This window comes from Acipenser ruthenus, chromosome 1 (genome assembly GCF_902713425.1).
Source record: "Acipenser ruthenus chromosome 1, fAciRut3.2 maternal haplotype, whole genome shotgun sequence".
Classification (NCBI taxonomy): domain Eukaryota; kingdom Metazoa; phylum Chordata; class Actinopteri; order Acipenseriformes; family Acipenseridae; genus Acipenser; species Acipenser ruthenus.
This window is the reverse complement of record NC_081189.1, coordinates 104,103,769-104,247,947: the sequence shown is the minus strand read 5'-3', so window position 1 is coordinate 104,247,947 and position 144,179 is coordinate 104,103,769. Positions and strand designations below refer to the sequence as shown.

Here is a 144,179-nt window from a genome sequence, read left to right as displayed (position 1 = left end):
CCAGATGAGTCCAATTTTCAGCTTTGCCCAACACCTGGTCATCTAATGGTTAGACGGAGACCTGGAGAGGCCTACAAGACACAGTGTCTCGCACCCACTGTGAAATGTGGTGGAGGATCGGTGATGATCTGGGGGTGCTTCAGCAAGGCTCCATGCCACACAGCCAGGTCAATCAAGGTGTGGATGGAGGACCACCAGATCAAGACCCTGTCATGGCCAGCCCAATCTCCAGACCTGAACCCCATTGAAAACCTCTGGAATGTGATCAAGAGGAAGATGGATGGTCACAAGCCATCAAACAAAGCCGAGCTGCATGAATTTTTGCACCAGGAGTGGCATAAAGTCACCCAACATCAATGTGAAAGACTGGTGGAGAGCATGCCAAGACGCATGAAAGCTGTGCTTGAAAATCAAGGTTATTCCACCAAATATTGATTTCTGAACTCTTCCTAAGTTAAAACATTAGTATTGTGTTTAAAAATGAATATGAACTTATTTTCTTTGCATTATTCGAGGTCTGACAACACTGCATCTTTTTTGTTATTTTGACCAGTTGTCATTTTCTGCAAATAAATGCTCTAAATGACAATATTTTTATTTGGAATTTGGGAGAAATGTTGTCAGTAGTTTATAGAATAAAACAAAAATGTTAATTTTACCCAAACACATACCTATAAATAGTAAAACCAGAGAAACTGATAATTTTGCAGTGGTCTCTTAATTTTTTCCAGAGCTGGTATATATATACTGTGTATGTGTGTGTGTATATCTATATATATATATCTATATCTATATCTATATCAGCATTTAACATATATTAAATATCTTTTGACTTTTTTCTAAAAAAAAATAAAAGATGTTAATCCTGTATTGTGCTTTGAAATGTAATCCACTTGCCTCAATGATCAGACTGCTGCTGTTTGCCCAGTTAATAATTGGGTCCATTGTCCATCAATTGATCAATTATTCTTGGATACTAAGATTTAAAACTGATAATATGGCTTTATAAAAATGTTTTTTTTTTATTGAAATGTGTTTGACACATAAAATGTAATTTCTATGCATGAAGGCTGACTGTCAAGCTCCATCAATTTTAATACAATTTAATGGACTGACTAAAAGTTGTTGGTTCAGGGTTTGTTTAGTAAGCCATAATCAGGCATTTCCTTAGTTACTATGTGTAATAGGGTTGTGGGAATGATCTGAGAGCGAGCTAGAGACACAGGGATTGCAGTTGAAACACCTGCACTCAGGTTTTATTGAATAACAACACAGAACAGTATTATTGCAGTTACCAGGGATGGAAATAAGAAACCTATTGCATCGCAGTTTCACCCATTCCAGGTTTTAATACCAGCTTGATTAGCCACAGTGTATCGGTACAAGCTCAGGTGTGTCTTTTATTAAACTCAGAGTAAAACCAGGTGTGGATCAAACTGCTAGGCAATGGGAGTCTTATCTCCATCCCTGAGTTACAGTGAGGCTGCAATTCTATGCGCAACCACTGAGCCACCAACAAAAAACAAAAGGTCAGTATGTTTGGTGTTGTGTGCTACATCCACTATACAAGGAGGCCCCACTTCAGGAATTCTATCCGACACACTACATGTGCTTGGGTGAGACGTGTGTCTTTCTTTTATTTAACACCCGTAGTCAGACTGGATTGGCAATACTTTATCTAATGTAGCCTGACCGCAGTCTGCTTAAGGTTTTAACCCCATCCCTGCCAAATTAACACATTTTATTTCTAATGAAAACAAAGACAAAAAATAACCAACCCAACAAACCAGTGAATTATTTCTCATACATCTGTGCTGTTCTTTCCAAATCCCCAATTATACATACATCTTGAGACATTTGTTATGCAGACAAAAAAAAAACACTGAAATAAGTAGTGTGAATCACATGTATTTTAAATTCTACACAAAGTTAAATGTTGTACTGAATTACCAGAACACAACACCTTGGAAAATCCATGAACTAGAAGTAGATTTTTCTTTGATCATCTTTATTATTATTATTATTATTATTATTATTATTATTATTATTATTATTATTATTATTATTATTATTATTATTTATTTCTTAGCAGACGCCCTTATCCAGGGCGACTTACAATTGTTACAAGATATCACATCATCTTAACTGCGTATTTTGTCTTTAGTAAAGTAGAATAGATTGAGCTTCTGTGCAGTTTTTTTATTTTTACTTTTTGATTTCCATTTCTTCCTTTACAATTCTTTGTACAATTTTAGGTTACGAGAAAAAGACACTGTCAGTCAGATTTGAAAGAGAGTTTAAGAGACTCCATATGCATTTTGATCAGTATCTACCTAAATCTGTTTTTTCATTAACATCATAGTGTCAGCTCAGCCGCATTGGGTGCAGGGCGAGTCATACTTTTAGGGGCGTCCAAGTTTAGGGGAGTTGCTACAGTCATGGAACATAACTACAGATGACAATTGCCAAGCGCTGTTTATTTACACCCTCCTTAAAATAGACTATTCTTATGGGCTGACTATAGAGCACCCCACATGGAAATCACAGTTAATGACTTCTGTTTTCCCTATACAGCACATCAAAATGCAGTTGAATTAGCAAAGTTGAATTGTCAATTCAGTCACACAGTAAATGTGTGCTGAAATCAGTATACTCCCTGATTGTAGGCCACACAGTGAGCCTGGTCCTCTCCTCTGGTCAGCCAGTCTCACTGTACAGTGACCCCTTCTCAGAACCACATGCCTTCACATCTCAGTGTTGCTGTGTTTTTGCCTCTCTGCAACATGTACTCAGCATATGTGGTTATTATCAGTTTAATATTATCCTGCTAGTTCAGACTTGAGGGTGAGGTGTGGAGCAACTTCCACACCTCACCCTCTCTTAACTGGAGTCCCCCAAGGGACAGTCTTGGGTCCTCTCCTATTCTCTCTCTACACCCGCTCCCTGGGCCCCCTCATCGCATCCTATGGTTTCTCATACCATTTCTATGCTGATGATGCTCAGATTTTCCTCTCCTTCCCCACCTCTGACTCCACCATCTCCTCCCGTATCTCTACCTGTCTGTCTCTATTTCCTCCTGGATGCACTCGCATCACCTCAAACTCAACCTCTCTAAATCTGACCTCCTTTTTTTCCCTACTCCCCCCCCCCCCCCCCCTCTGATCTCTCTATCTCTGTTCCTGTGGAATCTACCACACTCTCTCCCTCTTCCTCCGCTAAGAACCTCTGAGTCACCCTGGACCCCTGCCTGTCTTATTCCCAGCACATCTCCACTCTGGCACACACTTGCCGATTCTTCCTGAGCAACATCCGAAGAATCCGACCCTTCCTCACCAACTACGCTACCCAGCTCCTGGTCCAGGCCCTGGTACTCTCCCGCCTAGACTACTGCAACTCCCTCCTGGCTGGCCTCCCTGCGTCCGCCACCCGTCCGCTCCAGCTCATCCAGAACTCTGCTGCCCGCCTGGTGTTCTCTCTGCCTCGCTTCGCCCACGCTACTCCACTACTCCACTTGCTCCACTGGCTCCCGATCACCGCTCGCATCCAGTTCAAGACTCTTGTACTAGCCTACAGATGCCTTGACCAGACTGCACCCAGCTACCTCCAGACCCTCATCTCTCCCTGCACCCCCACTCGACCTCTCCGCTCCGCCTGCACTAGAAGACTAGCTCTACCTCCTCTACGCTCCCCTGCCTCCAGAGCCCGCTCCTTCTCCACCCTTGCTCCGCAGTGGTGGAATGACCTTCCTACAGATGTCAGGACTGCCCAGTCCCTGACCACATTCCAGTGCCTCCTTAAGACTCACCTCTTCAAACAGCACCTGTAGAACTCCTCTGTTTGTATCCTGGGACACTATCACCCTTCATTTAAATGTGCTTTATTTTGCTCTTATCTGCCCCCTATTTTACTGCATTTAATCCTGTACTTCAGAATACTGTAATCTGCCAAGTGTTTAACCTGTAGTATTTTGTATTTAATCATATCCTGATGTAACTATCACTATTTAATCATATCCTGATGTAACTATCACTATTATCTGCTGTATTATTGAATTGTGGTTTGTCACACTTGAACAAAAGTTATTGTATTTCTTGCTCTTATTGTATTACTTGTATTGTAACACTTGAAATGTATTTGCTTACGATTGTAAGTCGCCCTGGATAAGGGCGTCTGCTAAGAAATAAATCATAATAATAATAATATCTGCACAATCCCGTATTATAGAGTTCTTAATCACACAAACATTTCCTCTTGGTGCTCCCAATTGGCTTCCTTGGCCTTATGTGCACCTCTAGTTCTTGCTGTAATTAACAATCCATTTTTATTTATGTGCACAGTTCAATAGGCTTGGCTTACTCACTCGTTTGATACAATTTTCATTCATTCCTTCTTTCCAGCTCTGTTCCATGTGCTGCGCTGCATTTCCTGATTCCACCCCCTGCCCTTTTTGTTAGCAAACCCCATCCTTATATAGGGTCATTTCTTAAAGGCAAACTTCTTAAAAGGCAAGACACTGCTGTACTCTAACTGCTGACTAAAGTCCCAGTGGCAGCCATCTCTGCTTTAAGGCTAAAACTCAAAAGTTTTATTTATGAACATCAAATCAAACATTTGCATAGCAGAAACACCATATTTAAATGAAAAACAAAACATACAATATTTTTCAAAAGGAGCAGTAGAAAACAAGAAAAACTTAAATAAAACATAAATAAAACAAACATTTCTCTAGTAACTATTTTGTAATGGGTCTAGGTACATACTAAATTGTATAAACATTTATTTGTTTGTAAATATAGCATCAATGGGTCTTTTTTTTCAAAAATAGTATATAATGCAGTACTTCAAAACATAAATAACTATAATACAATAAACTATTTACCTAACATATTTATTTAGCCTACATACCTGGCAGCTTTCTAACCTGTGCAGTCCACACACAATACACGCTTCTCCACTTTCCCTGAGCATTTACCGCACACTGCCCTTCCACAACCGCCGCAGACATCCAAAGTTTTGTTGTCGTTGCATTTTGCAACCTGGCACTGTTTCCTCTTGCGTGTGGGTGCAGCAGCTGCAGCACTGTCAGAAGGGGCATCTGATCCATATGTGCTTGCCGAAGCTCCAGGGCTAACTGCAAGATGAAGTCCCTCCTGTTGCAGTTTTCCCCGGCACATTCCTTGTACAAAACATACGCATTGATGGCTGTCAGGTCCAAAAATCTTATAAAATACATCCACAGGCCACAGACGAGATCCACCTTTGACTGAATCCTGTCGTGCCGTATGGTCCAGCACATCCACACTGAACTTTGTGGCATTGTAGTATTCCACTGTCACACACAGAGGTAAAAATTTCCCTCAATTCTTTCCCCCTAGCTATTTGTTACTGGGGTTTTGAATGGTAACATAAGAACATAAGAAGAACATAAGAACATAAGAAAGTTTACAAACGAGAGGAGGCCATTCTGCCCATCTTGCTCGTTTGGGTATTAGTAGCTTATTGATCCCAGCAGCTCATGAAGCAGCTTCTTGAAGGATCCCAGGGTGTCAGCTTCAAAAGCATTACTGGGGAGCTGGTTCCACACCCTCACAATTCTCTTTGTAAAAAAGTGCCTCCTATTTTCTGTTCTGAATGCCCCTTTATCTAATCTCCATTTGTGACCCATGGTCCTTGTATCTTTTTTCAGGTCAAAAAAGTCCCCTGGGTCGACATTGTCTATACCTTTTAGGATTTTGAATCCTTCAATCAGATCACCGCATAGTCTTCTTTGTTCAAGAAAGAATAGATTCAATTCTTTTAGCCTGTCTGCATACGACATGCCTTTTAAACCCGGGATAATTCTGGTCGCTCTTCTTTGTACTCTTTCTAGAGCAGCAATATCCTTTTTGTAACGAGGTGACCAGAACTGAACACAATATTCTACATTTCTATTTCAAGTAACCAGGGTTATGATAATAACCTAATGTTAGTAGTCTTTCGCAATATAAAATTAAATTGTGATGTGAGGACAGGCCTGATTTACTAATGAGTGGCTTAGTGTTAAATAATCTTCAAGGATAAAAAATGTTTTGTTTATTATTTTAAAGGTGGTATAAAGGCTCAGGACATTTTTCTGGCTCGGAAAAGATCAATAATAACACTGAGTACCGACTCTTTGGGCAGAGAAAAAGAAAGTTAAGGCATATGTTCTCTGTTTTATTACCAAACATGTTTTCATAAAACAAATTGACCAGCACTGAAGAGCTGACGTTGGCACCTCTGTGTAAGGTGCTGAAAACACTTGGAGAATAACAATACTGTGTCAGTGTTTCATTATATTTGCCATGGTCAAAACATTAGGGTCTGAGAATCCACTGAAAACACCACCCCAGTTCTGTATGCAGGGCCAAACCTTTGTAAAAGTAAAAGCAATCTGCTATTGTTACAAGACTAGCAAGAAACTACTAAGGTTCATGTAAGAGCTCTTTAATTATTGAAAGCTTTGTTTTCTTTGTAGTGAATAAACTAGTGTAAACTGAGCACTGTGCTGTAAATATGTTCTAAAGTGTGTTAGCACATTACACAAGCTCATTCAGAGTACCAGTAAGAGTGTATGGAATGCAAGTCTGCTTCTCTCTTGCTTACCTTGATAAATTCAGTAGGAAATGCTTTAAATTCCTTGTTTCTTAATTTGCATTCCAGTGTTCAAGTCAACATAATAAGTGTATGTGTTAACATGGGACATTTATCTTGGAGTAACTAGTTTTAATAAAATATGTGTGGCTGTGGTGATGGGAAGTAACTCAGTACATCAAAATCAAATACATTACTAAGAAGTAGGGTGAAATGTTTACAGATTAGTCACTGACTTAACAATCATATCTGTTTTTGTATCTAGAGTGCAGTGTTCTCTGCATACTAATATTGTGTATTTAATTTCTCATATGAGCAATGGTGCCAATGCTAAACATCTGATGATACATTAGTTCAAGACTCTGCAACTTGCTTCCATATAATTGCTGTTTCCACAAAAAACAGTTGGTGGTTTGCCATCCCTTTTAAGCAAAAGGAAAACTGAAGTTTCAAAATTTTAATGTTTATCACGTATGCACAATTAATGCTATGTCCATGTTAACCTCTTTCAATAGCAACCAAATGTTTTGTTCTGGTTTGTCAGGAAACAAATAATATTGGCAGATGTTAAAACATCACTGTATCCTCTTGTCTGCCAACATTATGAAGAAGGGCAATTTGGTATTTTATTGAGGTTTTTATGAATATTTAAATGCTATTTTTTGGGACAAAATGTTACTTGTCTAAAAGACTACTGAAGTACACAGGACAAATTGCAAGGTCATCAATACTTTGTAAAGTGCTTATCAGCACAGGTTATTAGTTACCAAGTCATTTTGAGTTTAGACTTCATTCCCACATCCAAAGATCCTCTTTGTTTTTAATTACACAGTTATGAGTGTAAATACTTAATATGGTATTGTTGTGTTGGGCAATCCCTAGCTATATGTCCAGGTGAGTTGTGTTTTTGTTTTTACGCTTTTGGCGGATTTAGGAAATGGGGTGTGACTGATGGTACAAAAGGGGATGTGGCTAGGTGATCTGTTTCTTTGTAATGGTTAAGAGAGAACCGCTGAAGGATGAGTGTAAAATAACCATATATATATAGTGATGCACAATGAAAACGCAACAGTCTAAGTTTTACATCAATAGCTCATTGGGCACATACATAATGTTATTTGCATTTTAAATAGTGAGATAGGTTTGTTGATTGTTTGAGTACTAGTGTTCCTTGGGATAACAAAATACTGAGCTCAAGTCATGTGATTTCATAAAAATGCCAAGTGCTCAGTGTTTGTTATTTGAGTTGAGTTAAAATTGCCAAAATGAGTTAAGAATCTGAATGAATAGCCATTCGAAAAGATATGATTTTAATTAATGCAACAGTGAATTAAAATCATATAGATTTTAAAGAACAGTGAAAGATACGACCGTGCCCCACCTGAGTAATGAAGATCGACTGGTTGCTATTGGCATGATTTGAAGGCGGCCTGTCTGAGAGAAGTTGCCTGGAGAATGAATTGTTCTGCTTCAACTTCAACAATCAGCAGACTAGTCCAGAGAAACCAGGAAACCGGCTCTATGAGGGACAGGCCACGTCCTGGAAGGCAGAGGGTCACCACACCGACCCAAGACCGTTATGCTGACTGTTGCATTGTTAAAGCCAACCGGTGGGGTAACCGCGACCAGCCAACCTTTCGCCAGCTGGCTGCAGCACTACAGGAAGAGCGACGGAACATCCCACAGCAATCTATCCAGAGGCGTAAACGCTGCCAGGATTGTGTTAATGCTTGGAGGTCATACCCGATACTAACTTTGTAATATTTTCATTTTGACAGGGTGTCACATTTTATACTGACACAATTTATCATGATTCTTTGATCTGTATGTTTGTTCACATTTTCTGTGATTTTGTTTGACATCTCTGTTTAAAATATTTGATTAAATCCATTAGACCTGAGTTGCGTTTCTTTTGTGCATTGTGCGTAGTAGAAAATACAAGGTAAAAACAGGTACGCTGACGCGTTTCGACATGTTGTCATCAGAGCGTTTTGACAGCAGGACTCATTAGATCTATTAAATGCACCCGGTACTCATTGTCTTTTAACACCATTATACAATTACTAGAAATAGTAATCTAGCAATCAATGCATTCAATTCACATTCCAGATACAGTACTTAACAATCTGCTATATATTGTCGTGGCAGCGTATCTGGTTGGCAGCAGGAGGAAATGGAAACAGCACAGGATGCAGTTTAGAGCAGTGAAAACTGCTATTTTTATTGAAGCGTTGGAACAGCAGTTAAATGCCTAGACACAAAACGCACTTCTACTCACAGCAAAACACTAACACTCCCACACAGCTGTGCAGGGCTCTCTATCTGGGGCTATGGCAACACTGGGCTACCTCTCTGGGCCTCTGGTGGCACGGGGCTCTCTCTCTGGAGCTCTGGTGGTGGGGGGCTCTCTCTCTGGGGCTCTGACGACGCTGGGCTCTCTCTCTGGGACTTTGGCGGTGCAGGGCTCTCTCTCTGGGGCTCTGTCGGCACAAGATACTCTCTCTGGTAGCACAGGACAGTCTCTTCCGGGTGGCAGGAGGTACTCTCGCTCTCGTAGCGCAGGACAGTCTCTCACTGGCGGCGGCGCAGCGTTCTCTCACTGGCTGCTGGGCACTTTCTCTCGGGCGGCGTGGGACACTTTCTCTTGGGCGATGCAGGACACTCTCTCTCAGACGGAAGTTGTGGAGCGGTCTCTCCAGCAGCGACTCGACAACCACCTGGATGACCTCATCCCACTCCCTCTCTGAGTGCCATAGCTTCTCCTGGCACCACACCCCCAGCTGTGCTCTCTCCCACTCATCCGGTGCGGGGCTCTCTGATTCGAAGGGTGGTAGAAAGACAAATAGGAAAGAAAGAGTCGCCGAATTTAAAGGTGTATCTCCCTGCCTGCGCTTTTGGTCTCCATTTTGTCATGTATGTGTTTTTAAACTAGTATTTAAAAAGGCATTGGGGTTTTAGAGGAGTGCTGGAGATGGGCTGTATTGGTTTTATTGCTGTTTTTTTTGTGAGCTCCTTCTCCGTGCAGATATTGAGTCGCACTGCCCTTTAGTTTTAAATTATAATTCTGTGTTTAGTTATTGTTTTAATTAACGGGCAGTGCAATTCGCTTGCCGTGACTGTGTATTCTAGATCTGCCCTTTTTGTTAAGTATAGTTTACCACCTATATTTAATAAAACGATGTTTATTGCCCGACATAGTAGTGTTGTCTAGTTTATATTTTCCTTCTGGTATTCTCCTGGGTGCTACATATGGTCAGCAGCAATCTGCCACATTAAATTAAAGTGATTTAAAAAAAAAAAAATATATAATAATTGATTCAGAATAATGCAATTGACATATTCAAATTCTATCATGATTTAATATTATTTCATCAACAGTATACCACAAATACATACAATAGAAACTATCATCTCGTGAGGTTAAAAGTAAAAAAAATAAAATAAACAAAACAAAAAAAACAAAACAAACAAAAAAAAAATGGTGGACATAATATAGGTATATATGATATCATATATTGTGCAGTAAGGCCCGACAGGCCGTCTGTATACGTTGAATATACAGACTTCTCTGGGGTTGGAGGCACTCAACATTGTCTTGTGCCTCACAATGCCCCGAGGCTTCTGTATATTGGACGTATACAGATAGCCTGTCGGGCCGTACTGCATAACATATGATATCATATATACCTATACAGATACCTTAACATGAAAAATGTGTAACACTTTAACATTAAATTTTAATACCCATGCGATCCAGGCAGCGATTGGTTACACCGGGGTGCCGGGCTGATTGCGAGGAGGAGTTGGGCAGTACAAAGGGAACGCAGCTACATGAGTACAGCCCCTTGCGCTGAAAATGTAATTGATGGCCATAGCTTTGTTTGTTGTTTTGTATTATGTGTTTGTTGTTGTTGTTGTTGTTGTTGAAGGATTAAGGAGGCAGGGGTTGCAGCTCCAGAGCCATTCCACTCCACTGAGTACTTCACAGCACCAGCACTCACCACAGTCCTGACCTTTCAAGAGCACTCTTTCATGCACGGGACGTGAATTGTGGATTGTAGTAATTGTTTCATTTTTGGGTTTGCAAGCCCACTGTGTACACCCCGATACCATCGTTGGTAGAGGGGCACCCCTTTTTGTTATTCATTAAAATAAATCGCAGACGTTTTGGGGAGAAATACTGTTTGACATTGTCTTTGTTTCCACACCACATGCACCTGATGACACCTTGGTAGACAAATTTAAATGATCTCAGTGGCAGTTTATAGATCCTGTTTATATCAATTGATTTGACCCCACTGTATCCAAAACCTAAATATTTCAGTGTTTTGCATTTATTGTAGTCCCGATTAAGTCTGCCAAAGTGCTTTCACTTTAAAATTGTTATCAGAACGTTTTGCAACAAAGCTATATAAAAAAGGAACTGTTAAGCTTTTCACAATACAATTCCAGTTCCTTTTATGGCTTGTTTCAGACTGAAAACTACTGTAACCAATACACTTTATAGCTGTGAAAGTATTATATCTTCTACCTTTTTGTATTTTTTTAATCTCTTATTTATTGTTTGTAATGGATTTGGTGCTTGTAAAGCATGGCAGATTGAGAGTGCTAGAGGGTGAAGGCTTTATTTATCCACAGCAGATATGGAACAGGCAGTCACAGTCAGAGCTGCACCTCACTTTGCTGTATCTGCCGTACGCCTTGGGTCAAGAGCTCAGCATGCGAAACCGCTTTTTAGCCAAACAACACTGTGGACAACAGTTCATATTAACAGACACTTGTATACAAGATGATTTACATGGAACCGTACTGTACATTTTTTTCAACAACAGAAAAAAAAATTTTAAAAATGGTTCCACAAATGATCATAATTATCGATTGACCCTTCTTATGAAAGTGGGATGTGGTAAAAATGACCCCAAATGGTAAGCTTGGATATCTGCATTAATAAAAGCACCAAACCCACACAAAATGTATTCAGTATGTGTATTTGAGGAAGGTTTACTGTTGATAATGTAGAAAGAGGGGTGCTAAAATCGCAGTTGTTGATTATGTACAGTGTATAACAATACAGAATTTACATCGAGCCATTATCCATGTTCCTGTTTAAACGACACCTGTTATCTTTTTAATTATTTAATTACTTCTCTTCCATCTGTTGCAGAGATTATTAACATAATCAGCAATGAAACAGTATCGCTAATTTAAGTTGATAACATGTTGACAGGGAAAACTCTTGTTTTATGATTTAAAGGTCTCTTTGTAGATAAGAATCACAGAAGTACAACGTTGTAACCTTATGCATCCCTAGATGTGTGGTATCCAGTTATGTTGAAAGACCATAACAATGTCATTTTGTGCCTTTTGCTATTTAATTTCCTATTTCAGGATATAGATCTATATTGTATAAGACTGCCATTTTTAAGATATGTTGCCTTGTGACCGTATAACATTGCAAGTATCCAGTTGTCGGTGGTGTGTGATGAACAGTACATAGTTACAAGAACACGTCTATTTTACATAGGTGTTATGTCCTTTTTGCTTTCATGATGCCTAAATGTAAATTAGCTTACAAAAAAAGAAAGTCTGGAAAAAAGAAAGAGATGATGCAGTGACAAAATTAATATCACCAGCACAGAGGAGAGGGGGGCTAAATAGAACCAACAGTGCAGTGTGCTGTAGCGGACAGTGCAGTCAAATGAGGATATGGCTGGATACTGAAATGCACAGTTTGAAATAATTTGAGAAACTTGCAAGTTAATATTGTTCTCTTGGTCAGAGGTAGACAAATGCAGCTTTGTGAAGCTGGGTCGTTAAAATTCCTTTGCATAATCATGAACTGGGATCTCTGCACAGGCAATTCTGGCAGACTTTGATGAGAAACAGGCACAGGTGAGTCTCCCCCCCCCCCCCCAAAAAAAAGCGGAGAGGGGGGAAGCCAGTCAATCACCTTCGACAGGACAAAGGAACTTTGGTTGAACTGTCAATCATGGGCTGTGGCTGAAGAGGGCCCTGCTCTCTGCTCTGCGAGAGACTGAACCAGGAAACAGGGCACTGCATTGATCCGAAAGCTGGTCATTTATTTCGCTGCTTGAAACCAACCACGAAACGAACTGAAGAGCCAGCAGCTGTGCCTCTGGAAGGTCCCATAGCCCTGGAAGGTCCCGTAGCCCTGGAAGGTCCCGTAGCCCGTACAAAAGAATTGCAAGAACAACTGTGAGTTACGTCTGATCAACGGAACTATTTCCAGTTGGAAACCTTCCAACAAGTCAAAGATGATGTTGCCTATGATGAAGACTATTGGAAATCAACAGCTGCCTCCCTTTGAAAATAACTATTGTTTTGCTGAGAGCCAATGCAATACAATGCCTACTTCAAGGACAACCGTCTTCTTTCTTTCGGTGGAACTTCAGATAGAGAGAGAGATAGGAGAAACTGCAGTGTTCTCATCACCCTAAGAAGAATGACTTCTGTGTTGAAAATCGATTTTCAACACATGTCAAATATAAAACACTTTATGACTCAAGAAATTAACTGTAGCTATTGTTATCAAGTTAGGGGATAAATTGTTCTAGGAATAGAATATAACTTCCTGTTTTGGCGTGTGCAAGAAATGTATTTTGTTTCCTAATTGCCTAATAAATGCAGAAAATTTGATCATTGCCCCATTTCTGAGTTAATTTGAATATAGAATCAATTGAAGTTGATAACATTTTATCAGTTTGGTAGATCACATCTAAACTAAATTAACATGGTAAAACTAATTTGATAAATTAGTTACTGGAATGTTGGATTCTGTTCTGAATCGGAAGTTGAATTAATTCTTGTGCATTTTTATATGAAATATGATTGATTAAAATGAGAAACAAGTATTGAAAATACTAATGCAAAGTAGACCACTTTGTGTGACTAACCATAATTAATATTAGTATCTTAGCCATGTATGCTAATAATGTTACGGTCATTGTAATTGTTTGACTAAGGAATCAATGATCTGTATACTATTCATGGATATCTATTTTACACTGTTGTCTTGTAAATTCGGAACACAGTAATAGTGAGTTTTTCTTTCCTCTGCATTACAGCTTTCAATAGTAAGTGTGTGTCACAAAGACGGCCAGAGTGGGTGGCGTCAGACCAGAAAGGAATACACACACAGACAGAGACGGTGGTGATGATGAGCTGAGTGCAATGGCTGCACTCAGCGTTTATTAACAAATAAAAGGTTTGAAAACAGCACAAAAACAGGACACGGCACTTGCGCCAAAATAAACAGACATACAAAACAACTAAACACTAAACAGACGGTGCAGGACAGACGAACAAACACGGTGAGTACAAACAAAACACTTATTATATTTACGCTTACGATTTTACTCCTTCTCTCTCACCCGTTCTCCACTCTCTGAACACCTAACCCCGACTGCAAGAAATGTGCGTCTATATATAATTAATTATTCACTTGAATCCCAGCACGTGAATTAATTCTGTGCAACCCCGTGCTCACATATTACATTTAATCAGCACGTGAAGTGATTTGTGCTCTCCTCGTGCCTAAATACAAATCTACCTTTTTAAATACACGTGAAACACAGACCCGTTTATATCCCGTGTACCAATGACTATACACCAACATTAACACACGCAACATACAACACATAACACACAAATGCACACAGGGGCGGGGCGCATTGCCACAGTGTGCTATTTCTTTTTAAACACATATTTCATTCAGTAGCTTACCGTTTAACAACTGTAAACTGTTACAAATGCAACTAGTACAGTAATTTTGAAGCTCACAGTTATAACCGTGCATTTTCCACTATAGATATATCATCCATAACTAGTAAACACTCAATAGTGCTGAATTAAGAAGTACTAAAAAAAACTATAATTCAATGGCAAACGCTTTAACCAGAAGTTCTTTTCAACGTCTTCAAAAAATTCTAGTTGAAATGTTTGCCAAAAATTGCCAACTTCGGACATTCACTATGGAGGGGCTGGCAAGTGTAGATACAGCTTTAAACTTTTAGTTTGTTAATAGTATTTTGGCAATGGGTTGAGTGGTTAAGATATATTTTATTCCCTAAACCTAATATGTGGCAAGGTAAAGTATGGCTGAACATCAATCTTTAAAATAAATATGGGTGTGGGGGTGTAATTGCAAAAAACTACATAAATGAAGCATTAGGATTGAACTCATTGTCACAATAGCAAGAAAATGTGACGTTAGGGTTTTTAACCTCAACTCGCCATTCTCATCCCTGGCACCCCCCACACAAGCAGCCAAATAAACCAGACAACACAAGCAACCGCAGACATAGAACATGCAACTCTTTCCAGATGACACAAGAGACATCCATCATCATGGTTTACCCGTGTTGTAGTAATGGATATACAGTGCCTATAGAAAGTCTACACCCCCTTTTAAAATTGTCACCTTTTGTTGCCTTATAGCCTGGAATTAAAATGCATTAAAATATTTTTTTTTTCATTTATCTACACATCCTACCGAACAACTTCCAAGTGAAAAAAATATTCTAGAAATTTGTAGAAAATTAATAAAAAAATAAAAACTGAAATAGCTTGGTTGGATAAGTGTCCACCCCCTTTTAATAGCAGTTCTAAATTAGCTCAGGTGTAACCAATCACCTTCAAAATCACACACCAAGTTAAGTGGCCTCCACTTGTGTTAAATTGTAGTGCTTCACATGATTTCAGGATAAATTCAGTTCCTGTAGGTTCTCTCTGCTGTGTAGTGCATTTCAAAGCAAAGAGTCAACCATGAGCACCGTGGCGCTTTCAAAAGAACTCCGGGACGAAGTTGTTGAAAGGCAAAGATCATGGGATGGGTAAAAAAAAAATCTCAAAGGCCTTGAATATCCCTTGGAGCACGGTCAAGACAATTATTAAGAAGTGGAAGGTGTATGGCACCACCAAGACCCTGCCTAGATCAGGCCGTCCCTCCAAACTGGATGACCGAGTAAGAAGGAGACTGATCAGAGAGGCTACCAAGAGGCCAATGGCAACTTTGCAAGAGCTACAGGCTTTTATGGCCAAGACTGGTCAAAGTGTGCATGTGACAACAATATCCCAAGCACTCCACAAATCTGGCCTGTATGTAAGTGGGTGGCAAGAAGGAAGCCATTACTCAAGAAAGCCCACCTTCAATCCCATTTGAAGTATGCAAAAAAAACATTCAGGAGATTCTGTAAAGTAAAGTTTTGTGGTCTGATGAAACTAAAATTGAACTTTTTGGCCGAAATGCAAACCAAAATTGTTTGGCGCAAACAAAACACAGCACATCACCCAAAGAACACCATCCCTACTGTGAAGCATGGTGGTGGCAGCATCATGTTATGGGGATGTTTCTCATCGGCAGGGACTGGGACACTTGTCAGGATAGAAGGGAAAATGAATGGAGCAAAGTACAGAGAAGTCCTTGAGGAAAACCTGCTGCCCTCTGTAAGAAAGCTGAAACTGGGACGAAAGTTCACCTTTCAGAATGACGACGACCCAAATCACACAGCCAAAGCTACACTAGAGTGGCTAAGTAACAATAAGGTAAATGTCCTTGAGTGGCCCAGTCAGAGCCCGGACCTAAATCCAATTGAAAATTTGTGGCATGACTTGAAGATTGCTGTCCATCAATGCTCCCCAAGGAACTTGACAGAGCCTGAACAGTTTTGTAAAGAATGGTAAAATATTGCCAAATCTAGATGTGCAAATTTGGTAGAGATCTATCCTAACAGACTCACAGCTGTAATTGCTGCCAAAGGTGCTTCCACCAAATATTAACTCAGGTGGGTGGAGACTTATCCAATTATGATCTTTCAGAATGTATTTTTAATATATAATTTTTTTCTCAATAAAAACTTTTTTCCCCTTAACAGTGTGGAGTATCCTCATTTAATGCATTAAACTCTGAGGCACTGTAACAGGGCGAGCAGCCCTGTACATTGTTTGTTTATTTTTAGATCGGGGTCTCCCCCTCTGCCCCTGTGCAGAGTATTGTTTTTGTTTATTATGATTTATTGTATTATTGTATTTATGTCGGCGAGCGCCGTATGTTTTATTGTATTGTATTTATGACGGCGTAGCGCCGTGTTATTGTTTTGTTTATTTTTAAAACGTGTCCTGGCAGAGGCGAGATCAGTGCTCGTCCTCTGCCAGGAGTAATAATTAAAACTCGTGCAGAAGGTGGCCATCTCCCGAATTAATTAGGTGATTTAATTTGTTGCTAATCGGGAGATGGTCACCTGTTATAAAAAGCCTGCAGATCTCCAACTCGGGGTGGGTGTTTTAGGTGGAGTGTTTAAGAGGATACGCGAGAGCGAGAGGAGATACATTTATTTAAAACGTACGGATCAGTGAAGGCAGTTGCTCAGCCTGACCGTATTTATTTTGTGTTTGAGATTTATTTTTGTTTACTTGTTTTATTTCTGCTCTGCGAGCAAGTGTTTATTTTTGTTTAAATATTTATTTTTGTTTGCTTTAAATAAACCGGCGCCCGCGCCACTGCACAATACCTTTTTGTTGTTGTGGTCCCTTCCTCTGCCGTGACGTCAGACCCTCAGCCATTCCTGTCACACGTGGTGTCCTGCGTGGGATTGCAGCGCCTCCAGGACACAGGCAGAACAGGGTACTGCAGGTTTTTTCGTTTTTTTTCGTTTTTGTGTGTGGAGAAAAGGAGAGTGAACAGGAGGATGGGAGGAAGGAAGATGGGAGGAAGAAGGAGGATGAGGAGACAGCAGCCGCTGCAGCAACAACAGCAGGCACAGGAGGAGATGAGCTGGGAAGCCCTCCTCCATAGCATAAGCCAGCTGAGTTGTTGCTGCATCTGTGGGGAGCGGGGGCATTTCCCAGTTAATTGCCCCCTCCCTGAAGACTGGGATTACAGCTGCTGGAGGGGAGACAAGAGGGAGGAGTTGGTGCGTCCTGCGCCTGAGTGGGAGGAGCCCGAACGTCCTGACCTGCAATGGGAGGAGCCCGAATGTCCTGCGCCTGAGTGGGAGGAGCCCGAACGTCCTGCGCCTAAAAGGGAGGAGCCCGAACGTCCTGCGCCTAAAAGGGAGGAGCCCGAACGTCCTGCGCCTAAAAGGGAGGAGTCGGTGCGTCCACAGCCCAAGAGGGGGGAGTCGGTGCGTCCACGGCCCAAGAGGGGGGAGTCGGTGCGTCCACGGCCCAAGAAGGGGAAGGCCGAAGGTCCACAGCCCAGGTACCTGCCAGCAGAGGGAGAGTTCCTGCTGGTGCCACCTCCACCGCCCTGGGAGGACGACGTGTCTCTCCCACCTCCGCCAGCAGAGGGAGAGTACCTACTGGTGCCACCTCCGTCTCCATGGGAGGACTGTGAGTCGCTCCCACCTCCGCCAGCAGAGGGAGCATACCTGCTGGTTCCACCTCCACCGCCGTGGGAGGACGACATGTCGCTCCCACCACCACCAGCAGAGGGAGAATACCTTGGCCGCCTGAAGGGGAGGAAGCCCTGCCGCCTTGGCCGCCTGAAGGGGAGGAAGCCCTGCCGCCTTGGCCGCCTGAAGGGGAGGAAGCCCTGCCGCCTTGGCCGCCTGAAGGGGAGGAAGCCCTGCCGCCTTGGCCGCCTGAAGGGGAGGAAGCCCTGCCGCCTTGGCCGCCTGAAGGGGAGGAAGCCCTGCCGCCTTGGCCGCCTGAAGGGGAGGAAGCCCTGCCGCCTTGGCCGCCTGAAGGGGAGGAAGCCTTGCCGCCTTGGCCGCCTGAAGGGGAGGAAGCCCTGCCGCCTTGGCCGCCTGAAGGGGAGGAAGCCCTGCCGCCTTGGCCGCCTGAAGGGGAGGAAGCCCTGCCGCCTTGGCCGCCTGAAGGGGAGGAAGCCCTGCCGCCTTGGCCGCCTGAAGGGGAGGAAGCCCTGCCGCCTTGGCCGCCTGAAGGGGAGGAAGCCCTGCCGCCTTGGCCGCCTGAAGGGGAGGAAGCCCTGCCGCCTTCGCAGCCTGAAGGGGAGGAAGCCCTGCCGCCTGAAGGGGAGGAGCCCCTGCCGCCTTGGCCGCCTGAAGGGGAGGAAGCCCTGCCGCCTTGGCCGCCTGAAGGGGAGGAAGCCCTGCCGCCTTTACCGTCAGAAGGGGAGAAGCCTTGGCCGCCAGAAGAGGAGGAGCCCCTGCCACCTTTACCGTCAGGAGGAGAGGAGCAGGAGCTACCTCTACCTCCACCACCACCACCATTGGGAGAAGTGGAGCTCCTGCTGCCGCCTTCATGGCCAGGGGCTCCCCTCCCGCCGTCGGCATCGCCTAGGGTCGCCTGTGTCTCCCTTGCATCTCCTAGGGTTGCTGCCAGTCCTGCGTCGCCTCCCGAGGGTCCGCTGCCGTCGCCTCCCGAGGGTCCGCTGCCGTCGCCTCCCGAAGGTCCGCTGCCGCTGCCGTCGCCTCCCGAGGGTCCGCTGCCGTCGCCTGGGGTCGCCAGGGATCCTGCTTCACCTGGGGTCCCTACACTGTGGTCGGAGCCCCACGGAGGGGAGCTGCCGGCCATCAAGAAAGGGGGGGAGGTCAGGAGACCAGCTCCCCCAGCCGCACTTTCGCGGCCAGAGGTCATGTGGTCGGAGCCCCACGGAGGGGAGCTGCCAGCCATCAAGAAAGGGGGGGAGGTCAGGAGACCAGCTCCCCCAGCCACACTTTCGCGGCAGGAGTTTGGGTGGTCAGAGCCCCACGGAGGGGAACTGCTGGCCATGAAGAGGAGGGGGAAGGTCAGGAGACCAGATCCCCCAGCCGCACTTTCGCGGCAGGAGAGAGTGTGGAGGGGGCCCCGGAAGAGGGAGCTGCCGGCCACGAAAAATTGGGGGGTGCCGGAGATTCCACCATGGCCACCCCCCGGAAACAACTTGCTTCCCCCTCTTCCGGGACATTGAGACTGAGGGGGGAGGTGGCCGTTGGGGCCATGTGTGCTTCGCACAAGGGGGGGGATATGTAACAGGGCGAGCAGCCCTGTACATTGTTTGTTTATTTTTAGATCGGGGTCTCCCCCTCCGCCCCTGTGCAGAGTATTGTTTTTGTTTATTATGATTTATTGTATTATTGTATTTATGACGGCGTAGCGCCGTGTTATTGTTTTGTTTATTTTTAAAACGTGTCCTGGCAGAGGCGAGATCGGTGCTCGTCCTCTGCCAGGAGTAATAATTAAAACTCGTGCAGAAGGTGGCCATCTCCCGAATTAATTAGGTGATTTAATTTGTTGCTAATCGGGAGATGGTCACCTGTTATAAAAAGCCTGCAGATCTCCAACTCGGGGTGGGTGTTTTAGGTGGAGTGTTTAAGAGGATACGCGAGAGCGAGAGGAGATACATTTATTTAAAACGTACGGATCAGTGAAGGCAGTTGCTCAGCCTGACCGTATTTATTTTGTGTTTGAGATTTATTTTTGTTTACTTGTTTTATTTCTGCTCTGCGAGCAAGTGTTTATTTTTGTTTAAATATTTATTTTTGTTTGCTTTAAATAAACCGGCGCCCGCGCCACTGCACAATACCTTTTTGTTGTTGTGGTCCCTTCCTCTGCCGTGACGTCAGACCCTCAGCCATTCCTGTCACAGGCACTGACACAACAAAATGTGAAAAGAGGGGGTGTAGACTTTCTATATGCACTGTACATGTACACTTCAACAAATACACACCCACTTCAATCTGTGTTCAATCCTAACGCTGCATTAACGTAGTTTTTTGCAATGAAGTTCCTTGCTTTTTGAGGGGACTGTTTTTAATTTATTATAAATTACATCACTTCTGTGGAGGTGTTCCATACATGACTACTGCATTTTACCACATTTTATTAGACATGTTAATGCAAAGAGTGCAAACTCAGTAATTCTAGCAAAATAGTAAAACAATGTTGATTGTTTGTATTGTCACGTGTGACCCTAAAACCTTCTCTTGTACAAGATGCGAATACCTTTTTTGAGTGAAAGCTGTATGTAGCAGAGATGCATGGCTCTTTGATAGAAACAGCTCAATTTATTTGAAGTTTTCCCACTGATGATGGGAATGAGAATGTAAAGATGGGAGCCCAGCTAACAAGATTGAAGTTTTTTGTGGGTATCAGGCTTTTAAAGACTGTCACCCACACCTGTGGTGGCTTTGACAGACTCACTGAGAGCAGAAACTGACCCAGGACTGACCCCGCTACTGGAAACATTTGTGAAACTGCAACAGTGTTACAATATTGTAATAACTGTACTGTGTTTTTGTGACGGAAATAGTTGTAAAGTTCTGGTTCTAAATCTCCCTCCCGACCTGTGAGGGCGCTAAGTAGCGAAAGGGAAAGGCCTTGGACGGGTTGGCCTGACAGTTCATTTCTTGGGTCGGAAAGTGAGTCAGCCTGGAAAAAGTCAAGGCTCCGTTGCAGGAACGTATTGACCCGGAAGGTAAACAAGGTAGCAGCTGCAGGCAATAGTCAGCTGTAATTGTTTACCAAGGGGTCATGCATGATTGCATAAAAGGGGCTGGAGAATTGTAAATCTTTTCCTTCGTTTGGTTTATATTGAGAGACTGGAAGGACGGTGTGAGACGCAGAGAAAGCGTACGGTAAAATATTTGTGAGTGTTTTGTTTGTTTGTTTGTTCGTGTCTGTTTAGTAACTGTCTGTGTTTTTGTTATATAGCACTAGACAGCTAAACACGAATCCGGAGCTGTCGCCAAGGGCCAGCACAAAACCGGATCACTGCACTAGTCACAATTAACATTGTTATCAGCACTAGTTCACAAGTATAGCACGTATTACATTGTACTTCACCACCAGCACTGAGAGCACTCACTTTGGACTTGTGATCGTGTGTGTGTCTAATTGTTAGTACTGTGCTTATTATTTCGGGACTGCAACCTTTTTGATTACTGTGCAATACATAATTGCCAGTTCATTATTATTTGCTGGCTGATCATCAGGCCATTGGATTAATAATCATTAAATTAACCATTTCACCCGTACTTTGTTGTCTGTTTGGATTACTGCATCCGCAACACACCTGCTATACACCTGCTACTAATTACCACTTTGCCACAGTTTTAAAGAATATAAAGCCAGCAGAAATACAAAATGAATTATTAAAAAAAAACGTTATAATGTACTCTGCATGAGAATATTGTAGGATTCTACATTCCTGCTTATTCTAGTATGACAGTAGAAATTATTTTTATAGAAATCATTATAAGTCTGAGTAAAAAAGGAGCTGAGTTGGGGTCGTGCTGACCAGTAATGCCTGTGAAATTAGCTAAACTCTCATTAACTGAGAGCTACCGGTGCCAAAAGGCTTATAGCCTTGAGAGAAAATTAGAAAAATTGTATACAGTGTAAGGTCTTATCAGGAAGGTAGTGACTTTAATTGGGATGATGTTTGTGAGCCAAAAACACAGAGCCTTTTTTAAGTATTGCAAAAGAAAAAGCAACCCTTTTGACATGATTATATTTGAAACTAAAAAAGCCACAGTGGTGCATTTATTTAAGTTTTGCTGTGATAGAAAACAGAATGATTTATTACAGGGAAACTTAAGTTTAAAAGTGAAACAATGTAATACAAAGCTGTAACCTAGTTTATTAACTTGGGCACATGCATAAGGATACAAGCTTTTTGTCAAGTAAATTTACTGCAGAGTACCCCTCAACTCTGCTTGCCTGAGTGAAGCAATATTGGGCCATTTAAAGCTGGTTTGGTGGCCAGTTGCATTTCTCATTCAGACCCTATGTATAAACTATTATACTAACAAAAGTTATTGCATGAGCGAGGCAACTGGACACTAACAGAAAAAAATAACTCTAGTTTAGAAACAGGTTTCAAACTAAACACATAGCCTTTATAAAAGTAACAAACTCTATGAAAAGAGCCAATATTTGTAAGTAAAAGTTGAAATAAAATAACTAATATAAGTATTTTACTTGTGTAAAACTTTACTGTAATAAAGATAGAAGTCTTGTCAGGGAAACTGAAAAGGCAGAAAACAAACATTTAGTTTAATTGGATCAAGAATGGGTTCACAGTCAAGTCTCTTATTTAGAAAAAAGAAGTGAGCTTGATCGGAAAATAAGTCTGAAGTGAGATTCCTGGTGTCTGAAGTGAGATTCCTGGTGTCTGAAGTGAGATTCCTGGTGTCTGAAGTGAGATTCCTGGTGTCTGAAGTGAGATTCCTGGTTCGTGCACTGGACTTGCAATTTATCCAGACAACTTTTAATAATCAAGAAAAACACACAGACTCATTTAATTTGAAGTTTTAAAGAATCAGAGCAGTAATAGAGCTCCTTCTGTTTATTAAATGCTTAAAAATGGATTGAGTGTTTACAGGCCACAACAAATCCCAAGCAATAGGCAATCTGAGCGATCCAGTGCCTTTACAGGTTTAATAGCATTAATACTTCAATACAGTAATACAAATATGGTTATCATATGCTTAGCCCTTAGGCTAGCCATGCAACAAGCTAAAGCGACCACAGTTAAATCCTAAAACATTCAATATATCACTCTCCAAAGCTATAACATAATTCCTATACCTTATAGCAATGCATCAATATAAACGAGATATAAATTCAAATATATGCTTACTTTCCAGTATATGGAAGTGTAGTGTAGAATATATGCAAAAATAAGAACTGTCTTCAAAAGGCAGAAACCTCTGAATACAACCAAACAGCAATCAGCTTTCAGAGATCTTCAGAGCATGGATCACGCCAGCTTGTAATACCAAGTTGGGTGATACTTGACTGGGGTTTTACCTCAGCTTTTATAGAGTTTTTTTCTCCATTTAATACATTTAAGTCAACATTTAAGTTAACCCAATTAAGTCTAATTATTTGCTCTGTTTTGACATCTGTTATCTTTGTGTGAATAATACATTTCAAAAAGTACCGATGACCCTCTTTTCAAAATGAATTGAATGTGAGATCATGGTTACCTATCTTCCACCCCTCCTTTCCCTAAAAATTAGGTGAACTGGAGTTCACATGGTCCTTGCTACCAAATACAATACATATGAGAGAGATGTTTTCCAATATACAACACCCACTCTGTTTAAACTATATTTCCCTCAATGGGTTGGATTTGCTTCATGTATAGATGTGTTTTAACAAAATATTAGACAAAGACTGTAGAGGTTTATCACTGAGCCTTTGAATAAAACCACTAAGCATACAGTGGCCAGTCCAGTTATTTTCATTTAAATTCAGGCTATAATGAACATGTTAAATATAATAGTCTCATATTAACTGTACCATGCTTGGACTAAGCCTGACCTCTCTCTGTTTTTAAAAATTTCCTGTGCAAGCAGTTTTCAGACACCCTGTTTACCTGCCAAGGCTAGTTTTTTTAATTAATATGAAACTCTACTGTAAGCGCTTTTCCAAATTCACTGTATGAAGTCATTTTTTGGCCGGATTCAAGAGCGCCTCGAACCGGTATCTTTTAGGATAAGAAAAAAGCTTACATCCTAATTTTGTATAACTAAGCTCTCATTATTTTCATGTACTACAGTACAGTGTTGTCAGTCTTAAACAGAACTCAAAGATAGAAAGGTCACCTACAGCTACCCTGTCACCTGGAATTTTAAGTGTACTTTATTGTGATTATATACAGTAGTTGACTTACCTGAGGTTCAATAATATCATGACTGAAAAAAACAGCAGCTAGAATGGTTATTTTGAGTGTTTCCTAAACTGGATTTGAACTTCTGAAGATTAGCTCATGAGCACACAGCGCCAATCTGTCTTCATAGTTTGTTTTGTCTTAAAGGTCATGCTACAATCACATTATCAGATTTGTTTTTCTACAGCCAGCGCCTCTTTTAGGACTGTTGATTGAAACAAAAATACTTTAAAGCCTGCTGTACGAGTGTCTTTTGAGGTAACTTTAATTTGATTAACAAAGACTATTTTCGCGCGAGCTAGCCAAATTAAATGTAGAATGATGTTTTTCTATTTTGTGAAAAAAAAAAAAAAAATTGCCAGTGCTGTACTGGTTTACAAATATTGACAGCTTGTTGCAGGACTTACTTACAATTAAGAACATAAAAACATAAGAAGATTAAAGAACAAGAGGAGGCCATTCGGTTCCTAGTAGTGTGGCAGATTGATATTAAAACTTTGTCAAGTCATCAGTCATAGAAATGTTTGATTTGTACTCTTTGACTATATACCAAATTGTTTTATTTGCATTTTTAATTGCTTCCTCTCACTGTCTGGTTGCCGACAGCGATGATATGTCTATTACAACACCAAGGTTTTTCTCTTGGTGAGCCTGTTCCAGTTCTATACCACCATTTTGTATTTGGATCCTACATTTCTGTGACTGGTGTGTAACACTTCACAATTGATGACATTGAATCTAATTAGCCATGTTCCTGCCCAGTTCTGTGTATGGTCTAAACCTTTTGGATTTCCAGGGTAGCTGAAAGAATTTCAGCCACTCTTCCAAGCTTTGTGTAGTCTACAAATGTCATATGCTTTCTAAATATCCCGATTTAATCATTGATGTAGATTCAAAACAGGGCCTGTGGCACACCACTAAGTATGTGGCCCCAACTAGAGGTGTCTCCTCTTACAAGTACTCTCTGCTCCCTATGTCTTAACCAGCTAACTATCCACTTGCATGTACTTCCTTGTATTTCCACTGATTTCAGCTTCAGGATTAGTCTTTCCTGTAGCACTTTGTCAAATTCAAAGAATACTGTCATGCACTCTTTTTGCATCAGTCCTTGCAGTAGCTTCTTCAAAGAGGTCAAAAGAGGTTTGCCAGACATGATCAGTAGCCTTCAAAGGCTACACCTGGAGGCCACTGTTTAAATCTGAGTTATGACACAAAGAAAAGTAGTTTTGTTGTCTTTTACTTTTTTGTATTTTGTGAACAGTAGTCCACTTCACAAAAAACATCACTGAATTCAACACAAACAACACTGGGTACCTTAAAACAGAGGTTATATATAGAAACGGATGGGCAGAGATACTAAACTTTTTCGTCAAGATGTCTTCAGGACAAGTTAGAGGCATGTTCCTGGAGCAATGTAGGTAACCTCACACTGCAACTGCTCATCATGCCCTTGATATGTGAATGCCTACTGCAGAGAAGATATGATGTGTTTTTTTTTTTTACCTTAACTCAGCAAAACAATTCCAAACTCAAATTAATGGCAAACAGTTGCAGAAACACTCAGCGATACATTCATTATAAAGGGTCCCTAAATGAAAGGAAAAGCATTTTAAAACCTAATGCAGCATCTAATCACCCATATAAATCATTATATCTGTGCAGTCACTAGAAAATGTTATGAGGTAATAGAATGCCCAGATATCCATGCTAATTAGCTTTGATTAATTGGACCATACAGTCTGTGTTGCAGATCCCATACTATCAGGGACTTTGATTTGACCAGGCTTTCGTCAAGATGTATAGCCTATTTAACAGTTCAGCTCACCTAAACATTAATCAGTTCTAATTGCTTTCTTCGGTGACTGGCTGTGGCAATGTGCCCCACCCCTGTGTGTATTTTTGTGTTTTATGTTGTATGTAGTGTGTAAATGTTGGCATATAGATATTGCTGCACGGGATATAAATGGGTGTGTGTAGCACAAGTTATTTAAAATGTATAATTGTATTTAGGCACAGGGATTGCACTTCACTTCACGTGCATTTAAAGTATTTAATAATGTGTGAGCACGGGGTTGCACAGATTTATTTCACATGCTGGGATTCAAGTGAATAATTAATTGGTAATTGAATCCCAGCACAATTGTATATATAGATGCACGTTTTACTCACTCGGGGTTGGGTGTTCGGTGAGTAGTGAACGGGAGAGAGAGGAAGAGAAATAAAGTGAAATATTAACAACAATTGCTATTGCGTGCTGGTAGGACCAGCACTATACTTGTTTGTTTATTTTTACTCACCGTGTTTGTTTGTCTGTTAGTCCACCGAAGTATTAGTCCGTTTTGTTTGTCTATTTATTTTGGCGTAAAGTGCCGTGTGCTGTTTTTTTCTGTATACATATTTCACCAAGTAATTCACTCACAAACTGTAGGTTAGTGACGGCTAGATCTGAACCTTGCAATTTTGTGCCCAGGCTACATACAGTACCAAATGGATTGTTAACAAAAAACTGATTGCTAAAATAATGCCATGAATCTTACCTGTCAGACCTTTCCATTCGCTATGAAGGTTTCACATGTGTAGTTCTGAAAGTAAAGATTTGTTACAGCAAACAAATATTTTCATTTCATAATTGGACACAGCAAAGCATGTAAGTAAATGTAGGAAGCCGTTGGCTGGATGGAGACAACCTCACTCTCCGGGTGCAAGGAAGCGCAGACAACCTGAAAGTAAGGCTTGCAAAAGAGTCCTAGTAGATAAACATTTTTATAAACTAAAATATTTACTATAGCATGTTTTTTTTCTTTCAAAATTGCACTGTGATGCGGTATTGTTTGATGGCCATTTCCAAATGAATTAAGTGATTACCAGTTTGGAGATGGCCACGTATATATAAAGAGTGGATCAGCTGCTCATCAGGGTTGGTTGGTCAGAGAGGAGGAACGTAAGAAGTAAGATAAAAAAAAAAATACAATTGCTACTTGTGCTGGATTTCGACCAGCATGGTACTTGTTTTGTTCGAACCATTGTGTCTATGATGTCAGCAGTGTGGAGTAGTGGTTAGGGCTCTGGACTCTTGACCGGAGGGTTGTGGGTTTAATCCCCAGTGGGGGACACTGCTGTTGTACCCTTGAGCAAGGTACTTTACCTAGATTGCTCCAGTAAAAACCCAACTGTATAAATGGGTAATTGTATGTAAAAATAATGTGATATCTGTATAATGTGAAATAATGTATAATGTGATATGTTGTAACAATTGTAAGTCACCCTGGATAAGGGCGTCTGCTAAGAAATAAATAATAATAAAAAAAATGTCTGGTTTGTGATGGCACCACTCGACCATCCTGTCACACGTGGTGTTAGAGTGGGATAACAGCGCCTCCATGTACCCAGGCCAGGAGAGGTACTGCGGATATATTTTTTTAATTTTATTTTTGGGAATTGTTTGTTTTTCTTAGAGAAAAATAAAGAAAAGTAAGAAAATGGACCAGGGAAAAGGACTGGAGAGGATGGTGTGTGGTGCCTGCATTGTGCAGAATGTGGGCACTACACTGGGTGCTGCCCCTTTTCTGCCCCGAAGAGGAAGATAGAGAGAAAGAATAGGGGACAGGATGAGAGCATGGAGGAGCAGCAGCACCGGTTGGAGGCAGAAGGGGCTCCTGTGTGTGAGGAGTGTGGGGACTTTGGGCACGTCTATGGGGAGTGCCCATGGACAGACCTCCTCTTCAAGGAGGCCTACTTTGGCCAAGAAGTGGAGTCCTGTGATGAATGTGTCCGCCTCAAAGCTCTCCAACCAACAAAGGCAGATTCCCCCACCTTCCCTGTGTTTCCTTTCCTCTCCTACAGCAGCATTCTTGAGACCTCAAGCTGGTGCCTCATCTGTGGGGAGCAGGGGCACTTTGTGCTCAGCTGCCCCCTCCCAGAGTTAGAGGAGGAGGAGGAACAGCTGCCAGCCCAGAAGAGGAAGGGGAGGAGCAGCCGTGCCTGGAGGCGAGCAGGGAGGCCGTCTCCATCGCCCAAGAGGATGGAACCACCGGTGTTGCCAGAATACTCTGCATCCCTTGAGGCAGCACAACAGGAGGGCAGCTGGGATGACTACCTAAAAGCCAGGAGACGCCATGCCTGCACCACCTGGGGATAAGCCTGCACCGCCTGGAGACAAAGCCCGCACTGCCCGGGGTTGCCTGTTCATCATGGCCCAGGGATGCCCGTTCATCACCACCCTGGGGTCTCAGTGCTGCCAGTGTTGTCAATGGAGGAAGGTCTTGCGTGCAAGAACCAACTAGAAGCATGTTTTAATAATCTTTATTGGAGAAAATATTGCTATAACCCTGATGAGTTCAAGGTTTATATGTTGATATAATGAAAAATGGAAACAAAATAAGACTGGAAACCATATAACATAAATAATATGTAGGTGAGAGAATCATTTCATTTTGTCCACCATATTTATCCAAACATTATTCAAACATGAGGTGTTTAATTTATCCAAATAAGTATTACTCCACGCATACAGATTTAATGGGTTGCTTTTATTTTAATAGTCCTATTAGTGCCATTGTCAGTGCACGCAAGTCTGTTGGCATCAACACAAAAGCTATTTCTTACTTACTTTCTTTTGGTTTGTGGTATGAAATGAAAGGCTATTACCAACTCTGCTGATGAAAGGCAACACAAATGCAAGGTCCATTTAGAAAATAAAAACACAGTATTGATTTTTCTTTCACAGCTGGTATTGGACCATTTACAGAACGCAGGCAGCACATTACATACATAGACATTTTGTTTTATAGCTGGATACCTTGGATAGTGAGGCAACCAGACATATTTTTAAATTTGTTTGATTTTATTTTAATTGCATTGCCATGCTGTTCTTGCAAGTAGGTTCTCCAAATGATTACTCTTCTAGCTAGATATCTGCACAGTGAACAATACATTATGCAATTTCCTGTCCTTTCGAATGTTTATAGGACTGTATCCATCCACTAAACAACAGTAATAAACCCGAGCCATAGAGGAAAATACACCCCATGCTGCTGTGAAGATGGCCTGCAATCAAATTGTTGTCAGAACTGCTGGGTAGGTACGTCAGCATTCTAAACACAAAATAAGTAATGGCTGCTGATTGAATGTCAAGTTGTGCAGTGCCCAAAGAGACATTACTAACATAGCTGGTTGATTCTGGCTTTTCTTTGTTATAGAGGGGCAGTATTGTTGTTTGAGGATCTTGAAGAAAAGATGTGCAAGGAAGCCAGTATTTTCCAACAAGAATTGTTTTAATGGATCCAAACCATGGATCCATTAAAATAAGCCTGTGATTTATAGCAGAGGAGATGCAAAACAAACAGTTTTTTGTATTGCATTGTATAGATGTAGAGATCCCACGGAACACACCAGTTGTTCCAGTCTAGGGGTAAAATGACGAACAGGTGTATCCTAATCATTCTGCATATTAGTGATACTGCAAATGTGGGATTATGAACAGCGGGGTAAAATATGCAGAAAAAAAGATCCAGCCTCAGCAATTAATCATCTCTAATCCTGTCTTCCAGTAAATATCATTGCACTAAAATTACATCTATATAAAAGGGTTACAGTTAATTTGTTATTTGTGTTACTTTTGTTGTTCTGTAATCTGTGTTGACAAAGAAAAAGACTGATGCACTCCATTAATATGAAGAAATACAGGTTGTTCATCATTTAGAGCTCAACCGCATTGCACAAGTCAGAAATATTGATCATTGTGCTGCAAGTGTATTTTCATTAGGTTCAGCTAAGGTCAAACCCAATGAAGCATGTAACTGATTGCCCCGCAATGAACATGACAGCAATAAATAAAATCTTATATAAAAGATTATGAATTTGTTCCATAAACAGGGAACACAAGATGTGCAGAGTTGAGAGTGGCAATTTCTCCTTATTTTAAAGGGCCGATAACCTTGGGTTGGCAAAATCAGTTACTTGAATTTGACAATTCTTGTCCTGTGACAGGGATATACAGTATACTGGGTCTGTCCTTACATCTGGCACACATGTACTAGAGCTACAGGTAGTGGACAAAAAAATGGAAACACTTGGGTAAATGAGGGACACCAAGTATATTGAAAGCAAGGGCTTCCACACAGGTGTGGCTCATGCGTTAATTAAGCAAATAACATCCCAGCATGCTTAGGGTCATGTATAAAAATGCTGGACAGGCCTGGTTGCCTATAATTATCGCTAGCATTGCTGCAAGAGGAGACCTCAGTGACTTTGAAAGAGGGGTAATTGTTGTGGCGCGTTTGGCAGGAGCTTCAGTGACCAAGACAGCTCAACTTGATGATGTTTCACAAGCAACGGTGTCTAAGGTGATATCGGCATGGAACTCTGAGGGAAAGACATCATCAGCAAAGGGCAATAGTGGGCGGAAGCGCATACTCCAGGATCGTGATATCCGTGCATTAATTCGACGTGCAAGCAAAACAGGCAAGCAACTGCAGATCAATTGACTGCAAATTTCAATCTGGGGCACGAGCAGCCAGTTTCATCAAAAACGGTCCGCCGAGAACTCCACAGAGCGGGATACCATAGTGGCCCAACGCCCTATTAAGTGACTTTACATTGGTGTTTCCATTTTTTTGTCCACTACCTGTAGATTGTGATGAAACTTGCTACGGACATTCTCATTATTGGGAATCTGGTGGCCTGTCTGTCAATTTATTGGATATACTTGTACATTTTGAGATCATGGTGATTTCTTTAACCTGCTAGATATTTTATTATTTTTTTAAATGATAGCATCTGTCTTTCTGGAACCTGGATTAAATAATATTAAAATAAACTAGCAACAGTGCAAGAACTAATATATGGTGCTAGATGAGCAACTTCAAGTCATTATAATATCAATGGAGTGCAGCTTTAAGCAGGGCTGTGGTGCTAGGAATTTGATTAAATTCAGGCCTTTATCTAGCTAGGTTAAATTCAGGTCTTTATCTCGCTAGGTAAAATAAATAGCTTAACTGAAAATAACTAAATTTTAATAGACATTGTGGCTATAGCAGAATTAACTGAACTTAGTTGTGTAGGAAAAAATAGATGTAATAATATACCTGAAAATAAATATGATATTGTAAGCAAAATACATTTGTCAGCTGGTAATCACAGGCAAAGATTAAAACAGTGTTTTGGAAAAGCAATGAAATAATAATATTTATAAAAACAGAATTGTTTTTAAATAAGTAATCATTAGGCAATGTGGATTCTATAACATATTACTCATAATAATAGAGTAGTGTTAGCCTTTCTTTAAAAATTGCATTGATTTGGAGTTAAGAATCTTAATTCTTTTACCTGACAACATATATTTTAACTTAAAGTTTCTATCAATATTGCATCAGCTGAGGGATGAGCGTTAGACCTAAACATTTAAAAGCAATCAGTTGTATTAGCACACCTTTAGCGCATTAACAGTTGTTCTGTGCAATGAGGAAGTTTTAATAGAAACATTTAGAATAAATAATTGCCCTAAACTATTAGCAGAAGCTAGGATAATAAGCATTTATTCTGACCCCATTGTGGCATTGCTATGCTACTTAATGAATTCACACAAACAGGAAGCGTAAGAAGAAAAAAAATATATATATAACATAGAAACAATAAAGCAAACAAGTAAAAAAAAATAAATTCAAACCAATATACAGTAAATAGAAAACATTTAAATTTAACAAACAGGGAAGAACTCCTACACACAAACAAGAAAACATTGTTTGCAAGAAAGTTACATCTAAATGTGTTTGTTCAAACCATGTTCTGAATTCAATTACACACAAGTAATACCACAGGGTTTAGGAAATTCAGTTTAGGAAGAGCTAAATCCATGGCTAATATAATTTACCCGGAGTTCCAGTAATATTATACGTATTATCGGATTGCTGAAAATTGTACAGACTGCTGACGTCTGGTTTAAGAGAAGCTGTCTGGAGGAAATGGCTGAAATCAAGTACCAGGAATCATACATAAAGTTTACATTTGTAATAAAACTCAATTTAATAGAGAGTTGGCTACCTCTTTGTTTTAGTGAAAATCAGCATTCATAATTAATAGTAGTGATTAAATGTAAACAAAAATAAAAACAACAATCAAAACCATACCCAGTTTTACCTTCATGCTTACATGTTTCTTCTGTCGTGGCCTCTTTGCGCTAGTAAGCCTAGATATTGTTTATCATTATTACTTAATACTGGCACTTCATAAACTACTTTAGCTTGTGATAGTATGAGCAAACACTGCAGACTTTGCTGTAGTCCCCAAACAAATGGTTTGAATGAAATAGATTTTTGGAACTGAATGCATGTCTCAGATAGTTTATGGAAACCTGAGCATAGGTAGAAAACATAATTGATATTACAATCTTTTAGTTCACAACAATAAGCCCATCATTCCCTGGTTGTTTAGTACAAAACACTGAAAATCCATAAACAAACAACTCTGTCCAAATAATACAAATATTTGGCATGCTCATTTGTTGTGTAATGTGTCCAGTTGTCTTGGATAACAAAAAAAAAAAGATTATATAAGCCATTTTAATCTTTTGAGTTTTGCAGGGAGCATGGTATAGCAGCAATGTGGGTGTGAGAGAAGCTGACACTGTCTCCTTCCACCTCCAACTTTGGCTGAATTGGGTTTCTGGATGGAATTATTGTGTAGTGTAATAATTGCTGAGCCATGTGAACGCAGATCAATAATACACTTAATCAGAAAAAAAAAACTAAATAAAACCAAGTGGGTATAGAAATAAAGAATCCAGGTTCTACTAATAATAACCTTGAACATGATTCATGTTGTGTGTGAAACTAAATGTCCTTTGATGGGCAGTGTAAATAAACACAGGCTTGAATGATTTGCTTTATCTCTTTAGGACGGGTTAATTGCTTTACACCATGTTAAAAGCATAGCAACACGTTTGCTGCAGTAAAGAATTGTCCTAAGTTATTAAAATGTAGTTGGTTCAAAGGGTTTAAAGCTCTTTGTAAGCAATGGCAATTCAAGATTTGAAATGTAAAGGCTATAAATACATGTTGCATTTATAATTGACGGCAATTATTTATGGAGCCCATGATAATAAGTAACTAGCAGTGAAAAGGTTACCAATAAAAATAGATCAGTACAATTAATAAGGAACTAATTTAAAAGATGGATGTTTTGATTCTGGAAAAAGAATACAAATTAGTGTTTGGCATTTACTATAAATCGCTTGTTAATAAATGTTTGTCGTGGTATGATTGGTAGTGATTTTGAGTTTCCAGTGCATGCAGTGATTGTATGATGATGTACAATAGTGCACTCTTATGTAGTCTTATCTTATGTGAAATTCCCTGTTTAATCAATATTTGTTGACTTTAACACGGTTTAACTGCATTATCTCCATTTTAATTATAACTTCTAGGCACAGGAAGACACCTCTTAAATACGCCACTGTGCAGTTTAAGTTTTCATTTGCATTCAGTGCATCAGTATGAACATAAAGGAAGGGCTTTCAGGTCTTATTTATTATTCAGCACAAAGATGCTGGTTCATTTGAATGGTATAGTTTTTGTACGGTATAATTATTATGACTGAATGAAGAACATAACTATCCAAGGTCTAATGTTAATTCAAGCTTGTTGTTTATTAAATTGGGGCATGGTTAAATACGCGCATAATACCACAATTTAACATGAAAGATTTCATGAGCCTATTTTAAGACAATTTAATTGGACTTTTTTTTTTTTTAACACTCTAATATAAAAATAAAGGCCTAGCATGTGTGAAAGAATAATGATATACACTGCTATGATTGTGATGCTCTAATAGATTGATATTTATTCACCCACCCAACTCCCTGGTTAGGGGGTACAGCATGACAGCCATAGCTATCTCCATAGTAAAAGCATAATTCGATTGTTGTAAAGCACATACATAGGGATTGGGTAAGGCATATTAAAACTATGGCAAACCACAACAAATGTATATTATAACCATAGGAAAAAATGACTGGTAAACTTTTATACAGTAAGGGTAGGAATCACTGAGAGGTAAGACTCAGAGGGCCTCATTCACTAAACAGCGGTAATGTGTTTTGCACGTAGTAAGCCCCTTTACTGCATGCTTTGTACATCTGCTGTATTCACGAAGGAGAGGCAGGCGACCTAGCGGGTGGAAAAAAACGTATGGAAAAAGTTCAGGGTTCGAGTCATGTAAATATAAATATTTAATAATGTTAATGGGTGAATATGTATGCAAATGACATCACAAAATACAGAGCGATAGGTAGTTGATATGCAAACCATATTCACTTATGGGTGCTAACTTTATTAGGTGCCTCTGTATGTATTAAAAGTACTACTTATTGAAACCAGGCAGTGTAATTACTAAATCACAACACAAATAGGGCAGACCACTGGTAGTGCAGTGTGTGCGAAATATGGAGGTTGTACTGTGTTACAGAACCAGGAGAAAAGCGCAAATGAGAGCTGAAGAGCTGCACAAGAGAGTGAGAAGAAGGGTCAGAGAGAGTGTTTCGGACCAGGCAGACATTACTAGAGCTGTGTGAGGAGGAGGAGGTAATAACTAGATACAGATTGAGCACAGAAATCATAGCAGCCTTATATAAGGAGATGACATCTGATCTAGAGCCACTTACAGATACGGGTCATGCAGCGCCAGGTCTTGTGAAACTGCTGTGCACACTACATTATTTTGCATCTGGGTCGTTTCAGACAACTGTGTCAGCAATTGGTGGGATATCACAACCCATATTTTCCTGGTTTACAGCAGGTACTGAATGCCCTGTTGAAACTGGGAAGTATATTTATTATCCCAGAGAGACAGATGCTCTCCATCATATAAAAGTGGCCTTTTACGAAGTGTCTGGCTTTCCAAATGTATTGGGAGCTATTGATTGCACCCACGTAGCACTGTCACCACTCCAGGATATAGAACATATCTTTTGTAATAGTAAGCATTACCACTCCATTAATGTACAAATGGTATGTGATGCGAAACTGAGGATTCTTGATGTGGTCACCGGCACACGACTTGTGCATCCTCAGACAGTCCGGGATATATGAAGATTACGAGACAGGCGTATACTGAGATGGTTGGCTTCTTGGTAAGTAAATGTAATAAAGGAGCTAGGAGCTAGGAATTATTTAGTCATACATCCTTTCAAAACTGTTTTAAGCTATGTTTTTTTTTGGTTCTGCAGGAAGAGGGCCCGCCTTAAACAAATAAATCACGAATTAAAATAAATAATTACGTACCCAAAGCGACGTGTATAGTTATACAGAAAACTCTGGCCACCCCAGTGTATAGGGAATAGCTGAGCGTAGGTTGGAGATCCGTACTGACCAGCTTAGCGGCAGTGGGGGCACTGCATAAGCAGCACCTTTATTTTATAGTTTTACTACTGTGTTTTATTTTCACTTTTTATTTCGCCTTTGGTTTTCATTATTATTTTAGAGCACCTGTGTGTGCTGTCAGATAAGTGCAACCCCTACTTACCATCGTTGGTATAAGGGGAGCTGCAGCACCAGCGCAATCTGGCGACAAACAATAAAAAGAAAAAAAAGAAAATTCCCAGAATTAAACTGGGCACCCGTGAGGTGTTTCAAATAAGACCACCTATCTCCTGTGTGTGTCAGTGAATTGCCCACCACTCTTCCACAGGCATCTACATTGTTGTTAAACAAGCCAAGAACAGTCTGAGAGTAAACTATCTGGTACTCATGTGTATCTTCTCAGTAAACTGCAATGAAATACACATTTCTCTTCAAATCATCATTGGTGTTTATTTAGGGCCTTAATCAAATGTTGACACATTTCTTTTAAAAAATATCACCCCATGCTTTACATTTTGTTTGCTTGGTAAACTACTATAAAAATTGTAAACCGTTTTAATATACAATTTAACAGAATCAGACAATACATATATAATAATCAGACAAAATGTAGCAGCGACTGTTTTATGATTTCATTAAACAACGGCAAGCTTTGTCTCCCTCTTTTTTGCAGGAGACCTTTTTTTGAAGGTAATAGAACCAAGTGTAAACCCCTTGGAATGAAATAACATTTTATACTGTACAGTAGTAAAAAAAAAAAAAATAACACACGATTCAAGAAATACAACAAATGAAAGGCAGCACCTATACTGCGTTCGACAGCACTGTGGGCCAATAAGTTTTGATGCTTAAGTTATTTGTGGGTGTGCTGTCAATTATAAAACAGTTGCTTGGTAATGCACCACAGAAAATCCCTCATTTCTAAGAAGGGGGTGCAAAATGTTTTAAAATGAGTAATTAACTTCCCCAGCCTAACATTTGCATCATACCAAGAAGGAATACACACCTGCATGACTTCTGGGTGACACAGATACAGATTTAGGACTACCTGCTACCTTTTCTGAGAGGACCCAAACATTCTGATGCAACAGATTATTTAAAATATCTGCTTTATGTTTTCATTACAACTCCTTATATTAAACCGAGAAAAACTGGTCATAGGAAAATGCAATCCCTGTTGGGGATGCATAATACTTTCATAATACTTCTAGTCTGCCTTTATAGTTTTCAAGTTCTTTATGATTGTCTGAATGTCTACAGGGGAGTTCAGATCCCATCTATATACTGCAGCACACTGTCTACCTCCTGATGCTAAAACAGCGAGCCCACCAGCAAACCGCTGTGTTAGTCACTGTGGCTGCTTTCAAATCAATCACAGTTACCGGCACTAGATGCAAACCTTATTTAAACCTTTATGTCAATTTGTTGTTTGTCAGATAATTTTATACAGTGTTCAACTCAGATGCCCACATAATCAGCTAGCTTTTTGCCTCCCTCATTTATCTAAAGTGGTCATTTAAAAAGGTGTACTTTATTAGCAGTATACTATTGCCACCCTTTTTCAATCCCTGTACAGTTGAAATTATATTTGATGTGTATTTTATAATAATAATAATTTTAGGCTTGTCAAAATCTCGGATTCAGATCACGTGTGTTGCAGTTGCAGACTTAATTAACACAGTGAGAGAAGTGGATGTGACCAGAATCAAGACTTAAGACTTGAAAAGCTTAAAACATATTCATCACTTACTATTTATAGTGTTTGTGTTCATTCAGTTATTCCTATGTGCTGTCTATATACAGCTATGGCCAAAGGTTTTGCATCACCCTATAGAATTAACTCATTTTGCTTCATAAAGTCGAATGAAACCTGCTGAATGTTATGTTAACATTTCTAAAAAAGAAAAAAAAAAGAAAAAAAAATCAAAGAAACGCAATTTTCTGAAGTAGACATTTTTACAAATACTTGCACCCTAATACATTCTGCTGCTGAGTTTCTGCTGCTGAAGAAGAGTAGAATGTCTTTTAATTAATTATTTGAGGGATGCAATACATGTGAAATACAGAAATAAAGGCTTTTTTTTACTTCCTGGAGTGAATTAGATAACCTTGCATGTGCCGTCAGTTTCTGAACTTCATTTAGTACATTTCTAATCCCAACTGAAAATTACATACATACTTGATTTTAATTTAAGACAGAGAAAAATATTAGACTAGTCCATTGTAGTACAATCATATTGATAACGAAGTGATCTCTTGATATGAAGTCAAGGTTTCATATGTAGTATTATATACACTGATTTATGTATACCACTCAAGTGTGAAATACTGCCAATATAAAAAATAAAATAAAAACCACTGCAGAGATACAGGTCTTTTGGGCACAATTATCTCATGCCGCACACATCCATGGAGCACGGGAAGGTTCATGTGGTTCAGTGGACTTTGAAGGTTCTATTCTAAAGGCTAAGCAGCAGGTGTTTTAAAATGTGGCATTTATTTGTGGAATGGATTCTGATCAGAGCTTCTTATTCATTAGTGTGCAGCCAGAGCGTGCCTTTAAACAGAACAAGGTAACCTACTGGGGAATTGGTTTATGGTGAACCAGAATTTTGATAGGCTTACAATGATTGTTCCCATTCTAACTCTTTAGGGAACTTTTTTTTTCTTTCTAAAAAAAGACAACATGCACAGAGTGAATTGTACAAGTTCAGTCTGGTGGGATATTTCCATGGTTGATGGCGTGCTGTGGGCTTTGTGTTTGCAACTAGCTGCGGCAGACTGCTGAGCCCTCAACTAGTCCAAGCATATTGTTGTTATGTCCATCTTGCACTTTCCCCTGGGTGGAATTAGTAGTTTCGCTGTCAGGACTGGCTGTCTGCACACTCTGTCCTTGTCTTCTTAACCTGAAAGAATATGTGATTGGATTAATAACAGGAATATGAACACTCATCCCCACACGTTTTATCAATCCTCCAGACGCTTAGCTACAAGTCTCAATAGGAGGAGAACTTCACTCTTAGTTTAGTAGACCACCATTCTGCAAAGTTGGTAATGCTTTGAATACATAGTAGCAGTGAGTCAAATGCAGGCAACACTGTCCAATTTGCTTGGAAAAAAACACTACCAGCTCTTCCGCTATGTAAAATAAACATAGCTACATACACCATGTAAACCTTGTAAAGAAGTGAGTATCAAGTCACATGTTTTGTTTTTTAGAATAATTAAATTCAACTGAGATTTTTTTTTTTTTTTCTGTGAGAGAATTATAAAAATTTTGTGGACAGTCAGTATCATCACTTAACTTTAGGCCACGAATCAGCTAAATATATAGTCTAGACTAGAGGAACATTGCAGGAAGCAATGTATCTCCTATGAAAATGCACAGCTGCTGTTAAAAACTCCTGTGTGACTACTGCATACACTTTTCATGTGTCTATGTGAGATCTTGCAAAACGCAATACTATTCATTTGGGGAACTGTAAATCAATAAAGACTTCAATTTTGCTTCTTCCTGTTTTTTTTTTAATTTTTGCTTTATAAACCAGTTCTTTTCCTGCGTTTTTTTACTTTGTGTCTGTGATGGGATACAAAACCCAATTTTTATCTCCATATTCATGGATTGGTTGTACTGTGTAAATGGTTAGACATCTGGTTCCAGCACACATTTTGTAGTCCTGTAGGGGCAATTAAAACTACAACATACGGGGGTGCCCATATAAAACCAGGGTGACCCTTGCAGCTATCAGGTTAATAGCAGCTGCTAGAGGGATGGGTTTCATGTGATTTGGGTTTTGGTTTTAATTCATAGCAACTCATCATTAAAAGATAGTATTTTATGCTTTTTTTTGTAGATTATTATTATAATCATTACCATTTTGTTATGCACATTTTGTATGGGATTTTGCGCCAGTTTGTAGAGGGACAGAAGCCCTACAGGACCTGTTGTTTCATGTATTAATTTGTATTTTCTTTGAACAGGGTACTCATCGGAGCTGCAATAAAGAGCTGCAAGCAGTGCTGGTTTACTGTTAAGGTGCTGATTTGAAGGGGGGGGGGGGTACATAAACTTGCATAGAGTGCCAATAAGCTTAAATTTCATTTCTGTGTAAGGGGCAACATATACTGCAGACTAATCTCCAATATCTATTCTGTCTCAATACTTTTTGGAGGGTAGATATTAGTAAAAGTGAAGTAATTCCTTTAGAGCTTATTGCTTATCCTCTACAGCAGTGGTACACAAAGGATAGAACATTTTTAATAAATACATAAATGACAGCTAGTTGGTCCAAGATTGTACAATCGGAGAAATGATGAAGTGGCGAATGTGAGTGAAACTGCAGTGAACAGAGCCAAAATGACGACTACCATGTACGGGTTACAATAAGTGTAAAAAAAAAAGCACTAATGTTTAACAGCTGTTTTTTTCCCCGGATTTAATGTAAATCGCATATTTTTTCCTAGATTTAGCCAAAAACGTCCAGATTTAGCAAAATCCATAAATTTTAACGAACACGTTCTTAAAAGTCGGAGTGTAAGGGCAGCTCTGCAGCATACAATGCCAAATCAAACGCATCAATGGGTGTGGGCTTGCATGTTAGCTTCAGATTTAGCTGGCAAAATATATATTTTTTTTTTCAGATGCTTTTTTTTTATTTAATTGGTGAACGATAATGTTTTTCAGATGTATCTGTCAGGTAAATGTTGAATCGCCAAGTTAAAAATATATATTTAAATTCACAGATTTATTTGTTAGAAACACAGATTTAGCATCAAGCTAAATGTTCACTCGCTAAGTGTAAAAAAACAAAATTTACAGACTGATTTTAAATGTTCAATTTGTGATATGCTTATGTATTTAGCTAAATCTGGACTTTAATCTCGGAAGAAATATGTGATTTACATGAAATCAGGAAACTGTATGCTAAAAAAGGGGGGTGGCATGTATGACGTTTGCATACCACTGTCCTACAGTCCTGATACCAACTGGCAGCTCTTATGCCAATTGTGGTCCCAATATGGTGCCCACAGTCAGTTTTAAAAAAAAATAAAAAGTATTTTAAAAGGTGTCCAAAACAGTATTTTAAAATCAATTTTCTGACCTTGTATTGGCAGTACTAAATGCTATAAATGGCCCCTTTTCTCATGATTATCTTTGGTTATATGCTTATATTTTATGCTCACAGAATGCATACACTGCAAAGGCAATGAGAAAAGTTGCCCTGCTTGCAGGTACCTACTTCATGTGTTCAAATTCACTGTAGTAGTATAACTACAGGGGTACCAGCATTGTTTCTTTAGCATTCTATATTAAATATCTGCATGTACTGCATAGTAGTAGTTTTTGTGTAAACGGGCCTAGTCTCTAATCTACTGAAGTTATCATTAGAACTAGTCTATGGCAATCCCTGACACCCTAAGAAATCTGAGTATATTGTTCAATTTCTATAATAGTGCTTAGAAAAGCATGTATGTGCAACAGGCTCACAAATGACGTCTAGGGTTAGCCTTGTTCTTTTTACATTACTTTACATAAAGTCATCCCTGGTTTTTATTTGAAAGAACTGTGAAAAGAATGGAACAGAACAAACTATGTTAATGGTATGACTTAATAATGTTTCTTTAAATCTAGGGAAAAAATGACGAAAGTACTTACTTTTCTCTGTTGAATATGATGAATTCCTGCCGTACCGTTTCCAGACACTGCTGCAAATGGGCAGGCTTTGAAAAGTCATGTTCGATGAATGCAATCCCGTCAATATGCACAAAATGAAACAAGAACACAATATTAAAAAACAAACAAACATGAAAACAATGTTTTCACTTTTTAGCTCTACCCACAGAAATTAAAGAGTAAGTAGCGGGGTTCCGAAAAATCTAGCGTTCCACGTCCCCACGTGTTGCTACATCTGTTTAAATAACGTACCTGTCATTTTTTTTTTCATTTTTAACATCCTGACAACTTTTTACACTTCTGATATGTGATTTATAATACTGCTAATAAAATGGCAACAATAGAGGGAGCAATCTCATTGGCTAACATGTCTTCCAACCTGCGCAGGTATGTGACCATAGTGCAGAGTTTGGAACTTTGGTTAATTCCTGTGACAATCAATTCATTTTAGGAGGGGTGAAGTTGGGTGGGGGTGTGTGGCAGTGTGGCAGGGTGAAAGCCCTGCCGGTGTGTGTGTGTGTTGGGGTGGGGAATATTGGGTTGGCAGGGTGGGGGTTACATTTCTCCCTCTCAAAACATGTGAGAATGTGGCTGGAGCCGTGAATTGAATAAGTGATTAAATGATTAATTAAGGCCACAGGTGTATAAATAAGGTGATCACAGGTGTTAGAGAAGAAAAGGATTAGGATTAGGATTGCTGTTGCTGTTGCTGTTGGAGGGCAGTATTCCATGTTCGGTGTTCTGTGTTTCATGTTTCTTGTTCGTGTTGCTGTCCTGTTTGTATTGTGTGTGAGTATAGACCTTTTGTTTTGGGCCTTGTGCCTTTTTTTTATTATTATTTATTTCTTAGCAGACGCCCTTATCCAGGGCAACTTACAAGATACAATATTATGTTACAAGATATCACATTATACAGATATCACATTATTTTTACATACAATTACCCAATTATACAGTTGGGTTTTTACTGGAGCAATCTAGGTAAAGTACCTTGCTCAAGGGTACAACAGCAGTGTCCCCCACTGGGGATTGAACCCACAACCCTCTGGTCAAGAGTTCAGAGCCCTGACCACTACTCCACACTGCTGACTTTTTATTTGTTAATGTGTTTTTGTTCATTGTCTGTTCTGTGTTGTAAATAAACGTGTGCTTTGAACTGCAGCTTCTGTGTCTGAGTTCCTCCCTGCTGATAACATCTGGGCTGTGACGCTACCCGGTTTCAGGGTGGCATTTTATAAGTGCAAAAACACACTCCAGTGTGTTCAAAAACAGTATGGTCTAATATCTGCAGGCCCAGGTTGTTTATGGCACGGCTTCGCCTCATACTGAACAACACTCCTGGGTGTGCAGATATTGGACCATATTACCCTGTCATGTGTTATTGCTTACTTATTAGTATTAGTATTAGTTTTACTTTGTTAAAAACAAGTATTATGGAAGTCCTACTCACCAGTGAGCAAGATTCTTTAGAGGCATCTTTAGATTTACTTTTAGCTAACCGTTTCTTCTTTTTGTGGAGAGGTTTGGACTCCAGGATCATCTCTTCCAGTTCAAATGTAGGATCACAGTTCAGCCTCCCTTTCTGATGAAAAAATAAATGGAACAAAGACAGTCAAGCCCTATACTGATTGCAACAGGTTAGGTCTGTAAGTTACATGAGTTTATAGAACAAATTGTGGAAATAAAACAAGATTGCTAAGAGTGAACATCCCAAGAAAAAAAGAATACTGGTGTATTTTAGTAAATTGTTTATATACTAGATTTTCATTATAGCCATTTGAATAGAATAAGGAGGACTGTCAGGTCCTCACTTCGCATTCTCCACAAAAGCTCAAAGCCAGATAAAGGCAGATTTAGAAAACTCACTAAGTGAGCAACACAACCCACTCGGCATGATTGCAAACATTATACAATGAAGCCTTAAACTTCACTTAAAGTGAGCTTGAGAATATAAATGTTTCTGTGTTATTTGATATAATTACTTTAAATTGTCAGGAGGCCCCAAATATTTCCTGATAGAAAATGTCCCAGAAGGATCAAAATGCCTTTGCTAGTGATTCAGCACACATCCTCCTTATATTCCAAGGTAATGTTTCATCTCCTGATCCTTTACCATTTAAATAAAAAGCTGTATCGATTGTCAATGGCTGATGGGACAGAGTGATGTTTCGAGGCTGAAAAGAACTGGTTTCTTTTGTCCACGTGGGATTCATTAAAGGCCTAAATCTCGAACTGTCTTCAAAAAAACAAACAAGACGTGGTTTTTCTCTCTTGGTTTTGTTTGCAGCATTTATTTGTTGCAAAAAACAACAGCAAGGATAGACTCACTGGCCTTTACATGATGTTAAATACAAGTTAATAGCCTCAATACAAAAATTGTAGGTAATGCAAAACTTTTGGCCATAGCTGTATATTGAAAAATACATATTTGTGTCAAATGGGATTGTTAGTTAGTTCAAGAAATACAAACTACAAATAAATTGCAATAAATATGTAGTGTTTTCTAATCCAGTTTCATTATGAAACTTAGTAGTATTGTGTGAGGGGCAGGATTTTTCAATCTAGCTTGATTTATCTCTTTTAGTTTAAAAGAAGCTTGTTGCATGGTCAGGTGACTGTAAGAGAAACAGATTTGAGATTGTATTATTGTCTGTATTGTATTTGAATGGATTGTGAGGTATTTCCAAACTGAGGGAATACATTAACAAATAAAAGCATAGGCGATGCATCTGCCAGTTAACAATTACTCCTTTTTTTAATGTAACTGTGCCATGCTGTCTTTCTGTGCCATGTGTCAGACAAACAAAAGTTTTAAACATAATATTGAGAAATAACCAGAGCTTGCTGACGCTCTTGTCCCTTCTATACTTTCTTGTGCGTTGCAAAGGAAACATGTGCTAACATACCCCGGTAAAGTTAGGTTCATATTGGATATTGGATATTTGGATGGATATTCAGTATTCGCGCATTCACTACATTCTACTCACTACATTCTAATTAACAGCTCTTAGCTCCTATATACAAACTCGCTAAAGAATGCCATTTCAGCCTATGAAATATGTCATGCTAAGGAGTAATTTAAGCCATGTTAATATCATGAGCTGGGACAACACATTACATTTTTGGTGGTTACAATTCTTTTTCAGGAAGGCATGTGCGTATAAGCTATACACAAATTATAAAAACTTGTTTTTTTAAATCAAAAAGCATATGCTGCACCTACCCTAACCTCTGACATCTCAATATGTCGGACACCCTGTCTGTCTCCAGACATGTTCTGCAGCCATAATGTGACAGTGTAAACAGACGGTGCATGCCATTGATCTCTTAAGTAGGGGACATGGCTCATTTGTAAGGTGACCAGATTTTTAAGTCCTTAAACTGGGAAAGTATTGAAATATTGTGAATAACTTTCAGCATCCAAGCTATATGGGGAAGATCTCACATTTTTGTTTTCACTTTGACAATGTTTGATCTAATATCATATTGAAAGTGAATGCAGAGACTAGTGGTGATATTCAGAGTGGAATATTTTTTTTCTATGAATAAATGATCTTATTGTCTTTGTAATGTCATTTCTATACAAAAAGTATAGTTATTACATTACACAGTAACAATTCAATAATATCAAATTCCGAGATTCTATTTTATTGCTAATTACTGCTGCAACTCTAGTCCCTTTTCTGGCTAAGAAACTGCATCTTCTGTCTTTGATTTCTGCTTTCCATATCTTTCTATCTCTATCTCTATGCAATCCTCCAGTGTCCAATCTGCAAACCAGGCCCTTCTTGTATGAAAACGTTACATATCTCAATATTTCTATTTATTAAATGGTTACTTCATATCATTTTTTTTCCAAATGTTGAATTTCTTACCATTTATTATGACATGGTATTTGTTCTGTATATTTTTTCGATTGCAGTTTCTGCTTGGATCATTAGTATGTCATGATTAATAGATACTAGGCTTTTTTTCAGCCACTTTCTGCTATTAAAATATTACTATTAAAGGTGATGAAATGTGTTAAATATCCTTTTTTGACTGTGTGCAATATATGAAGCCCACTAATCAGCTTTTCTGAGTTTTGTTTAGAAGCTGCCCTGATTGCAGAAACAGGAATTTCCTTCTGAAGTAGTTATTAAGTCTGGTAAATAGTAATCCACATAGGCAAACCCTTCAAGTTTCTCTGAATAGTTGTATTTCCAAATTCCCCCTTTACCATGCTGTAAGCTGACGGGTATCACTGAAAATGAAAAGGAACCTGTTAAAAACGTGTTAATGATTACATTTCCTGCCTATTCCATGTTTTGGTACCAATCAATGATCATGAGAAGGCGTCTTCTGACAATCTAAATTTGATACATTTTACAAATTCTTTGCTGATCTTGGCTGATGTTTATTTTTTTGAGTCAACAGTACAGGCTGAGACATGGATCAATGTGTAATACGATTAAATCGTATTCCTGTTCTGATCAAATGAAATGTTGTCACTTCTTTACTTATGAAAGGAATTATTTAATCTTCCTTAATATAAACATAAGCATTGGCCTATTTAAAATGCGCAGACAAGTTTTTAGACTGTCAGGAGACACTTTCTCATTATCACTGATTGGTACTGAAAAAACGTATCATTGATTGGTACTGAAAAACCATATAGACAAGGCAGGAAATGTCATCATTCAATTAACACATTTTAAATAGGTTCCTTTCTGGCGGCTTAAAACATGTTAATTGAAACTTAAAGGGATCCCCAGTAATTCGAGCCCTGCCATTTGCCTCTTTTCATCAATTTATTTTTCTTCTATTAAACTAATAGCTGTGATAAAGTAAAATACTTATAAAATACCTTATATAGCTATCAAACCTATGCAACAGATAGCATTAATCTTAAATATGAGTACTCTATTGTCTATTTTTTTCTTAAACTTTGCAGGATAAAATATAAATTAAATTCAATTACATTTACCACAGAAATAAAAATAAGAGGTCACCAAATTAAAAAGAGATGTATCCTGCCTGCCTCTAAGGCAGCTTATTAACATATTTTGAATTGAAATGAAACAACGACATGGTACTTTTTTGTAATTGTTTTAAACTATTTGTATCATATACAGTAGGCCTGCTCAACTACCAATGTAAATATTTTTTTAAAGAAATTAAATTGGCACCAGGAGGACCTGAGACTATTGTATTTCATTATCGCTAAAAACAACACATGTCTACTTAAAGAAATAAAAAATGTTCTCACACTTGTAAAATATTTTTACAATATGAATTTCACAAATGTGAAAATAACTAGTTCATAAATTATTTGGTATTATTCATGAACATATGTTTCTAGAGGGTACCTGTGGTGAACTGAAAGTGAATATAGAATTATTTCAATAGAAAATATGTTTCCAAATACTTTTGTCATAGTTTACAGCCCCTCCTATTGTTGTGATGGGGCTATTTTGATGCACGGTGTTGAAACCACGACAAGCTTCAGTGCACCGCGTTGGAAAGATGGCACGTGCTGCCGTTCGGCCTCTCATTAGCTCTTTGTACGTTTTCAAAGTGTGTGGACTCTACCCTGGCCCCCTTGCGTTTGCAGGGGATCAGAGTAATGAACTATCTCGACGACTGGTTGATTTGTTCCCAGTAGCGAGAGGGAGCAGTGGCCCATACAGCGACTGTGACGGAGCATCTGGCGAGGTTGGGCCACACCATCAATGATGCAAAGAGTCAGCTTACACCGGCGCAGTGCACGATGTACTTGGGGCTCCGGTATGATGCGCGCATACCTGTCAGATGAGTTTGTCTTTACACCTTAAATTGTGCATTTCCATCTACACTTGTAGAGGCTTATTATGGGTTAGTCCTCATTGTCTAGCTAACTTGTTCCACTTGTTCAGATTAGCTAAACCACTTGCTGTTTGGTAAGCTGCAATCAGGACTAACTTAGTACAGATCTGCAGGATTTGCTAGACCGCTTTTTAGTCCACTTGATGCAGACTAATCTTAACCTGCACAGCCTGAATAATATAATCCAAACCATTGTTTCATCATTTTTATTGCGAATGAAAAAACAGTGTTTTGTTCTACAATGTAGTGAGGCAGGGATCAGATCTATTTAGATCTATTCACAAAACCTTAAATACGAATTCAAGTCTGATAAAAATCGTTTTAGGTTTTGTACTCATGAAACCTTTCTTCAGCTTTTTTTTTCTATTGAGGCAATGCTGTATCTAATGGTTGCACTGGGAGACTTTTCCCTCTTCCCCATATATTTGGAGTAGTGGTTAGGGCTCTGGACTCTTGACCGGAGGGTTGTGGGTTCAATCCCAGGTGGGGGACACTGCTGCTGTACGCTTAAGCAAGGTACTTTACCTAGATTGCTCCAGTAAAAAACCCAACTGTATAAATGGGTAATTGTATGTAAAAATAATGTGATATCTTGTAACAATTGTAAGTTGCCCTGGATAAGGGCGTCTGCTAAGATATAAATAATAATTATAATGTTCAGATGTGTCTTTATTCAGCACTTGTGTTGGCTCTTTCTCTTTCAACAAATGAGAACTTGAGCACATTGGGGTCCATTTTAATAATCCAAACATTTATAAACCAGTTTTTTCGTAAACGTTATTTCCCTGTATTTTTATTTGATGTTGTAATGTTGTAACCCTAAACCTAATCCTTACTCTAACCCAAACAAAAGATACAAAAACAATTTCTGAAAAGAATTAATAGAACAAAGACTAAATGCTATTTTATTTTTCATGGATGTAAAATCCCTATGTTCCTAGAAATTAAACTTTAGAAGCATTGGATAACAAAAAAGATAATACCTACAGAAGAAATATTACATGATGAAGATTTTAAGTTTGAAAACAAAAGTTACAAGCAGAATGATGACACGATAGGCAAATAATTAGGCATGGATTTTGCAAGCATGTACATGAGGAAATGTTATTAAGTAAATTAGAACTTTAGAATATATAAGCTATGTGGACAACATATTTGGAATATGGACACATGGAGAATAATCTTTTTTCCAGTTTCCTCAAGTAGCAAATAATATCTATCCTAACATTTCAGTGGATCTACGGTAGACAAAATCTGAAATTGAATTCTTAGATACGCTGGTTAAACTTGATCAAGTATCTATTAAAATGGATCTTTACTCGAAGCCTACATGCATATGTCATCTGCACAGCCTATCCATACTAAAGGAGCCATTCCAAAAGGACTAGATATAAGGATAAAAACAGTTCTGTTCTGATGAAAATGACAATAAAAATGAGGACATAAAGAACATTAGGTTAAATATCATGACCCTGGTTCCCTGAAATAGACATGTTATCCATTACCGATTGGTGATATACCTCTGTGTATTCTGATTTACCTGAATACATATGTCAAAGCTGCTCAACAGAGCCCACCCTGTGTCAGACACTGCGATCCCGCCCAAGCGGGGATAAAGTGCCGTGAGCAGAAGCGATCACCGCCAATTTCTATTCAAGCCTGCTGTGTTGGAGTGAACACAGTGACCTCGAAAGGTAATGGATAACTTTTCTATTTCAGTGAACCAGGGTATGATATATAACCTAACGCTCCCTTTCAAGTATGAAATGTTATCCATTAACGCTTGGGATAGTAAGAACATAAGAAAGTTTACAAACGAGAGGAGGCCATTCGGCCCATCTTGCTCGTTTGGTTGTTAGTGGCTTATTGATCCCAGAATCTCATCAAGCAGCTTCTTGAAGGATCCCAGGGTGTCAGCTTCAACAACATTACTGGGGAGTTGGTTCCAGGTTCCCACGATTCTCTGTGTAAAAAAGTGCCTCCTATTTTCTGTTCTGAATGCCCCGTCATCTAATCTCCACTTGTGACCCCTGGTCCTTGTTTCTTTTTTCACGTCGAAAAAGTCCCTTGGGTCGACATTATCAATTTAGAATTTTGAATGCTTGAATCAGATCGGCGCGTAGTCTTCTTTGTTCAAGACTGAATAGATTCAATTATTTTAGCCTGCATGATATGCCTTTTAAACCCGGATTAATTCTGGTCGTTCTTCTTTGCACTCTTTCTAGAGCAGCAATATAGTTTTTGTAGCGAGGTGACCAGAACTGAACACAGTATTCTAGATGAGGTCTTACTAATGCATTGTATAGTGTTAACATTACTTCCCTTGATTTAAATTCAACACTTTTCACTCTATAGCCGAGCATCTTGTTGGCCTTTTTTATAGCTTCCCCACAGATGAAGACATTTCTGAGTCAATATAAACTCCTAGGTCTTTTTCATAGATTCCTTCTTCAATTTCAGTATCTCCCATATGGTATTTATAATGCACATTTGTATTGCCTGCATGCAGTACCTTACACTTTTCTCTATTAAATGTAATTTGCCATGTGTCTGCGCAGTTCTGAATGCTGTCTAGATCATTTTGGATGACCTTTGCTGCTGCATCAGTGTTTGCAACTCCTCCTATTTTTGTGTTGTCTGCAAATTTAACAAGTTTGCTTACTATTTACCCAAGTTGTTGCAAGTGCAGGACTTGCAGCACTGGCAGATGTGCTAAAAGGGGTAGACTGGGAATTTGACTTAGCACTGGTCCCAAAACCCAGGTTTTGAGGACCCATGACATGATCCACATGCCCTAAAAAAGTGTTGGCGTAACCTGCATCTCAGTGTGCATGCTGTGACTGAATAGCTGCACTCTGGTATAAAAAAAAAAAAATGGGGAATCCATGGCATCTAGTGTAGAGAAAGTGTGTAGGGTAAACCCACACTATGGTATACGTGTTTCAAAGGATAACTGTCTTTAGCACTCTATAGAACCTAGTGAAAGTATGGGGGGTCACCCATACTGCAGCATTGCATATGTCAGAGACAGATGCACCCTGAAATAATGCCTAAGAGGTTGTAAGGCATCTTTGGGAATAACCCATGACCTCTGGTGGGGGCAGGTTGGCTAGGTCATAGGCAATCCGTACAGTGTTCGCAATCCTCTTCAACAGCCGCTGTTTGGACAGGGCTTGTCCATGGAACCTAGACCCATACCTGATAGAGCTGCTCTGTTTGACGCATACCCTGAGTCCGTTCAACATAGTACGCCAATGCCCTAACTGGGCACAGCGTGTGGAGCTTCCTCTCCTTGTCAGATTGGAAAGGTGGTGGATAAAAAGCCTCCAACTCCACTGACTGGTTGACATGAAAAGCAGAGATGCATTTACGGAGCAAAAACAGCGTTAGTACGGAGAGTGTCCTTAGTCCTGGCCTCCGTGAAAAATAGGCAGGCTTTAGCTATGGAAAATGCTTGCATTTCACCTAGAGTCCTGCATCAGGTCAGGTGACCCGCAAAAGTGGGTCGGGTTTGGGTCGGAATGTTAACTTTTTTGCGGTTTGTCAAAAAAATGTAATTTCCAAGTCAGGCTCAGGTCTGAATTTGAATCAACAAAAAGTTTTCTGTCCTTTCAGCGCACTCGTCTGTAACCCTTTCCCAAATAACGTATTAGAAGGTAAATGTACTAGTATTTCCTGCACTAAAGCATGAGGAGATTAGGGAGGAGTCAGCTGACTAAGCAGTGTTCTCGGTTTGTACTGCCGCTTGTTTGATACATCACTTTTCTATCCTTTTGATATGACACTTTTCTATCCTTTTATCACGTCTGCGTGGTAATATTAAATGCATGTGGATGAGGTGAAACAAAGGGTTTATATCATGTGGTGGATAATAGTTCGAGAGGTAAATTAGAAGTGTGGAATTCTTTTGGAATCATAGTGAATGAAAATAATGAACATGTGACTGGATTTGTTGCTTGTAAAACCTGTCATTATGTTTTTGTGTACAACAGCCACAAAACTGGTACAGCTCTGCGAAAGCACAGGTGTAGCTCCCTTTCAACTGGTGGCACCCCTCCCTTCAAACTGTTCCAATTTGTTTGAAAATTGTGTATATTTTTGTGAAGTCCATCCTTAGCAACTTAGGCTCATTGATTTAGATTCTATTTATTTTGTTTTCTGTATAATAATGTAATGTGATTAGTATTGAGACACACATCAAAATACAGCCTGTGGTGTTTGTATCAAGAACAGGTATTTTATAGTAAAGTAAGTAGAGATAGTTAATATGTTACAATGTTAAAAAATATCAAGATCACTAGAGAAAGCTACCACAATGTATAGCCTATAGTATAAACTCAATCTGTGGAGAATGGTAGAGATATCTGTGCGTGAATGTGAGAGCATGAGAGAGTCAGTTGACGCAATCAGTAGGTAAAGTACAAGAACTTGCGGGTTCGGTTGCAGGTCTTATTAAAGCGGGTCGGGTCGGGTCGCGGGTAAGAAGATGGTGCTGCAGTGGGTTGCGGGTTCAGGTCGGAAGTGGGTCGTACAAATCTAACCCGTGCAGGATGATTTTATCCCGTGCAGGATGATTTTACCCACTCGCTTTGCGCGGTGATTGCTAGTAGGAAAACCACCTAGTAGGATTGCTAGTAGGAAAACCACCTTCAAAGATAAATATTTCAGCTCTGCTGAATACAGGGGCTCGAATGGTGGTTTCGTAAGCATGTTAAGCACCACATTCAACCACCAGTGAGGTACAAGGTCCTTCCTAGGAGGAAACAACCTCTGAGCTCCCTTCCAAACTGTCCCCCAGGAAGTGAACTCCTGAGGAGGCAGTCTGTTTTAATATGGCAAGTTGAAATAGCTGCCAGATAGACCTTAAAAGTAGAGGGAGATTTCACCTTGTTAAAAAGGTCCTGCAAAAATGTCAGTATGGCTGCCATGGGGCAAGTGATGAAGTCCAACCCACGAGACAGACACCAAGTCTTAAAAACTTCTCATTTAAACTTGTACAGGGAATGCGTAGAAGTGGTCCTGGTTCTGCAGGGCAGTAATCTCATTCAAGACACCGATCTGGCTTAGTTACAGTCGGTCAGGGGCCAGACCCACAGCTGCAGGCTCACTGGGTCGGGATGTCACAGGGGCCCCCACGCCTAGCTGAGCAGGTTGCAACATGCAGGCAGCTCCCAAGGCTGGTCATTCAGGAGCTGGACCAGTGCCTATAACCAGGCTCTTTTTTTTGTTCCAAACTTTGCACATCTAGAGTAGTGCCATAGGCTTCCACCATGTGTTTTGGCTGGCTATATAGATTTATATCAGTTAAAGTGTCCTGGCTCTGTATGTGTGTGCATAGCTCCTCAACGAAACTGATATCTTCATGGTGTCGATATAAAACTCAGGATGTAAGGTTAATATAGATGTTTGCAGGAGACCAATCTAACAGTATAGGCTTACTTCATTTTTTTTCCTACTGCGTTTAAAACCGTACACAGGATAGGCTGTACTTGATTTCCTATCAAAATAATCCATTTAAAATGGTGTTAAAAAAGATAAGGTAAAACTCTTACATTTGGAACAAAGCCAGGGGAAACAGCCTTCTCCAGAACAGCATCCCAGTTCACATCAGCCAGGTAGGGGGAGCTCTGGATATCTGTAACACTTGAAAGACGGCACTCTGGGTCTTTGGCAAGAAGCTATAGATGTACACATATAAAAAAAAAGCATTGCCTAAATCATTAGTGCCTATTTGGTTTTGCAACACAGTGATGTAAAACTGTACATTGTGGGATATCAGCACCATGCCAACAAACTCAATAAAACAAATACAAATAATCAGCGTTTAACTTTAAACCAAGAGATGTATTAACAACTTGCTATATATGCTGGCTATTGGGAGAACTGGATCTGCTTCAAACACAAACATGATATCCTGGGATGAAAGTATGAAAAGGAGTCTACTCCTCCCCCCAATTTAGTCCATGGTAACAAGATGTTATCCTTAATCCTTAGATACTTCTTAAACTTCATGCTGAGAAACTGATTATACACCCCTCCCTTCAAACTGTTCCAATTTCTTTGAAAATTGTGTATATTTTTGTAAAGTCCATCCTTTGCAACTTAGGCTCATTGATTTAGATGCTATTTATTTTGTTTTCTGTATAATAATGTAATGTGATTAGTATTGAGACACACATCAAAATACAGCCTTTGGTGTTTGCATCAATATTGAAAGTGTGCAATATCAAAGGATGTGACAGAAGATACATTTAAATGTGTACTTTAAATAATAAAGATGAGTCTTGCAGGTCCAAGAAGATGTACTGTTTATAAAGAAAATGTTTGGGTCCTACCACTGACTCTGATATGGGAGTAGTCTTATTTATTCAGTCTCAAACTACAATATTGTTGTATAATATTATGTTTAAATATGATTATTTCTTTGGCATTAATGTTGTGTTTTTTCTGTGTAAGTTACCATTTTGATGGTTGTTAAAACAAAATAGATACAAATGGAAAAAGGTCTTGTTACACATAGTACAATAAATATTATAAGAGAACAGTAGTTGGTGTGACTATTTACAGGAATACACCGTAAATACCTATCACAGAGAGAGCCCAGTAAAATTATTGTGTTGCGTTGTATCAAAAAGTATTTAATAAAAAAAAAAAAATCTCTTGGACCTTCTTTCTTCTTTTTCAATGCAAATTAAAACACCATTCAATGTTTTCTCAATCTACCCATATGTACGAATAACATTTAATGACATAAAGTATATATTTTTATATACTCTATAACACTTAAGGTTTTGACCTGGAAATACCAGTATCTCAGAAAGTTCTTAGTATCTCAACATCTTTTCCTTCAAAGATGGCAAGTGTACCGCCATAATCCCTTCTTTTTATGAAGGTCATACGAGATTAAAAATACTTTATAAGGCCACTCATTATTTCATCCAGAATAAATGTCAAACTTTCTGTTTTTTGTTCTTAAATGAAGGTCAGAGAGAATTGACGCTGTCAAATTCCCCCAGCTATATTCTGTCAGGTCAGATAAGATGCAATAAGCTTTTGTAACTAACCTTTCTCAGTAACGACACCATGCCTGTGGACCAGGTGGAGGAGTAGTGCACTCGCTCTGCTCGGAACATGTTGAGAATGTCATCCACTGGGGTCATGGAATGAATGTCGTAAGGTCGCTAATATAAAAAAATAAAATATACAAAATACAACAAAATCCCATCACAAAATGCTACTATTTATACATTGAAAGTGTATAAAGCCAAGATTAGCAATCCGTCTTCCTCTCGCAAGACTCATCCTACACTTCATGCAATAACAGGAATCACTGGGGACCCCCAATTTACAGACCTTTAATATATTCATGAGTACAATTAAGCTGTTATTTGTATTTTAACATACCCCCCTGTACTGTTTATGTTCTGTTTTGCTCAGTTAAGTGACAATGTTTAAGTAACTATTCACAGAATGTTTTATTCTTTAGTTACCAAGCTTTAAAAAATAACCTTGTGAGCACGGAGCGGTAACCCTTTGCTTAACCCAAAGAAGTGACGAGTGAATACAGAAAAACAAGATGTTTTTGCCTTACAAAGCTGGGTCATTCTACCATTAGGGTGCCTTTTGCATCCTGAGGCCATATTTTGGATAAAACAACTGATTTTACTCAAACTAAATGATGCATCATAAAGTACACACTTTACACTATAAAGTGTTAAAGGTGAAAAAACATGCATTGTTAACATTGTAAAGTTCTTATACTGCAGGTGTTATTATTCACAGGTTTTCTGCTGTTAAGCTCAGCAAAAGTGTTTTTTTTTGGTATATTTTAAACATTGTTTTTCTAATAATAATAAAAAAAAAGTTTATTGAAAAAAAATACATGTTCCTTTTCAATGTTTTTACAAGGTGCAAAAGGCACTCTATTATTATAATTTGTTTATTTAGCAGATGCCTTTATCCAAGGCGACTTACAAAGACTTGGGTGTGTGAACTATGCATCAGCTGCAGAGTCACTTACAATTACGTCTCACCCGAAAGACGGAGCACAAGGAGGTTAAGTGACTTGCTCAGGGTCACACAATGAGTCAGTGGCTGAGGTGGGATTTGAACTGGGGACCTCCTGGTTGCAAGCCCTGTTCTTTAACCACTGGACCACACAGCCTCCTCTAATAGTAGAATAGCCTAGCTTTTGTTGTGGTGTTATATATATTTTGTATTTAATACAGGCCAAAGTAAATGAAGCTATTGTCTTACCCAGCCTCGCAGCAGTTCATATGCTGTGATCCCCAGTGACCACCAGTCTACAGGATAGGAGTAACCAGGGCCTCCCTCCATAAAAGAGTGAAACACTTCAGGAGCTGCAGCGAGAGAAACAGAAAAAAGTATTAATTAAAAAGCAGTCTAAAAAACCAAATCATTAGTATTATCTTTAGTAGTTCAGTTTTTCACAGTTTCAGTGCTCTAATTTATCAGAAAGCAGCTTGTGTTGGAAATTCAGATTGTTCACATCTGCTAATGGTAGTTTTAGCTGTAACAAGCTTTCTCCTGACTGCCACTAATGTGCTAAAGTCTATTTCCTCAACAGTACAACATCAGTACAGCCTGGAATCTGCAGTTTTCTTCATAATAAAAAGCCTGCATGCATTTTTTTCAGAATTTGCTTCTCATTGTTAAGACAAAGTTTTGTAATAAATACAGAACTAGTTTTAATTGTTTAAAGAGATCTGATTGAGAGACAGTGAGCAGAGATGTGTTGCTGAAGTATCATAACATGCTACATGCAAATTACACAACACTTAGTCCAATCCTATAGTACTTGCCCTGGCCAATGAAACACCTCACCTTAAAAAAGCTACACATTTAAAAGGTTAGCATTTTATTTATTTATTTATTTCTTAGCAGACGCCCTTATCCAGGGCGACTTACAATCGTAAGCAAATTCATTTCAAAATACATTTAAGTGTTACAATACAAGTAATACAATAAGAGCAAGAGCTCTTATTGTAGAATGCATGAATATCCTTTTAAATCCTTTCATGTTTAACATATGAGCAAATTATTTTAAAAGGTTAAACAGAGTAGAAGAATATTATCCACACAGAAGACAGAAAAGAACACATTCTTTATGATTTCCATTACATGAGAGTAGGTGTTAAAACTTCATGCTGATATTGGACTCAGCTCTCGCCAAGATAAGCACCAACTAAAACATAGCCTCTTTTACTGTAAACTAATGTGATCCATCTGTGTTTCCTTCCATCTGATGATGTAGATATCCTTCTGCCTGGTGTTGATGGCTGAAGTGTAATGCTGGCTCCAGGAATCAGCCTATTTTGCCTCCCTGGCGCATCAGCACACAAACGATCAACCTCAGCATGACAACCATCTGGATTGAGCTGAGTAGGGTACTTCTCTGGGGTCTTCAAGTGGATACCTTCCATCCTTGGGGTTTCGTCGACTAGCCCACAACACCTTAAGGGGGCTTGACAGTGATTCTGGCGTCCCAGCATCACCCTCCTCCATCCCCCGACTCAGCTAAGCCCAGCTTACTTACCTTCCTTTACATCAGTGGTTTTCAAACTTTTCAGGACCCGTACCCCTTTCCAAAAAATCTAGTCTACCGCGTACCCTCATCTGAGATACTTATGAAAACAGAAAAAAATTGTATTTTCTAATTACTAGGCTTAAGTACTTATTGATGTTAACTGAAAATAATTTTTTTAAAAAATGCTTACCTACCAATGTGATGGATGCGCCTGCTTTTTATCACAGATTTCAGTAAACCTACACCCTGATTAGTAAACAATGCAGCCAATGCACATAGGGTATGTTATTCTGTATTTTAAAATGAGCCAATAGGACTTCAAGTTACAAAAAAGCGTTAAGCAGGTCATTAAAAAAAAAAAAAAACCATCTTGATTTGCTGGCTCAGAAGGCACACAAGGAAGGAGGTGGGGCTACAGTTCAGTCAATTACTGTACATGGAAAACTGCTGTTAAACTAACAAAATAAAATAAAATGAAAACTAAAAATGCTATGTAAAAATAATTTCAAAATCCAGACCAATAAGTATGGTACTGGTGGTAGTCAGTGTGGAGTAGTGGTTAGGGCTCTGGACTCTTAACCGGAGGGTTGTGGGTTCAATCCCCAGTGGAGGACACTGCTGTTGTACCCTTGAGCAAGGTACTTTACCTAGATTGCTCCAGTAAAAACCCAACTGTATAAATGGGTAATTGTATGTAAAAATAATGTGATAGCTGTATAATGTGAAATAATGTATAATGTGATATCTTGTAAAATTGTAAGTCGCCCTGGATAAGGGCGTCTGCTAAGAAATAAATAATAATAATAATAATAATAATAATATGGCAAAACGAGACCAAAAACAGGTTATGCTTTTGAAAAACAAAACCTAGGGTTCTAATTTAAAACAAAATCAGAAAGCAATTCTCAACAAAAGTCGTGCATTTCTTTCAACGAATGCAGAAGTGTAGAGAGAAAACAGATGGGGCATTTTGCATAAAATTTAAAATTTACAAATACAGGCATTTAAAAAAAAAAAAAAAAATCGGGTAGCATGTGGAACTGTGTGAATATTGAATAACACATTGAATATGTGTGTTTTTATTTATTTATTTAACTTGAATGTTATCTTTTAAGACTTGCACTGGACATTTAAAATGCTATGTTGTCTTGTGCAGTATCGAATCCAGCCAGAATAAGCAGATTGCTTTGAAGTGAATATTTCCAAAAGCTAAATTTGTTGAAAGTAGAAAGGTGACATTTATATCATGCAGTCAAAAATGACTTTTAGCAAAATGCTTCCATGTAAAGTGTTTAGTGCAGTCGTCTGTTCGTGTTAATCAGCTGTAAAGCTTGTTGATGGGCACTCGCTGTATGATATGAACACACTCAATACGTCGGAGTATGGAATCCAATTCCGGACACTTTTCCCAATCCCAGGATTTTGGATTATTATTATTATTTTTTTTTAATCCTGCGATTCCATTTTTGTAATAATAATAATATTGTGCTTTTGCTTTTATTAGCCTAATAATTAGCCGCGTACATTGGTAGGGTAATGCAATCACACGACAAAGGAGTTCTTCAATGAATTAGTCATAGTGAGAAAACACATAAAGCATTGCAAGTAAAGATAACAGTTGTGTCGCTCCAGCTCAACAGCAAAACAAGTGAGTGATTTCACTGTCTAAAAACAGGGCGGCCCAATTGCCTGCTCAACTCAATAATACTGTTATTTTAAAACACACTGAACTGATTAAACTACTAACACTGAACAGTTAAACTCCAGAAAGTAAGCGTACCTAGTAAATACTACACATTGTTAAAAGAAGCAACATTCTACAATGACAATATATTTTTATTTTATTTTATTGTATTTATTTATTTATATTTAGTCTACAGACTGCAGAACCATCGCCCTGCTGTTTAAATATATAACTTAGCCATGTGTGTACTCAATACTCACTCACTGTCAGCAGCCGGCTGGGTGTTTTATAGAGTTAACCTCGCCCAACAGAAAGTAAACGTACACCAGTACGGCAGTGGTTTTATTTGACAGGAGATTCAACATTGTTAATTAGCAAGGTACTACAATGTGATTTACAAAAAAAATAAAATCTGTTGTCTGCCATTACAGAATTTTTCTTGTGTACCTCCAGGGGTACGTGTACCCCAGTTTGAAAACTCCTGCTTTACATCAACATTTTTTTATTTCTACTGTGCTTGAGGTCCCCAACCAGAATCTTTTTGTCTCAACCAGTTGCTGCTCCTCTCTGCACTCTGCGTCGCAACTCTTGACCACTGAATCTCTGAGAAACCGGGTTGTGGAGTGTGCCACAAATCCTCGACAACCCACCTCCACTGAGTAAACCTGGACTCTCCATCCTCGCTGTTCCGCTTCAGCAGCTAATTGAGCATACCGAAGTTTCTTCCTTTCGTACGTCTCATCCACAGTATCTCTTTACCATACAGTCCCACTCTGCTGAGGTAGCGTGGAAGTCCTAACCATTTCCTGACTAATGAACTGATTAATGCTTCCAGCTTCTCTACTGATGTCAAGGAAACCTCATACACAGTGAGTGGCCACAGAAGTCTTGGCAGTAGACAAAACTGTTGTAGTCATGATTGTCATGTCATCCATGTATGCTCTAACTCAAGGTTTCTCAAATGCGGCCACCAGCGGATTTTTTTGCGGCCACGACAATCGCTGAGATGTTAAGTATTAAAGTTGCCGTGTAAACGCTAGAGTGTGCACTCATTCTCATCTATAAATATTATGGTACAGTACAGGCAGAGCTAACTACATAGACGTGGTTTTCTTTCAAATCACACAGCTTATTATTCATTGGCTAACCAGTGTTTACATCTCGCGCAACTGTAACTCTGTAAGCGGCTATTGGCCAGCGTCATCGTCAGTGGTTGAAAATAACCCTGAATGTGATACACACACGGTCCCAGAAGTGCCTCCTACTGCTAAGAAAAACTGAACATGGAGGGAAGAAAAACAAGCATTTCAAGACAAATGGGAAACGCAGCGAGACACGTGCTGCTGAATTACAACCCTGTCCGCTGGCTTAATTTTAATAACAGTGTTTGAGGTTTTGAACACAGTTTCCCTGGAACTGTCCTAAAAGCTACAAGATCCAGAAGTACATGGTTGTTTGCTCTTTTTGAAATAGTTTTTACCAAAGCTTGCTTCCTTGAAGCTGGAGCTTCAGAAACCTCAGCTAACGATATTTGACACCATTGAAGTGATGAATACAGTCAGGATGAGAGTGTGCAGCGAAAGGTTTGCTTTGTGGGTTCAATCCCAGGTGGGGACACTGCTGCTGTATCCTTGAGGAAGGTACTTTACCTAGAATGCTCCAGTAAAAACCCAACTGTATAAATGGGTAATTGTATGTAAAAATAATGTGATATCTTGTAATAATTGTAAGTTGCCCTGGATAAGGGTGTCTGCTAAGTAATAAATAATAATAATTCAGTGTACTGCATTTTCTGAAGAACAAGTACGGAAACCACCTCACTGTAAGTAGTCTGATAAACACCATGGCTCAATGGATGTGTTAAAACCCAGAACTTTAATTTCATCACCACACTTTTATTTATTTTTTTAGCAGTAAACGTTAAAGTTTAACAATAATGTGTTATTTTTTGGTCTTAAACGGGAGCGTTTGTGTACAGTAGCGTTTGTATTGCAAATATAGAAAAAGAGATTCAGTCTAAATTTGGACCAGCAGATCCAAATTATTTGAAGGAAAATAAGTTAGTTAGGAAAGTTGTAAAGTAAAATGTTTTTTTTTACTGTTATCATTATTATTACTAGATTTTTTTTGTTTGTTTGTTTGTTTGTTAAAGAGAAAGACATTTTGGACACATTTGAAGACATGTTGTTTCATTATTATCTGGACTTTTATTATGTAAAAAGTTTTTTTTAGTTAGTTCAGAATTGTTGTACAGACATCCATCTTGTACCTAGAAAGCAAAATAAACAACAAAAAAGACAAGAACATGCAAAGCACCTTATTTGTTTTTATTATGTTGTCCCGTAAGAATAGAGACAACTTTACATTATGTTTATTATTGAGTCTGAAAAAAAAAAATATATGAGTGCGGCCACCAGTAAGCGTTGGCCACACTCTGAGGCAACCAAAAGAATTGTTGTGCGAACCCCTGCGTCTAACTGGCAGCAGTCACATTCCAGAAGCCAAGCATTCTCCTCCCACTACCCATTTTGACGCCTTAATAATTACTTCCATTGCCATGGTAAAAGCCAGTGGAGAAATGGTGTATCCTGCCATTATTACAATTTCAAGACATTGCCCTGCAGTGGTGAATTCTGAAGTTGAAAAACAAAATTGCAAATCTCCAAAGTAGGCTTTCACGAAGTTTGTTATTGTCCTCGTTACACTGAAAAAATCTAATGCTGCCCAAAGAAGCTCATGTGGTACCAGAATGTCACATGTATCCAGGAATGTCACATGGAGCTCCTTCCTCTACTTTTTAGCTGTTTGAATTTGCTGCCAGATCACACTGGGAAATAAGGCGAAACTGACCAATACTCCTAGAATCTTTTTCTTTGGAAATTGTGACAGAGACAGAATGATTCTTGGTGATAAATCTCCCTCCAGACCTGTGAGGGCGCTGTGCAAAGGGAACGGAGTGTCCTGGACTGGTTGGCCAGACAATTCATTCCCAGGGTTAGGTGGAAGTCAACAATCTAGAAAGGGGGCGGGGCTATGGTACACCAAGTCATCGACCCAGAAGGGAAGCGATGTGGCAGCCGCGGATTGGAGGAGCGGTTGCAATCGTTAAGCAAGGGGGCGTGATTGACGGTACAGGCGATATAGCTGTGATCTGTTCCTTTGAATGGTTAATGCTGGACCAGAAGGATAACGTAATTGTTATTGTGAGCGTTTTGTTTGTTTTGTCTTGTCTAAAATCTACTTTGTTGTTATTAGACAGCTAACACGATCCGGAGCTGTCACTACAGGCCAGCACAAAACCCAAACACTGCACTTGTTCATGATAAATTGTATTTTCACCACGAGCACTACAGCACTTACTTTTGACTTGTGACCGTGTTTGTGTTAACTGTGTGTGTTTAAATACCGTGTTTATTGTTTCAGGACTGAATCCGTGTATTTAACTGAGCAATACACATTGCTGTGTATTGCCAGTTCTCATTATTCTTTACTGTTGTCATCAGACTTTGGATTATAAATAAACCATGATTTCACCAGTACTTTGTTGTTTGTCATTGTCTTGAGCACTGCATCACCTCTACACCTGCGCACTTCAAACCACTTTGCCACAGGTATAAAGACCCCACCTGCTCGGTGCCATGCTCTTGGTACAACTTGTTTTTCCCATGCTACTTTCATCAATTTCCACAGGAGTCATAGAACACCAGGGGCACTCTTGTACACTCTGTATGGAACTCCATTAGGCCCAGGAGATGATGACGTCCTTGCCCTTTTTCACAGCTTGCTCTACTTCTTTCCACTTAGGTGCACAGTCCTCCATTTGGTATTCTGGGGGACTGATAGGTGGGATGTCTGAACGAATCGATATAGGCTCCTGCCTTTTTGAATCTGTGTGCGTTTCCTCAAGATATCTCTCCACTTAGTTGCTTTTAGTGTGCCATTTTTCTCCCTGGTGAATAACTTCTTTGCAAATTTGAATGGGTCTGTAGCAAAGTGGCTTGCCATGTGCAGGTGTAGTTAGTGCAGTGCCCAGGAATAACACACACAAGACAGTGAAAGTTCAATAAAACAGCTTCTTTATTTGACTGGATTGTGTGATGTAGATATCTTTCTGCCTGGTGTTGATGGCTGAAATGTAATGCTGGCTTCAGGGATCAGCCTATTTTGCCTCCTTGGCGCATCAGCACACACAACAGCTGCAATGCTGGCTCCAGGGATCAACCACAGCGTGGCCTCCCTAGTGCATCAGCATGACAACCGTCTGGACTGAGCTGAGTAGGATACGTCTCTGGGGTCTTCAAGTGGGCACCTTCCATCCTTGGTGTTTCGTCGACTAGCCGTGGACCTTAAGAAAGCCTATTAAAAGATGTGACACTGAACAGAATTTATCTCACTAATTGCATTTGAATTTGCTTTTGCATGAAAATATCATTCTCCAAACAGAAGACCGAAACTAGTTATTTTTTATTCCACTGAGTAGAAATTCATTATAAAACGGAGACTATCATGAAGTCCAACTAAGAACATCGCTCATTAATTTAATATAAAACAAGATTTAGAAAACCTGCCATGCATTTTAAATCCGGAGGGGAGTGAATTCTCCCCTCTGGATTTTTCTCAAGCAACAAGACATTCTTTACCCGGCTCAACTAAAGGTCACCTACAACAACAGAGCCTACCTTTTTAAAACTGTGCAAGAATCCAAACACTTTGTTAAGGAAACATTCAATTACACCGTCCCTGAGAGAATGGCTGGTGAGATGGAGACATCTTAATGGACCTTAAAATACACCCAGGTTTAAAAAACAAAACAAAACAAAAAGTTGGTATTGGATTAACATGTGTTACGGTTTAGCGATGGTTTTTGCAATCTAATTATATACAGAAGTTTCTTCTCGGGACTTTTTAGATTATAGGCTTTAGTGTCCGACCACAGAGTAAGAAGTCAGAATGTGGGGTTATTGCACTGTTATTTCTTTATTAATGACATGTATGTTGGATATTTATATCCCATAATGTTACAAAGTTTTCTTTTTCAAGTTTTTGAAAGATAGATATTGTTTATTGTTTTTTTTAATGTAGATGACAAGGTTCTATTTGTTTATCAAAGATATACTGAATGCTATTGTAATGGACTGTAACACAGCAGGGAGGGGGTTAAAATCCTCCCTGCATAAAACATGTGCGCAGGCACATTTTTGTTAATAGTTTAAATGTTTTGTTTAATTGTTTTATTGTTAATTATCCCCTGCACCTGGGTAGTAATTGTAAATTAGGACCAGGTGCAGGGTATATAAGAGGTGCAGTCAGTCTGCACAGGGCTGCTGTGTGTAGAGCCCGCTTGCGAGTGTGTGCAGACGTACCAAGAGAGTGAAGGTTTGTTTGTTTAAAAACTGTATGTTTTGTTTTTGTTTGATTTGGTTTTTGCAGGTAAACGGCTTAGCTGTCCTGTTATATAGTTTAGGTTCCTGTTTTGTGTTTTAGTTTAGTGCTCAAGAAAGAGCTAGGTGTCTGTTTTGTTTATTTTGTTTTTGTTCGTTTGGTTTATTAAAAATAGAGCGTAAGTGCTGAAAACCTCAATTTCCTGTGTCCTGGGTCTGTTTTAAAGGGGCAACGAACCGTGGAGAGGTGCAATTGTGTTACAGGACATAAAACTAAATTAGTTTACTATCTTACTCATTAAATAGGTATGAAAGCACCCACATCACCCCATAATGTATGTCCTACAGTGGCTTTGATATATTATGAAACGAATAAATTAGTTTACACGAGACTACATATAGTACAAAATGTCGGTGTTAGACAACAGTATTTCCCTATTAAAAAATAGTCTCTTGGAATTTAAGAGGTTTTAAAAATCTCATTAAAAGATGAAAAATATTATCAGCATTATCTTGATACAAATGTGATATTGCATTATTACAAGAAATCCATTTGAAAGAGGATGAAATACAGAAACTTAAAGATGGGTCGGACATGTTTTTCATTCATCCTACTCTTCCAAAGTAATAAAAATATTACATATCAACTAATAGACAAGAAAAACGACAAAGAAGGGAGATTTATAGCACTCAGACTGAAAACTGGAACTCGGGAAATGGTAATTGCCAATGTATACGTTCCTAACATTAACCAGAAAACATTTTTTAATGAAATACTGGTTAATTTACTTAATTTCGTCAATCTACCCTTAATTCTAGCTGATTTGAACACAGTTACTGACCCTGTACTAGACAGATCTAACCAAAGTAAAAAGATAGTAGATTTCAAATCTCAATCACTTATTAATATGATGGAAGAATTGCAATTAAAAGACATTTGGAGACTGTTGAATCCTTCTGGTAAAGATTATACAATTGTCTCTCCAGTATTATTATTATTATTATTTATTTCTTAGCAGACGCCCTTATCCAGGGCGACTTACAATCGTAAGCAAATACATTTCAAGTGTTACAATACAAGTAATACAAGTAATACAATAAGAGCAAGACAAGTCATTTTCTAGAATTGATTTATTTTGAATATCTAAATCAATAACTAGGAATATTATAGACACATAGATTGAAACAATTCACATTTCTGATCACACCCCTATAACAATTACATACTCAAACACTAAAAGAGAAAATAAAATGTCATGGTGGAGGATTAATAACTCATTAAAAACAATAAAGAGTTTAAGGAATGTATAGATAAAGAAATTAAAGAATTCTTGGTTATTAACAAAACTCCAGTTATCTCTCCAAATGTGTTATGGGATGCTCTGAAAGACTGTTAGGGGACGTATTATTTCTTATAGCACAGCAAGGAAGAGAAAACAACTTAAATACAGGATTCAGAGATTGAACTTAAAAGGACTGTAAGGGATTTTCAAAATGATCATTACACCTCTCTGATTAAATGTAAACTTAAACTAAATAATCTTTTAACTGGTATAGAACAGTTTAAATTGATCAGAACAAGAGGAAAATACCATGAAGTGGGTGAGAGACCAGGAAAAAATATTTGCTTATTGTGACAGAAACAGAATGATTCTTGGTGGTAAATCTCCCTCCTGACCTGTGAGGGTGCTAAGTAAAGGGAACAGAGTACCCTGGACTGGTTGGCCTGACAATTCCCAGGGTTAAAAGGAAGTCGGTCATCTAGAAAGGGGGCGGAACTCCGGTACACTAACTCATCGACCCGGAAGGGAAACGATGTGGCAGCCGCGGATTGGAGGAGCGGTTGCAATCGTTTACCAAGGGGTCATGAGTGACGGTACTAATAGGGGATGGAGGGACGTGATCTGTTCCTTCGTTTATGGTTAAGGAACAACCCGGAAGGACCAGTGTTTATATATTGTACCGTGAGTGTTTGTTTGTTTTGTGTCTAATTATTGCTTGTTGTTATTAGTAGATGGCTAACACATTCCGGAGCTGTCACCAGAGGCCAGCACCAACCAGACATCACTACACCTGTGTCACGATATATATTGTATTGCACCACGAGCACTACAGCACACACCCAGGACTGGTGACTGTGTTTGTATATTGTGTGTGTAAATTGACTGTGTTTATTATTTGGGACTGCAAACCCTTTATTTATAACATTGCTGTGTATTGCCTGGGATTATTGTTTAAGGTCACCAGACCTGGATTACAAAATAAATAACTTTCTGATTGGATTATCACTGTCTGTTTCTTCCTTGTGCACTGCATCACTCCTACACCTGTACCCTACGAACCACTTTGCCACACTTATACATTAAAAAAATACAAGAAAAGTCAATTATTTCAGCAATTAAAACACAAGATGGGACAGCATCATTAAACCCCTTACTACTCCCAAAACCTAACAAAGATTCATTAGAATGTGCAACTTATCGTCCAATTTCTTTACTAAATAGTGACTGCAAAATTTTAACCAAAATATGGTTAAATATGGCCCGCAAGACTATTTCTATCAGTCAATTCATTTTGGCCTGCGACCAGTCCACTATAGAGAGCCAAAGTGCTTTCATCATCGCGGGTTCCAGAAGAGAATTTTCCCCATGTATTTCTCCATAGAGGTTCGAAATATCAGCGATTACTGGTAATTGAAACCATGAACCGGTGTAACGTTTACCTTTCGTTGTTAGATACATCATAAGCTATGTAATAGGCTGAAACATCTCGCAAATTATCGAAGAATTGATAAAGGTACAACTCTGTGTCCGTTATATTCCACAAACGAACTACATTATCCATGCAGAAAACCGCTAACTCAGTGTTCGGAGTGTTCCAACATTCTGAGTGGGGTATTAGCTTGCTAGCTTTCGCTTCATAGTTAAATAACTAGTTAGTTAGCAATACGTTTACCTTGGATCAATCTTGCTAGTGGGCTAGATCGTTTTTATTATGGTTTTAATTCACCAGCACTTCATAAATTTAGTCTCACACGCAAACTCTGCTCAACACAAATCACCCCTGCTGCGAGTAAACTGGCCTTGTCCTCATGGAGCTCTGTCACTCCTCAGGAACTTCAGCTTGTTTTAGGTTGGGAAATGCAGTTCTTTAAGCGAAGAGAATGTATTTGGCATGAAATTAATCCAGTTTCCACTACAATTTCTGAACGATTGTGACACAACTGTATTTTAAATATATATTTTAATAATCGCAGGTTTAAAAAAAGCCTATGGAGAAATCAATAGGACAATTTCACTTCTAGAACCCGTGGGACAGGAAGTGACATAATACTTCGGCTCTCTATTCACTGCAAGTCCAAACATGCATGCTCTGGCGCGAACCACGGCATATATGCACAGTTCACAGGCCTACACTGAGCATTCCGTTACAGTGCGCTGTGTCACGCATACACTTAACTTAAAACCTGTCACAACACAATCACTCACTCAACAATAGCTAGCAAGCTAGCCAGCTATCAAAAATGGCTAAAAGGAAAGTGGACAGAGAGGGCAGAATGTTCCAGGATGAGTGGGAGATCAAATACATGTTTGTGGAGCACAGGGAAAAACCAGTTTGTCTAATTTGCAAAGAGAGTGTATCAGTATTGAAAGAATTTAACTTACGATGCCACTACAAGACCAAACACAGAGACAAATATGGAGACTTGGATAGAGAGCAGGCTACAGAAGGTGGCAGAGTTAGAGAAAAGTCTTGTGCTCCAACAGCATACGTTTACCATGGCAAAATCACAGAGTGATGTTGCTGTAAAGGCAAGTTTCATTGTAGCAGAGGAAATAGCTAAATCAGGCAAGCCCTTCTCCGAGGGTGATTTCATAAAGCGGTGCATGCTTAAAGTTAGCGAGGTAGTGTGTCCAGACAAAAGGCAAGCATTTGCAAACGCTAGTCTCTCTAGAAATACCATAGCCAAGATAGTGGATGAGTCAGCTACCAATCTGCAAGATCAGCTCAGTGAAAAAGCAAAAGACTTCTTTTCATACTCACTGGCTGCTGACGAGAGCACAGACGCTACAGACACAGCTCAGTTGTCAATTTTCATCCGTGGGTGAATCCCGACCTATCTGTTACTGAAGAGCTTTTGGCTGTCATAGCGATGCATGGCACTACCACAGGGAAGGACATTTTTCAACAGGTCGAAAGGTGTGTAGATGAGATGAAGTTGCCATGGGAGAAATTGGTGGGACTGACAACAAATGGGGCTCCAGCTATGTGTGGTGAAAAGAGTGGGCTGGTAGCGCAGGTGCGAGAGAAGATGCAGGGGGAAAATTGCCCGGGCCAGCTAACAACATACCACTGTATCATACACCAAGAGGCGCTTTGTGGCAAAGTACTGAAGATGGAACACATAATAAGCGTTGTTACAAAAACAGTAAATTTCATCAGGGCCAAGGGATTGAACCACCGCCAGTTTCGGTCACTTCTTGACGACAGAGGTGCGATGGCTAAGTCGGAGTAAAGTGCTCAAGAGATTTTTTGAGTTGCGTGAGGAAATCGCCCTTTTCGGGATGAGAGCTGGCTGTGTGACCTTGGTTTCTTATGTGACATAATGGACCATCTCAGCTCACTGAATGTGAAACTGCAGGGTCGCAAACATGTTATTACTGACATGTAAGACGCCGTGAAAGCCTTCCAAATGAAACTGCGTTTGTGGGAAAATCACATGCAACAGGGAAACTTTGCTCACTTCCCGACATGACAGACAGTGTCAAACTCGCTTACCAGCGCAACTTTACCAAGTGCGGCTCTTGCTGGCAAACTGAGCCTACTGTGCACTGAGTTCGAAAGAAGATTTGCCGACTTTAAGACGCAGCAGTTCACTGTTGAGCTCTTCTCCAATCCCTTTGCAGTGGATGTGGACAGCGCCCCAGTGGATATCCAAATGGAATTAATTGAGGTACAATGCAACAGTGCACTCAAGGCCAAGTTCGACTCAGTCGGCGCTGCCCAGTTTTACACTTTCATCCCAGACACGCTAGCACAGCTCTGCCTTCAGGCTGCCCGTGTCCTCTCCATGTTTGGAAGCACATATCTATGCAAACAGCTGTTCTCCCTGATGAAGATAAACAAATCCCCTCACAGAACACATCTGACGGACAAGTATCTTCAATCCATCCTGAGAGTTGTCTCAGCACAGGATTTTGCCCCCAAGATTGACCAACTTGCCACAAAGAAAAGGTCCCAGGTGTCAGGTTCCACAAGTAGCAGCAAATAGGCCTCGTCAGGACAGCTATTGTTTAAATGTCTGGACAGATTTTTTTATTTATGCTTTGCAAGTGAATATCATAAATATATGTGATATAAAGATATGTTTTATTTATGTTTAAATGCCTGGACAGCTATTTTTATTTATGTTTTGCAAGTGAACATCATATGTGATATAAATATATGTTTTAGTTATGTTTAACCCTTTGCGGTCCATTGTCGGACTGGGTCCGACATTGCAATTATTCCTCACAGGTCCTTTGTCGGACTGGGTCCGACATCATTATAGCAACGCAATAAACGGGTGTCTAGTCGTTTTTTCGCCAGAAAAAGCCGAGAAAACCATTCAATTGCCGAGTGGGAGCGACAGGAGCCGAGACAAGTTGAAAAAAAATAAAAAATAAAAAAAGGTGTATCTCATGAATAGTCATACATGGTATCAGGTATCAGATAACGGGGGCGGTCTGAAGTAAACAAGTTGGCTGACTGAATCAGCGCACAGAAAACACAGACATTTGCAGAGCTTTTTAGAGATGTTATAGTAATAAAATAATGACTTGGATCGCATTTTTGAGGAGTTTGGTGATAAAACGAGTGATCCGGAGATGATCGATCGGTATGTACGACTGTTATTATTATTATTATTATTTATTTCTTACATAGGTGAACGCTATAGCAAACAAAAGGGTGGGGCGGGGCTGGAGATGCCTAGTGAGTGCTTTGTTGATATGCAGGGCCATTTAAACCCATTTGACTGTGAAAAAAAATACTTTTAAACAGCGTGTCTAAAATTAACTGCGCGTGTGAAAAATAATTAGACCTGGCGTGCCTGACGCGCGATTAATAAATGGACTGCAAAGGGTTAAATGTCTCAAATCCTATCTGAAGTTAGTTTGGCCTGAAAAGCTCTATCACATTCAGCAGTCCACTTAAAAGTAGCATTCTTCTTCTTTAAGGCATTCAAAGGTTCAGCAATCTGTGAAAAATTAGGAACACACCTATGATACCACTCAGCCAAGAATCTTTGAACATCTTTGACGGTTTTAGGCTCTGGAAAGATCTTCACTGCCTCCATCTTCTCAGGATCAGCTCCGATACCATCTCCAGTCACCACATGCCCCAGAAACTTAATATGGCAGAATTGACATTTCTTTAAGTTCATTGTTAATCCTGCCTCATCCAACTCCTTCAAAACATCTTCCAAATCCTGGAGATGTTGTTGTACATTCGATGAATAGATGATAATATCATCCAAATAAACAAAACAAGTTCTTCGCCGCAACTCTCCCAACACTCTTTCCATTAAGCGTTGGAAAGTAGCTGGAGCATTCTTTAAACCAAAGGGCATTACTTTAAATTGATAAAGGCGAAATGGAGAAACAAATGCAGTCTTGTTTTTACTGTCTTCATCCATTTCCACTTGCCAGTATCCACTATTCAAATCCAAAGTAAAAAAAGTGGCTCCTGACAAGGATTCAAGAATCTCATTAATGGAAGGCATAGGAAAGGCATCATCTTCGGTTTCAGCATTTAGTTTCCTATAATCCACACAGAACCTACTTGAACCATCTTTCTTTGGAGATAAAACCACAGGAAATGCCCAAGAAGAGAAAGAGTTTTCAATAATACCTTTCTCTAACATATCCGTAATATGTTCTGTAATCATCTGCTGTTTACTTGCAGACATTCGATATGACTTTTGCTTAATGGACACCAGACTTCTAGTGTGGATTCTATGCTGTATAACCGAAGTTCGACCCAGCTTTAGAGTACACACCTTTGGATAATCTTGTGTAACTTTTAATAGTAACTCGGCTTCATCCTCTGACAAATCAGCTTGACTCACTGCATCTGCAATCAACGTTTGCCGTTGCTTTTCCTGAGAAACCACTTTAGGCAAAGAGTAGAAACTATCAGAAGGTTTAATAGCTGAATATAGAAAATTTGCCGCTGAAGAAGCCTTCCTCTCTATGGGAGTCCAGGACATTTATTCAACTCTTCCCATCTGGAAATGAAATTTTCTTTGGTTTTTATCCCACAAAAACCCATACTCCTGATGACGAACATCAATTTGTATTCCACTTTTGGTGATAAAATAAAGACCAAAGACAAGGACATACGCTAATTTCCCAGATGGCAAAACTACTGTGGGTACCGTCCATCTAAATCCATGCATTTCATATAAAAGCGGAATGCTTCCTACTGGCACACACTCCTCTCCATTTGCTAAATACAAAAGATCGCCCTTTTTAGTGTCTCTTGAGGTTGCTTTAATTTCTCCCACATTTGCTCCTGTAATAGAGTGAAAGACGAGCCTGTATCCAAGAGGGCATTTCCAACCCAATTCCGGATTATTACACACACCACCAGTTGTTTCAATATAATTTCAGGTGTCTGCTTCTCAGATGGTTTAACATTTTTGCCAGGAGGCTTTTTACCACTTCTGGCAGTGTTCCGCTGTGATGGGGTGCTAGCTCGTCCCTATAAATATGTGTTTGTTGTTATTGTTAGTTTTACTCTTTTCATTATGTTTTTGTGATTCTTGTTTTGTTTTGGATTGGCAGGGAGGGGCTTAAATTCCTCCCTGTAAAATACATGTGAGAATGTGGCTGGAGCATTAAGTGTTTAATTGTTAATTATTAGTTAATTGGGCTCCAGCCACAGACTATAAAAGGGCAGGTGAAACCCTTTGTTAGGGAGAGGAGTTTTTGGGTGAGGTTGTTTGTTGGTGTGCTGTGCTGTTTAGTTTTGGAGAAAGAAACTGTAGTGAAGGCTAATGCCCAGCCTACATTTCTGTATTTTGTTTGAACCTTTTTGTTGGCCCTTGTGCCTATTTATTTGATTATTTTTGTTTAATAAAGATCATTATTTTGCCCCTTCCACGGTCTCTGAGCCTCAAACCTCTGTCATCCTGCCACATCCGCTCATAGTGGAAACCGAAGAATCCATTTTAGTGGTTGAAGATTGATTAAAATTTCTATTACTAATGTACCTATTTCCAGGCTCTATTTGTTTGGTTGACTTATACCGTGGGCAATTCCCAGGGAGGTGCTGCCCATTACATCTCCAACACAAAACAGTAGAACCACTTACACTAGGTACAGTACTTCTTTCATTACATTTACTAGTCTCAACCAACTTCACAACTGCATCCTTACTTTTGCTTTGCAAAGCTCTACGTTGATCAAACTCATATTGATTGAGTTGATCTTTTTCCAACTGACCTTCCAGACGTACAGTTTGTACTACAGTTTGTACTCTTAATCTTAACTGGGAAATTAAATAAGGATTCATATTTCTCAAAATCATTTTAACTACTTCTGACTCAGACATATCAGATTTCCATTTTTTACATAGAACCTGCAGTACAAAAGCAAAATCATGCACACTCTCTCCATCCTGTTGTCTTCTAGTTCTTATCCTCTCTGCCAATTCATCTTCATAGTCCTCAGACAGAAAAGCTGCCATAAACCGAGACTTAAATTCTGACCATGTGTGAACTTGACTTCTAGCAATTTCCCACCAAGCTCTAGGTGTTCCAAATAATACATTCCTTAAAGTAGCAAGAATGTCCTCAGACATAGGTCTTAAGGCCAAAAAATCCTGACATTTTTCTAAATATGAAATAGGGTCTGGCACATCTTCAGACCTTCCAAATGATGGAAACAACAATTTAACTGGTAATTTTCCCACATTCCCCAAACGATCTCCGCTCTTAACTACCAAAGGAGAATGTAATTGTTCGCCTTGCTTTCCAGCTTGCTTTACTTCCACACTTTTTTGTAATTGACTGATCTGATTACTCAACACCCCTATTTCTTTCTGCAGACAACCCTCTAAATCCTTAAATTCTCTAATAATTTGTGTTTTAAAGCCTGTAATCTCATATACTGTTGACTGAGCTAAACTCCGCACATTTTGAGTTACCTGCTGTAATTCACTACCCACTTCTGAGGTTAACTGCTTCATATTCCAATTTCCTTCTTCTTTGACCTTTGCAGATTCTCCCTCAATTTTTTCAATTATTATCCGTCCAAAATTTTGAAATTCCTTCTCCACAAAAGTCATAATCTCACTTAACTGCTTTTGTCTTTCCCTCTCCAAATTAAACTCTAGCCTCAGGAGATCAGAGTGTATCTGCTCTTGTATTTCTTTATGTTTTTCCAACAACTGTTCCTGTGCAGCCTGAGTTTCCTTCTCTATAGTTTTAATTAAAGTACGAAATTCAGCTTGGTTAACAACCCCTCTAGATCTAGGAGTGGGTGTAGGCAAAGGTCTTAATCCTGGAGTAGACACTGAATGATCAGACCCTAAATTTAATGAATCGTGGTCCTGCCATGGAGAACCACATATAGCAGGTACTGGTTCTAACAATACATCCTGCCCTATCAATGCAAAGTTATCATAATTGACTCCTTCCACCTTTTAATCAAAAAATCAAACCGTCAGAAGCAAAATATTCACGTTTCAGGTCCCATCTGGGGTTCCAAATTATGTAACGGAATTGGCCTAATAATAAAGTTTGGGTGCCAGGAAAGTATATATAAAACTTCCCAATAAAAAGAAAAACACAATTCATTACTCGGACCTTGTAGCAAAACTAAGTTTCTACCTACGCGACCCTACAATATAAAAATGACAACTGACTCTTGATAACTTAACAGAGAATAAGGTTTTAAATAAACACCAATTAACATTTATTCCATAACCAGTACTGTCACTTATTTCTTCACACTACCCAAAACACACATTTTCAAAAGCATTCTTCCTCAACACCTTTAGTTCTCAATTATTTTCAAATTACTGATAACAACATATCTATTAAGAAACATACAATTGTATATTTCTTAGTTTACATGATTATCCTTAGCATAGCATAAGTAATTAAACTGAATAGCCAATAAGATTTTTCTATAGTTAAATGGTAATAATTAAATTACTCATATTGAGCCCCCCAAAGGATTAACTGTAGTTGTTCCTCAGGTACAGTGCTTTACACACAGCAAGCACATTCACAAACTATCTATATCACATGTTGTGCAAATAGCAATTCAGTTTAAATGATTCATATGCAAAGAACCCATTAATACAATTTTAAATAGAGAAAAAATACATTAGTATGAAAATAATCAAACACTTTCTTTGAATCTGGTCATAGATATACCTGTTTTTCAAACAGGCAATATTTTTCAAGTCATTACACCAACAACCCAAGTACAAACATACAGATAATAAACAAACATTTTGCATCAAGGTATGTAACAGTAATAATGGCTGAGAGGCTATAATAATCAAGGAAAATAATAAAGGAAGCGACATGGATCTGAACAGTCATTTTCCAAACGACGACGGGAACTTCCATAATACTGGTTAAGTCCCGCTACAGTTGTCCGCCGTCCTCCTCAAATACACATGTAGGATAACTCCATAACAATTCAGTAGGCAACAAAACAAAATAAGAAAGAAAGAAAGAAAGAAAGAAAACTCCAAGTTTCAGTCTCGCTAGTAATACAGCAGTATGAAAAAACTCCAGGTTTCAGTCTCGCTATTTTAAAACAACAATCAGAATCCACGTTGCTTTCACAAACTCATGCAACAGACCACTACCCGCAGCTTCAATTGTTTGAACAAAAAGAAAAAAAAAAATAATAATATGGATTGTTCTCCACGCATTAAATAACTATTTGTGTTTTCGAAATTGCAAACCGTGTCGGCGTCTTCACTGGTCCTGCACATTTCAAATCACTCAGCACTTTATTCCTCAATCGTTGACTTGACATAATTCCTGTCCCAACGTGTTTCCAATACACAGAAACCATCCATGGTGTCAAAGCTATATTCAGATATTAATTTTAACGGTAAGCTTAAACACTAAAAAAACAAACAAAAAAAAAACTATTGCGACTCATTGCCATACTGCCCTCTCTCTCTCCTGTTCACTCCTTCAACTATTACGTCACTTCCTATGACCATACCCTCTCTCTCCACCTCCACCCAACGTCTTTATATAATTTTAAAATGATTGACAGCCAAAGAGCCTAGTGCTAAATTCAATACGGCACAATTTGAGTCAGGAATAACAAGATTTTTTTTTAGTATGACTTTATCCATGCCTGAACATGGATAAAGATAATGGGCAACCATTTTTTTTAAAATTTAGTAGTCACCAATTGTTTTTATCATTTTTCTCCCAATTTGGAATAGACAATTATTTTTAGGCTCAGTCTCACCGCTACCACTCACGCGTTGACTTGGGAGTGGTGAAGACGAACACACACTGTCCTCCGAAGCCTGTGCCGTCAGCCGACCACTTCTTTTTCACACTGCAGGCCCACCATGCAGCCACCTCAAGCTACAGTGCAGCGCTGGGCAGCTTACAGGCAAGCCCGCAGGCGCCCGGCCAGACTACAGGGGTCGCTGGTGCATGGTGAGCTGAGGACACCCTGGCCGACCTAAGCACTCCCCTCCACAGGCGGCGCTTGGCCAATTGTGCACCGCCCCCTGGAAGCTCCAGGCTATAGGGTGCATTCTGCACTCCACGTGGAGCGCCTTTACCAGATGTGCCACTCGGGAGCCACTGGGCATCCATTTCTAATAATCAAGATGTACTTACAGAGCAATTTGGTATGGAAATTAAATATAGGAAAGTTGTCATGCATTATTCATGTTGTTTAACTTTGGACATCGATTTCTGTTTCTGTCCTGGTCACTTTTTTAAAACTCAGAAGTCTCAAGCATCCCTGTGGTAAGTCTGAGTACATGAAGCACACAGTGTAATCATTGACTGCCCCCCTGTAAAACCCCAGGTGCTTGTAAGAAATACCACATTTGCTCAAGTAAAAATGTGTTAAGATAACCCATACAAAGTTGCCCTTTAAGAAAAGGTCAAAATGTTTTGGATTAAATGTATTTATTTTTTCATATAAATCTAGATTGAGTAACTTACCCATGTAAGGCTTAGTTCCAGCCATAGATGTAGCTTTTGCTGAGTCTTTCAATACAGTGGCAATATTAAAGTCAGTAATATGCACATGTCCTGCAAAACAAACATATAATAATATTTGCCTATATACTCTTATTAAACATAACAATTGAATCTTAGCAACTGTGGAACCTAGATTTTCTTTTGGTCCAATATTAACTTTAATATCTCAATACTTTTCTTATAACAATTCCCCAAATTTATTTAAAAAAAACCAAACAGCATTGTTTTTTAAAACTACTATTAGTAGTATGGCAAGAATTATAAAAGAGCTAGTTCAATATATATTTTTGAATGGCATGTTTTTCACACTGTCAAGGTGACTGTTACCTGTAGTTTGAGATCTGCTTCAGGTAAGCATTAATAGACTATCAGTATGAATAATCAGAATAAAACAATCCTTGCAGCACATCAAAATTGGCAATTGACAATCTGAAAAATGCTTTTATACTCCTCTGCTCCCTCCTGACTTTCATACAAGAACTTCTGATTGAATTATTCCACCAGAAAATAAGGTTACAGTATCACAGCATCTAATTACCCAGAGTGCTGTGTTTGTTGGAGTTGTTCATAGCAGCATGAAAGGATCTTGCCTAATGCCATCTTTATTATGTACTCAACTAAAACAGAGTCTCACCCACGTGAATTAATGCTGACAAGCAGAAAAACTAATGAAGTGTTAAGCCAAGTCATATTAAAAATCTTATTTGAAAACGCCAACACAGTATAACCAGCTGATCTTACTTACCCAACACCATACTGGAAATACATTTCATAATACGCTTTCTTATTCAAATGTTACTAGAATACCTGCTCTTTATGGGATGCATGTTATATACAGTGATAAGCAGTACTGTATATTTTCTGGTATAGCTTGTTTAAATCTTGATCTTAAGCATTTTAGAACATAGATAAACTGTGTCTATCTTTCACCAACAGTCTAGCTAAAAGAGTGTTAAATGAGTTTTATTAATACAAGTTTTGCTATATATATATATATATATATATATATATATATATATATATACATAACTACTCCACGCAACTCCTCGTCCAGGCCCTGGTACTCCCCTGCCTAGACTACTGCAACTCCCTCCTGGCCGGCCTCCACTGCGTCCGCCACCCATCCGCTCCAGCTCCGCTGCTCGTCTGGTGTTCTCTCTGCCTCGCTTCTCCCTCACTACTCCACTGCTTCGCTCACTCCACTGGCTCCCGATCACCGCTTGCGTCCAGTTCAAGACTCTTGTACTTGCCTACCGATGCTTTGACCAGACTGCACCCAGCTACCTCCAGACCCTCAACTCTCTCTACACCCCCACTAGAAGACTGGCTGTACCTCCTCTACGCTCCCCTGCCTCCAAAGCTCGCTCCTTCTCCACCCTCGCCCCGCAGTGGTGGAACGACCTTCCTATGGATGTCAGGACTGCCCAGTCCCTTACCACCTTCCAGCGCCTGCTCAAGGCACACCTCTTCAGACAACACCTGTAAAACTCAACTCTTCCCTTTTGGACTATATAGCACTCTGCCTTTAATGCACTTTAACTTGCAATTAAAAAATCTGGGAATCTGCTCCCTATTTTACTGTATTTAATCCTGCAATCTGTAGTATTTTGTATTTCACTTACACTCGTATCTATCCCTGATGTAACTATCAACACTGTTATCTGCTCTTGAACTGCCCCGATATCAAATCATACTGTGTTTTGTCTTTGCTTGTATTAGGACTGAAGTCATTGTATTTTGTATCTTGCTCTTAATTGTACAATAATCCTTGATATGTATTTTTTGTATACAACTGTAAGTCGCCCTGGGGAAGGGCGTCTGCTAAGAAATAAATAATAATAATAATAATAATAATAATAATAATAATAATAATAATAATAATAATAATAATTAGCATCACAGAGAGGCAACAAAACAATACCGGTAATTCATTCATAATAAGAACATAAGAAAGGTTACAAACGAGAGGAGGCTATTCGGCCCATCTTGCTCGTTTGGTTATTAGTAGCTTATTGATCCCAGAATCTCATCAAGCAGCTTCTTGAAGGATCCCAGGGTGTCAGCTTCAACAACATTACTGGGGAGTTGGTTCCAGACTCCCACAATTCTCTTCAACAGAATTACACATTGTTATAATTAAAAATGGTTTACCACTTACCGTGTTCATCAAGAAGAATGTTATCAGGTTTAATATCCCTGAAAGAATAAGAGAGAATATCAACTTTATAATGTATGCATATTTATAATCTAGTTAGCATATTATAGGAGGCAGTGTGGTCCAGGGGTTAAAGTTCAGGGCTTATAACCAGAAGGTCACAGGTTAAAATCCCACCTCTGACGGTCACTGGCTCAAATCCCACCTCTGCCACTGACTGACTCACTGTGTGACCCTGAGCAAGTCACTTAACCTTGTGCTCCATCCTGCGGATGAGATGTTAAATCAATGTCCTATTGTAAGTGACTCTGCATATAATGCACAGTTCACAGCCTACCTCTGTAAAGCGCTTTGTGATGGTGTTCCACTATGAAAGTGCTATATAAAAATAAACATGTTATGTTATATTCTGTTATACAAACTTGGGTAGTATCTTGGAGATAAAATTTAAGTTAGTTTGTTTCATGAGCTCACAGATGTGTGCATGCAAATTTTTCCAAATAATTTGGTTTCCCACTGAGTAGGAATGCTTTGTTTACAAAAGTACCTGAAAGAAAGTTTTTAAGTAAATTGCTTATACCAGATGGGACCTTGGTTGTACATCTCAGAGTGGGACACTGTTCTTAGGTATGCTATGCTGAGGTTTTGGTAGAACTGTGTAGTATTTATAGCTACCTTCAATACGATTTACAAAAAATTCAAATGACTGCCCCCTTTGTATGTAATGTTGTCCCCTTCCCCAGAAACACTTAGATATTGACATTAAACCCAATATCAGAAATCTGGAAACAAGCCACAGTGCATTTAAACCTCCTAACACCTTCTGCCAGCACCACACAACCCAGGAGATTGTCCTGAGGCAGGAAATTGAAAAAAGAAAAACCATAAAGAAAATGTTTAACCAGACTCCAAGACATCGCTTCAGTTGTTTTTATTAAACACACGTTTAAACACAAAACATTTTTGTGTGTATTTGACTGTACCTGCAGTATCAGAAATATCTGGACACAACCACCTCTAAAGTCGAACTACAACCTTGATTCTTCAGAGAACATGATGTACGATCACTTTATTATGATGGGATGGCCAGGGGGAGAGACCAATTTCTGGAAAGTGCAGTAGGAAGGGAGGATTCATATAGGAGGAGCGATGGAGGAGTGGGGGTTCTTATAGTTTCATCATTGTACAAGGCCAGCCAAGTTTATAATTGGGTTCATTACATTTTGTTGTTATACTGTAGCTAATTCTTCATTGTTAGCCTTTCTTTTCGTAAACCCCCAAAACCTAAAGAAAAACATCTTCACTCAGGATTATTTTCAGTATTTATTGCCAACTATTTCAGACTGTTGGCAGTGAATGACTTACCGGAAGGAACAATATTTCATGAGCGGCTTGCAAGTAGATCTCAGCACTTATTCAAATGCTTCCACGAATGTTTAAAATAAATGCAAATTAGTATGACTGACAACAAAACCACATGTCACAACAGCTATGTTTCCTAGAGTTAGATAACATTTCAATTTTTTGGATGCATTAAATATACCTTCTCTGTTTGCCAACTTTTTTTTTCATTGCTTTATTCTTCCCACAGTTTCAGTCATGTTGGCTTCTGTGTCATTCTGCTTTTTTTTAAAGAAATTATGTATTTGTGATATGCCAATTTACCATCAGTGGTGTAGTCCTAAATCTGAAAGCACCGGAATGGCAATTAAAATACAGATTGTCTTAAACCAAAATGATACAAATTCGTGTTTTATTTGTGTATTGAACTTGAGGTAACATGTAATAGGTAATGCAGGCGTCTTGCATGCAAATTTTATAGCCTACTCCCCCTGATCAGTGCTGCCAGATTGGTGGTTTTCCAGCCCAGTTTGGCTTGTTTTGAAAGCATCTAGCGGGTAAATGTTGTCTTTAGTGGTTTGGTTATTTTTTGGCTATTTTTATCATGCATGTTTTTTTTTTTCTATTCCTTTCAATTATAGAGTCATCACCAGCACAGAACTTTACCACAAGGCACACAAACACTCAATTATTTTTTATTCGTCATCAATTTAAGAACTGTATCAGTACAATTAGAATTGTTTTTAAATGCATTTTTAAGGACTGTATCCACTGACAGTTATGGATAATTTAATTGTACCAACATTTTGATCTCATCAGATTTAAAAAAAACAAGAAAAAAAACAGCAGATCTGGTGATGTAAATTGTGAGAAAAAATAAGCAAAGATAAATAAATACATCGTTTATAACATTACCCTTTTTTATTTTAAATAAATGTGTAGCACGTATTTATGATTTTGTAATATATATTAAATCTTAAATGCGTGTGTTTGTTTGGCTTGTTTAAAAAAAAAACAACTTTTTTGCTGGTTACTTCAAAAATGTGGTGGGGCGTTGCAAAGTGAAAATCTGGCAGTGCAGCCTTGATTAACCTCCCCAGTTAAGTCAGAGACACAAGAAAACCATGGACACACATTCCAGCACCCCCAAGAAAAATAACTGAATTTCTAAAATGTTCAATTATACATAGGTTCCTAATTTAAAGGTTTGATAAAAACGTCTGTTTAGTTTTTGCAATTTATTTTATTTACTAAAATTAAAGTGTTTCAAAAAATGTTATTTTCACTCAGTGCATATTCTATGTGATTTCCATCTTTCACAATATTTATTAAAATGAATAAAGGGCAGTTTAAATTAGGTTACTTATAATGTTACAAGTTTAAACATAAAAAATGTTTTTAATTTGACATTTTCCCAAGGAGTGCTAATAGTGGGCCACAGAGCCTAATGCAGCTGAACAGGTGGGCCTTGGGTAAAAATGTTTGGGAACCCCTGGCTTAACATACACCTTTTTTTCCCTGCAATTTTACAATGTCACCCCCAGAGCACAAAATGCCATACTAAGCAAGTTGCAATGGCAGTCGTTCATTCCAATCCCTTGGTCTCTGCACTGACTGATATACAAAACAGCTTTAAACCCGTGTTTATGTCTACAGTCATAGGATGCATTTTTGCTGTCTTCTTCGTCATCCTTCTCTTCATTTCATCACAAGGGCGACTGACTTAATCAGCCAATTGTGAGGGAGATGTGTGATTCTTTCAAAATATGTGCCTGATTCACCATCAAAAATGGACACATATTTTTTGTTTCTAGTGCCTATTCAATGGCAAGGCGCAGAAAGGCTAATTTAATTTCCCCATCACTTCATCGGTGCTCAGGCACTAACATTAGAGTGGTTGGGCTCCATATAAGCATTTTCATAGCACATAGGAAAAGATTCTTAAGTTAATTCTAAAGTCAAGGTTCTGCTCCTATACAAAAAAGTACCAAAATGGTGTTCTGGTGTGTTGCAGCTCGACTACACTAGTGTTTACCATATAGATTTTCAGCTTCACAAAATAAATTGACCATTACATCGATTGATTCAGTGGAGTGACATACTTAACTAATGAGTCAGCTGTAGCGAGGTGCCGATATACAGCTATGGCCAAATGGTTTGCATCACCCTATAGAATTAACTAATTTTCATTCATAAAGTCAAATGGAAACTGCTGAATAATGTCACATTAACATATTGAATTACATACCACTTTCTAGTTTACCATATACTTAACGAAAAACTGAAAAAATTGAAAAATTGTACATTTTGAAATATAACATAAAATATTGTACTACTGTTATGGCTTCCGGTAAACTTTTGCAATATAATTTTTCAGTTTCTTTGATTACATGTAATAAATAAAATATCTAAATTATGTTCATATATATACAGTATATATATATATATATATGCAGTTAACAAAGACATGGAACTCCAGGTTTGTGTCTGCGGCTGGAGCAAGGCGACAACGGTCAGGGGTTTGAAGATTCATCAAGGGAGAATGAAATGCTTGAGGGAGAAGGGACAAGGGCCTCGCATTGATCAGTACTTCTTACGAAGTCAGTCAAGTCAGTCGAATGAAATCCAGCGACAGGAAGCAAACCACAGTTCGCAGGATATCAGCACCCCTGTCATAGATGTGAGGAGGACTTGCATGGACACAGTTAGTGATGAACCTAATGATCCTTGTGAACCCGGTCAGACAAACCAGCATAAGAACCTCAACGGGCACAAGCCTGGAGTTAAATGGCCAAGAGCTTGTGAGAAAACTGCATGGGACACAGTAAACACAGATCTCTGCGTTGCATTGGAAAGATTAAGTGGAACAGTTGAAAAGAAGCTGGATAAATTTGGGGACATCATCTACGCATATGGAAGTGAGAGGTTTGGAGTTGAAAAAAGGAAGGAAAAAGTACAAACTATTCCTGGAAAGTCTAGACGGCAGCAGGAGATTGAACGCTTAGTTAGAGAAAGGAGACAGCTGAGGAACCAATTGAGAAGAGCAGAACAAAGTCAGAAGGAGGGACTCAATCTCTTACAAAGGGTCATAAAAGATAAGCTTGCAACATTGCGCAGAGCTGAGCGCCTACGGAAACGCTACAAAAAGGAGCGTGCGAGAGCTAACTTTTATAAAGACCCATTCAAATTTGTAAAGAAGTTATTCACCAGTGAGAAGAATGGCACACTAAAAGCATCTAAGGTTGAGCTGGAGAGATATTTGGAGGAAACACATACAGATTCAAAAAGGCAGGAACCTATGTCAATTCCGTCAGACATCCCACCTATCAATCCACCAGAATACCAAATGGAGGACTGTGCACCTAAGTGGAAAGAAATAGAGCAAGCTGTGAAAAAAGCAAGGGCTTCATCATCTCCAGGGCCTAATGGAGTTCCGTACAGAGTGTACAAGAGTGCTTCAGGAGTTCTACGAATTCTGTGGAAATTGATGAAAGTGGCATGGGAAAAACAGGTTGTACCAAGAGCATGGCGCCAAGCAGGTGGAGTCTTTATACCTAAAGAAAAAGATTCTACAAGCATCAGTCAGTTTCGTCCCATTTCCCTATTAAACGTAGAAGGCAAGATTTTCTTCAGCGTTATTGCTCAGAGATTGTCAGCTTACCTATTAAAGAACTGCTTCATTGACACTTCAATACAAAAAGCGGGCATTCCAGGTTTCCCAGGTTGCTTAGAACACATCAATGTGATCTGGCAACAAATTCAATCAGCTAAAAAGGAGAGGAAGGAGCTCCATGTGACATTCCTGGATTTGGCTAATGCATATGGTTCAGTGCCACATGAACTACTTTGGGCAGCATTTGATTTTTTCAGTGTACCGATGACAATAACAAATTTAGTGAAAGCCTATTTTGGAGATTTGCAATTCAGTTTTTCAACTTCAGAATTCAGCACTACATGGCAATGCCTAGAGGTTGGAATAATGGCAGGATGCACCATTTCTCCACTGGCTTTTACCATGGCAATGGAAGTAATCATTAGGGCATCAAAATGGGTAGTAGGAGGAGAGCGCTTGGCTTCTGGAATGCGACTACCACCAATTCGAGCATACATGGATGACATGACAACCATGACTACAACAGTAGCCTGCACTAATCGATTATTGGGCAAATTAACCAATAACATTGAATGGGCACGAATGCAATTCAAGCCCACTAAATCAAGGAGCATCTCTATAATTAAAGGCAAAGTAGTAGATAAAACATTCTTCATTAACGGTGAGACAATACCAACAGTGTCTGAGAAGCCAGTGAAGAGTCTTGGGAGATGGTACGACGGGGATCTAAAGGACACAGTTCGTGTGGGAGAAGTTAGACAACAAGCAGTGGAAGGGTTGAAGAGCATAGACAGCTGCGCTCTACCAGGTAAACTAAAACTCTGGTGCTTTCAGTTTGGTCTACTGCCGAGGTTGCTGTGGCCACTGACTGTGTACGAGGTTTCTTTGACAACAGTAGAGAAGCTGGAAGCTTTAATCAGTTCATACATCAGGAAATGGTTGGGAGTTCCACGCTGCCTCAGCAGAGTGGGACTTTATGGTAAAGGAATACTGTAGCTACGTCTCTGCTCTAACCGAGGAGTTTAAGTGCGCCAAGGTCAGACTGGAAATGACATTAGTAGAGTCACGCGATAAATGCGTAAGGGAGGCAGCACCTGTGTTGAAAACTGGAAGAAAGTGGGCGGCAAAGAAAGCTGTGGAAGATGCAAAGGCTGCCCTTCGAATTGGTGATATCATGGGGCAAGTTCAGCATGGAAGAGGGGGTCTTGGCTTCAGTTCAGCTCCTCCTACATGGCACAAGGCAGCCCACGCTCAAAGGAGGAAGCTGGTAGTCAACGAGGTACAAAAGCAGGAGGAGAGGATGAGGTTTATAAAGGCCATTTCCCAGGCCAAGCAGGGAGAATGGATGAGATGGGAGAGTGTGGAACAACGCAAGATTGGCTGGCAAGACCTATGGTCAATGGAACAGAGCAGGATCAGTTTCCTCATCAGGTCAACATATGATGTTCTTCCATCACCACAGAACCTAAACCTCTGGGTAGGAGAGGATCCCTCGTGTCCTTTGTGTTCATCACCTGCAACATTAAGGCACATTTTGACAGGATGTAAGGTGGCTCTTAGCCAAGGACGGTTTACTTGGCGCCATGACCAGGTGCTGCGATGTTTGGCCTTAGCATTGGAAGACAAGCGTAACATGACCAATGAGTTGTCACCTGTTCCATCAAAACATTACACACAAAAGACAACATTCCTCCGCCCAGGAGAGCAACCACCAAGAAAAGCTGTTAAAACCAATCCTCGCCCAGGACAACTGGAAGCTGCTAGAGACTGGAAAATGCTGGCAGATGTTGGTCAACGGCTTATTTTTCCACCTGAGATTGCCACCACTAACCTTCGACCAGATATTGTCTTGTGGTCTGGATCAGCACGCCTTGTTCACCTGGAAGAGTTAACAGTGCCATGGGAGGATGCTGTAGATGAGGCGTATGAGAGGAAGAAACTGCGGTATGCTCAACTAGCCACTGAAGCGGAACAGCGAGGATGGAGAGTTCGGGTTTACCCAGTGGAAGTGGGTTGTCAAGGATTTGTGGCACACTCTACAACCTGGTTTCTCAGAGACGTCGGATTCAGTGGCCAAGAGTTGCGTCGCACAGTGAAGAACTTATCTGAAGCAGCAAAGAGGAGCAGCAACTGGCTGTGGTTGAGACGGAAAGAGTCTGGCTGGGGATCTCAAGCACAATAGAAAGAAAGAAACGCTGATGTACAGGTAAGTAAGCTGGGCTGAGTTGAGTGGGGGACGGAGGGGGGTGATGCTGGGACGCCAGAATCACCGTTGAGCCCTCTTGAGGTGTCGTGGGCTAGTCGACGAAACACTAAAGATGGAAGGTGCCCACTTGAAAACCCCGAGATGTACCCTACTTAGCTCAATCCAGACGGTTGTCATGCTGATGCGCTGGGGAGGCCGCACTGTGGTTGATCCCCGGAGTCAGCATCGCAGCCGTTGTGTTTGCTGATGTGCCAGGGAGGCAAAATAAGCTGATCCCTGGAGCCAGCATTACACTTCAGCCATTAACACCAGACAGAAGGATATCTACATCATCATATGGCAGGAAACGTAAATGGATGGAGACACATATGGATCACATTAGTTTACTGTAAAGCTACGTCTTAGTTGGTGCTTATCTTGGCGAGAGCCGAGTTCAAATCAGCATGAAGTTTTAACATCTACTCTCGTGTAATGGAAATCATTATATATATATATATATATATATATATATATATATATATTTAAAATTATGTCTCAATCCTAAAATTCTAGGTGATGCTAAACTTTTAGCCATAGCTGTAGTTAAGCCAATTGGTGGATTGATTAGCTTATTTTTTTCAAACAGGTTAACTTTAAAATCAGTTATAGATAAATGTTATTCTGAACAAATATTCCAAAATAACAAAAGATTAATAATAAAGCAGTATAGGAAAGTGTTATATGATGGCAAGAGCATGTGTATGGGTTATATCGACATTTAAAGCACATCAATAGACCTCTGCTCTCAACCTTAGTCTGTTCACTGCTATTCGTGCCATCCATCACACTTAAGTGCTTTCTGTCTGTGAAAACCTGCTTTTTATTGTAGTCCAGATTCAGTATATAATTTGTTTCTTTAGCAGACGCCTTTATCCAAGGCGACTTACAGAGACTAGGGTGTGTGAACTATGCATCAGCTACAGAGTCACTTACAACTACGTCTCACCCGAAAGACGGAGCACAAAGAGATTAAGTAACTTGCTCAGGGTCACACAATGAGTCAGTGGCTGAGGTGGGATTTGAACCGGGGACCTCTTGGTTACAAGCCTGTTTCTTTAACCACTGGACCACACAGTCTCCTAGTATCCAAACATAATGTAATCTTTACCTGACATTGTGCATTAGATTTAATTGTGTTTTACAGGACACACTGCGTGGATTTATTAAGGTCAAAGTGCAATTTTTTGTGTTTTGAAAAATGAAAACTGTTTAAAAGAAAATGCTGCATTTAGAAAAGGCTAGTGCTACTATCTAAAAACATACCATAGAAGCTACCCCAATGGTTCTTAAAGAGTAAGTAGCGGGATTTTGAAAAATATAGCATTACACGTCCCCATGTGTTGCTACAACTGATTAAAAAATGTCATTTTTCTTTTCATTGTTAACACCCTGTCAACTTTTTACACATAACTTTAAAGTCTGTTTCAAAGCTCTTTTAAAAATGGCCGCTCTAGTGCACTGATAGTGTAAGGATTATTGCCCACATTGTCAAACAGGTAACACAGAAGTAACAATCCATGATATGGTATGGAACAGAAAGCCGATTATAGGTACATTATTTAAACAGTTTAAGCAACAGGTGGGGACATTTAACGCTATATTTTTCGGATCCCTGCTGCTAACTCTTTAAACAAATGACAAAGCGCCTGAAGGTATTATCTGCCAGCAACATTTTATACTTCCAGGTGCTCATCTTCCCTTTTGTCAGGTCTAATACATTTACACTTTGTCAGAAGTTTCCCGTAAGCATCTGAACACAGAGAGGTACTTGGGGTTGCAATGAAAGGAAGCATCTGCATCAGTGAATAATTCTGAATGTTAACATTCCAGTGATATTAAGCAATTGCAGGAATCTGCTGGAGGAACATTTGTGTCCTTTGTATCATTCTAAAGAGAGAGACAGGTTTGGTTTTGATTTCTTTCCAGATTCATACTGTATCTAAAAATTGTTTTATTTGAATATCAATCCCGAAGCCCTGTTGTGTTGTTTTTCCACACCAGTCAATGATAAACAGGGAAAATGTTTCCAAGTCACACACCTGTTTTCATTTACTGAGTATAAGATGATTTTTCTACCCACTTTCTAATAATAAATATACAAAACTGTATTCATAAAATAATGTAATTTTTAAAAGGGCCAATCATTGCCGTTATGGATTCTATCCACAAAGGTTTTTTTCGATGGATTACATTTTTCTAAATTTAAAAGTGTTGTATACATTAATCTTTTCCCATGAGTGTTCCTGAAGCTTCAGCTGATCAAGCCCACTTCTTGTCTATTGAGTCAAGCTTAGCAAAGCTGATGTCTTTAACATACTGTCTGAAGCACGGTGCAGTCACTATTTATGGAATAGTTTGTGTTGTTAGAGTACACTTGGTAGGATCCCTTGACGAATTTCGTGGGTGATTCCAGTAGAGCTGCCGGTGGCCCAACTGGTCTTTATCGCTTGGATATATTTGTACATCCACTAAATAAAAGATATTAACAGTTAGCTGGTACCTTGCACAATGCAACTAAAACACCAACAACTGATTAAATTATAGATACAGGTGCCTATGGAATTACAGCATGGTCTTTTTTTTGTTTGTTTATTTCAATTGTTAGTCAGCTGCTATTTTCAGTTTACAATCACACAAATTGCAGTGAAAAAGTCAGATACCCTTAAGCCTAGCAAACTAGCAAAAGTTGCACCATGGCGCTGATCTGGTTTAGAACATAAGAAGAACATAAGAAAGTTTACAAACGAGAGGAGGCCATTCAGCCCATCTTGCTTGTTTGTTTGTTAGTAGCTTATTGATCTCAGAATCTCATCAAGCAGCTTCTTGAAGGATCCCAGGGGGTCAGCTTCAACAACATTACTGGGGAGTTGGTTCCAGACCCTCACAATTCTCTGTGTAAAAAAGTGCCTCCTATTTTCTGTTCTGAATGCCCCTTTATCTAATCTCCATTTGTGACCCCTGGTCCTTGTTTCTTTTTTCAGGTCAAAGAAGTCCCCTGGGTCGACATTGTCTATACCTTTTAGGATTTTGAATGTTTGAATCAGATCGCCGCGTAGTCTTCTTTGTTCAAGACTGAATAGATTCAATTCTTTTAGCCTGTCTGCATACGACATGCCTTTTAAACCCGGGATAATTCTGGTTGCTTTTCTTTGCACTCTTTCTAGAGCAGCAATATCCTTTTTGTAACGAGGTGACCAGAACTGAACACAATATTCTAGGGGAGGTCTTACTTATGCATTGTAAAGTTTTAACATTACTTCCCTTGATTTAAATTCAACACTTCTCACAATATATCCGAGCATCTTGTTGGCCTTTTTTATAGCTTCCCCACATTGTCTAGATGAAGATATTTCTGAGTCAACATAAACTCCAAGGTCTTTTTCATTTATAACCATCTTCAAAAATTCTGTTGTGATATACAATACAATATAATTTGTCTATAATCGCACCTGCTTGTTTTAACCTTGACAACACCAATGGCTCACTACATAATGTATAGTAAACTAACCGTATGGTAAAACATGTCTGTCCTTTCCAGTTTTAATTCCAAGTTCTATTTATTCATTGCAAGATTCCAATTCTATCTGTTCTTAGAAAGACCTATTTGTAATCTGATCACATGCTTTTCTTGACAATTGAGCTGGTGTTTTTGATACACTTATCAGTTGTGCATAAATCCAACAAGAGAGAAGAGCTACAAAAAGGTGATTAAAATGCCCTTGCATAATGAAATGACGGAAAGCATATTGTTACATGTATATAGTCAAAAGATGAATGACTATTTATATTACATGTAAAAATAAAAGAACATACTTGTTGTTTCAAAATCTATGATGGCGTGAAGGGGTTTTGGACTGGGTGTCATGTTAGGAAAATGCCAATCCATGCACAATCAGGTACTGTATATCCTATCCAATAGGCTGAAAACTGCAATACATCACACCTACAGTCCTTCAGAGCTGTTCTTTATTGTGATGTCAACTATTCAGAACTGACACCATATTCTTCGGAGTTCTAAGACTACAGAACTTTTTAACATTTCTAATTAATATGTAGGACCCTGTAACAGGGGGAGACCTGTGCTGACTCTTCTGATGTGTTCATAGTGCTGCAGGGAGAGGGCAGCTGCCCGTCAATATCCGCCTGTCAGTCATGGCAGTGACACGGAGAGGTGGGAGAGTGGGTGTGCGGGCTTTCCTTCTCTCTGAGTGGCTGAGAGGCGGGTCTTGGGGGAATTGCTGGCCCTATAAGTTAACATTCTGCTGTTCCCTCAGGTCTGCCCTCTGAGACGTAAAAGGTGTGCGGAAGCGCTGGAGAAAAAGCTGCAGGGACGGAAATCCCAACAAGAAAAATAAATAAATAAATAAATAAATAAAAGAATTAGCGGTAGCGGGGAAAAACCTTGGGCAGCCCCGGTAAACAGTGTATAGCAGGCTGAGGGAGCCGCTAGTGTAGGACGGAGACCCGGGCCGTGCGGGTAGCGACGGTTGGGGTGAAGCTGTCGAGCGCAGCACCTTTTCTTTGTAGTTTTGTTTACTGTGTTTTATTTTCACTGTTCCTTTCGCCTTTTGATTATTGTTTTGATTGAAACTCTGTATCCTGTACCGCCCCCGGTATAGTTGTGGCTCTGTCGCTACCATAGTTGGTACGGCAGACCACAGACAACAGCGCCCTCCGCGGGCTGAAAAGAAATTAAGCTCCCATAATAAAACTGGGCACCTGTGCGGTGTTCCTAAATTACTTCTCTGTGTCCTGTGTGTCAGTGAATTACCCACCACCCTTCCACAGACTCAAATCAATTGAGTGTTTCTGGAAAAAATAAACATTCATACAATTAATTGAGCAAATGTGGAGCAATAAGTTATTTTGATTGGCTTCACAATTAAAGTCATCTTGGAAGTACTTGATAAGTCCTACTTTGTTGATACTCACGTTTATATTTCTTCATGGGCTGTGATTAATGTTTATGGTGTATTACCCTAGTTTATTTATTTTGGTTTGATTATTTTCAAAAATATTATTAATAGTACATTATTATGGTTGTTTTTGTCTTTTTTTGCTCAGCAACAAAATATGGCACTAGTGTTAACCATTATTCCCCTTGTTTAAACAACAGAGATAACAAAATAAATCCATTGACTCTAACCTAACATTACCTAACTATCATCACTTTGTATGTTTCACATTTTCCTTGGTATTTTTTTACAAAACTATTCATGGAGAAATGTATTGATCAACCGATTAAAGCTACACTTCTGTGTCTCCACCTTCTACAGTATTAATTAGGGACATCTGAAGGGACGCAGTCAAAACTGAAAACATACGTCACTGGAAGAGCAGAGGTCTGTTACTGACAAGGAAACTTCTCTTTGCAATCATTAGGAGTGGTTGTGAGTTCTGTTTCTCTGATATTGGGGTGATATGATTTGTCTCTAAATCTCCCTTTAACTGGCTTTGAGTTTGCTTTTAACCTGAAGTCCCAGGACTGAACAGATGTTCTCATTCCATGGAAATCATGTGAACATTGAAATTTGCCAGACCCATGTATTCTCTGTTTATTTAGATGTAGAGTAGTTGGGATTGACAGAGTTTAAAAATTATATTGTCACATGATTTGAAAGGAATGAGAAAGGTTGTTCTGATGGAAGCTACTTGCTCTTTAAAGCACACATATGAAAAGTCCAAGTATAAAACCCCTAAACATCTGTTTTATAGTTCAACACCAAGCACCAACTGTGTCAGTAATGAGTTGCTGCTTGACTACCATGACTCAAATACATATGAAATGCATTTGCCTATTTTGTCCCTAATTGCTTAAAAAACAAACATAAAAACATGCATTATATAGGAAAGTGTAGGATCTACAAATTGATGGTAATATAGCAAGAATGACTAGATTTGTTAGCTATACAGTATGTATTTAAAAACACTGCTATGGATGCTATCAGTGTGTATACTGCATACCGGTTCATCTCAGTGCACTCAGCAGGAGATTATTTAGATGTAGATTTGGCGGGGAGAAAACTCTGTATTTCCATTTACCAGAAAATTGCACAATGATTATAAAGATTTGCTGATAGGTGTCAGAAATCAAAGGACAATAATACTGACATTCTCAATGTGCTTGGATAAGCTTATATACAACAACAAAATCCATCAAATAAAATATATATATATATATATATATATATATATATATATATATATATACAGTATATATACTTGAACTTCCAGGAGAATACATGTAACTTAGGAGACAAACTGAACAGACAACAAGTCCTGCAACAAAGCAATTGTCCGGGTCGTTACAATACATTTTTTAATTTGAAAGTAAAAATGTATGAAAGCATGACGACCTTTATGTACAAAAATCTTCACTAATATACAATTGAACAAGAACTGTTGAGTATTTATTTTCGTTTCATACAGTAGTAAATGTCATTGTTTATATGATAGTGAAAAATAAATAAATAAATGTCAAGTTAAATAAATAAATACATAAATGTATTTGTATTCATTTATTTCAATATTTACATTAATGTATTAATTTATTTGTGTTTTACTTTTACCAAATATATAGGCTATCCTTCAGCATAGCTAATTCTCAGAAATGATGTTCCTTTTTTGTCCAGCGGGAACCACAAATAACATTACTCTCATCGACTAGTATAGAGAGAGGAAACCGTACTTGCTTGTTCCAATAGGGACAACAATGAGCGTTACACTCGCAGGAAACCAAAAATGTTCAGAACTCCAGCTCAAAATCTCAGAATGAGGATGATGAAGATGAATGATGGCTCTAGAAATCGCAAAAATATGTCTGGAGAATTCTCAGCTGGCTGACTTCATCTTTCAAAATATTGCTTGTCTCAACTAATGGTGTAGCACTGACGGTTATTAACACAACAGGCTTGCAAACTGAAGGATTTAGGTTCAAATCCCACATATACCAGACTTTTTTTTATTTATATAGATTTTTTTTTGCAGGCAAATGTTCCATTTTTAAACAGAAATAAATCATTTAATATAAATGATAGACGGACGTCACAATAAGTGCATTCTCTAGTATATTTTCATGTTGACAAAACAAGTTAATTGTCATTAAAATTGGATATCCTGTTACATATGCGTGGATAAAAGTGCCTGGGGTCTTCAACTTATTTATTTTTTTGCCTGCGATGTGTGCGACTAGTCCATTTTAAAATATCAATAAATTGTTTAATATACATGATACAGACATCAGAAAAAGTGTGTTCCCCAGTATATCTCCATGTTGACAAAATACATTAATTGTCCTTAAACTCGGATATCTTGTAATAAACATATGCATGGCTAAAAGTTCCTGGAGTCTGCAAAAATCTGCAAAAAAATATGGAGAAAAAGGAGGAGATGGACATCTTTACCTTCCTTTGGCGACTTATTTATCTTACTGCATGACAGGTTTTTACTTTTTTTTCTACATTCCATGTAAGACTGTTGCAAATTAAATGTGGAGTGGTGCTTTTGGCTGATTTACTTTTGCTGCACCAATACCCTGGAAACAGGTAAAATATCCGTGCGGTCACTGGCAGTTCTCACACTTCGCTGTAACTTGGCGCAAGGAACTACCGTTCCTCTCGATTCACTTTTCTAAATAAAGCAGCATTTGCTAATGCAATTCCACTGTGCCACATGTATGCTCCTTGTTCAGGCAATTAACATATTATATATCAGGAGTCCTATAAGAATTAAATAAATATGTATTACCTGAGCATACGGTCAAAAGTACCCACTTGATACTACAAACAGCCACAAAAAAATTAGAATCTTTACATAGTGAAAAGCCTCTATGTAATGGGTTTTGCATATCAACAAACAAAAAAGAGCAGCTGCCAATGGTAACAGATGCATGAAACTGGCTGTGTAACCTAATGTCCCTGGACATATTGACAGCAATAGGATACAGTGGCTTTGTTGAGAACAGGATATTGAAAATTACAAATTTATCACCAGGACCGAGATATGAAATCAAATTAAGAAATGTTATCAGCAACTGTTTAAGAATGGATAGCTTTTGTTTGTATTTATTCTTCATTTGGTTCTGTGAACAAATGCATGTATTAGCCTGTCCAGGAATAATCTTAATATTACTTGTTGTCAGATGCAATAGAGCTGCTTTCCATCTACAGTTACTGTTTGTGAACGCAACATGACATTTTTCTCCAGCATCATTTTTTATAATGTGTGTAGATGCCTTCAAGTCCAAAGAAATGTGGTATCAAGGAAAATTCAAGCAGATAGTTGAGATTTTCCAGTATTAATGATAAGTCTAGATTGATATGATCACTTCTCTTACAGACACATAGGTTTAGATTAGATTTGTTTATTCACTTTGTGCCCACAGGGCCAGCACAGATACATCTCAACAGTGCAGCACTCATACAGAGAGACCTAAAAATAGGTTATTACATATTGTGAAATTAAACTCAATGGGCCCTATGTAGCAGTAAGTAATTCCCTGTAAACACTGCAGAATTTTCTTTAACACTTTAATATGATAGCGAGAGCACCCCTCAGGCTTAACCTGCAACGGTTTGCCTTCATAACAGAGTGAAATCAGGGAGCCAGTTCACCTAACTGCAGAACAAACTATAGGACATTTGGGTCCATTCTAGATCATTCCCCATAATATATTCATGGTCTGGTTCATCCTAATACTGTGCTCTATATAACATATTAAACATATTTTTGCACCCTAAATAGAAAACAAACAAACTGTAATAGGAATTATAAAAACAAATAAATAAAACAACCCGTCAATCACTGCCATCTGTAGCTCATTGTCATGGTTTGATCATTCATACCACCTGATGATTTTGCTCATGTGTTCTTACTGATTTCCTGTTTCTTCATTTATTTATTTTTGCTGATGTATTTTTGGTTTGTGATGTTGTGTGACTGCTACCCTGCTAATTGGTAGCCAGTTTAAAGCAACCATAACTTATCTGAACATTTGCTACTTTGTACAGTTTTGTTCTTTGATTGTTGTAACAATCAGAAAACCTGGTGGTACTATTCATGAAAAAATACCTTTATGACCATTTGAAGCTCACAACTAGTAGCCTCCTGTTAAATTCTTTGCATTAAAAGGGTTCGGGTAAGGGTTGGTTTTGGAAATTAGCATTTGTATTTAGAGGGAATACTTATGCTCTTTGTCTGTCCAGTGTCCAGGTATCTTTTGAAACTTCAATACATACAGTTTGGCATTTTGCTTGGAGGGACAGGATATCTAGCCTCACAATGAAGTTCATGTTAAGGTTAGGGTTAGGGTTAGATATAAATCTTGGGCAGTAATAACATTAAGTATAATAATTGTGGTCTATGACATTTTAATGAGCCAACTGTCCAATGATTAAGCGATGAAAAAGAGTGCAATCTTAGGTCACACAGAACGCTGGCCCAAATTACATATTGTAAAAGAGTTACATAAGAGCTGTTTTACATACATGTCTCCTGTGGACAGTTAATACAAGTACCACTAGCAGCAGGGAATATAAGCAAGTAATTGTAAGGTACTCACCTATGGATTATATGACAGCATTGCAAGTAGTACAGGGCTAGTGATAATTCACAGATATACATTTTCACAGTTTCTTCTGTAAAATGTACATTCTGCTGTAAGTGGTAGCGCAGGTCCCCTCCTAGTAGAAGATCCACTACCATGAACATATCCTCTTCATCCTGGAAGGAGTACCTGCAAAGAAAAAAGATATACAGTTTTGCACAACAACAAACACAAGTACAGAATCTATTTTTAAAATAGTCCCTAACAGACTTTTTTTTAAAAATTTGTAATGGTAGTTCATCACAGAAAATAGCCTGTTACAACTGCAATAGGCAAACTCACAAGTACAGAACAATACATCACTTTGGGACAAGCAAAGACCACCACAACTCAGATTTACACATGCTACATTATGCACATCACAGGAAACTAATGGTGTCCAGTGCTCTTACATTACAGTTATAGGAATTGTTTCTCCTTTAAGAAAAAGGGTGTCAAATATACTTTGTAATTAAAAGCATGGAGTGGAATGTGCCCATTACAATCTATCATTATTTTGGAACAACAGGGTCATACCAAACGTTACTTTGGGGGATGGATTCTAGACACAGTTTTAGCATACCATACCTGATAATGTAGTAAACTAGGAAATAGGAGGTTATAGATCTTAAAAGGATATCAGGACACCCCATGATTTAAAATTCAGTCTCTCACTGGCCCATTCCCAGAAAAAAAAAATCTGCTTGAGAAATTGGAGTGCAGGGAATTTAGATGTACTGTAATCTCTGTGCATTGAGTCAAGACACAGTGGCACAGAGAGTGCCTTTTGGAAGCTGCTTTTTTCTGCTTCGATTGTTACAGCTTCTCAAATGTAGGTGAAGGTCAATTCAGCAGACCTAGGTATATTACTCTCTTCTCACACAATCTACAAATAAAATCTGTATTGAAATAGAAAAGCAACCACAGAGATAAGTACTATGGCAATCGCAATGTAAATGGCACTGATTAATCTTCTTGCTTTAATATCTACGGTCATTTTAGTGATGACGAGTTTCCAAGGACATCAATACCTATGTGTTGAAATAAAATATTGCTTGCAATTTAATTGCTGGTGGTCTTCTGTTTGTAATGGGCTAATTGTATACATGCTTTTTAGTTTTACTCTATGTGAGAATTAGTGCTGTGTCAAAATCACTTAATTGGAGTTTATATAACCAAAGAAATCACTCCGCCATTCACTTCCATTGAGATTCCAAATACTGTTATCCTGCTATAAAATTTTTTTAAAAAAATGGTACAATATGTTTATTTAGGGGTACAACAACTCGTAGATCCTTCAGTTCAGATCAAACTAGTGGTATGTGACGTATCATTAAAAAAAAAAAAAAACAGAAAAAGACATGGATAGCGCCAACACCTCAATTGAATGCAATTCCTGATCAGAATTTGCTTGGCTATGGGGTTGTGCTGCAGACTGTGCAGGATCGCAGATTGCTGTTTCACAACATTATGTCTCCAATAACCCAAGACACTACATAAAATTTAGCACAGAGAGAACAAGAAGAGGGCATAAATGGAAACTAAGTAAAAGTAAGTTTAGAACAGAAGGTAGGAAGCACCTTTTTACACAGCGAGTTATACATGCATGACATAGCCTACCAGGTGAAGTAGTAGGATCTAAAACACTGAGGATATTTAAAAAAATGACTAGATTCTGTGCTTTTAAATTAGTCCCCCCCCAGTGGGGAAAAATTGTGTGCTAACAAGGGATGACATTTGGTGGGCCAAATGGCCTTTTCTCGTTCTCAACTTTGCGTACGTTCTTATGTTCAAGATGTCTGAGCAAATGAACAAAAAAAATGAAATAAGTAAGCTTAATAAAACAGAAATGAATTTGTATTTCAGCAGCTATGAGTGTTTCATGGTGTATTTTTAGGAGAATTCCAAAACCCTAAAGTGTGCACTGTATTGAACATAAAAACATAAGCAAAGTTGGGAATGAGAAAAGGCCATTCAGCCCATCAAAGGTCATCTGTAGTGATCTTCAGGCGGTGGGGGGCCGGCTGAAGAATACAGTACACTTTGATGAAGGTGCTACATTTTCCTGTTAAAACTGCAGCTGGTTAAAAACCTTTTTGTCATCATATACTATATAAATCCACCAAACTGTTCTTTAAAAAAAATACAACGTTATACTAGACAGCACAATTTAAGCAAAAATTAGTAATGAGTTTAATATGTGAATAACACATATTAAACTCAACTAGTTCAAGATCTGCAGTTAACAAAGACATGGAACTCCAGGTTTGTGTCTGCGGCTGGAGCAAGGCGACAACGGTCAGGGGTTTGAAGATTCATCAAGGGAGAATGAAATGCTTGAGGGAGAAGGGACAAGGGCCTCGCATTGATCAGTACTTCTTACGAAGTCAGTCAAGTCAGTCGAATGAAATCCAGCGACAGGAAGCAAACCACAGTTCGCAGGATATCAGCACCCCTGTCATAGATGTGAGGAGGACTTGCATGGACACAGTTAGTGATGAACCTAATGATCCTTGTGAACCCGGTCAGACAAACCAGCATAAGAGAGAAAAGAACCTCAACGGGCACAAGCCTGGAGTTAAATGGCCAAGAGCTTGTGAGAAAACTGCATGGGACACAGTAAACACAGATCTCTGCGTTGCATTGGAAAGATTAAGTGGAACAGTTGAAAAGAAGCTGGATAAATTTGGGGACATCATCTACGCATATGGAAGTGAGAGGTTTGGAGTTGAAAAAAGGAAGGAAAAAGTACAAACTATTCCTGGAAAGTCTAGACGGCAGCAGGAGATTGAACGCTTAGTTAGAGAAAGGAGACAGCTGAGGAACCAATGGAGAAGAGCAGAACAAAGTCAGAAGGAGGGACTCAATCTCTTACAAAGGGTCATAAAAGATAAGCTTGCAACATTGCGCAGAGCTGAGCGCCTACGGAAACGCTACAAAAAGAAGGAGCGTGCGAGAGCTAACTTTTATAAAGACCCATTCAAATTTGTAAAGAAGTTATTCACCAGTGAGAAGAATGGCACACTAAAAGCATCTAAGGTTGAGCTGGAGAGATATTTGGAGGAAACACATACAGATTCAAAAAGGCAGGAGCCTATGTCAATTCCGTCAGACATCCCACCTATCAATCCACCAGAATACCAAATGGAGGACTGTGCACCTAAGTGGAAAGAAATAGAGCAAGCTGTGAAAAAAGCAAGGGCTTCATCATCTCCAGGGCCTAATGGAGTTCCGTACAGAGTGTACAAGAGTGCTTCAGGAGTTCTACGAATTCTGTGGAAATTGATGAAAGTGGCATGGGAAAAACAGGTTGTACCAAGAGCATGGCGCCGAGCAGGTGGAGTCTTTATACCTAAAGAAAAAGATTCTACAAGCATCAGTCAGTTTCGTCCCATTTCCCTATTAAACGTAGAAGGCAAGATTTTCTTCAGCATTATTGCTCAGAGATTGTCAGCTTACCTATTAAAGAACTGCTTCATTGACACTTCAATACAAAAAGCGGGCATTCCAGGTTTCCCAGGTTGCTTAGAACACATCAATGTGATCTGGCAACAAATTCAATCAGCTAAAAAGGAGAGGAAGGAGCTCCATGTGACATTCCTGGATTTGGCTAATGCATATGGTTCAGTGCCACATGAACTACTTTGGGCAGCATTTGATTTTTTCAGTGTACCGATGACAATAACAAATTTAGTGAAAGCCTATTTTGGAGATTTACAATTCAGTTTTTCAACTTCAGAATTCAGCACTACATGGCAATGCCTAGAGGTTGGAATAATGGCAGGATGCACCATTTCTCCACTGGCTTTTACCATGGCAATGGAAGTAATCATTAGGGCATCAAAATGGGTAGTAGGAGGAGAGCGCTTGGCTTCTGGAATGCGACTACCACCAATTCGAGCATACATGGATGACATGACAACCATGACTACAACAGTAGCCTGCACTAATCGATTATTGGGCAAATTAACCAATAACATTGAATGGGCACGAATGCAATTCAAGCCCACTAAATCAAGGAGCATCTCTATAATTAAAGGCAAAGTAGTAGATAAAACATTCTTCATTAATGGTGAGGCAATACCAACAGTGTCTGAGAAGCCAGTGAAGAGTCTTGGGAGATGGTACGACGGGGATCTAAAGGACACAGTTCGTGTGGGAGAAGTTAGACAACAAGCAGTGGAAGGGTTGAAGAGCATAGACAGCTGCGCTCTACCAGGTAAACTAAAACTCTGGTGCTTTCAGTTTGGTCTACTGCCGAGGTTGCTGTGGCCACTGACTGTGTACGAGGTTTCTTTGACAACAGTAGAGAAGCTGGAAGCTTTAATCAGTTCATACATCAGGAAATGGTTGGGAGTTCCACGCTGCCTCAGCAGAGTGGGACTTTATGGTAAAGGAATACTGCAGCTACCAGTCTCTGCTCTAACCGAGGAGTTTAAGTGCGCCAAGGTCAGACTGGAAATGACATTAGTAGAGTCACGCGATAAATGCGTAAGGGAGGCAGCACCTGTGTTGAAAACTGGAAGAAAGTGGGCGGCAAAGAAAGCTGTGGAAGATGCAAAGGCTGCCCTTCGAATTGGTGATATCATGGGGCAAGTTCAGCATGGAAGAGGGGGTCTTGGTTTCAGTTCAACTCCTCCTACATGGCACAAGGCGGCCCCAGCTCAAAGGAGGAAGCTGGTAGTCAACGAGGTGCAAAAGCAGGAGGAGAGGATGAGGTGTATAAAGGCCATTTCCCAGGCCAAACAGGGAGAATGGATGAGATGGGAGAGTGTGGAACAACGCAAGATTGGCTGGCAAGACCTATGGTCAATGGAACAGAGCAGGATCAGTTTCCTCATCAGGTCAACATATGATGTTCTCCCATCACCACAGAACCTAAACCTCTGGGTAGGAGAGGATCCCTCATGTCCTTTGTGTTCATCACCTGCAACATTAAGGCACATTTTGACAGGATGTAAGGTGGCTCTTAGCCAAGGACGGTTTACTTGGCGCCATGACCAGGTGCTGCGATGTTTGGCCTTAGCATTGGAAGACAAGCGTAACATGACCAATAAGTTGCCACCTGTTCCATCAAAACATTACACACAAAAGACAACATTCCTCCGCCCAGGAGAGCAACCACCAAGAAAAGGTGTTAAAACCAATCCTCGCCCAGGACAATTGGAAGCTGCTAGAGACTGGAATATGCTGGCAGATGTTGGTCAACGGCTTATTTTTCCACCTGAGATTGCCACCACTAACCTTCGACCAGATATTGTCTTGTGGTCTGGATCAGCACGCCTTGTTCACCTGGTAGAGTTAACAGTGCCATGGGAGGATGCTGTAGATGAGGCGTATGAGAGGAAGAAACTGCGGTATGCTCAACTAGCCACTGAAGCGGAACAGCGAGGATGGAGAGTTCGGGTTTACCCAGTGGAAGTGGGTTGTCGAGGATTTGTGGCACGCTCTACAACCCGGTTTCTCAGAGACGTCGGATTCAGTGGCCAAGAGTTGCGTCGCACAGTGAAGAACTTATCTGAAGCAGCAGAGAGGAGCAGCAACTGGCTGTGGTTGAGACGGAAAGATTCTGGCTGGGGACAGGTAAGTAAGCTGGGCTGAGTTGAGTGGGGGACGGAGGGGGGTGATGCTGGGACGCCAGAATCACCGTCGAGCCCTCTTGAGGTGTCGTGGGCTAGTCGACGAAACACTGAGGATGGAAGGTGCCCACTTGAAAACCCCAGAGATGTACCCTACTTAGCTCAATCCAGACGGTTGTCATGCTGATGCGCTGGGGAGGCCGCACTTTGGTTGATCCCCGGAGCCAGCATCGCAGCCGTTGTGTGTGCTGATGCGCCAGGGAGGCAAAATAAGCTGATCCCTGGAGCCAGCATTACACTTCAGCCATTAACACCAGACAGAAGGATATCTACATCATCATATGGAAGGAAACGTAAATGGAGGGAGACACATATGGATCACATTAGTTTACTGTAAAGCTACGTCTTAGTTGGTGCTTATCTTGGCGAGAGCCGAGTTCAAATCAGCATGAAGTTTTAACATCTACTCTCGTGTAATGGAAATCATGAAGATCTGGATACGTCCAGTGACTGCTGTGAATAGTGCAGCTGGCAACAAGGGAAAGACCTTGTGACAGCCTGAAGAGACAGCTGACAGGAGGAAAGAGACCCCATTGGGGCTGGTAAGGGTTAGCTACCCTTGTCGGCAGTATCCAGCTCTGTGTTTACAGGATGCTGGAGACACCCGCCCAATGCTTCTAAGAAATTAAAGAGAAAAATACCCCTAGAGTCTGCGAGAGCGGGGGCGGAAGATGACTCAACGTTGGACAACACGGTTAACGACTTAGGAACGGAAACGGATATGAGTATGGAGAGTACTTCACAAAAGACTAGTTCAAGATCTGCAGTTAACAAAGACATGGAACTCCAGGTTTGTGTCTGCGGCTGGAGCAAGGCGACAACGGTCAGGGGTTTGAAGATTCATCAAGGGAGAATGAAATGCTTGAGGGAGAAGGGACAAGGGCCTCGCATTGATCAGTACTTCTTACGAAGTCAGTCAAGTCAGTCGAATGAAATCCAGCGACAGGAAGCAAACCACAGTTCGCAGGATATCAGCACCCCTGTCATAGATGTGAGGAGGACTTGCATGGACACAGTTAGTGATGAACCTAATGATCCTTGTGAACCCGGTCAGACAAACCAGCATAAGAGAGAAAAGAACCTCAACGGGCACAAGCCTGGAGTTAAATGGCCAAGAGCTTGTGAGAAAACTGCATGGGACACAGTAAACACAGATCTCTGCGTTGCATTGGAAAGATTAAGTGGAACAGTTGAAAAGAAGCTGGATGAATTTGGGGACATCATCTACGCATATGGAAGTGAGAGGTTTGGAGTTGAAAAAAGGAAGGAAAAAGTACAAACTATTCCTGGAAAGTCTAGACGGCAGCAGGAGATTGAACGCTTAGTTAGAGAAAGGAGACAGCTGAGGAACCAATGGAGAAGAGCAGAACAAAGTCAGAAGGAGGGACTCAATCTCTTACAAAGGGTCATAAAAGATAAGCTTGCAACATTGCGCAGAGCTGAGCGCCTACGGAAACGCTACAAAAAGAAGGAGCGTGCGAGAGCTAACTTTTATAAAGACCCATTCAAATTTGTAAAGAAGTTATTCACCAGTGAGAAGAATGGCACACTAAAAGCATCTAAGGTTGAGCTGGAGAGATATTTGGAGGAAACACATACAGATTCAAAAAGGCAGGAGCCTATGTCAATTCCGTCAGACATCCCACCTATCAATCCACCAGAATACCAAATGGAGGACTGTGCACCTAAGTGGAAAGAAATAGAGCAAGCTGTGAAAAAAGCAAGGGCTTCATCATCTCCAGGGCCTAATGGAGTTCCGTACAGAGTGTACAAGAGTGCTTCAGGAGTTCTACGAATTCTGTGGAAATTGATGAAAGTGGCATGGGAAAAACAGGTTGTACCAAGAGCATGGCGCCGAGCAGGTGGAGTCTTTATACCTAAAGAAAAAGATTCTACAAGCATCAGTCAGTTTCGTCCCATTTCCCTATTAAACGTAGAAGGCAAGATTTTCTTCAGCATTATTGCTCAGAGATTGTCAGCTTACCTATTAAAGAACTGCTTCATTGACACTTCAATACAAAAAGCGGGCATTCCAGGTTTCCCAGGTTGCTTAGAACACATCAATGTGATCTGGCAACAAATTCAATCAGCTAAAAAGGAGAGGAAGGAGCTCCATGTGACATTCCTGGATTTGGCTAATGCATATGGTTCAGTGCCACATGAACTACTTTGGGCAGCATTTGATTTTTTCAGTGTACCGATGACAATAACAAATTTAGTGAAAGCCTATTTTGGAGATTTACAATTCAGTTTTTCAACTTCAGAATTCAGCACTACATGGCAATGCCTAGAGGTTGGAATAATGGCAGGATGCACCATTTCTCCACTGGCTTTTACCATGGCAATGGAAGTAATCATTAGGGCATCAAAATGGGTAGTAGGAGGAGAGCGCTTGGCTTCTGGAATGCGACTACCACCAATTCGAGCATACATGGATGACATGACAACCATGACTACAACAGTAGCCTGCACTAATCGATTATTGGGCAAATTAACCAATAACATTGAATGGGCACGAATGCAATTCAAGCCCACTAAATCAAGGAGCATCTCTATAATTAAAGGCAAAGTAGTAGATAAAACATTCTTCATTAATGGTGAGGCAATACCAACAGTGTCTGAGAAGCCAGTGAAGAGTCTTGGGAGATGGTACGACGGGGATCTAAAGGACACAGTTCGTGTGGGAGAAGTTAGACAACAAGCAGTGGAAGGGTTGAAGAGCATAGACAGCTGCGCTCTACCAGGTAAACTAAAACTCTGGTGCTTTCAGTTTGGTCTACTGCCGAGGTTGCTGTGGCCACTGACTGTGTACGAGGTTTCTTTGACAACAGTAGAGAAGCTGGAAGCTTTAATCAGTTCATACATCAGGAAATGGTTGGGAGTTCCACGCTGCCTCAGCAGAGTGGGACTTTATGGTAAAGGAATACTGCAGCTACCAGTCTCTGCTCTAACCGAGGAGTTTAAGTGCGCCAAGGTCAGACTGGAAATGACATTAGTAGAGTCACGCGATAAATGCGTAAGGGAGGCAGCACCTGTGTTGAAAACTGGAAGAAAGTGGGCGGCAAAGAAAGCTGTGGAAGATGCAAAGGCTGCCCTTCGAATTGGTGATATCATGGGGCAAGTTCAGCATGGAAGAGGGGGTCTTGGTTTCAGTTCAACTCCTCCTACATGGCACAAGGCGGCCCCAGCTCAAAGGAGGAAGCTGGTAGTCAACGAGGTGCAAAAGCAGGAGGAGAGGATGAGGTGTATAAAGGCCATTTCCCAGGCCAAACAGGGAGAATGGATGAGATGGGAGAGTGTGGAACAACGCAAGATTGGCTGGCAAGACCTATGGTCAATGGAACAGAGCAGGATCAGTTTCCTCATCAGGTCAACATATGATGTTCTCCCATCACCACAGAACCTAAACCTCTGGGTAGGAGAGGATCCCTCATGTCCTTTGTGTTCATCACCTGCAACATTAAGGCACATTTTGACAGGATGTAAGGTGGCTCTTAGCCAAGGACGGTTTATTTGGCGCCATGACCAGGTGCTGCGATGTTTGGCCTTAGCATTGGAAGACAAGCGTAACATGACCAATAAGTTGCCACCTGTTCCATCAAAACATTACACACAAAAGACAACATTCCTCCGCCCAGGAGAGCAACCACCAAGAAAAGGTGTTAAAACCAATCCTCGCCCAGGACAATTGGAAGCTGCTAGAGACTGGAATATGCTGGCAGATGTTGGTCAACGGCTTATTTTTCCACCTGAGATTGCCACCACTAACCTTCGACCAGATATTGTCTTGTGGTCTGGATCAGCACGCCTTGTTCACCTGGTAGAGTTAACAGTGCCATGGGAGGATGCTGTAGATGAGGCGTATGAGAGGAAGAAACTGCGGTATGCTCAACTAGCCACTGAAGCGGAACAGCGAGGATGGAGAGTTCGGGTTTACCCAGTGGAAGTGGGTTGTCGAGGATTTGTGGCACACTCTACAACCCGGTTTCTCAGAGACGTCGGATTCAGTGGCCAAGAGTTGCGTCGCACAGTGAAGAACTTATCTGAAGCAGCAGAGAGGAGCAGCAACTTGCTGTGGTTGAGACGGAAAGATTCTGGCTGGGGACAGGTAAGTAAGCTGGGCTGAGTTGAGTGGGGGACGGAGGGGGGTGATGCTGGGACGCCAGAATCACCGTCGAGCCCTCTTGAGGTGTCGTGGGCTAGTCGACGAAACACTGAGGATGGAAGGTGCCCACTTGAAAACCCCAGAGATGTACCCTACTTAGCTCAATCCAGACGGTTGTCATGCTGATGCGCTGGGGAGGCCGCACTTTGGTTGATCCCCGGAGCCAGCATCGCAGCCGTTGTGTGTGCTGATGCGCCAGGGAGGCAAAATAAGCTGATCCCTGGAGCCAGCATTACACTTCAGCCATTAACACCAGACAGAAGGATATCTACATCATCATATGGAAGGAAACGTAAATGGAGGGAGACACATATGGATCACATTAGTTTACTGTAAAGCTACGTCTTAGTTGGTGCTTATCTTGGCGAGAGCCGAGTTCAAATCAGCATGAAGTTTTAACATCTACTCTCGTGTAATGGAAATCATCTACTGCTTTAAATAAACCATTTTTGAGGTTAATCAAAAGGAATTGGAAAGTGCTCTGAAGCAGTGCACTATGAAATTAAAAAATATATCACTACAATAGAATATAGCATACGGCTATTTCATGAATGTCTGGTTCTTTAATAAAGATATACATTTTTTTGTAAACTCAATGCTTCGGATTTAATCTACATTCAGTATCTTATTGTTCTTGACAATAATTGTAACTGGGGAACTGAGAGGTGGAAAGAGAACAAATCTAACATTCACTGATGAAAAAGAGATTATTCAGGCAAATAAATATACAGTCTTTGTGGATAAATCAGTCACACTGCGATTACTTTTTTTTTTGTACAACACCGTGTAATTTTACTTCCCTAAGCCTCTTATCAGCTCAAAGCAAAACATTGAAAAAAGACTTGATTGAATCCAAAGTAATTCAGTGGCTCCTTCATTCTGCTGCAACACTTGAGACTGCCTTCTCAAACAGCCGACGGCCTGTGAAAATAATGGGCAAACCTAAATTATTAGGATTCTTTCAAGATTTTCTTATAGTGTTCCTTGTTCATCTAGCAAGATAATGTATTGGTAAAACTCCCAGTCTTTTAATCTAAATTAAATAACACACTACATATTGCTACACTGAGTATTACAATATGTGTTTCAATAATGTTATTTAGATATAAGAAATGATTTAAAAGGCCAATAGAATATCTACAGATTGTCTTTTGGGTTCATTTATTTTTGTCAATAAAGGTATAATCATGTTAATTAGCTCGCTTTTCTGTGTTATATGTTAAGAAGTTTATGTTTCTATGTATGCACTACAGTAACTATAATTGTGTGAGCCAAATAGGTGTCTGTCTTGGGCAAAGTATGAATATCTCTTAGAACTCGGGAAGCAAAATGGAAATTGAAAACAATGGGCAACAATGCGAGCGATTATATTCGAGTGAGGTGCAATTTGCATTTTCCTGCAGTTTGTATAGAGTAAATGTACTCAAGTGTTATAAAAAATGAGTCTTGTAGTACCTTCATTCAGTGATATGGTGGAAAACTGTGTGAGGTAATGTGATGAGCGTAAGTGATTCATACATGTATGCTAATGTATGAATGACATTGTTTGCTACTGGAAAAATAATTTACCTAATTTGTGTTTTTAAATCAGATTATATTAACATAATTTATTTATATATGTTATGCTAATTGAGTCACACAGCATACTCTTAAAGTTGCATAATTACATGGCTTGCAGTTTTCCTGGGCTAGGAAGCATAGTTATCATAATAATAAAACATATGAACTTTGTACACTATGATACTTTATAATTTATTGCAGCACCATTAATATACCCTCTAAGGCTGCATTCACGCTGGGTCTGTTTCAAATGGACTCAGGCTGGTTAGTTTCGCTTGAAACAATGTATCGATTTGTTTGCTGTTCACACTTATCTGTGAGCAAAGGGGCCGAGTTTGTTGTTTTTTTTTGGTCCTTTTCCCAAATGCACTATTCTTCAACTGTAGGCATTAAACAAAGTAATGTAACTCTTTTTGTGAGCTTTGTCCAGTTTGGTCTGGATTTTCTATCAGTATATCAGTTTCTTGCACTGCCCATGTAGTTTAGGGTTACCAGATTTCCAGAGTGAAAAACTGCTGGGGTGTTTTTTTTTCCTTCAATTCACTGTTGCCATAGCAACTCTGAAGTCATTAAAATAACAGTATATAACAACATAATCATAATTTATAAATTAAACATTGGGTGTATTTATTGCAGATCATAACAACCCAGTGTTTTGTTTCTATTGTCATCTAATCAAAACATATTAAATATACAAAAAGAAGGATTAGAAAAAAATAGATCAGCTATTACTATTTAAACACGAGATATACACATAACCATAATCATTAAAGAAATAATCCATAAAATTGTTTTCTTTTATTTTTGAATGGCGCTAACACAGCCTAACAAATTACTCTGCTGTTAACTTGCTGAGCACACTGGTACTGTTTAGTACACTACAAATGTGAATACAATAGCAAAACTGGGGCGATTTAACAATGTTACTGTTTCTGACCAAGACAAAAAAATATGGCTGAAAACTGGAACAACCCTAATGTAGTTCCCCAAGACATTTTTTTTTTTTTTGCTCTACTTGTTTCCTCAGAATTTCAACTAAACTACACACAAAATGTTTATTTCCTTGTATAGTTTATTTCCGAAATGCAAAACGACCGAGTCCACCAGTTTTTCACATTGAGATTTAGCAAGCGAACCAGACTCGGTGCGTTTGCCAAACAGACAGAGACGACCTCTTTAGTGGACTCGGTATGGTTCATTTCCCAAGACGTTCACACCAAACGTACCAAACTATACCGAGTGCTGACCTAACCCTCTGATGACCCAGTGTGAACACAGCCTCAGTACCAACAGTCAATGCCAGGTATATTACTGGGTGACAATGGACCTATTCAATTGTTGGTACAAATGTATGTATGTGACAGAAATATAATGAGTTCTGGTTGTAAATCTCCCTCTCGACCTGTGAGGGTACTAAGTAGCGCAAGGGAAAGGCTTTGGACAGGTTGACCTCACAGTTCATTCCCTGGGTCGGGAAGTCACTCAGCCTGGAAAAAGAAGAGACTCCGGTGCGGGAACGTATTGACCTGGAAGCTAAACAAGGTAGCAGCTGCAGGCAATAGAGTCAGCTGAGTCATTTACCAAGGGGTCATGCATAATCGCATAAAAGGGGCCGGAAAATTGTAAATCTTTTCCTTCGCTTTTGGTTTCAAAATAGACCCGGAAGGACCCGTGCACTGTGTATTAAAAGTATTGTGAGTGTTTGTTTTGTTTGTTTGTCTATAATTGTTACTTGTGTGTTTATAGATGGCTAACACGTTCCGGAGATGTCGCTAAGAGCCAGCACTGAACCCGGAACAGCACTGCAGTATTTGTCACTCTTTAAACTGTATCACCTACCACGAGCACTACAGCACGCACCCAGGACTGGTGACCGTGGTTGTATATTGTGGGAGAGATACTGTGTTTATTGTTTAGGGCTGCAATCCCTGTTACTGTTCTCTGTTTTTTACGCATCGCTGTGTATAACCCAAGTTTATTATTTGGTCACCAGACCTGGATTATAACAAAAAAAAGTATATTTTTCCATACCGGATTACAAATCTCTGTCTGTTTATTCCTGCACTGCATCACCTCTGCACCTGTATCTAATCAGCAAACACTTTGCCACAATGTACCATGTAATGAAGCGCTCTGAGATGATTGCTTTTAAGGGCGCTATACAAAATAAAGTTTATTATTATTATTATTATTATTATTATTATTATTATTATTATTATTATTATTATGATGTACCGTATATATAATAATCATACAGGACCTCCTGGTTACCAAGGTAATATATACACACCGCAAGTGGCAACTATTTGTGCTGGCCATGTCTAATAATTCCTGAGGTCAACAGGTGATGCTACTGGATTATTATTATTATTATTATTATTATTATTATTATTATTATTATTATTATTATTATTATTATTTAGCAGACACCTTTATCCAAGGCGACTTACAGACTAGAGTTTGTGAACTATGCAGCAGCTGCAGAGTCACAACAACGTCTCACCTGAAAGACAGAGCACATGGAGGTTAAGTGAATTGCTCAGGGTCACACTGTGAGTCAGTGAGTGAGCCGGGATTTGAACCACACAGCCACATTTCAAGTTGTATATGGCCTGCAATAATACAAAAGATTAACTTTCTACACTAAGATATTTTATAATAGAAAATACAGAATATGAGCTCAGTGGTGGCTGGTGCAGTTTAAGGAATAAATACTTGTCTATGTGCTTTGATTGACTAAAATGACCTTGCGTATTAAACAGTAATAACATAATTAAAAGAGAAAAGCACATAGTTTAAGGTCATTACAATACATATACCAATGGAAACTTTAGCTATCCATCATATAATTTTCAAAATTCTTGGAATAAACACTGTAAGAAATGTGTAACTAGTACCTATGGTACAGTACAACTACTATTAAAATTTAAAAACTATGGATTTAAGTGGTTTCATATTGCAGGGCTTTGTGTTCTGTATATCTATTGAATATTGTAAATACAATGTAATAACAGCAAGGTTATAATGCACCTTTACTTTTAAGTATACCCTTAATTCTACAATATTCATGTCATGTTAAAATGTATATATTTACAGTATAATGATAATATGCCCTTTACAGTAAATAACATACAGAATAGGTCAATTACAATGTGATTTCAGTGTCAATAGATCCACTGGTTGGAAACAGTATCTAAGCATGGAATCCTTTTTCACTGCCATTTCTGTACAGCTGACCTTTAGACTCTCCAAATAGGCCTATGGGAGTGATTAAACTATGTTAGTGCTTTGTTGCTCAATCCAAACCATCAGTTAAAAGGTACTAATGAGGAAATTAAATGTTTAATGAGGGTTCACTGGAAAAGTAAAACTGTGTACATGCCATTTAATAGACTGGCAGCTGTGATCATTTTAGGTACAAGTTCCATATGTCTTAATATGTTTTTTTTTTTTCCTGAAGCAAATTAAAAAAAGAGGCATTTTAAAACTAAACAACCATCAGACAACAAGCTTTCTGTAGGACCATCTGGCCTTTTACATGTACTTCAAAATGCACAACTAATAATGTAACATATATAGTATACATTAGTGTTTATAAACATCTTCCTAGTTTAAACAGTTCTTTGAAACTCTAAAACAGTTGAATAAAGGTAGACTGTAAATAGCCCTTAACAAAACATTCCATAAAACAGTTTATTTTTATATTTTTATTCTTATAATGGGAACCATATTTATGGTGCTTTACCTTGTTTTGTTTTTTATCATGTTTTAATCAAACTTCTTTGTGCTTTACTGCTTGCTTGAGCTTTCCCATACTTTCACCATATGCTGCTTTGTTAATTATATAGTTATTACCATGTTATTACATGGGTGTGTGTGTCCCATGGTACCAGAACTTCTGTGTGCATTACAGCAATGACTGTAAATAATTGCATTGTCTTAGCTACTGGGGTAGAAATGTTGGGAGTTGATGGCACTAAGAAGGTACAGTGTCCTTACTTACCAAAGATTTACAAGGAAAGGGTGTTCAAGACCTAGCATAATCTGCAGCTCTCTGAAGACATTCCGAACCTCATCTCTTTCAATGCATTTCTGTTTATTCATATACTTCATTGCATACATTTTCTTGGTGTCCCTCTTCTGCACAATGCAGACCTAATTGTCAAAGGGGAAGACAGAAAAGAAACAAATTATGAATAAGCAAGCAGCAGAATTCAGAAGCCTACATACTAACTAGTCACAGGCCTCAAGGACTGCTGGATTCTTGAGTCTTGATAAACAAACATTAAATAAATGTCAAAAAGCTGTCCCAGTATACTTAATAAAGATATTTAGCACACTGACCTGTGATTGCTGTACCTGTGATATAAGATGAACAAGGTCAATTTGTTGGACAACCTCTAAAAAGTTCAGTATAGCAGATGTTTTTTTGTTTTTTTTTAAATTATGACAATGGTGCCCTGAAGATTGTTCATGAACAGAGTGGCATGAATAGAAGTGTGTTTTTCTGAATGGTCAGATCATTGGGCACAGTTCAGGGCTTGATTTTCAGGGTTTGTGTGCTGGGTGGATTTTTCCCCCCTATGCTGCAGCCAATGGGGGGGATTCCAAAATTTTAGGGGGGAATGGCAAAAGAAAAGGCACATTTGCATCTAAAAAAACTATATATATTTCACTGCATCATCAATCACACCAGTGTTGCTTTAAAAAAGCTGCTTTCAGGAGACCTAACAGCTGTTCATCACTGTGAGACAGAACACTCTCCATTGCTTTTGTCATTGCCTGACAAAGTTTTTGCATGCAGAAGAAGAAAAGGGTGCTTTTCTTTTCAACCAGCGCTCCATTTCTTTCTTTTTAACTCTTTATACTCCATATTTCCGTCTGTTTTTCACTCTTTTCATTTATGTATGTTTAACTACTGGATAGTTTGTACTGCATGCATGTAACATATCAAACGAAAGGCCACAAAATCTTCTTTCATATTATGTAACTTGCAACAGGATCAAGCATACTATATGTGGTAATGATGAGAATATATTAAAAAATATATATTTTTTTTTTTCCCGAAATAATCATGTTTGGTCACTGCTATATATATATATATATATATATATATATATATATATATATATATATAATATATAGCAGTGACCAAACATGATTATTTCGGGGAAATCTATATATATATATATATATATATATATATAGTAATCACAGATGCCTAAAAAAAAACAAAAAAAAAAAACACTGCGCAACTGAACCTCAATATGAAATGAACATTGGGGGGGGACGAGCTGAGCTTCTAAGCTTTCCAACGATACCATCTCTTCTACAACGACGGAGCAATGACAAAACAAAACCTAAGCTGTGAACTCTGTCACATGATGAGAGGCTTAACTTCAGGTGATCGTAGTTCCGGCTAGGAGTACCACATACACACACTGAATACGTCTTTGGAAATCCCTGAGTCTGTACTTTTAAACCAGGTAGGTGGCTTTTATGGTGCCTGAGTAATATGTGCGTAACCTTCGGTGCGCTGACGCCTCAAAATGAATGGGGCTGAGTTTTAAGAGTTAAAGCGAAAGTCACCGCTTGCAAAACAACGCCTAGATAAACCATAGTATCGTCTTTTTTTTTCAAAACTGTTTACGTACTGCAGTGTACTGAGTTTCTATAATCCTTAAAGATAGTGACCGAGAATCACATATGAGAGAATAAAGTCTCATGGCACTTAAAATATCCAGCACTACCTTTATTTATTTATTTTAACCAGAACTACTCAGAATGCGGCTCATAGTGCTTTCGTCACTGACACCCACTTTCTTAGAGACTGTTGTAGCATTTCAGGCATTCTAAATTGGACGAAAAATACAGTGGCTTGGTGTTTTAAAATATCTCTGAAAGTTGAAGATATGCGGGAGCAACTTGGAAAGTGCTAAAATTCAAGCCCTGCAGTTGCCTCTTTTTTCATATGTATGTGTTTGTCTGAATGGTAAGGTCATTTGGCACAGTTTCCTCTTTTTTCATATATATATCAGTGTCTGAATCCTCCCCCTCTTGAGCTCTGGACGCTCAGCCTACCCCCTCTTGGGTGCTGGACGCTCGGGCTCCCCCCTCTTGGGAGCTGGACACTCGGGCTCCCCACTTCTGGGCGCTGGATGATCAGACTCCCCCCTTCTGGGCGCTGGATGTTCAGGCTCCTCCCTTCTGGGCAATGGATGCTCTGGCTCCTCCCACTTGGGCATTGGACGCTCTGGCTCCTCCCACACCAGGTCCGTCTCTGGGTCCCAGTCGGACTCCGGGCAGCTTTGCTCCTCATGCCCATAGCACAGGCAGATGAAGCGTTGTGGGACACCGGCCCAGGCCAACTGGGCTCCGCCTCTTGCTCCTGGTAGACCCAGTCCACGACCTGGGTCATTCTCTCCATTGCTTCCATGAGCCCTGGATACCCTCTGCTGATCCCCTTCAGCTGGATTTCAGGGTTCAGGCTGATGAAATCCAGGAGGATATCCAGGTGGCTGTCCCCCAGTAGATGCCTCCCCTCTGTTCTCAGCCACAGGGGGGTGCTGGGGTCCTTCAGCCAGCTTTCGTACCTCTCCATTCTTAACAAAAAAAAAATCATTTTCTTCAAAAAAATTATAATGTGTACTCGCAGTACTTGTTTTGGCCTGGATCCGTGGAGGCGTAATCCCACTCATCCACCACGTGTGGCAGGACGGCTGAGTGGATGATGTACCCAGACCAGGAAGTTGATACAGTTGAGACACAGACAGGTACTATACGTGGAAAGCGCTGGTGCGTGTATTTATTGAAACAAAAAGGACTTTCAAACAAATACAGCTCACCGAGCAAAATAAAGGTTTAAACAAAAACAGTCTTGTAACACAAAAAACAAATACCTCCACCCAAACAAGCACGGTGCTGGTCTTTTCAGCATGCATAGCAATTGTTTTATTTTTCTTCTTTGTACTTTCGTTTCAAATTTCTCTTTCTCCTCCGCTCTCTCTCTCTCATTCTCCTTTCAACAACCCACCTCAAACACACAAACACACACGTTTATATACACATGGCCATCTCAGAATTAACAACAAATTAATCAATTTGGAGACGGCCACATTATGCATCAGTTTGCAGGGATGGGGCTTTAACAAGAACACTTGTTTTAAATAAACAATAAAAAATGCATTTTATCTCATAACAGTACATCCCCACAAACAATTATTTTAATACAGCCCAACATAATATAATACTAATACTAATACTAATACTAATAATAATAATAATAATAATAATAATAATAATAATAATAATAATAATAATAATAATAATAATAACTCATTCTTCTTCTTTTTTAAATAAACACACAACCATACATTTATCAGCAGGGCTTTGCCCAGCCCCCTATTTACACACAGGGCTGTACCCCGCCACAGCACTGAAAGAACATAAACAGAAAATGTGTTTGATATTTCTAGGCAGATTTTTTCCCCCAGTTGTGACTTATAATATTCAAAGTTTGTAGTTTTAATTATTTTAGATTTAATTAGGTATCACTTTGTTTCATTATTTATGTGATTTGATCATCCAATACATTAAGTAGCAGGGTTCTGTAAAATATACTGTTGTACATCCCCACATGCTGCTACATCTGTTTAAATAACATGCCTGTAATTTTCATTGTTAACATCCTGACAACTTTTTACACTTTAAAAAGCTTGCAAGGTTTTCAGGCAGGAAATCTATAATATCATTAATGCCTTTCCTAGTTCAGGTCGTATCGATATAGTTCCTTACCACCTCATTATGGATTCGACTCCCCAAGCGTAGACCAATCAAGGGTTCTGGAGGAAAACGTTCTTACAGGAATCGTCGAAAAATCACTGTCGCCAAATTTTTCTTGTTCCAGTAAACTTCATGCTCAGAATCCACAAGGTAGGATGTCAAATATAGGGCTGTGTGGTCCAGTGGTTAAAGAAAAGGGCTTGTAACCAGGAGGTCCCCGGTTCAAATCCCACCTCAGCCACTGACTCATTGTGTGACCCTGAGCAAGTCACTTAACCTCCTTGTGCTCCGTCTTTCGGGTGAGATGTAATTGTAAGTGACTCTGCAGCTGATGCATAGTTCGCACACCCTAGTTTCTGTAAGTAGCCTTGGATAAAAGTGTCTGCTAAATAAACAAATAATAATAATAAATATAGTCATATTGTTACTTCTTCTTAAAGTGCATGACATCAAATTCAGGACTGCAACATCTTGCTTGTGAAAAAAATCCAGAATTTTCAGCTTAGCTTTCACACAGCCCAGTGACACATATCCAATGCGCCATCAGGACGCATCAATATCATGGGGCGTGGGGCGTAGCCGAATGCGAGAGCAGTTACACACATCAGGATTTCAGAACAAAAAGAAAATAGATGGTTTCACCGTAGTTAATGTAACACACGATCACAACATAACATTCATGCCGTTTGTACTCCCATGTTTCACGATACTATAATACTACCTTTAGTATTTCTGGGGGTAAATTGGTAGTTTTTCCTGCCAGCTCGCGTGATAACTCCGAAAAGCATGGGAACGTCCCCTTTTTGTCCATCAACTCGAGTTCTGGGACAATTCAGGCCCATTGGAGACCACTGGAGTTGGCTCTCCGTGGAAACGAGGTATACTGCTGAGATGCAAGGGCGTCATTTTTAAATGCATGGGTTTGGTTTTGATATACAGAAACGTGGCATGTTGTAGCTTGTTTTGAGGGGAATTTATTTGTCTGTTAAGGAATTGTTGTATCTGTTATGCAATGTTGTGTAGTATTTTTAGAGGTCAAAAAGCCATAAAAACATTTTACATATTGACAGTTTGTAAAGAACACTGTTATACAGGATTCATGTATTTACCACTGAAAAATCAGGTGAGTGAATATCTATGTAAATTAATATGAAGCATTTGTTTTAATGTAATCCAATGTAAACTAAATATGTGCATTGAATCGATGTATTTAAATGGTCTAGCATTTCTGAACAGTCAGATCCACCGTGAATTGTATCTGTTTCAGGCCCTGTGAGTGTCTGCACTGTCTGTCTCGGCTGCCCTGTAACGTTTGATAAGTCGTGCCGTCTGTCATTGCTGTTATTATTATTATTATTATTATTATTATTATTTATTTATTTATTTCTTAGCAGACTGTGATCGCTCGTCTGCTTACAAGGGGTGTAGAAAAAATGTGCCTTATTATCCGCGTAGTCATTTTATTTATATATAAGCATATATCGCATTTGAAATACGCATCACCCCATTTGTCGGTAATGATGTGTCTAGTTTGGCTTTTGATTTGTCTGTGCTTGTTTCCTGGTTCTGCACGGGGGGTGGGTTGCCGCTTCCCGTGCTGGTTGGTGCCTTTTGTGTTTGCGGTGTGAAGTGGACCACGGAGCCGGCTCAAAACAGGGAGACAGACATTTTAACAAAGTAACTGATGTACGATTCATAGCTAATCTAAATTGTTTGACCGTGATTCATTTATTCATTTACCAACTAAAGGGAAATGTGTGATTACATGAGCTCGACCCTTGCTGATCTATCATTTGAGACTCATATTAGGAAAGTTACTAAAGTATCTTTTTACCATTTGAGAAACATAGCCAAACTAGACCAATTATTTCCGTATCTGATGCCAAGAGACTAATGCATGGCTTTGTTTGTTTCACCTAGAATTGATTATTGTAATGCACTTTTTCTGGTGTCCCAAAACATGTGGTATCCTGTTTGCAGCTTGTTCAGAATACCGCCATTTTTCTGCTATGTACTGTACAGTGCTTACGGTACTTCTCAAAGAAAGCGCTATATAAATGCAATAAATAAATAAATAAATAAATATAATACAGGTGTTCCCAGTATTTAACCAAAATATAATGTTCAGCTATAAACACATAAACAGCGCCGTTTGATCATACAGTGATGTTCATTCTATTCCATATGCCAGCTTTCTCTAAATGCCACACAGCCAGTTCTTCAAGATCAAGAACAATTCAAACAGTAACTTTTGCCTGAGACATTCAATTTCGTCACTCGCACTATTTCTCTAGCACTAGAACCGCCGCGGTTATATTCATACCTAAAACTGCCTCTGGCAGTCATTATGATGGTTGCATTTTAAACAACATCAGTATTAAAATGAAAGATAAACTATCGGATACAACTCAAAAGTTTTATTCAAGCACATCATATCAAACATCGGCACAGCTGAAACGCCGTATTTAAATGAACAATTAAACATAAGAGTTTATTTTCTAACTTACCACATATAAAGTACTGCTTCAAAAAATGAATAACTATAATAAACTAAACATTTCAAAAGAAACTAGTGTGTAAACAGGTATACTGTATGTACATACAAAACTGTAAAAACAAAAGTAGTTTTTAATTTAAAACGAAAGTAACATGTTTTCTCTTGAATGTGTGTCACTCGGTGCAGCACAGAATCCAGGTTGAGCGCTTTGCCGAAGCGCTGTGGCTAGCTTCAAGATGAAATCTCTCCTACTGATATTTTCCCCGGTGCATTCCTTGTACAAAACGAAAGAATTGATGGATGCCAGGTCCAGTAAAAATAACAACAGGCTTGTATATAAAGATAAAATAGAGTATTGTATAGGTTATATACAAAATAAAAACAATGTATTGTAAAATGCAGTCAAAATGACTGCTTTGGCGGTTCTAGGTAGAGGGGATTCGAACTTTTTATTTTTTGCGATCCTGCCTTTCAAATGCCATCAGGGTATTAAATACATGTATTTAGAAAGTCAAGAACGGACAACTGCGTATCTTTCACACACGCAGAGTAATTTACATTTTAGGGCAGCAGTGTGGAGTAGTGGTTAGGGTTCTGGACTCTTGACTGGAGGGTCGTGGGTTCAGTCCCATGTGGGGGACACTGCTGCTGTACCCTTGAGCAAGGTACTTTACTTAGATTGCTCCAGTAAAAACCCAACTGTATAAATGGGTAATTGTATGTCAAAAAAATAAATAAATAAATAAATAACGTGATATCTTGTAACAATTGTAAGTTGCCCTGGATAAGGGCGTCTGCTAAGAAATAAATAATAATAAAAATAATAATAAAAGTGAAAACTGTCGAAATGACTGCTGTTCTAGTGCTAGTCACAGGCTAGATGAACTTACCGGGGTTCAGAATATTCCAAGCAGGATCTTCTACCCTATGGTACTTCATTTAATTTACAAAGAGACATTTCTACACATTTTTACAAAAGCTGAGCTGGAACCTGCATCCCAATGAAAGACTGTTCCAAGATCCAACCTTACCTTTGTAACACTGCATTTTGCTATATGATGTCACCTATTACGTATAATTATACTATTTTGGTGTTTTTTTAGTCCTGGAGGGGAGATGGCTGAAGCTGTAGGGTCCCCAGAGATTTATTCCTTTTTAGGTTTACATATACATATGATTATTTTTGTTTTACTTACTCAATGTGAAACTTGTTGCTGGTGCTGAGCAACAATTCTGTCAAGACGTGGAGGTATCTTCACAAGCACACACGAATGTCATGGTCCATGTTCATCCTGGCTCGGTACTTTGTTTTCATCAATGTCATGGCTGAAATCCCGGTTTCGCATAAGTAGGTCTTACTGAATGGGACCGACACTTCAGTGCTGCAGAAGAAGCAGTGCTGTATTCATCAGAGCACTCACACCAAAATGTCTCCAGCGGCATTTCACTGAACTTGGTTCTGAGGGACTGTCTGATGAAATGTCAATGAGCTCTTCTAACAGCTTTGATGGGACAGAGGGTGGCAGTTTAGCTTCAATATTCTCACTAATGGGGTTTGTAGCCCACAAACACAAACTTTCCAGATTTGTAGTTTATTTTTGAATGTATCAATTCTTTCATGCTGGGCAATGAAATGAGTGCATAATTTTATTCAACTTATTCATTTTACTGAATATGTCAAGCAGCTCCTTAGCCTTTCGCTCAAAAATTGAATGTTGCTTGTTTTTATATATTTCATGGGTGGTAATTAAATGTCTCTGTAACGTGGAGGGTTTCAAACATTCATTGGACAGTACTTGTGCACAAATTAAACACTGTGGTTGAGGTATATCTCCACTTCCAGTACAAATAAAACTGAAATTCAAGTAGCTGTCTTCGTATTTCCTTAATTTTGCAGGGTTAATAACGGCTTTATGTTTTTTACTCAACACCACCTCCTCGCTGTTCTTCAGCCCTTACGGCTGAACTTGTTGAAGGAAGTTCTGGATAGTCATTCTGTGGGGTTTGTTGTTTTGATGCTGATGGTCGAATTAAAAATGCATCCATATCTGGTATTTATTGTGTGTTATTTCCAATGATTTTTCCTCTTCTTTTTAATCTGTTGTGCTCCTGCTGAAATAGCCCTCTTACAGCATACTTAATCTGAGAACGTGCTAATTAACAGCATACTTAATCCGAGAACGTGCTAATTAACCTGAGAACATGTTAATTTCTGCGCATAACACATTCTCTGGTAGGAGGCTGTGTGGTCCAGTGGTTAAAGAAACGGGCTTGTAACCAGGAGGTCCCCGGTTCAAATCCCACCTCAGCCACTGACTCATTGTGTGACCCTGAGCAAGTCACTTAACCTCCTTGTGCTCCGTCTTTCGGGTGAGACGTAATTGTAAGTGACTGTGCAGCTGATGCATAGTTCACACACCCTAGTCTCTGTAAGTCGCCTTGGATAAAGGCGTCTGCTAAATAAACAAATAATAATAATAATAATTTTTGGAGGACCCCTTGAAACCTCCTCAAGGCCCCCTAGAGGGCCGCGGACCCCTGGTTGAGAACCCCTGCTCTAAACAATTTTTATTCTAGGTTTATTTTTTAATCTACAAGATTTTAACAATCCGTGACAAGTATACATAAATCTAAGGTTTAAAATGTATTTTAAGTTTTGTAGCTATAAATGTGTTCTTTTGTATTTGCTACCTTTTCACTTATTTATAAACTGGGAGTCAAATCATTAAAGTAAGAACACATTTTACTTGAAAACAAAAAAAAATCTTCAAACCCTATATGCCTCAGAACTGAGACTCAAAAAACATCCTTCTCGGGAAAGAATCAGTTATCTGAAGCTCCCTTGACTACTGCTTTGTTGCATAGCCAGAAATCGAAAGGCGATTTGTAGCAATTATTGTAGAAATAAAAAAGTAAATGTTGATGAAGCATTTGAATAGTTCTGCTTATCTCCTATTAGGCTTGACATTTCTATCAAATGCCACAGAAAATTGGACAACAAGTCAGTGGTAGGTCAATTCCACTTACACATAGGAATCCATAATTTCACAATCAATACAATTCAAACCATTTCATATCCTCAAGCTTTTTATGATAAAGGAGTTATCCTTTGCTAATACAGACATAATATAACATTTCTAAAGTGTCCATGTGAGTTTTATAGAAGGTTTTTGTGCTTGTCACAGAGAGGTATTTTTTTTTTTTTTTTTTTTATCAATACGTTTACATTTAATAATTAAATCGATTGATACATTTATCGAACTAGATACAGGTTGACTTCGCAATCTATTAAAAATTGCATTGTCAGTTGATTCCATGAAAATACAGAAACCTGTGCATTTACATACCCAACCATCAGAATGGAACAGCACATATACAACATTATGTGGTAAAATCTTTCAGACATCCAAGTGTGTAAACTTTAGCATACACAACCTAATCCTCTGATAATCTGATTTATCTACATGCTATGATAAGACAGAAGGGTATTATATATGTAGGTGGAAGAAAGGTGAGGAAACCACATTTAAATAAACCAAAGCCCTTTTTATTAATGAAACGCACAGAACTGGAACTGAAGACAAGCTAGCGGACCTGGTTGGAGACAGGCAGACATAAAATTATAAACACTGTGATACAATTATGCAAATTAAGGCACTGGAAGGAAACCAATAGAAACACAGACGGAAACAACCAATAAAGACATACAACACACACACACACAGTGCAGGGGATCTCTTTTCAACAATTTAAGCTGCACCTCACAGTATAAATAGTTAATGCGACCTTTGCCTTTCTCTTGCATAGACACAGCCAGGAAGCAAAACATTTAGACAGTGAAGGTAACAGCTGAGCGAAATGTTACAATCACTCTGCTGAAGAGCCATTAAAACAGAAGTCAGTCGACCTTCCTCCAAGCATAAAGAAACAACCAGCGTGTATCTTATGTGGATTTATAGGTTTTTTTTTTTCATGGTAAAATGGGCTGCCATTTTTATTAGTTGATATTTCAACATTTGTCACTGTATATTTCTGAGTCTGGTCAAGGCGTCATTTTTAATGTTTTAATGGCAGAGGAGCACCCCATCACTAACCCCAGACCCCATAATAACACCAATCTTCAGACTTACCTTTCCAAAACTTCCTTTTCCAATGGCTCTGAGTATTTGAAAGTGATCAAAGTTAACTGCAAATGCAAAAACAGAAAGAAGATGTTACAATGTTACAAATACACTGTATATGAACTGTGTTTTGGTAATTGTGCATAATATTTCTGTATAGCAATAATTGTATTTTAAATAATGTTGGAAATACAATTGTTAATCTCAAAACACGTGTTTTTCTTCAGATAGTAGTGGTTCAATGTCAAGGGGGTATCAAGTCAGTGAATTAAAGGGAGAAGTAGGCAGGGGATCTTTCATGTGTCTCTGTTTTCTTTGGCAAATTGTTTCATACACTTCAACAGAGGAAAATGAATTAACTGGATGCACAACACAATCCTTTTCTTTTTCACAAGTTAAATGTCTAAAATGATTATCGTTTGAATGTTCTCAAGATTGTAAAATTGTGTTAAGAATGTTGTGTATATATATATATATGTTCCCAACACAGATGTTGGACCAACAGGTGAGGCATACCAATGGATCGGTGGAGAATGGAGCTTGATGGATGCACTACTCTATTCACACAGCAGTTGTCTGCCAGCGAACGACCCCTGGAGGACAAGGCAAGTCTTGCAGGTGTGTGCTTTGAGCTTACAGTACCTGCTGTCTGTCCAATACAGTTCACTGAAACACAGTGATAAAAAAGTTTTGCCGTGTTTCTCCCTGTGGAATTACCAGCGAAGAAAGGCAACTTCACACAGCCAGGACACGAACCTGCACTCCCCTGACTGTATGATTCAGTCTACATGCCATGCAGCTGTGCCTCAGACCCTGAGAGGAATAAACACACCTGGTATGATGATGATAATTGTTTAACTGACCTCATTACAGTTGTAAACAAGATTAACTTCAGATTTTTATTTCTAATTACATTTCAGCAAAATAACAAGTCACTTATGGTCACAGGACTTTCAGAAACAGACAGCTTCGAAAATCACTATTTCACTTGGTGTCCTTCCCACTAAAATATTATTTCTGTTGGTAGCCAAAACAAAAGGCTCTTGTTTGTGCTTTTCCTGTATCAAGGAGTTTAAAGTAATGTGGAATTTATATATATATATATATATATATATTGTTGTGTGAGGAAGGCATTTTAAAATTGGTTATTGCTATATTTTCTTTTTAAATGTTTTTTTTTTGTCAGTGTTATACAGAATACATCAATCATTTAATTTTCAAGTAGCAATAAAATTGTGCAGCTATGTTCACAGTCAAATAAGTCTTTAAAACTTTTTAGGTTAGAAATTGGTACACCTTGCATTACTGTATAACACAATTACAGTATATTGTTTAACGTAGTATAAGAGCCTATATTCTCATGTGTATAGTGGTAAAAAATAATACAATAACCAAGGTGCCAGTCCTCTAGCGATAGATAGATAGATAGATAGATAGATAGATAGATAGATAGATAGATAGATAGATAGATAGATAGATAGACAGACAGACAGACAGATAGATAGATAGATAGATAGATAGATAGATAGATAGATAGATAGATCGATCGATAGATAGATAGATAGATAGATAGATAGATAGATAGATAGATAGATAGATAGATAGATATAGTATTGATCTAAACAGCAACAGATTAATCACAAGACAAATAGTATGTAAACTATGTGCCAGCAGCTTCTTTGAAATGCTTGCTGAGTTTCTATTGCTAATGAATGTATTAGGCACAAGCTCATTACTAATAAAATGGCAACACTCTCCATTTTGTGTAAAGGATGTGAGCTGTTCTGGTTACTGTAAGTCAGCTTCCTCATCCCCTGCATTTATATTTATATTTGGGTTATTGTGCATAGCAGCTGACACCTTTCACATGTCAAACAGTGATTTCAGACCTAATATTCCCCTATCAGTCACTATTTGCTTCCCACCTAACACCGACCAATCCAGTTGTCTTAAAGGCCATTTTTCATTCCTTAATGACACCCATTGGTTTTCCCATTTGCAGTTGCAGTCTGAGATGCTTTGACAAGTTGATCACCCACCAGAATGCCCTAAATCCATAGTTCTTTACATATACCACCTAGCAACTATTTGCACTTGGCTTCACATGTCCAACCTTTGTGGCTAAAAGAGCCATTCTGAGTAAAGTAGACACAAAATCTGAACTAAAAATGACACATTGCTTCAGAATTCTTCTGTTATATGTTTAACACTTCCACAACTCATTTCATTATGGTCTACCAAAAATGTGTATTTTTGGTGGTGTTCCTAAAGTGCCCAGTGATTGCCACACCAACGTTTTTGTCTAAATCGGGGTATGAAACTGCATGCAGGACTACCAATACAACCCCCTTCTTTTTATTAGATAACAAGATTGCACTATGGTATCTCATAAACTATTCTTTTAATAGTATGTACATCAGTCTGCTAAAAAAGTCCATTAGTCTAACAGGCACTCACAGTATCAACAGACAATCTGAATACATTATTGATTCTCAGTGAACCGTATATTGACTTTGGCAATGAACGAAGTAATGAATTTAAAATTGAATTATGATTTACAACACAGCGCTATTTACCAGAACAGTGGAATTATTTCCAGCAGATTTGGCAATATTCTATAAAATGCAAATACAGAAATACGAAGCAGTGTTTAGTGCTGTTCACACATTGCATACAGAATAAGGTATTTATAAATCCCCTTACAAAGAATGAATATAAAGAACACAAACAAATACAAAAAACATATTATAGGCTGTTATGGAAAACTTAAAAATGAAAAAAGAAGGTTTAAAATATACTAAATGTAAACAGAAATAGATTGTAAAAGGCTATGGTGACCGTACTGCCTTAACCTAAGAGTTCCTATATATTATAGATATTTGTGATAAAGAGAGAAAGAATCAATGTTGTAAATCTCCCTCCCAATCGGAAAGGACACTGTGTAAGATTGGTGGTATGTTTCCCCATAGACGGGCCGATTTGACGGTGGGCGGAAAGGAAGTCGCCCATCTTGGTGGAGGCACATAGCTGTCAGTACACAAAACGACTAAAATGCGATCAGCTGCGGGCCAAGCAGCAATTGGTTACACCGGAGCGCCGAGCTGATAGCAGGGAGGAGTTGGGTAATACAAAAGGAACATAGCTATGCAGGTACAGCCCCTTGCACTGAATGTTGATGATGCAGCCGGAGAATTAAGATACCTCGATATATACTCTAATGTATCAGTTTATTTATTATAAACGTGGGTCATCCAAGGACATCACTAAATGTTTCTCTCATATTTCTTGACTTCTCCTAGCAACAACCCAAGTTACAGATTAAACATTTCCATCTGTTACTACACCTGCTTGACTTGAATGTTGCACTTCAGGGCTAAAAAAAGGTCAGTTAACTATGCAGTGTTTACCAGCTTTTCAGAAAGGTTGGATGAGTTTGCTGTGATGTGACTCAAAATATACATTTGTTTCTTCCTTCTTCTTCCTTTCAATTTAAGAATGTATCTTTTTTTTATTTAGTGTGTCCAAATATTATTCCCCCCCACCCCCACCCCGATGTTTGCCCCAATTTTTGTCCCAATTTTTGCCCCATTTTAAAATTCCCAATCGCTTTTTTACTGGATAAAATGACATTTCGCTGTCTTTATTTGAATTATGATATATCCAACTCAATCACACAATGCTATATCTGAGCATCATAAATAATGCTACAAGTAAAATACTGTCTTAGACCCCTTAGACTTAAATACATCACACTAATTGCCTAGGTATGTGTTGCAGTGGTAAATATAGTACATTAACAATCATATACCAGAATCCACACATCAGAGATGGTCTGTATGTACAGCATTTGGAGTAAAATGAATACTAAAATACATCATGAGTATTCTGAGCATTGTAACTCACCGTCAACAACAGCAATGTGCTTTGATTGAATAACTGGTCTTATCCAAATCTCAGGACAATCTGAGCTGGCAAAGACTGTGGGGAGTCTCAGCATTCACATCACTAATTTATAAGAGCATTTACAGAATCAAATCTGCCTAAACAGATTAGAAAGAAAGAAACAAACCCTAATGTTTACTGGTTTGTGAAGAATAGGCTTTATCAACCGGTCAACAGCAGGTTATAAAACCATAATTTAACGGACAAGAGTTTTGATCTTTAAATGGTACCTAGCTTTGATCTTGTGTCTGATCTTGACTCATCGATGTTTACTTCTATTCCAGATTTGATTTTAGCAAAGCTTGGTCAGGTAAAAATGTAACATGTTGACCAAACAATTGTATCTATTATAAACATAATAGTGTTTGCACAAAAACATATTCACACCTTAATGGCCATAATATAAATTGTGTAAAATTGAAGCTCATTATTTTTTCATGCCAAGAAAGTGGCAAATAATGATCAAGGTCAAGGGAGACCCACAATAGCACTCAGTGGAATGTTCATTGAAATGTTTGCGAGGCGGAAGCCAGGGCAATGAAAGGTATTGAGAAGCCCATGATCGGGCTTGAGGTGCTTATGAAACTTGAGATTGTAAAGAACAGCTCGTGATCAAGCTGCTTTGAAGTTTGGGCTTGAGAGATAGGGATAGGAAAGGAGGGCCCTTGACCGTCGGCGGCCTTAGAATGAAGATAATGAGGGCTCGGCCTCAGGCCGGTTGCTCGGGCAACCTTGAGGACCTGAAAACACATGATAGGCACCGTCGGGCTATGAAGCTGGTTCTTGGTATGATTAGGAAACTGAAAGGAAATGACAGAAAAGAGTTCCCTGACTGGTCTGGAGCTGCACTCAGATGTGGTGAGGTACTGGCCTCCGAAGCCGGGCGCGGAGAGGCACCAGCAGGGAACCTAGAAGTAGGAAAGAGATGAGTTAGTTTAGGACTAGATCTGGAAGTGTATAGCAGGCCACATCCTGAATATAGGCTGAAAGAAGACAGAACCTCTTGATTGAGGTGAGATAACGCGCATTAACTGCGAAAGAATAGAGTGTGGCTGGGGTTCCCTCTGACTCACACAGAGAGAACCTCCCTTTGAGCGACGAGGGTGGCTGAAGCCTGACCCGAGGTCGGGAAAGTGTGATTACTAACCCTCCAGAGGAGAACGATGAAGAGAGGGTGGAGGGGAGGAGGAAAAATGAGAGAGAGAGAGAGAGAGAGAGAGAGAGAGAGAGAGAGGGTAAACTGGTGCTTTAAATAGGAAATGTTAGGTAGAGCCCTATCTTGCGCCCCGAGAACCACATTCCAAGACTAACATGTGTTTTGGAACAGTTATGGACAGTGTTCATTGGATAGGTGTTTTGGAACAGTTATGGACAGTGCTTGTTATACCTTGGATCACATTTTAAACTGCTGATTAAAGTTTTATAACAGCTAGGCTGACTGTTTCTCTAAGCGCACTAGATGTCTCCTCCAGTGTCTTGCTCTCTTTCATCTTTTAAGGTCCTGCATTTCCTCTCTAAATCTGGTTTACAGGATTTGTAATCCCAAAGAAAGCAAGAGCGAAATTAGGTATATGATTCAGAAATAAAAAAAATAAAAAAAGCTGTCCTAAAAGGTACTCCCTATAGCTCCAAAATATTGAATATATTTAATGTAACCAGTTCACTGCATCTTATCAAATAATCAAGGTGTAAGTCTTTTCAGCAAGGATCGTACACCCTGGGATCCTTCAAGAAGCTGCTTGATGAGATTGTGGGATCAATAAGCTACTAACAACCAAACGAGCAAGATGGGCTGAATGGCCTCCTCTCGTTTGTAAACTTTCTTATGTTCTTCTTATGTTCTTATGTTGTAATGTAACCAGTTCACTGCATCTTATCAAATAATCAAGGTGTAAGTCTTTTCAGCAAGTCCTGCTGATGCTGGTGATCAACTCATTGTTATCTTTCCTGCGGGCGACATGCTGATGCAGAGCAAGGAAATGAAATGATGCCAGCTGATATGTGGTAAAGGGAACAACATTCTTGTGAGTGAACATGTAGAGATACAAGGTATCTCAGATAATTACATATTATTTCTAGTAGTACTGACACTGAGGGAAGAAGCTAACCGGTTGGGTGCCAGTATGAGAAATCTAGAATCAATGTATATATAATTGGAGGTGACAGGGCTCATCCAGTGACCCTTTGCTACAGAGACCTGACAGAATGAATAAAGGAGCTATCCTTTAGGCAAAGCCACAGGACTTGTATCTTATCTTCTATGTCAACTTATAGAGGTCAATATACAACAAACTGAAACCTTGACTTTTTCTAACATTTAAAACTTTCTATATTGCCCATCTGCATTAAGGTTTAATTTCTAACAAAAGGTAGAACTCTTTTTCAGTGTAAGTTTACCACAAAAAAATGATTACTAACTTTTTTGATGCAGTGTATTTTTCGATAAGAATTTGTATTTATTGTATCAGTTACCAGTTTTTTTGATTGAAGCTGTTATGAAATCTGACATTTATAATATGCCTGAAATAGTGATCCCTTTTATCAAAATGCTGTGGACCAATCCTGTTGATTTGTTGTCCATTAGCTGCGAATTGAGCCTTCACTACAGTGTCCTGTCACAGACATGATTTCGCTTGTCTCTAGACCAGCGTCAGAAAGTATGTTTAAGTAGCTTTTTAAGTTATCAGATTAGTTGTAGATTAGAATCTTAAGGGAAAAAGCCGGTATTTATGCGCGGATTGATTTAAAATGTAATTCACAGACAAGCACTTCAACGTTCCAGCGGGCATCTATGCAAAATAGAAGCCCGCTAGATCTGGAAGCTGATTGGCTGTTCGCAATCAATCATTTTCTAATATTCCTTTCTATTTAAACCTTCAGGCATCATGGTACTGAGTTTATTTATCCATTTATTTATCCATTTATTTCTTTTAATCTTTTATATTGTTGATTGTCTAATTTATTTTTTTTCTAAAACGACGAATTTTAGGTAATTCATGTTATGTTTGTTCTTTGTAAAGTGCTGAACCACTGGTTCATTTACTTTTGTATTTCTTATGTTTGATAGGTGATTCTATATGCGTTTGTATAATGTTGTACCTGTCTCTCCTACATATTTAATTTTATTACATTTTTGGCAAAATATACCAAAAACAAGGTTGCTAGTTTTGCATGAGGGATTTCAATTTTATCTTTACAAATATATTTGCATAGCTTAAATACGTAAATGCTTCCAAACTTTTTTGAAATGTTGGGTAATAATTTAGAATATGTAATTATTAATGGTACTCGATAAAGCCATTAAAATGTTTCTCTACAGATACTAGTAGCTTCTGATCTCAGCCATTATGTGACACAGCAATAATGTATGCAGTTTTATGACGGCTTCCAGTTGTTTCCTACTGGATAGAGAAGTAAGCGGTTCAATTTATGAAGATCTCTGAGGAACAGTACATTTGATCTAATTACGCGTTACACTTGAATCTGAGAGATTACTTGCTACATGACAGGCTGCAGTCGCAAATAACTGGGTTATTTACACAAACTGTATGAAGAAATCACCGAATTGGAATATTTATCCTATGGGACTGTCACAAAGATGGCCGGAGTGGGTGGCGTCAGACCAGAGCCAGGAAATAAAACTACAAGAGAGAGGTGGAGTTTGGTGGAGCTGAGCGAATGGTCTCGCTCAGCATTTAATAATAAACATAACAGAAAATAAAAAGGTTGTAACACAAAAACACAGGGCATGGCACTTGAGGCCAAAATAAATAGACGAACAAAAACGGACTAGACAGACAAACACGGTGAGCAGATACTTTAACAATTCTTTTTATAATTCACAATTACCTCTGTCTCCAATCCCGTTCTCCACTCACCGAACACCCAACCGCGAGTGAGTAAAACGTGCATCTATTTATACTGTTGTGTTGGGATTCAATTACTAATTAATTATTCACTTGAATCCCAGCACGTGAATTCATTACGTGCAACCCCCTGCTCACATATTACATTTAACCAGCACGTGAAGTGATTTGTGCCCTCCTCGTGCCTAAATACAAATCTACATTTTTAAATACACGTGAAACACAGACCTGTTTATATCCCGTGTACCAATCTCTATACACCAACATTAACACACGCAACATACAACACATAACACACAAATGCACACAGGGGCGGGGCACATTGCCACAGGGACATTTTTGGCTTCCCTGAGAGCAGGGCCTATGTATTTTTTTTTTCTATTAAAACAAATAAAAAATATGAGCAGAAGGCTGCTTGGAAGGATGAATTTAGTTTTTTTTAAGTTGTATGCTTTTTGCAAAACAGTAATGACAGCTGTGATAAGTGTGGTTGATTTCTCCTCTTGAGTCCCTCTGGGCCTTTCTAATACTAATCGAAAGAAAGCTACTTTAGTGCTGTCAAGCTGGATTCTACTGACTGGATTTGTTTTGAGCTTCGGTCATGCACATGAACAAAATCAAAGCACACAGTACAGTACACATGAAGCCACCACAACTGTCTTAATTCCTCTCGCAGCCTCTTTAAGAAGTGCAACATGACAAAGACAGCAGTGCCGCTCTACACAAGTCCGAAATTCAAAGTGTAGAATGTATGTGATGACACACAATTAATACCTTAGTACCTTTATTAAAATTATATATATATACATTATGATTTGAGTAATTCCTTGCTGGGTTTTGAGAGTAACCAAGAGAGAGGTGGATGGTGGAAGCTTCAATGTTCCTAAGCAGGTGTATTAAAACTACAAAATAATATATTCCTCTTGGACAAGTCTTTTTTTAAAATGCCATCTATGCTCCTATGCCATCAACTCACTCAGGATCAGCAGTATCTATTGTAACAGTTTCATAAGTAGGTTTTCAGTTCTCAGTAACAACATAGAACCCTTTCATTGTATTTGTTGTCTCAAAAGAAGCCACAGCATCTTGTCAACTGTTCTTATGTTGTGAAATGCTCTCAGGCAGGGGTGTGGCAATCCAAGGTTTCTGCGCTTTGCTGACTCAGAAAGTGTTCATCAAAAAGAAATAGCAGCTTCTTATTGTTGCAAAACATGAGTCATCTCTCGGGGCAGCTTACCCTCTTAAACAATGACTAATGCTGGTTGAATGGATTTTTTGATGACCGTGCTATTTCATGAGTTCTGCTACTGGTTGGGAATAATAACAAGAGAGTAAAGCTAAAGCCCCATTCAATGTAAAATTTCATTGTTACCTGTTGTGAATTTTACTGTTACATTATATGAAACCAGTTGTTGCTTTAATCAAACTAGATATCCAGCAACCATCAAATTCAAACTCCATTCTACAGAAGATCCATAAGGGAATAAAGGAAACATTCTAATTGATGACAGTCCCGACCAAGGCTTGTTGTACATTCCCTACCACCAGGCGTGTTCATTAATACAGCTGGAAAAGATTACAGGCACTGGAGCCAAGCTAAGATGCCTACACTATAGTATACCATATAATCAAACTCTGCAATCTTTGTATCACCACCATGGATCCTCTTCACAGCCCCCTCCATTCTGAACTATGTCACACCCGCTTAGCTCTGCTGTTTATGCTGTCCTATCTCTGACATGACACCCAACCACCAATGGCACTTGGTACTTAATCCTCACATGTTCTAATTTACAAGTAAACAGAGAATAACCCAGTAAAACAACTCAAACCACAGGGATTATTTGAGCTTGCCCCTCTCACTCCAGTTGGATGGTTGTCCCCCAGTGTGCAAGGCAGTAACAGGTTGATGGAAGAACTTGTTTTTATTTCTTCATTCACTTCCTGACCACCAGACACCACACAGTTCTTATATGGGGTCCTATTATATATAATAACACAGCAAGTAAACTTATAGCATTGTGGCAGCACCTTATATTCTTCTAGCATTGAAATAACAATAGAAAGAAAAAAATCAAATTACATTTCTCCCTTCCTTCCTTACTTGTGGGTACTTACAGCTGTGATCTTCTTGCCACTCATGTTTCATTAAATGACTCAGCAGCAGACAAAACACAATAGGGATTATCCCAGATGAAATACATCTGAAGGCAGTTACTTATTCGTGGTATTTTTATTAAAACATAAAGCTGTCAAGATCAGTCATTCTGTATGAGTTGTTTATCACTTCAATTCATTCGACAGCTTTCATAGACCCGATTCACAAACCACCTTTCCAAGAATATAATAAACAACTGTCAAATCTGAGAACAACAATCTGAGATCCTGAAACAGGCTCTCCTTGTGTAATGATTTTGAGATCCTAGAGCCAGGTATTATGATGTTAAACGGCCCCCACGAACTCACACAAGACCAATGCAGTGACACAGCTAATATGTGTGCCGCACAAAATACAACTAAAGTATAATGTTTATATGTGTGCGGTGGTTACCTCTAATCAAGTTGAGACTGTATTTATTTGCTTTGTCAGAAAGTACTCTCAACTTGAATAGAGGCAGCCACCGAATGCATATCAACATATTAAATAATAAAATCTAAATAAAAAAACAGTTTCCTGGGTCTATTTTTAAAGGGGCAAAAAAGAATAGACCCAGGACACAGGAGACTGAGGTTCAAAGCGCTTTGCGCTATTTTTTTAAATAAACAAAAACCAAGCAAAACAAACACCTAGTTCTTTTTTGAACACTAAACTAAAACACAAACAGCAACCTAAACTAACACTCAGGACGGCTAAGCTGTTTACCCGACCAATAACAAAACACCCCGTTCTTGACACTTACTTTTTTCCTTTTAATGACTGCTCGGAAGCAGAGCACTCCTTCTACTCAACAGCCCTGTGCAGACTGACTGCACCTGGTCCTAATTTACAATCACTACCAGGTGCAGGGGATAATTAACAATAAAACAATTAAATTAAACAATTAACCATAATTGCGGCTTTTCAGCCTGTGTTCTTCTGGGAAGTGTAGTCCTTTTTCTTCCCCCAGGACTACACTATCTCAATATATATATATATATATATATATATATATATATATATATATATATATATATATATATATATATATATGATGAATCCCAGAACTTTCTTGCACCAATTAGGAAGTTGCATTATAGAGCACTGCCACATGGTAGCTGACTGGATAACTTTCAGATAGAACACTTAAAACAAGAGAAACCAAAGGAAAGCAAACATAGAAAAGGTAAATAAGCCTGTGCCTAAAATAACAATAAAGGGACTGTTTACTGACTACCGCTCGGGTCCTGCCTTTCCAAGGTGGTCAATTCTATTGCGTAACTGTTTGTATTATTTTGTATAGCTTCACAAAGTTACACAACACTGAATACTGGAGTATGCAGAATGGAAAAACAAAACCCTTCAGTAATGCATACAGTATGTCAGGTCAATGAAGACTGAGCCTGAGGTTATTTAACAGAAAGTCTTTCTGTTACATTACAACTACAACTCCATTTTATGAAAATACAGCAAGTTATAATTGTTTATGAAAAGATGAGTCAACAAACAGCAACCAAAAGAATATGAAAAAATCGTTTAATGTATGTCAACAGAGCTACATGTACCAAGGCATGTGCCTCGGTTAAAATCATATTAATAATTATTTATTTAGGCCCTTTTACACGTTGCTTTGCTGCAAAATAAAATGCATTTCATCCCTCGTTGTGTGCATATAGCACAAGGAAATAAAACCAGAAAACCAGAAACCCTAAATATCTATTTAGGTGTATTTAGAAGCATTAAAGTAAGTGGGATATTTCAAGGGTTATTTCATACAATGCGTTATTGAGTTGAAGGTTGTATCGAATTCATTGGGCAGTGGTTTGCAAGGAGCCTCGCAGGTAGCCAACCACATTAATAGAAGTCAAATGCATATTCATGAGTATAAGTCAGAACACAGCCAAACAGCCTATAAGAATCGCCTGGTGATGTGCTTACAACTCACGCAGCTAAACTCTCCCCGTCTTGTCAACCCGCTTTAGCTCATTTTATTGCTGAATGTGATTTTATAATTAATATCACACAAAACTTTATGTATGCAAACACTTGTCTTTTCGGTATTTGGATAATGACATCACTGTTAAATTCACGTTTGATAGATAAGGATTTAAAACTAGGCATAGTATATACAACAAATATTCTGGCATTGCTACATTTCTTATTTTCTTTTATATTGAATTTGAATGTTGCAAAGAAAAAGCTACTTATTTACACTGTAAAACCACACAGGCCCTGCGAATTTAGAACCTCGGGTACTCAAAATTCTCTAATAGTATCTTATTCAGAAAAAACCCCCTGCTAACTAAAGTTTTGTATTTAAATAAACAACATATAATAATATTTGTTTTTCCGTTATAAAAACTTTAGAGGCGAAGGGCACGGGCAAGTGCCTCTGTGATTTTTCATGACTGGCTATGGCCCTGTGTACTTTATAGCAGACCTCCTTAAACTTTATTTTAATGGTATTAAAGTAATAATATATAATGGCATTAACTTATTAGAAGGTTGATAAACATGAACAGGAATATTAAAGAATGTATACCCTGTGGGAGATTTTAAACAAAGGCAAATTGGGAGTTAATTAAGTCTAGACGTTTAATTAATAAAATCAAGCCTTTTGTACAAAGTGAAAAGAAATGGATGCAACAAAAACTTGCACTGTTGAGGGTACTTGAGGAACAGGGTTGAAATCAATGCCATCGATTCACGGCTACCAGTCAAGTTCATGGGATTTTTGTCCATTTAACAATTAACATTACAGATAAAATAAAACAACACAAAACCAAGGTAAAGTGGAAACCATAAGTCATAAAAGGAACCAATATGCCCATAATATCAGAAGCAGGCTTTTCAAATAAAGAGGACTAGTGGTTTTGAGAGCGAGTGCCACTCCTCTTCATGCCACCTGAACTATAATGCAGAATGCATTATTATATGACACGTATACTAGAGAAAAGTCAATATTTCCATGTCAGTTCACATATAGTTCAATAGGTACATGTACTTCCATCACAGTCAGAAATATTCTTTCAAGTAGCTGAGGAAAAATGCTCCTAATACAGCTGTTTATAAAGAATGATAAATCTGTTGGTTTAAAGCTTTGAAAGAAAACTCAAAAATAGCAACATACAAGACTATGCTGTCAGTGTGAGTTTTTCCAGCACCATTTGTGCCTACCACTTTATAAATACACAGAAAGTATGTAGTGTCGCTGTAAAAAAATGATATAAAAAAATGATGATTATCACTTTCTATATATATATATATATGTGTGTGTGTGTGTGTACGTGTGTGTGTGTGTGTGTGTGTGTGTGTGTGTGTGTTAATGTTTACTAAACCTGTTTTTGCAAACGAGCATACACATTTGACAACCTCAGGCTCAGAAGGTAGCATTGTCTCTCGCCTTTTATTTCCACTATGATCATATGCACTGTCTTTCAAAAGTATAAATGTCAGAGACCTCCTGGAAGTGGGTGATGCACTAGGATTGAATAGATAAAATACTCTAGTTGCTAATGGCAATCAATAAGAGATGTATTCAAAAGCTTTTAGAGAAGCATTAATCTTAATAAATACAGTGCAGGTGCTTTCGAGTTTGTAGATAGCAATTCTTAAATATATGGAGTTTGAACAGGATTTTAATCACATTATTATCTGTGTAACTGCTAACAACTAGCTTGCAAACAAAATAAAATGCTATTTTTGTTAATAGTTAGTTATTACAGTTTATACAGGGTGTGATTTGTCAAGTCGGGTGGGGGGGGGCTACTTAAGGAGACCCTGCAAGCTACTCAGGGGTTGGTGATGTAAGGAGTGTTGCTGAATGCAACTGTACTGTAAATAAAGACCCTGCTGTTTTGCTGCATACCTGTGTCCTGGTTTGTTTTTCACCTCCACATTACATTGGTGATCAGAAGTGGGATAGAACAGTGACCGTGGAAAGTGAAAAAAGAGCCAGAGGAGTATCCAGTCAGAACTGACACGCCACCACTGCTCGGGTGGAGGTCGGCAGTGGAAGGGAGCACCTTCCAGGAGTGGCTTTGGGAGAAGCTCACCATGCTGGGGGAGAACCGTAGTGCCAGAATGGGCACTGCGAAAAAGGGAGCCAGAGGTGAGCAGCGGAGGGGTCCATGGAGATGGGCAGCCAGCTGTGAGCAGCGGAGGTGATTGTGGAGAAGGAAAGCCAGCAGGGACCAATGGATGGGACCATGGAGAAGAGCAGCAACAGGAGAACCATCAGCAAGCCCCCAAAATATGGAGGGAAGGTGGATTGGGATGACATCCAAGCGCAGTTCGAGTTGATCGCACAACTGGGGGGGTAGACGGAGCATGAGAAAGCCCTTTAGCTGCCTCGTCAAGGACACGCTGCCCTGTCTCCTAATGTTCTTCCCCTGAACAGTGGCTGGACTACACTGCAAGCAGGAAAGCATCTGGGCCAGTGAATGACTGTGCAGTACGGGCAAGGTGAAACTGACGGCAGCGCGTTTGCCCTGCCTTGGCTCCTGGCAATGACCATCGGTGACCGCCAGTGGGCCAGTTCAAGGGGCCACGCATGCTGGAACTGCGGCCCCTCCATCCAGCAGCAGCCTCTCCATCCAGGGTCCAGCTATCGGGAAACAGCTCCGGGCCTGCATAGATGGGGGACTGTGGGCCATTGCAGATCCCCAGCAACATTGACCACATCCAGCTGCCACAGCCAGGTCCCACTCCCCCAGCTGTGACCAGGCAGGAAGCGGAGGGCTGGACTCACCTGCTGTAGCACGACATCATCACAGGTGATGCAGCACCAATCAACCTGCAGCCCTGCCAGGCAGGCCTCATCGAGCCATCAGACAGCCCATGGACAGCGCCTGTGTTTATGGTCTCAAAAAAGGATGGAGAGTGGTGGTTTTGTATGGACTACCAATGCTTGAACAAGGTCACTCATAAAGACTCTTACCCCCTGCCACACATGGTTGCTGGCTTATGGTGGTTCAGCTCACTGGACTTAAAAAGCAGATACTGGCAAGTGGAACTCACCCCTGCAACCTGGCCAAAGACTGCCCTTTCCACTGGCTGAGGGCTTTGGCAATTCAAAGTCATGCTGTTTGGATTGTGTAACACTCCTGACACCTTCAAACGGCTAATGGAAAAAGTGCTGAACTGGGTCCCCCCATAGAACTGCCTAGTGTACCTAAATGACTTGCTGGTACACGCCATCAGTGAATTCGCTGGTTACTGGTGTCTGTATGGTCGAAAGTATATCATGCGGTAGCTAGAAAAAAGTCCACAGAGATGGTGAGAACCAGTATTTGGGTATGAATATCATCTGTATAAATTACACTTTCTAGCAGAATGACATTGTAAGTGCAAAATCTATCTAAGCCTGGGACAAAGGAAGCACTTTGAATTATATATGTAACCTGTTTATAAACTATTAAAAAGGTAATCTAAAACTGTTCATCAAACATCCACATCTGGTTTATAAACTCCAAATCAATCACATCAGTCAAATGTGGTTACATTTTTCAAAGACACTCTTGACGATTTTAACAAATGTAATTGTATTATATATTTAAATGTATTCGTTTACAATGGGTTAAGATATCTTAACTAAATATTACCATAAAATGCAAATAAGTAAGCAAGTTGTAATCAATTAATAGACCCAAAAAGTGGCCTTTTAATTAGCCCCCCCCCCCCCCCCCAAAAAAAAGTGAACATGTGAGAATGTGAGCGTTTTGATACTGTTTAAAAGCTTAATCTAAGACATAAACATGTTAATGTGCTTCGATTCAAAGGTGCTATTGTTCAGTAAAGCTGATCTGCAGGTAAATTAGAATTTGGCACTTGAAATAAAGTAGACAACAATTGGCAAAGTTCTACCCAGTTTGACACTTTGCCTACATATTAAGTTCTTGAATATAAATATAACACTTACATTCTATTTATGATAAGAAAAAATAACTACATAAATAGAACTTTGGATGTGTAGGTTTTTTTTTTTTTTTCATTACTGGTCTAACGTGTACCAGTGAACTGTAACTCCTTGATAAATTAATCGAGAAAAGAAAGCTACCAAATGTAAATACATGTCAAATTCGGTTACTGGTATTGAAAAGTCTTGTTTTGTGCATGAAATGAAACGGTACAGCTTTAAATGGGAATCAACACAATACACTTCATTGAAACAGCACATTGGACAGCTCCTTACCGTCTTCATTTTCATCAAATACTGGAGTTTTGTGGGAGTGATTAGCGCCCATATTCCAGAGCTTCTTCCGCAACTCCAGAAAAAAATCTTCTTTAATTTCAGCCACGGGCATCCCACGAAAAAACCACAACTTATTGTATGATTCCTTTCAGAGAAGTTGCATATCAGTGTTTTATGCGATGTCTTCCTTTAATCGTTGTTACAGCAGAAGAAAACTCACGCTTTTTTGGCCATGATCTCGAACTACAACCTCTGTTCCAAGCCTAAACCAGATGCGATTCTAAACCATGTCCACCACAGCGCCCGAGAACAAAAAGGTGTCCTAGGTTTGTGTTTGAAATTATTCTCGGAAATTAGGGCGATGCATTTATCTTTGACAGAAATTGCTCCTGCTATTTAATAATGTGATATATTTTTCATAAGATAACAGCGAGTCGGAAGCAGAGAGACCGCAGGTTGTATTTCAATAAAACGACTGAAAGACTTCTTTCTCCCACAGTTGCTGATACAGTGATAAAGAAATTCTGGGCACCCTACTGGCAGGTGTTGCGGACGCGACTTGACGGTGTGTTAACCCTCTGGATTCTGCTGCAATATAATGACGTCTAAACATTACTTTTCTATATTCGCGCAGGCGAGATGTAAGTTTCTGTTCAGATGCATTCAAATGCAAGATGTGCTGCACGGATATGCTGTTAGAGGATCCCATGCCTACTGCCTGACCAAATTAAAATGTACGCAAGCGCAAATTCGGAACACATATTTTCTCATTATGACTTATGAATCTTTAATGCACACACACACACACACACACACACACACACACACACACATAAATAAAAATAAAAAATGCGTAAAGAATATTCGAAACTACACGTGAGCTATTATTTCAGGAGATATTGCTGATTGGAGCATTTTAATCTCCTTTTTATCTGGATTTTACTTACATTATGTACACTTTATGATGACCTGTTATCTGCCTGACTGAATTTTGAATTTGTTTTACTTGTTTTCAGTTTCACTTTACTTCACGTGCTCACACACGTCCCTTTGAAAACCCCTCCCGAGGTTTCCTCTTCACGTGACCCAAATAGCAGCTGCTTCGGATCAAGATAAAGAGAGCCTTCTGCGCTTTAAAACGTCTTCACTTATTTACGAACTACATTAGCTATGATCCCATGGTAGAAATACCAGCACAATAAGCATTTCTTACTGCCTTTTATTAAAACAAAAACCTACTCGTTCAATGTATGCTTTGACAGAGTTCCAAGATTACAGCATTAACGTTCATTTGGAATATTCCAGCATTTCTGAAGTAGCTGTAAATCCATCCAGCCATCGTGACTGAAACCACCATTAAACCAATGCCCCAAATCATCTGCAATGCCTTATTCCTTGAAGTATATAATTTGACGTGAAAGCAAAAGATTTATTTTAATATGCTCTCCAGTTACAGTCGCAGTGGTAGAATAAGACAAAGGTCAAGGCAGAGGCTTGTAAGGAAACAATAGATCTTCAAAAAGAATTCAACAGCTTTAACAATGGTAGCTTTAAATGTATGCTTTCTCATAGTTTACATCATATCCGTACATATCTTACAAGCATGGAGGAATTGTAGCACACTCTTTTTCATAAATTAGTTTCCCCTCACAGACTAATGTGTTATGTCCAACCTTTCTGTCCAACCATTTTGGTTAACAGAGCCATACTGGTGACCTGGGAGTTCAGGGAACAAAATAATGACTGTAACATAAAATATGTTTAGTTTACCAAAACTAAATAGCTGACTTAACAATAGCAAAGGAAAAAAAAGAAAAACATTAGATTCAGGTATGTTTATGTTGTGGAAAATCGGGCCGTGTGTTATGTTTAATCACAACATCAATTGTATGGTCTTTTAACTGTTCTAATTAAGACCTGTTTCTCAGTAGTCTTTTCAAGCCCATTTAGCCTTGAATGGGATATTTGAGGCCATATTTCAAAGCGTTCATGCCAGTCTTTAATGAACTCATATTTTGTGAAAGAGATAAAACACCTTTTAATTTTACAAACAACTAAGTTATATAGTTCTATTAAGCACTACCAAAGTGTTTTATATCTCATGTTGTAACATTAACATGTTTTATTTTTCTCTCCATTCATAAAATAGGAGTTAATTAAAGAATTGTGGAAACACTGAAAATGTGGCCCCTCATGTCTAAATCGAGACTCATATTGTGGAATTCATGAGACAACCATTGGACATCCCTATATGTATATTGTAGTTCTGTTGAAAGACAGATTCATTTATGAGACTGATATGAGCTTGATAGAGGGCTAATAGTGTTTAGTTGGCAGAAACATACAAAGTACATATTTTCCACAAGCAACAGTCTTAAAAGTTATGGGCCATTTTAAAGAAGAGACTGCTGTTGATTTCAACCTCCAACTTACCCGAAGGAATTAGAGGTGGTCAAGCCTCCACAACTTACATTTCAGAGGAGACATTTAGTCCAGTTTTATTGAAACATAACTATGCAAAATGTGCTCCACCTTTCATTTTCATTCATATCATATAATGCCCTCCTGTGATATCTTGGAGTTGAAATGTTATTATTGGTGAATTGAAATGGTAGTGAATGTAAATAGTTTTCCTCTGGAACAAAACAAAAACAAAGGAAAGGTTACAAATATCTGAGGCATACTTGTTAGACCTACCGACTGATAATTATTCATACAATTCAGTTTCATTTAAAAGCATGAACAAGTGCACAACACAAAAATATCAAGACATGTATATTATCATCTTCTATTAAAAGTTATGAGGAAAATCACGATCATTGCTAAAAAAAAAAACATAAGTGTCTTCACACTGATTACTGTACAAAAATGAATTCTGCACGTGTGGTTGATAGAAAAACACATGAATGTTCTACAATATGCATAACATTAGTCAAAACTGAGTGAGATAAATACTATTGAAACATACTCAAAAATCATTATTCATTCAATAAAGTTGGTAATCAGGTCACTGTGATCTTTAAAGGATTCCTTGTAACACACTTGGCCTTCCAGCATATAGTTACATAACCTATTATCAATATATTCTATGAACCAGAACCAGTAGCATTGGCACACTGTCACTGTTACCATGAAAGTCGTTTTTGTGTATGAAGTGAACAACTGAAAAGGAAAACTTGTGCTAAAGCTTGAAAGCTCGAATGAGAAGAGGTAACGTTTGCACAAAAGGTTACTATATACTGAATGAATATGAGTCTTGCTGCACAATAACTTGCTTGAAAAATAAAATACCCTTGAATATTTTCATTGACACTGACACTTCGGCTGAAAATTGGTCAGGTCCCTATTCCCCATATAAAACAGTATCTAAAAAAATACAAAGTTTTATACAAATGGAGTAAAACTTTGTATGAAATGCAAGGCTGTTACTGCATTCTTAAACCTACATTTACTATGGTTATTGATCTTTTTCTGAAAGGAAAACAATAATTGCCATTGCAATATTATTATTTAAATAAAATATCTGGGTCATTTATTTATTGTTTTGTACCTACTGGATGCATAGTTCATTTTTTAAAACCCATTTCTTACTATTACATATACTCCATAAGGGCCAAAGTTAGTCAGATTTATATTGGGCAGGGCTGGCCCAAATCAGGCCTGGTTGTTAACCAAAGTACTCAAACAGCTGACCCTAATTATCCCTTTAATTGGGTTGAGTTAACTAGGGGGGGGCAATAACTTTTTCACACCTGAAGATTGCATGTTTGATTACCTTGCACACCAAACAAATGAAAGAAGCAAGAAATTCAGAAGAAATTCAGACAGGGGGCAAATACTTTTTCACGGCACTGTATACAGTATATATATATATATATATATATATATATATATATATATATATATATATATATATATAAACACTGTATATACCTGTTACAGCACTGGTTTAATTAAACCCAGATGTGCAATAAACAGTAAGACTTGGTTGGGAAAGGGCCCTGTGTAGAATGAACTGAAAGAGCCTCAAGTGAGCGCCAGTGAAATACAATATACAGCAGGGATGGGCAACTCTGGTCCGTTCAGACAAGGGCCTACATTTCATATGATGGGGTAAATTGCCCACTCCATTGCAAATGTCTGAAGTATTCACTTTGCCCACAGTGAAAAAAACGGATCCCAGGTCTTTGTTTTAACCATGTTGTTGATTGTTTAATTGAGCCAATAAACCTCCATCCAGATCCTAAAGCAGTTGTACTTGTAAACCTGATGTGAAACCATCCTTTGGGACTGGAGCTGCCCATCATTGATGTACGGTATTGTACTTCAATTATAAACTCACCAGCATCTGTCCAATAAGTAGACAGTTTGGTAAAAGGCCATTCAATAGCACAGGAGCAACAGTAGCAGAGACAGATAAGGATAGAAAAACCAAATATTTCAGAAAGGTTTGGGATCTGTCCAAATCTGGTTGATAATGTACTTGGTGTGTAGGTGTTTGTTGTAAATCTGTTTGCTGGGTTGACTTGAACTTTGGAAGATGTAACTATTAACATTTGACAATTTGTTGGGTAACCTTGGTCTTATTTCATATCCAATATGGAAACTGCCTTGAAGGTTTTCTTAATACTTTACCAGCTCCAAAATTGGTGAATTAATTTGTGCTGATATTCAGTTTTTGCTGCTGGATCCATCTCCTCAATGAAAAACGTATTTTAAAATTGAATACATTGTTATAAGCTTTATCAAAATGTTCATAAGAATATTTAATAGGCTTAGGTGGTAAGAAAAGGTCAAATAGGAATTTCTGTGTTCAGTAGGTTTATTCTCCTCAGTGGAGAGTGACAGTTTTCCCCTGTTGATTCTTGGAGTCAGGGATTTCTACAGATGTTGAAAAACCTTTTCCAAATTAAATCACTTTGCATTTATGACCCCATATTTTCCCTTACTCTTAGGGTCTCATATGTGACTGTTATATTATGTATAGCTGAAAGTGAGACTTTAATACAGGTCTGTAGTATTGCATGTTAGCTGAATATTTTGCACATTTTAGGTGCAAATGTAAAGGGTAAAAATATACACATATTTAGAAACAACACTTGAAAGTTAGTACTCACTTAAGTGTGGCAAGTTAATGTTTTTTTTCATGTTGAGAATGCACACTCAAGTGAGCACCAACACTCTATCGTTGTTTCTGAATACAGCTCTATAGTATGTTAAAATTTTCATTGAGTGATTCAAACACTCGCTTACAATCAACACCAGCCCTACTGTTGGTAAACATTAAGAACAGAAATTGAGCAATTGCAGTGTAAAAATCCTCTGGTTCACAGAACAAGACAGCTCCAGAGTGACCCTTAGTGGTAGTGTTAGGTATCTTTAAATTGTTCAGTTTGGTACCATTATTATTATTATTATTATTATTATTATTATTATTATTATTATTATTATTTTGATAGTCAAATCGGATTTATCAGTGTGTTTTTAGAAATGACCTGTTGATTTACAAGGTTTTATATACAACTTATATAGAAAATATATGGAACCCCCCCCCAATTTTTTTTTTTTTTTGCTAAAACAAAACTGTGCCTTGACTTTCTGTGATGATGGAATTAAAGCTACATAATTCACCGTAGTCTTGTAGCAAAGTCAGACAACTTATTTAGGATTCAGAGACACTGACCTGTTAGACCTATGAGAATTGTTAAATGCAAATAGTCTAATTAATGAAAAAAAACTCAGGTATAACATCTGCTATGGATTTGATATTGTTCAATGAGCAAGCATGAGTCAGTGATACAAAAATTCAAAAGAGCATTCTGTGAAATGAAGCTCAACTCAGCTCTTGTGTGAAATGAAACTCAACTCAGCTCTTGCCTTACAAATCCATTGTTTATGATTGCAGATGATTTGGAGCTTGTTACACCAGCTTAACAAACTACATTCTGTACAAGAGTCTATTATTTATTTTTGTTTAACTTTTTCCCAATGCTTTGCCATATATTTCTGTGATCTACAAAGCTTGCCTGTGGCTTCCACTGTGCTCTTACAATTTACACATTACTATGATTTTGCAGTGATATTGTATATTGCAGTAAACCTTATATGCATTATTACCTCTAAAATGTTTGATATTGAAAAAAAAAGTTATTTAAAATTATGTGTAATGTTTTTTAATTATCATTATTGATTGTCCAAGAGTTAAAATCTTCAATAGAAGACAACCCTTTTGTTATTTGGTAAATACAGCACGAATGTTTTATGAGTATGGACAAAATATCTTTTTGATCTATGTTATTATATAAGACTCTTTTTAGAATTTATTTTTAGAATAATTATTTTTAGTGCTGGTGTAATACTGATGTGCTGCTCCTTTGTATAAACTAAATGAAAGAGCAAGGCAAATACAGCTGCCATTGTGAACGCAGCAATGAGCTGAGACATTTCCATCCCATGGAGGTGAAGGCCAGCTAGTCTCCTTTCATATTCCATTGAAGCACTCTGGCTCCACCAAATGTGTGGAGAAAGGTGCTTCAAATTAGCTGGTGGTACAGTCATAACAGCTTATTTTAGGATTGGCTTGAATGTGTATAAGCATACTGGCTTAAATAATTTAGAAGAATATAACTTAACTTATATTTAAAAGACCCTAGTTTAAGTGTCAAATGAATCATAACTGTCGTTTTCTTTCTTTTTAAACCAAATTTCACAAAAGTGAGTTGAATTAATGTAATAGACCAAGCAGGCTTGGTGGTCCAGTGGTTAAAGAAAGGGGCTTGTTACAGGAGGAAGTTCCTGGTTCAAACCCCAGCTCAGCCACTGACTCACTGTGTGTGATCTGTGATCCTGAGCAAATCACGTAACCTCCTTGTGCTCTATCCTTGGGATAAGACGTAAAACCGAGATCCTATTGTAAATTACTCAACAGCAGCAGTTGATGATGCATAGTTCACCCCCAAGTCACTTTGGATAAAAGCTTCTGCTAAATGACCAATTCATAGACTTTAAAATCAATCTCAGGGATTTAACAAGATGATTGACATAGTACCATTCTTCAATATTATGTTAGAAGAGACAAGGAAAAAGTGTGGTCTATTTTCTATTAAAATAAACGCTAATTGTAGTTTAGTATAATTAAAATATAGACCTACCAAATAGATTAGGACTGATTGTTGACAACCTTCATGCAGTAATTGCATTGGATTTAAAACAGTTTCATAAATTCTTAATTATATATAGTAATACTGAATATAAAGTTTGCACCTGTGACTATTTCTGCACCCACAGTGTCATTGCACTTAAGAAGGTCTACTGAGGTGAATCAGAAAAAAAAGCCCAATGAAATGAGAGCCAGCTATTCATTAGACTGGCATAGCATATACCTTTTAAACTGTATTTTTCTGCATACAACATCTGCTA

The 144,179-nt window shown here is 38.9% G+C and overlaps 1 protein-coding gene and 1 long non-coding RNA gene across 2 annotated transcripts; one reads left to right on the top strand and one right to left on the bottom strand.

The window, feature by feature from the left end:
- Positions 1-35,976: 35,976 nt before the first annotated feature.
- LOC117421034 (serine/threonine-protein kinase 32B-like) lies at positions 35,977-137,418 on the bottom strand. The gene is made up of 12 exons (XM_034034901.3): positions 136,761-137,418; positions 120,632-120,687; positions 110,226-110,377; positions 94,835-95,008; positions 78,080-78,117; positions 75,883-75,972; positions 55,319-55,422; positions 54,127-54,243; positions 52,615-52,740; positions 42,669-42,800; positions 41,201-41,265; positions 35,977-38,450 (listed from the first exon to the last, which is right to left on the bottom strand). Exons 1-12 carry the CDS (start codon positions 136,870-136,872, stop codon positions 38,312-38,314), a joined length of 1,305 nt encoding a protein of 434 aa, XP_033890792.1. The 5' UTR covers positions 136,873-137,418; the 3' UTR covers positions 35,977-38,311.
- On the top strand, positions 136,971-138,059 carry LOC117421035 (uncharacterized). The gene is made up of 3 exons (XR_004547446.2): positions 136,971-137,086; positions 137,260-137,401; positions 137,777-138,059. It is a non-coding gene; the product is annotated as an uncharacterized LOC117421035 (long non-coding RNA).
- The last annotated feature ends 6,120 nt before the right edge of the window (positions 138,060-144,179 follow it).

What these genes read in the sequence shown, in the direction of transcription:
- LOC117421034 (XM_034034901.3), bottom strand. Translation starts at nt 136,872, where the DNA reads ATGCCCGTGGCTGAAATTAAAGAAGATTTTTTTCTGGAGTTGCGGAAG. An exon ending in ATTTGATGAAAATGAAGACG is followed by an intron (nt 120,688 to 136,760) that starts GTAAGGAGCTGT and finishes TTGCATTTGCAG; the next exon opens with TTAACTTTGATCACTTTCAA. An exon ending in CTAAAGAATCTTGCTCACTG is followed by an intron (nt 41,266 to 42,668) that starts GTGAGTAGGACT and finishes GACTTTTCAAAG; the next exon opens with CCTGCCCATTTGCAGCAGTG.